We start from the raw sequence: 121,896 nt of genomic DNA, 5'->3' as shown, positions 1-121,896 counted from the left end.
ATGGTAATGTCCCAGATGTTACGTGAACAGCCCAGGTAACGTCTGGGACATTACCATTAAGGCCCGAATCCTGTGCTCGGAGATGTGAGTTTAGGAGATGTGAGTTAGTAACAGTGTTTATCATGTTTGCATCCTCCCCTGGGTCTCCATTTATTATACTCCAGGGTCTTTTCAGACCCAGAATATAATAATAGTTCATGGGTGAGCCACTATGGGACATAATAGAGATTGGGTGGGCAACTGTGGGGAATAATAGTTGGGTGGGCAACTATGGAGCATAATAGTTGGGTGGGCAACTGTGGGGCATAATAGAGGTTTTAGGGTCCACTGTGGCCCCTGCAACCTCTATTATGCCCCACAGTAGCCCACCCAATCTCTATTATGCCCCACAGTGGTCCACTCAACCTCTATTATGCCCCACAGCAGCGCCCTGCAAACTCTATTATGCCCCACAGTTTATTGTGCCTCTTTGGGGCACAATAGAGGGTACAGGGGCCACTGTGGGGCATAATTCCAACATTATGAATAGTAGGGGCATCACATACATACAGATATATATATATATATATATATATATATATATATATATATATATATTATTCGTGACACATGCTAAAAGGGGTCATGTTACAGGTTTTACATTGGGATCCAGAATCTTCATGTTATCCCTTTGGAATGTACTTAGTTAAACCAGGCACATAACAAAAGGTGATAAAGAGATTGAGGTTGCCATCAACCCTGTAGATAAGAGTGCCCAAAATGATCCTATTTTCACAGCAAGTAGTGCATGTGATACATGATAATTTGGGGGCCCTGTTATAGATTTTGCACTGGATCTTGGACTTTGGATCTTCTGTCTGTAGATAAACATTAAAGGTATGTAAATAAATGACTTGTTTTATTACACCATTCTGCAGAGACCATCACATGTAGTCAGATTACAGCTCAACACGCATATTTGATATTCATCTTATTTTCTTAATTAGAATGTAGGGAAATTCTTATTTATTTTATTTCTCTTTATTCTTACCATCTGTGGAGTAAAACAAGTGTCTATTTTCAACATTGCCGCAAAACCTCTCAGGATAAGGGGTCCTTGGAGACATCTTTACAATTCTAGATATTTTTGAGCCATCAGAAAAGTGGTTGTTAGCTGCAGCTTCCATCCCCCTCTCAACTTTCGTCTCTCACTGAGGTTACATGCAGGAGCAGCTGGTTCCTCTATTGCACTTATAACTGTTCAGTTCAACTGGGAGTCTCAAAAGCCTTCACAAAATCAGATCCTATCCCCTCCACTGCTTGACACTATTAAGGCCAGGCCATGAATGCCCCCATCAAGAGGTTTAGGGAAGTTTATGGAATGACTTAGGAATTTGGCAACCAGCTCTTGGGGTCAGGTGACATTTATCAACGTCTCCCAGGACAGCAGAGACTGTCTTTAAAGAGACAAGTTGAGCTCTCAAGAGGGAGTTTGTGCCTGGACCCAAGAAGAGGGTGACACAACCATGCCTGAACCAGCAAAACCTGGTAGGATTGTCTTGGTTGTGTGATGTATAATTGAAGTGTATGTACAAATAATAATGGGCATTAATATTGGGCAAGTTTTTAGTAGTAGACATTTCTACACATTTGTCACTATGTGTAGTAAGTACCAAGGATTCAAGATTCAGAGTGGGATGTTTTCCAGGATTCTCACACGCTTCGCTCTTCTGCAACATGTCAGAAAGTCATCACTAATAACAATTATTTACACATCAACTAGAAATATGGGAAATATCATGAGGTTTAGAAACTATATTAGCTTGTCTATCTATCTATCTATCTATCTATCTATCTATCTATCTATCTCCTATCTATCTATCTATCTATCTATCTATCTATCTAATTTACCTATCTCATATCTACCTATCTATCTATCTATCTATCTTCTATCTAATTTACCTATCTCATATCTGTCTATCTATCTATCTATCTATCTATCTATCTATCTATCTATCTATCTCATATCTTTCCATTTATCTCATTATCTGTGTCCCTGGAAAAAGCAATAGGGCTGCAGTTTGCTTAAACCTGCTACCATTTCTGGATTATTACATCACGGATACAGCATAATATCTATTCTATGTATGAATGTTTAACATCTTCACTTAAATGGGCCAGATTTTTGAGGAGCAGTTTTCAGACCTCCATTCACCCATTAGCATATACCTTTTGTTTGGTTGAACATGCCGATTATTTTTGTGCAAGACATAGTGGATTTTGTACATAACTGATTCTGTTCTCATGCTATACAAAGAAGGCTCAGTCAAAATAGATAGAACAGATGGCTAGAAGGGGTCAGTAAGCAAATATATGAGAGCAGATCTTACCTAAAATTAAGTCAATTGCATAGGTGGACAAAACTTGAGAATAAACATAGAGCAGAATTCAATTTGAGAAATATCCCTTACACATAGCTCCAGCCATAAATGAATACTGCAAATAGATATAATAAATTTTGTGATATATCTTATTAAGGAGATCTGTTTCCCTCTCCACGTATTAAGCTCTTCTCCTGTTCCTTAGCTTCAATCGGACTACATAGTTTAAATTATATTAGTATACAGCACAACACCATGGAGCAGGGAGGGGTTGAGTATGATTCTCCTGCTGGCTGGTACATTGATTTATTGCCTCATTCTGTGTATTATCAGCTTTTTATCTACAACTTAGCAATATTAAAAAGCATGGAACTGTATATAACTGTAGCAGAATAATAGTAGCAATTATTTGTCTTTTTTAGCTCCCCTCTCCTCTTTATAGACTACAATAAAGAAAGTGCCTGAAAAACAGAGAGGAAACACATTTCTTTAATAAGATATATTACAAATGTTCTTATTTTCACCTGTACAACTGTTTATAACTGTTAGGCGTAAGGGACTAGCAGCATATACAAATACTGTAATGCTGAGGATGATGGCTGGTAGATACCCTAGGTAACATTAATCTAATGCTTATAATATTAATATGGTATCACACAAAGGATGAGACATGTTTAAATCTTACAAGACACTGTATTAAATTGTGCATCTTTTTTGTTTCCATGTGTATGCATGATCTAAACTGAAAGGATAGCCTTATGTATACTGTAGTATAAGATCTTTGAAGTAAGCCATGAGAAAAATTGAAATTAGACCAGTGGATATTTTTGAGTTTTCTGTAAAGTGCTATTGTTAAAAAATACCAATAATTGATAAGACCAAAAATGTTTAATTGCTTGTAGATTGGTAGACAAGCTTCAGTGTTTTTGTGTACTGTTCTGAGTCTAGCTATTATATGACTGCAGTCAGTGTGGACATGTTGTAGTGACTGTGATAAGAGATAGTCATCAGTCAGATAGCTGGCCACAAGTATATCCCTGCTATGCATGGGGAAGGAAGGGAATCTCCAGTAGATACTGTATGGAAGTTCTTGGTTTCACCTCAATAATTTTATTTGGCAAAAGAAATTTTGAAATATTTTAAAAATACTTGGAAATAAAACATAAGTATGGATATTGCCTGTATAATCAAACCTTACTTCCAAAAATTTGTAGAATATAAACCGTCTATACCAAAAACACACCGAGTCCATAAAAAACACATGCACGGCAGAGCTGCTAGACTCTTCTATCCACCGAAAACAACAGCAGTGGCTTATCTCCCACAAGAACAAAGGATACCTATAAGACTTTGCCCAAGTCGGCAAGCCCCCATAAACATGAGATTGTCCTATTGCTGTTGTCTTCTCACATGTATATGGACAGCTTTAGTATTTGTATTGTAAAAGTAGATGCGATGAAAGGGAAAAGAAGGTGTCCAGATATGTATGAGCAGTCTTATACGATACTTTCCTACTGCTGGGACCAATTATCAGTCATCAGAAGTGGGATCCCGTGTTCTGCCTCACACCCCCTTCTCAGTGAGAAGGAGTCTGAATGTGACAGTTGTTGAGAATTCAAAGTCAATGAAACAGGTGAAGATCAGCAAGTACAATGCTCATCCTATAGATAGGTGATAAATGTTGGTTCTACGAAACCTCTTCATATTCATTGGAACATTAGACATGTCCTATGTAAGTTGGGACCTTATGTTCAATGTAAGATTTTTTGGTACTAGTCAGCACCGAAAGGGACTTCCATTTTATGCTATGTACACCCCTAAAGAGAGGGTATCAAGCCTTTAGATCTATCATTGATACACGTCATCTGGATACAATAATCATGGGCATGTCCTTCTATGAACATTTTTCTGGGTAGAAAGACTTTGTTGCATTAGAAAAGGTTACACATAATTGGAATCTTCTCAGACAAATCCTCAGCTGATGACACAAACTTGTGACTAAAGCTAAGGTCACTAGTTAGGATGTATTCAGACAACACAGACCTTCCAGTAAGTCTAGGAAACATAATAAGAGATGCCAGCTGGCAAACATATTCTAGTTACTTGTTACTGTGTCTTTGCTATGATAAGTCTTGTGGGCTGTTATGATACGAATGCTGATAGAGTAAAAAGACCAAATTTATTGTCTTAATTATACTTTTGAGCCAAAAGATCTTCACGGGTGGAAAGCTGAGAAAATTTAGAAGTGGTCTAAGGTCGGAACTATCTATAAGGATCGTCCTGAGATTGCAGTTGGCTTTGTTTACATGTATGACATGTTCTATATTTTATGGAGTGCTACAACTTATGAGCGCCATATGGTTCATTACTACTACCATTTCTGTTATTGGATATGCATGACATTATCTTGAGTGGCCGACATTCCTTTCACCACAAGAAAAGTCTTTACAGTGCAACGGGTACTCAACGGGTTTTGAAAGCAGCTTGGCAAGAGTCTTAAAAAGAAATAAAACCCTTGGTGGTATTTAGGCTGTTGTAAATGTGCAAGATGTTATTTAAGTTTGTTTTGATCTTTTTTTTTTTTTTTTTAAATGATTAGGAGAAGCAATGACATTTGAAGAAACTCATGACATTAGCAAAACACATTGCCTGGTACACAGGACCAGAGCAGGTTAAGTCTATTTATCTCCATTTGCTGTATTGTCATCTCTCACATACCTGTCCCCAGTAGTGTTCATACAGACATACTAGGGATCTGTATGTTGTAGGCGTGTGGGAGTAAAAGGAGAAGTCAATGGATAAACACAGTGAAAACATAAAAACTACATGCAGTTGTTTCCCTTGGACAAAACCAAACCTAGGATCTCAATTTCTCAGCAATGACTTCTACTGTCTTGTTTTCATGTTCATTTATGACATTTTTTTAACATTCTATTGAAAAATTTATTACATTAAAAAAACATAAGCCTTTACTTTCCATCAACCACCTCTGTAGAAACTCAACCATCCCCTATTTCCTTGTCAGATAAACTCAAGAGTCTTGAGTCTACAAGTCAAAAGTGTCCAACAGTCTTCAACAAAGAAGGTCCACAAATCAGGATTAACTGAAGACAAATTGCTTTGTTACAATCCAGTCATACCCAACATGGATACTTCTCAGTTATGACTCTCCATATAGACTTATACAGACCTCAGTGGTGAATTCTTTCCCCCTATCATGGGAAAAATATGCAAATCCATTTCCCAAGATGTAAATAGGGAAACAGTGCTTCTGTTTGCTGCCCTCGAGGGGTAACTCCCTTGAATATCATGCCCGACTTTCCAACAAGCCTTTACTGCAATGATGCAGGATGTTGCCAAGTCAGTGGGAATAATGACCGGTGGATGGAAAGGACACTGCGCTACTCCATAAACATTGAATAAACACACATTTTATTGAGGTTTCTTACACACGACGCATTGGACAGCGTTTCTGGGAATACCCCTTTTTCAAGATTATAACCAATACACACGCAAATCCTATTGATACAGAAAAAACAAGACCACAAAACAAAAAAATACCACATAAGAGTCAGCTAAAAAGGACTTGGACATAACAAAAGACTATATGAAAGATGTCCCAGTCCTTTTTAGCTGACTCTTATATGGTATTTTTTTTGTTTTGTGGTCTTGTTTTTTCCCATAACCCTCCCAGTGGAACTAAAAATGGCTTTTTGTAAGACTGTATATGCCTTAGAAGGTGGTCTCTCCTTAAGGAGTGACATTATCCCCATATTCCTCCTATCAGACATCAGAATTGATCACCACAGTTAAGATGCGTATACATGCAGGTTTGACCATAGGTTGAATGTACCCTGTGTTGTATCCTCTTTTAGTGCCCCCCACTCATCATAACAAAATAGGATTTATATGCCCTTAAGATTTGGGTCTTAAGTTCTCAACATTTTCTTTTTTTTTCATAATTGAAGTTCAAGAGTCAAACCTTATGAATTTTCCCATTGACATAGCCATACGGGGATTGCTTTGGCTGAGCTGTAATCTTTACTATTTTGGTGTGCACATCATTTTTTGATAATTTTTGGATAATTTTTATGTTATGAATATTTTTCTTTTGGGCAAGGAAAGTGGGAAAAAAGTGTATGTCAGTGCCAGGCAGCTGCTACCAAGGCAAATAAAATATATATATATATATATATATATATATATATATATATATATATAACCACTGGTTCGGCCACACATAACCTAACGTGAGCAATTTGGGGCCCCAGCGTACAAGAAAGACATAAATTAACTAGAGTGCAGCGAAGGACAACCTAGAGTATTAGGGCAATGGGTGGATTGGAGTACACAGACAGATTAACAAATTTGGGATAATTCAGTTTAGGAAAAAGATGTCTACAACAATAACAATGTACAAATACATAAAAGGACAGCACATCAGTGAGGCTATGGAACCCACTGCCATAAGATGGGGTGATGGTGGATTCATTGTGCAACTCATGTTTTGTTTTTTGTTTTTTTTTTTTGGGGGGGGGGCTTTGTCTTCCTCTGGAGCAACGTTGTAGAGTTATAGGAATCTTATCTAGTATATAACGCCTTCACCTTGTGCACCTTGTCTACATTTTTTATTTTCTGGTGCTATTTGTGCTATTAATACATTTTGTAATATATTAAATTAATGGATTTTGGCTCCTTTCCATGAAGCCTGTGCTGAAATCCACTTTCTATAGCCCAATTCTTTGTTGGCATTAGAAATTCTCACTGCTTCTGACAATGAGTACTGGGCAGTTCAGGTGTAATACAGAGAAGTTGAGGCTGCAGGGGGTCACTTTGTATTCATATATCTCACTCATTATAGAGCACAAAACTGTTGTTCAAGTGTCATATGAAGGATGAGATTCTCAGTTTTCATAATATATATATATATATATATATATATATATATATATATATATATATAAACAGGGCCAGTGTCAGCACCTGGCTTTCCTAGGCAAGTGTTAAGCCAAGCTCCAGAAGGGGCCCACATGGCAGTGTCGCAGGATACCCAGCTGTAAATGGCCGGGGGCCTGGACCACCATGATAGTGGTCGGGGAAAGCGTGGTTCCCCAACCAATATACATACTGCTAATGGAGAGGGGCCTGGGGCCCCTTTCCCATAGATTCCAGTCCCGGGGAGGTGATTAAAAATAAAAAAAAATACTTATATTCACCTGTTCTGGGGTCAACATGCACTCTGGAGCTTTTCAGGCTAGTCACTGAGGTCCTGCTCCCGAGGGTACTGTGGGTACTGTGATTGGGGCCCAGCAGTCACATGGGGTGCCGGCGTAATGACATCATGGTCACAGGCCCCAGCAGTGCGGCCTGGGGAGCAGGACCTCAGTTACTGGCCTGAAGAGATCAGTCACAAGGCAGAAAAACATATATACTGGGTGAGGCTATTGTGGAGTATATAATACTGCATGTGGGCCACTCTGGAGCATATAATACTGTGTGGGGGCAACTGCAAAGCATATAATAATGTGTGAGGGCCATTTTGGAGCATATAATACTTTGTGGGGGCTACTGTGGGCAGATGCCCGCCTCAAATTCCTCTTTACTTTTCAATGTCTGAACAGATTGTATCTACTTGGTTTTTGCTGCATTGTGAATGAGTTACTCCAAAAGGGGCCATCTGGGGCACCGTCGTCCAAGGGCCCACACAAACCTAGACCCAGCCCTGTATATAAACACACACCTGCTATAGTCTGACTATGTTTGTCATTTCAGTCTTCTTGTGGATATGATTGGGCTGCAATACCAAGCATAACTTATGCACAATGACACTGTTTTGAGAGAAAAAGCTATTTTTTTTTTCTAATTTTATACAACTCCTTTAACTGTATATAACCGTTAGTTTACATGTTCCTATATTAGAATTTAAATGTATATTGCAATGGTATCTTCAAAAGTCATTGTGTAGGTTATAGCAATGCAGCTGTTGAATATTGACATAGGTGTTTATGTTCTGCTATATCAAATGACACATACACTTGGAAAGTTCTTCATTGGTATAGATGACTGATATTTAACATCATAGGCTTCTTTCCTTATGAGACTACACTTTTATAGCACACAGTATTTCACATGGACACTAGTATTGTCAATAAATTGTACATAGCCCATGAAGAAATATAGAATGCTATATGTAGACATATCAATCCATTCTTTCTAATTATATAGGGACAGATGGTTAGGTGGATTAAACAATACTACCTGCTACCAATGAATAGACATATAATTATAGGAAAGTGATGCTTAGAGTGAAGTTTTCATGGAGTCTGTGGGCATGACAGGGCATTTACCAAAATAAAAAAAAAAATTATATGTATCTTGCTTTTGAATGTAAAGCTCTCAATCAACCCTTAAGACCATGAAACTACTGGTATCACTAATGTATTCTACTAGTAGAAAAAAAACATAAGATAATATAGTTTTCCATATAGGTGTAACAGAAGCACAAAGTCCGGAGAGGAAACCTCTGTGGACTTTCAGTGAAAAGCGCTGCAGCAAAAACCATAAAACGTTACCAACGTGTTTTTTCCCACAGCGCTTTTTGGCTGCAGATCGCTACGGGGAGCTTTAGCATTAGAGAATGGTTAGCTGTCAGTCCTATTAGGAGAAGACAGAGCATACTGTGTTTCTCCAAAAATAAGAGAGGGTCTTATATTATTTTTTGCTTTAAAAGATTGGTCAGGGCTTATTTTCAGGGGATGTCTTATTTTTTTCATGAACACTAATCCACTCACCAGATCCCTTTACACCTAAAACAATTTAGAGTTGGCAAGTGCTGGTGGATGGGCTCTCACTCACAGATCTGTGTCACTCCTGTCTCAGGCTCCTTGCCATTGCAGCAGTGTTTCACTGCAGCCAAGGGTAGCAGTTGGATCCCGCTAGTGACCAGATGCAGCTACAATGTAGTCATTCCAGCAGGACTACCTGATCTGTGTGTGAGAAACCAGCACTACCTGTTGTCAACCGTTATTATTGTAAAGAACTAACTCACTAGTGTCATCTTACCATCCCTTAAAGTCAATATGTGATTCTCTTGGGGGTGCAATTCTTTTTGGGGTGTCTGCTTTCATTGCTGAAGTGTCTACTGTATAGGTTCTGCTGTATTCTATTTACTTTTTTACTTGTATAACTGTCTGGACATTTTTTTTTTTTAATGAGCTGAAGCTAGGACTTATTTTGAGGGTAGGACTTATTTTCAGGGTAGGGCTTATTTTCGGAATATGGCTTATTTTTGGGGTATGTCTTATTTTCAGAGAAACACAGTAGTATTATACAAAACCTCTTTATCAGGCTACATCATCTACATCAGCCCAAGCGAAGATCACTCCACACAGAGAACTAAATGTTCCTGAAGTCTTCCTTCTTTCTTTCTTCTCTTCCTTAGCTGCTATGGACTCCTAGTATATCTTCTGTTCTCAACATATGTATGTCTACTTCCTTAATATATTACTGGGCATTATCCTGTATCTGTATTACTATGCTGCTGTAACATACTGAAATTTCCCCACTGTGGGACTATTAAAGGATTATCTAATCTTATCTTATTAATAATTATTAGTTGTATAGTACTAATATGTTCTGCAGGATGTTCCAAATCAGAAAGTTCATGTACTCTTTATCACTCCGCACCATTTTATCCCTTGCACCGCTTGTGACCTTTCCGCAATTAACCTTACATATTGTTAACATGATCTAAAAATTTTCTTTGCCTCTGCACCCTCCAAGCTATTGATGAGTACTGTGCAATGGTGGTGTTAAAAGACATGCAAAGGGCCATTAAACAGTCTGCCAGCTAACAACCTCTGGGAATTACTGAGGTGGAGACAACTAGACAAGACCTTTAACATCTACTTGCTTTTAATTGCATTATGATGGTTGTGATGTGTTGTCCAAAGACAGATAGAGGTTACAGAGACATAGCGGCATTCTGTATCTACTATAGCATATTGACATGTTATTTTGGATATAGTAATATGTGTATGTGATAGCTCAGCTATATGGTCTTTGAAGAATTTTATGACAAAGTACATTTTGTGACTCCAATACAGACCTTTCCAGTCCTATCTAGTCTGATCTTTCCATGATACTCATTTCCATTAGGGATAAGCGAACTAATTTGGTTAGAACCAGATTCAACCCAAATTTTTCAAAAAGATTCAGGTTTGACCCAAACTCCAAACTTTTTCTCTTCATACTCCATAGTATAAGCAGATACCCAGGAAGGTGAATAACTGTTTGTTATTTTTACTTACATCATCTGGGCCTCCCCTTTAAGAAGACCCCAATGTTTAGTAAAAGCACTTCCAGTTTGCGTCAAGCAAGTTCACTTACTAACATAATGTTTAAAGGGAATATGACTATAGGATCTTAACAGAGTAGGGTTTTGATTTGTGGAGCGTAGTTTATTCATGGATTTACTGTATATAAATATTTTATCAAAGCAGAAGAAAAAACAGTTATGAAAAAACAAAGACCACCATTAAAATAGTTTGGCGAAACCTTTTTTTTGCCACCATTGCTTTGCATAATAAATGAATACTGGACTATCACTTATAGTCAAATAAACCTCTTATAGGATATTTGGAAATGGTTTGTCTTATCCAGACAACCGAGTAACTATTCTTGTATATCAGACGTCTGAGACCCTTACAACCTATTTCTCTGGGAAGCAAAGACACCCAGGCCAAATGGGTGCAAGTGATACTTTTTCTTTTCAGATCCTGATATGATATGTGTGGTGCTAGAAATCTTAGTATAGTGTCACATGATCTTTTTTTAGTGCAAGCAAGATCTCCCATTTCCAGATGCCTTTAACCTGATGTACAGTATATAGACAGACAGGATGAAGAGTATGTGATGACTGCAGGTTACATATAATATTCTAAAAGATTATATTTATTCTGAAAATCAATTCTTGTAAAGTCACATTAATTTCATGCTGCCAAGTTGTTCAAATGTTAAAAAATAATATATAAACAGAAAATCAATATGAAAAAGTTGTCAATAAAGCATATAGCTATCAATTTTGGCTAGATTTGCTGTCAAATTTATGCTATAGGGGCTGGCAGACCAAACATCAGATTCTGAGAGAAAAGTAGCTCAGACAGGTAGGATTTTTTTCTAAGATTTTATAGTTTATACTGAAATAAAGTGACTGTCCATCTCTTCCAGCCTTCATATAACTTAAGGGGATATTTGTATACCATAGGTGGAAGCCCCAGCAGAACTGCTATATGGGAGAGAACATAGACTAAATTCCTCGACATTACAACTATAGGGTAAATTAAGTATTTTATAGACCCCACTGAAATCAGAGGGCTGTTTGTGTAATACATAGTCATGCATGGTTTGCCGTAATTTTCTGCTAGGTCTCATATATGAGGGTCTTGAACAGTTGACAAACTTAACTCAAAATGGACTAAAAGGGTTAAAACCTTATTCATATATTATTAGCAGGATTTATATCTTGAACGGAGCTTGTTCTTACTGTTGTAAAAATAGTATATACACGATGCCTGGTTATACCTCATTGTTTTCCTTGATGTTCTTTCTGGTAATATTTTCTGTCTATGACCATTTGCTGATTAGTGTAGTTTTATTAGCCAAGGCACAACAGCTAATTATATCTTGGTTGTCCAGTTCTCGCTGCCCCAATTAGGCAAGGACCCAGAATGGCAGCAATCTGAGAAGGAGATCAAAAGGTCAAGTTATAGTCATAGAAGACGAGGGCTCACTTAAGAAATAGAACCATTCAGGTGTAGGTTTTTTAATAAGTGGATGATAGTCTGGATAAGTATTTACCATGTGAGATTCATGACCTGCTGTTATAGAAGAAGACTCATATTGTATTCTATACATTCCAACTCTGCTGAAGATTCCCAAAGACCATACCATTTCCTTTGTCCTGCTTACTTTTTCTAACCTTCATGGCTTTGTCCATGAATTTGTCTATGTCTTTCAGATCCAGTGCTCACTAATAATAAGCTTTCATTTGTTATTAGTCTGCAATAGAATGGCAACAATGTGTAACGGAATTGTTTTTATGTTGAAAAAAGATAGAAGGGAAAAGTCGCATAAATAAGGGGATCAGAAAATTGTTGGCATATTGTTAGGATAAGTCACTGATATCAGATAGCAACCTGATCACTGTCCATCAGCTGACTGAAGGGGCTGCAATCCTCAGCTAAATTCTGCAGGCTCTTCAGCCTCATCCACACATGCCATCATATTAGTAGCTATGGTGTAGGGTATTACATCTATGTGCCATTCATGTAAATGGGACAAAGCTGCAATAACCTGTTTGGCTGCAGTCCCCCCAGATATCTACTCAATAGTAGTAATGGTAAGGTTGATAGGAAGTGGTAGAAAAAAGTAGAATGGGTTAATGTTGAACAATGTACAGTAAGGCTGGGGCCCCACGGGACGTCCGCAGAGGAAAACTCTGTGAACTTTCTCTTAAAGCGCTGCGGAAAGAACCGAAATGCGTTCACACAGCAGTTCTGTGGGGCCATGGGGCCTTAGCCTAAGTCTAGAATTTTTTATGTTTTTGCAATTAAACCATATAATGACATCCAGGTAATGGCTACAACATTATGCTATGGTTACAAAAATAATGCTATTTGGAAGCTACAGAAATGAAAAAAAAAACAAAAAAACAATCACATTCTACCTTATGTTCAGACAGTGACGCAACTGCCATGAGGCAAACTCAGGCCATTGACTGAGGCGGCACCTCCTGGAACAATTTTTTTTTAAATTGGTTGCTACCTATAAGGGGTAAAGGGAGTGTTATATTGTGAGTGGGACACTAAAGAAGATAACATACTGTAGGGGTCAGTAAAGGGGGCGCCATACTTTGTGTGGGTCAAATAAGGGGATATTTTTATCTGCAAATGAAAGGAAGTGACCTACAATTTTAATTAGGGGACCCCATCACAGAAACAAAGATTGTCAGGACAGGTATTTTTTGGGGGGTGTGGGGCACCTTTTGGTAGGTCACCTTAGGCAAAAGAGAGGCTAGTTTCACCCCTGTGTACAGAAGAAAACATGGGGTAAATTATAGTGTATTATTCTGCAAATAAATGAAATATTTCTTTCCCTCTAATCCCATTCTCTTATCTATAGTGGCTTAGAACGATGCATGTGGGACATGGTTCAGTTCAGGTTCAGGTTCTTGTCTCTGCACCATCTTCAACACACACAAACAACAACAGCTGACTCTGGTTTTGCATATCTTAGACAGCAGAAATAAGGAACCATGAGAGGACATGCAGGGAATTCAATCTACTTCACTGTATGTAAAGCTTTTGGAACCTGAGTGCCCCACAAGCATACCAGGGCTTATTTAAAACATGCTATGAAATGGTATGAGGTAAGGAGTGGATATCTTATTAGACATGAGAGGACTTATTGGAAGTGAGAGCGGTTAACGTGTCCCCTCATCCGATGGGTCAGCAATATGCTATGCTATATCAGGAGATGATCCTTTAGAAATGAGATATTTACATAAAAATGGCTGTCTGGAATTATGTCAATAGAGACCAATTAACAGGAACAAAGACTTGGTGTCATTTCAATAGAGCATACTTGCTAATATAGTATAACATAGGAGTGGAGACTCGGGATACCATGTAACTAACAAATAATGTCCACCAGTCACCCAACCTTATCCTACTCTTTATGCCATGAAAAAGTCAATGCACTCTTAACTGTAATTGGAAATATTCTGTTATCTAACTCATTTTACTATAATCGCTGTAATACCACACTCATTGTATTAAACAGAAAACACTATAAAATATAACTTTTATTAAATATTCTTAAAGACCAGTGTGCATATATACGCAGTCAGATAAGTAATAAGACACTCCAAATGAGTCCAGAACTAACACACTAAAAACACTGATGTGGGCTCTTTGGATCAATATAGATACCACACTACCCAGCTTCACATTCAATCCCAGTGTTTTAGTGGACTAATCCCTAATTCCATACAATCAAAATCTATATCCTCTAATAAACCCGAGCCAAGAATATTCAGGTTCAAGGTAAATATAGGCCAAAAGGTATATCTCTACTCACACTCGAGGATAAATAGGAGTTGGTTTCATGAACCCATAAATAAAACGGATATCAGCTCATCAATCGAAAGATAGGAGAGTAGATAAACAAATAGAGCGTATACAGTGTGTCAGGAGATATTATCTGAAGGCACATACTCTTTGTTAGGATCTCAAGTGGTGTGGTTACTAATAACTATAATAAACCACTCTCCACATTGTGAGGCCAGATACAGGTAATGGAACTCCAGCTCCTAACTCCATTAATGGTGTTAGCCAAGCCAATAACCTCAGCAATACATGTCAGGAGCCGATGAGCCACTGCCCCCTTATTCACAATACAGCGGAGCACAGGTTTTGTTAAACAGGCATCAGTAGCCCAGAAATACTGCTCCCTATAAGGCCCTCAACATGTTTCTCCCCGATACTAAGGTTCATCAGGAGTTAGTGAAATGGTAAGCTGATGTATAGGATATTGTAGTTAAAAGTGAAGGTGGGCACCAATACAAGTGAGAAGCTGATGCTGGTCACTGAAGAAAGCCGACTTTAATGCTAAGCCCTGCCCCCATGGCAATAAGACATTTCCTATTTGGCTCAAAAAAACTGCAGCAAAATCTTCAACAAAAAGACTGTGACTCCGCAATGTGGGGCTTCATCCTTAAACTTTTTTGTAGTAATAAAAAACAAAACATTTCCTCTCACTTCTCAGGTATAAAAATATAAAAAAAGGTATAAAAATATTTAAATAATTCGAATGAAAACATGTTATATCCCTTAACAACATGTATGAAAAAACCTGAACACATGGCCAGTCCTGAACCAATAAAAAATAGCACACGCCAGAATTGGTTAGTGAAAGTCATAGGCCATAGCGATGACCCTGGGCGCATTATGTCGCCCAGGAGGCCGAGGCCGATGTAATGCTGGATGCCGCAAGGACACCCATGAGAGTTGAGGGAAGGTGTGTATGGATGTTTATTTTTTATACCTCCCTTGGACCTTCACTTATTATACCCCAGACCCCAGATCAAATCAATGTCACTTCTGACACTTAAAAGTTGAATACCTGTCCAATAGTTACAATATTTTATATAAAACAATGTAACAGTGTGATACTTAGTGGTGTAATATAAAGGTCAAATTCTAAATTGATTTTGTTTTTCATTTGGAATAAATTCTAAGTCCCTAGAGTAGCTGCATAATAGTAAGGGATTCTAGAACTAGGCAGACTATAGAAAGAGCTAGCAGTGATCTGGATCTTTGATTGACCCATCGACTCTTCTAAGCATCTGTCACGCTGATATTCCTCAGTTAGCTTTCGGCCAGCCATGGCTGAGCTGTATTCTTGACAGCTTTGTTTAGAATTTTCTCTCCTTCTCTGCCAGTGATCAGAAGGATTTCTGGGAGGTTTAGAGACTCAGTCACCTGTCCTCATGTAATAAAATAAACTAACACATTTACTGTATCTTTTTATAGGAAATGACTTGCAGTACAGTCAGGCTAAAGCAGTAACACAACAGGGAGTTACTGTATACTATTAAATGTTAATGCTATTGCTGTAGGATACTTCATTACAAATAATATGTACTCAAGATAATGGTGTATTCTCATCATGTCTTACATCCATTTAGCAAATCCATAAAACAGAGCAAATGTAAAAAGAGATTTATTTACACAGAATCAGTGAAAAAATGCATCACTTTCTGTCAATCTTTGGACCACACTTTTGAATCAGTAAAAAAAAACAAAAAAAAACGACAGATCCTTTTTTCAACAGTTACTCTGTGTAAATGGCTGATTACATATTTGCATCTGTTTGCAACTGTGAAACAGATCTACTAAATAGGTGGCATATTAAGAAATGAGGATTCCAGAGACAGCAGCCATGGCTACACTAACATCAGAAGATGGTGGAGCAGCAATAGGCCCTTTGTAACACATTGGTGGGCACAGTGCAAAGGTTTTATAAGTGGGCCCTCCCATATCCCCACCACTTAGACATACCTGACCCACCCATATTATAATGCCTCCTCAGTGGCTCCCACAATTTCTTATCCCCCCTCAGTAAATAATGTCCCGCTCGACCTTCCCCCAGTTTCTTGTGCCCCTCACATTGCTCCCACAGTACTTATTGTTCCCTTCCAGTTGCTCCAGCAGTTTCTTGTTTCCATGATTATATATTGTCCCCCTCAAGTTGCCCTCACAGTATTCATTGTCCCCCTTTAGTTGCCCCCTCAATAAGCATTGTCCCCATTGTGCACCATTAGCACTATGGTTAAAGTAGACCCAAGCAGTACAATATATCTTCTCAGCTACTCCACCATCCTCTGGTATTAGGGCAGCCATGGTCAGGGCTTGAGCCTGAACAGAAACCTCATTGTTCAAAGTCACCCTGACTAGGCCCAGCCCAACTCCACACCTTCCCCTACAGCAGCCAGAGACTTGTCTATAAGGGGTTTTACATAGAGAAGACAATATATATATATATATATATATATATATATATATATATATATATTTTTTTTTTTTTTTATTTTTTTTTTTCACAATCGTACTCCAATACGGAACTCAGTCTCCTGCACCTAAGAGTATGTAGGTAGGTATCAGGGCAGGATCCTTGACTTTTTTTTTATTGTAAAGCGAATTCCTGGAGAACCTCTTTAATGAAGGGAATAATGATATATGAAATATTACATAATTAAGTTGCTCCACTAAATGATTGATTGACTTATATAATAATTATATAATGATATATTACACTATATAATATCTGTATAGAAATAAGAACTAATAATATTTTTATTTTTTTTTTCCTCAGGCATTAAAAAAGGACCTGGTCCTGCAAAACCAGCAGGAAAAGCAGCAGCAAAACCAGCTGAGGCTGCTAAGGAGGAGTCAAAGGGTAAGATTATTTAGAAATGATAACACCATATTATTACTCTGCACATCTAATTCTAATAGTCGGTCCAGAACGTGGAGCAAGAAAAAGATAAGCATTTTGCAATATACAAAAGAAATTTTCCCTTAGTATGACGTGAGCCCCTTTTTTGAGGCCCAGTATCGGCTTAGACCACAAAATGTCTGGGAAATATGGTGATGGTTTAAACAACATGAAGCAGTAAAATCTGTAACTGATGTTACTGTACTATCTGGAGGTTAGTTTTACATTTACATAAGTAAAGATGCCTATTATATAATTTGTAACTAATTCTGATCATATTCCATTGAAGCTAGAATCAAAAAGTGCCAAAACCTTGGAGGATCACTTAACATCCCCATTGACCGTACCACGCGTATAACAACTCTGATATCTCACTATGGTGACCGGAAATAAATGGATTTGCTGTATGATGAATTAAAAAATATGTTTGATGAAAATGTAATAAAACTGGCTCTGAAATATAACTAAGACTATGGTGTTGCTGGTTTTATTGATCAGTGTGGTGTTTGCTGTCACTTAGTTATGCTTTAGTTTGTCTTTTGTCGGTTTTATTTTACATGTAGTTCAATACCCATTTATTGTCAGTTGCTGAATTTTTGTATTGGTATACTATAAATGTAGTGTGTGGTCAATATGTTACCAGTCAGTATGTTTAAGTAGCTTATGTAATGTGTATATGGTTTCCATATCTACTAGGTTATGTCTATCAATGTTGTCTACCATTGTTATACCAAGTAAAAAAGATTATAAGAATCGACGGTTATCTTCAGGATCTACTCTCTATCAATATATATAATGTGCACATCTATAATGTGCCCAAACTTTATCATAGCATACACATTATCATCAATAATGTCTAAATTATTATTATTATTATTATTATTATTATTATTATTATTATTATTATTATTATTATTATTATTATTATTATTATGTGGTTGGCTCCAAATTCCAATTTTTTTTTTCGTTTTGGAGCAATAGATAGATAGATAGATAGAGATAGATAGATACACTTGCACATACTTAAATTTATTTATATTTTTATACATTTTTTGCAGCATAATCCATATTTTACATCCGTGGCCAGTGTATAGTATGCTATGTCATCTATCTGTATCATTATTTGTCTAATATCTGTGGGCATTATGTTTTTCAAAATTCAAAAAGTTAAAAAAAATCATATACTATTATTATCAAATTATTATAATTTTACCATCTATGGTGTTTTCAAGGCAATAACGTTTTGTTTCATGAAATGTTTCTACGTGTCTTTTTTTTATGTCCGTCAGTATCTTCATTACTACAAACGAACATCTTATGAGTAACTTATATCACTTACCCTAGCAATAAATGATTAAAAAATGTAAAGGTGAATATATAGTATAGACTTAAAGAGATGAACAGGTAGTTTTTATGGGATAAATATTTATACTAGCTAGTCCACTTAATAGTATTGGTTGCCATTTGTCAGAGATCACCCTGTATTCATGATGACACAGTGACACAATGGTGGATATTTATGAAAACAGCCTTGCGGTAACTAATCTACATATTATATAATGTCCTGCTATGCTAATCTAACTCATTTATGGATCTTAGGAAAACTGTCTTTGTAAATGTCCTCATTGATGTCACTAGAGTGGATATCTAAACTCAGTACTGATGTGCATGCTTTCCTGTTTTCAGTGTTACATAGTTGTGTTACAATAATGCAGGCCTAGGTTATAAGGTGGGAAAGGAGGACAAATGTCCTGCGCCTTTGCCATTTAAGACCCTCCGCCATCCTCCTCAAGAAGATTACTTATAGCTCTTGGACACTTAGCTTGAATCTAGGAATTGACAGCCACTCCAATTTAGGCTGAAGCCCCACGTTGCGAACACACAGCATTTTTGACGCTGTAGAAACTCCGCGGCAAACAATGCTGCATTGTACAGTACCTGCAAAGTGAATTAGATTTTGGCTAATCCCATCCGACATTGCAGTAAAACATCCACAGTGGAAAGATGCATTCTCAAAAACACCCATCTCAGCATGTCAATTCTATATGCTGGAGCTTTCTCTAGAAGTATAATAATGGCAGAACATCCATGGAGAAAACTCAATGAATACGCAATGAAAAGTAATGCAGAAGTAAAAGTAATGCCTTTCCTCTGCAGTCTTTTCCGCAGCGTTTTGCTATGTGGGGCCTTAGCCTAAGGTCAGGGCCCCACGGGACGGAAATGTTACGATTTTCCCACAGCAGAAACACCACAGGAAAAAATGTGGCATTTTACAGTACAGGCAAAGTGGATGGGATTATAGTGAATCCTATGCCCACTTTGTGGTAAAAACTGCTGTGTGGACACGCCGCGATTTCCAAAACTGGCGCAGATTTGGAAATTGTAGCATGTCAATTATACCTACGGAAACACTGGCAGTTTTCCCATAGGTATACTTGTTCTTGCCGATGCTTCCCACAGAGCTTTATTGCTGTAGGACCTCCCAAGGGGCCTTAGCCTTATACAGTGAATGCTGGAATTATTAATCTACTCTGTGTCGTTATTATTTAGGCCCCGGATGGTTCTGGTAAATTGTGGCTTATTCCATTAGTCTTTCCAGTCTTCCTTGAGATGGTTAAATAAAATAATTATTTATATTTGCAAAAATTATTAACTTTTAATTGTCTACAAATTTAAATATGATTATAATCCTGGGAAAACCCATTAAATCCTTGTTATGGGCCTTGTCTCTGTTTTACATATATACCAAAGGCCCCACAAACCTTTAACCAGTCCTGCAATAATGTATTTAAATTAACTCTTTATTAGTACTGATGTACTGAATTGTCTTTTACCACAGTGTTTATTGACATAAAATAGATATTTTTCTGTAGAAATTACTAATATTTCATTAAAATATAATCCAAGTTGTATTTTTGTGCCTTCAGTATGACATAGTACAGAAATTAATTGCAATGTCTATACAGAAGACAGCATTGTTAATATACATTGGTAATATATTAACAATCTCTTGTAAGTTAATCATTGTATAATCTTTGTTTTATGTTCTGTGTCCATACTACATGTGTGTTTGTAATACATGTGCTGAATCTGCATGACTGCATGTCAAAATTTCCAAATGGTCATCAATGAAGTCGTCGAAGACTCCAGTGCGTCTCGGGTTGGGTGATGAGGTTGAAGATTCATTTTCCAGTTGGGTATGAATAGTGTTTGATGTCATCAAGGAGGACAGGAAGACAGAAAAGCTCCCGGTGACAGAAAGGCACAGATCCTTCTATATCCCAGGCCCAGGTTATACTCATTTGTTCTATGACCATCATGATGCGTCATCAGGCAAAACAGGATTAAATGGTATAGAACTCATGGTAGAAAATGTTCTCCGCTTATTTGCATTAATAATTTATTCTTTCAATTTTCCTTCTTTGATTTACAGACGCCCATAATGGAGAACTTCCACCTGACGGTAAGTGTTCTTCAAATAAGTCAATATCATATGCTGTAAGACTGCTGAAAGAAGTAAGAAGACCAAGATAATCAATCCAACTAAGGATTCCACTATACTTGAAGCCAGGCTATTGAAATACTGAAGACTTTCAGAGAATCATCGATCATAGTTATGGACATTTCAACTTGAAATTCAGATACCAAAAATCGGAATTTCTTCAAAAAATCTTTAACATATGAAGAAGAAAGGTCAAGACTAGATTTATTTTTCTACTTTCATCAATTTTCATCACACAGCCTCAACTCTCAAAACGAAGAACAAGAAAAAAATGAAGAAAAATAATTCTGCGCACTGATCTTGTCATGGCGTCAATACTGAATCATGTGGACATTATTTCCATTGGAATTGAAATACGTAAAATAACAATTCATTGGATCTGCATAGTTAATAGATTAAAAACACATATGCCCGGCATATGTTTAATGTTTTATGCTTACAAACCCATTGGATCTGGAAGACATAAAAGTCACCTCTTCCTACTATAGAGCATAGGGAAAAATTCCTTCCTGGCAGTAGTAAAGATTCCTGATCAATATTTTATGATTTGTACCAGTGAACCTTTTTATTTTATAAATTAGTGGAACATAATAAGCCTTTCGCAAATGTATCCATGTTTCCCCCATTACCAAATCCTATAGGAGCAGCTTTTATATCTTTACAGTTGAGATGGAAAAGTAAAGCCTTAATGTTATAAATAATCTCCGATAAGGAATGGCTTTATATTCTCTGCAGGGTCTTACATAGAATAAGTTATCAGAAGAATTATAAAGGTGGCCATAATGGTCATTATTCCTATTTTTAGTTAGCTACATTATTGGGAACTTATTGATACATAGTTGTGGTCAGAAACCACAAACAATACAATCTGGTAAGTGCTACTATCTTTTGGGCTTTGCAAAACTGCGCTCAATCCACTTTTCCAAACAGAGTTTCCAAATGTATTTCAAAGAATGAATGTTGTTTGAAGACTTATACTAATGTTCTTCTCTGACTTCTAGATACAAATCCTGAAGAACGCACTCCTGAACTAACAGGATTATTTATTAAAGCGCCCGAAAATATATCAGTGGAAGCCGGTAGGATATGATACGTAGGGTTTAATTCAATATAACAAATAATCCCTGTGTCATGCCCTGTCCTCTGGGTCCGGCACTAGGCTTACATAACACAATTGATCAATTTAGACAATGTTTTCTTTTAATTGGGAACATGAACAAGTGAGTTGGAATTAAACCTAAGTAGATGATAAAAAAAAAAACTAATAAAAACTGTCAACTCACTCACCTTTAGGCTGGGGCCCTACAGGCCACAAACGCAGCGATTTGCCCACAGTGGAAACCCCACGGGAAAAATCATGGTGTTTTACAGTATAGGCAAAATGGATGGGATTCTAATGAATCTCATGCCCACTTTGTAGTAAAGACTGCGATGCTGACACACCTTGATTTCCAAACCAGCGCAGTTTTGGAAATCGCAGCATGTCAATTATATCTATGGAAACACCGGTGGTTTCCCCATATATATAACTGTAACAGAAAGTCTGCGGAGGAAAACTCCGTAAACTTTCTATTTAAATCACTGCAGGAGGAACCGTGATGCGTTGCCACCAGGTTTTTCCCACAGAGCTTTTTGGCTGTGGGACGTCCCGTGGGGCCTTAGCCTTAAGCAGTCCTCTAGTTTTGGAAATCTCAGATTACATCGTTACTTATAGTTTCCTAGTTGATAAGGATGAAAAAAGACACAGGTCTATCTGGATGAACATATCAAATGAACAAAAGTAGAAAAAAGTGAATTAAACATTACTAAGGCCCTATGTATGTTTTTAGTTGTACTAATCTGTATATGGGTCCTAGTATATTTTCTCATTACTCTGAATAAATTTAACAAAATAACATACATCATTTTTTTCTTTGCTATATTTGTCCATTTGAAACCATATTTGTCTCTGATAAAAGAATAGACTATATAGTCAATACATATGTCTCAAATATATTGGTATCTCATAATCATAGCAATACTTATCGAGTTGTAGCGCTAGTTGAATATAATGTAAAATTGTGTATTGTGTTCACTTAAACATTTCTGTTTTCTATACAGGGAAGGATATTCTATTGAGTGCAAGTGTTGATGCAAGCCAGCTGACTGCAAAGCCATCTATTAAGTGGTTTAAGGGCAAATGGCTGGAACTGGGAAGCAAAAGTGGAACTCGATTCCAATTTAAGGAAACTGTTGAGAAAGAGAAGAAGGTGAGAAATGGGGTTACTGTCATAGGAAATGGAGTGGCTGGTACGAGCCCTGGCAACTGAATTTGCCAGCAAGCTGAACTACTAAAAGGTCAATAGTAGTGATGAGTGAGTAATATTCGATCGAATACTTCGCCAGCATAGGAATGCGTATAATCGGCCGAACGCTAACGGGTTAAACACTTCGAAAATTCGATGCGTTTAACCCCTTGGTGTTCAGCCGATTACACGCATTCCTATGCCGGCAAGGTATTTGATCGAATATTACTCGCTCATCACTAGTCAACAGTGTGACCAGCACTGGACCTACATGTGAAGTTAAAAGTGGAGATTATTTTATCGTCCTTGTTTTTTCATACCATACAAGTCAGTAATGTGTTTTGGTCAATAATAGGGACCGTCCAGCCAGAAGGGAGGCAGAAGGATTTGTGGGATACTGATGTAATGTATTTTTGCAGATATATCATTTTGAACTGAAAATTTTGAAGGCAGTTGTCGCAGATGGAGGTGGATACAGATGTGAAGTGGTTTCCAAGGACAAATGTGATAGCGTTTCTTTTAATATTGACGTGGAAGGTATGGATCACTAATATAAAAAGTAACCTCAGACTGAGCTAACTTCCATTTTCACATGTTTATTGATGTATGTTGTGTTATACACTGATAAGTAAAAGGGTAACAATATTTTGAACTTTTGACTTTCAGGCTCCATATCTCACCATCTATTAAAGCTTTGAACATGAGACTACCATCATTTTATAGACAATTATCTTGGCTATCAAATACATCAATTTGTCATGTAACTGCATTGTTACTGTTTTGCTCTTCATGGTGGAAAAATCTTGTATTATACTTCTCTAATAGCTCAGTGTGTTATTAGGCAAAACATAAGAGTCAACGAGTCGGCTGATCAAAAGGTCTATCAGTTCTTACACGACAAACATAGCAGTGGTATGCTACATAACAGTGACATCACAGATGTCCAAGCAAGCACTGGGCAATGCCCATTACGCAAGTCTACAATGGTTTCCCAAAAAAAGGTGAAGAATCCTTGACTTCAAAATTGTCATAAGAAGTGTCAGCTCAAGTTTTCAACAAGTTGAAAACTGGATAGTAGAAGATTGAAATTGGGTGATTTAGAGATGAGACGAAAGTCAAAAGACTGGGCTGTGATTGGTTCAAATGGTTCTGGAAGGAACAGAGGAAAAGAGGGCTAACATACCGAGAAATTGAGGGAACTGACAAGTTTGGTGGAGGAAGCCTGATGATATGGGGTTATTTCATAGCCAAATGCATTGGATACTTGACCAGGATTGATCGTGGTTTCAATGCTGAGCTATATGTGAGTATCCTACAAGATGAGTTATTTCGTACACTTGAGTATTATGAGTATGAAAAGAACGACATACAGGATAATGGCTCAAAGCTTACATCGAGATTAGAAAAAAAAATGGTTCAATGACAAAGAAGTAGAGGTGCTGAATTGGCCCCCACAGTCACCAGAAGTCAACCTACTCGAACACTTGTGGGTAGAATTGAAGAAAAAGTTGTTCTTGTACCCAAGTGAGTTGACCAGTATGCACCAACATTGGGAATGTGTAGAAAAGACCTGGGATCAGATTTCAGTCAAGTCATGCTTGAATCTGATTCAGGATTCAGGCAGTGTTGAAAGCCAAAAGTTGATTTACAATGTAATAAAAATTTAATTTAGATTTTTAGGAGCTAAACAATAACAATGCGGTTACATGACAAGAATCTACATAACTGGTCATATGCTAAATAGTTGCAAGTCAAATCGATGTATGAGATAGCCAAGATGATTGTCTATTAAATGATGTAGTCTCATGTTTGAAGCTGTAGTGGATGGGGAGGTATGGAGTCTGGATGTTGTTCAAAACATTGTTACCCTTTTGCTTGTCAGTGTATTTATGAATGCAATTTCCCTTGTTTGAAGATATATATCAAACTTTCACACTGGCTAAAATTATGCCATTTTTCCCATGTTAGGGCCTGTGTGCACTTGTGATGCAACTTTTTATGACATGAAATAAAACAATTTTTCAACTTTTCATAAATGTCATGAGAAAACAGCAACCTGCACATAATACATAATACCTAATTTAACAAAACAATGGAAATGTCTCTAATTTATGGTGTAATTAGTTAATACATGTGTCGCACTACAGACTAAACACTATTCTGGAGTAAAATACAAAAGAGAAAATCAAATAAAAACATTGATACAATGGAGCTTTTTTTTAATTTAAAACAGACCTATGTCAATCACACGTTATACATAGAAAACACAACTAGGCTGGGGCAGTTTAAGCACACGGTCCCCATAGTCTATGGTGGGGTCTGTGTGCTTGCCGTGTGATGCCCGCACAAATCATGTGGACAGACAAGTAGATGGTGAACTACTTTCCTGTCCGCATGATCCCTGCGGAGATCTGGTGGCAAGCACACGGACCCCATTATAGTCTATGGGGTCCGTGTGCTTTCACTAGCACACCGATTGCAGTTGCGTTCGGTATTCCGTTCGAGGGGTCCTCATGCGGACTCCACCTGACGGAATACAAACGCTGATATGAACGAGGTCTTAGGCTATGTCAACACATTGAGGAAAAGCTGTATTTTCTTGTTCCTGATTTTGCTGTGTGTTTTTTTGTTTTTGTTTTTTTTTTTAACCAAAGTCAATAGTGGTTTCAAAATGAATGGAAACAATAAAGGAAGCGCTCATATTTCTTCATTCTTCTCAATCCACTCCTGGATTTGACTAAATAAAATACAGCAAATTTTGCAACATATAAATGGAACTTTTCCAAAACATTTGGCCCTAACTTTAGGGCCCCACGTGGAAACACAGCTTTTTCTGTTGAAGATTTAGATTTTTTTTTTATCCAAAAGAAATGGGAAATATATAGAAGCTCTTATACTTTTACTTTTTGCTCAATCCACTACTGGCTTTGGTTCTAAAAATTGCAACAAAATCAGCAATAACAAATGCTGCTTGAAAACCTGTTTGTTTGGGGTTTGGTTTTTTTTTGCTTTTTTTGCATATTTTGCTTCGTTATTTTGAGCCAAAGCTAGGAGTGAATTTAGCAGAAAGCAGAAATATAACTGCTTTCTATTTATTTCCCATTGCTGTTGAAGCCACTCTTGACTTTGGCTCAAAAAATGTGGCAGAATATGCAACAAAAGTTGCAGTTTAAGACTAAGGTCCCACATTGCAGAAACACAGCTTTATTTGTTGCAGATTTTGCTGCTTTTGGATTTTGAATCCGCCTCCAAAAAACGCCTCCCATTGACTTCAATGGGAATGGTTCACTTCTTTTTTCCGGTAGCGTTTTCCGCTCGCAGAAAAAAGAAGCAAGCTGCCCTTTCTTAGTGGATTGTGCCTAATCCGCACTGCATTGGCATCCAGTCGCGGCTAACTGTTTTTTGGACCAGATTCTGAGACGGCCTCCGCGTCAAAATCCGGTCCAAAAAACCCAGTGTGAACTTACCGAAACTCTGGCTTGCTATATGAGGTTTTAGGCTTAACCAACTGTGCCATAGTTATTTAACAATTATTCATTCTCTGATCAACCACTGACAATGTTACTACCAAAAATCTCTTTTCAGCTGCGGCAACAGATCAAGCACCCTTATTGCAGACTTTTAAAAGGACGTAAGCATGTTACACATTTTATATCTATTACATATTATTTTTACTTTTATGCACCTTTATTTTGCCAATATGTAATCCATTTTGTATTATCTAAAATCAATTCTAGAGGTGAACAAAAAAAGGATGATAACGCCGGAGAACTTGACTTCAGTGGACTGCTTAAAAAAAGGTAACCAAAGACACATGAAGAAAATGTCTAAGGAGCTAGACATAAACACCTCTGACCTAATACTATATTTGTGTGTCTGTCTATGGCTGATAAAATAACATCATGACATGACATCATGACAAGTTTGATAGGGAGCCTGTGACTACCAATGTCCGTGACTTTACTTTCCATTTTCATCATAGTCAGTTGCACTATGTGCATTTAGCCATGTTCATTTCTCTATTATGCATTTCTCTATAGGAGACCCTGTCCCAGATTTTGCTTAAGGCTAAGGCCACATATGGTGTCCCGCGGCAAAAAATCGATGTGGGAAAAATTGCTGCGGCAACAGCATCGCTTTAGACAGAAAGAGGTTTCCTCTGTTGACTTTCTGTTTCAATTAGACCTATGTGGAAACCGCCTCCATAGGTATTATTCACATGTTGCAATTTCCAAAACTACGCCATGTGTCCTCAGCATTGTTTTTACCACAAAGTGGGCATGGGATTTGCTAGAATCCCATCCACTTTAACTGTAAAACGCCAAGTTTTTTCTGCATTGTTTCCACTGCAGGCAAGTTACAGCATTTACACCACGTGGGGCCCCATCCTAACATTAGCGGAGAGAAAAGTCCTACAAAGAGGACTCCTCTTTCCTTCAGTTTCAGTATTAAAAAACAAGCAGAAATCCGGCAAAACCTATTATAGTCTTTATAGTAACAGCTTTTTAAGCACACATGTTCTCTGTCTTTTGGGGGCCCCATGCAGACCTGAAGGACGGAAACCCAAATGCTAGTGTGAACCAAGCATTAGTTAGATATATCTATAAACCTTTAAGGATTAGGCTGTTGTGGTCCTTAAAGAGGTTGTTCAGGCTAAAAAAAAAATTTTAAATTAAGCTGAGGGAGCATGCTGCACTACTGCTGCATGGCTATCTTCTTTTGCGGAAGTCCTGTGATGTCCCGGGTCCCGGGTCCCTTCTTCTGAGGCGGCTGTTTGGCCTCAGCAGTCACATCAATCAGTGGCCGTAGCGGCCTCAAGAAGGGACCCAGAGACGTCAGAGGTAGAAGCTGCAGGTCCAGACCGCATTTGGAGGCATCGGAGCACCATGAACAGGTGAGGTTTTTTTTTCCACCTCTCTCTGCTTAAATAAAAAATAACATTTTAGCCTGGGTAACCCTTTTAAAGAGGACCTTTCATGTCCTTGGGCACATGCAGTTTTATAAATCGTTAGGGCTAGTTCATACGTGATGTGGTAGAGCGGATTTTGACACTGAGAGTGACGTGGGGAGCCGCCTCACTCTCGGGTCAAAACCCGCCTGCCACGACTGTTGCAGCTTCCGACAGTCGCAGCTTCCCCCTCTGGAGTCGTTGAGCCGCAAAATCCTACTGAAGAAAGGGCAGCCCGCTTCTTTTTTCCGTGAGCAGCAACATGCCACTCACAGAAAAAAGAAGCCTGGCGGTCTCCATAGACCACCATTGTGAGGGGGCGGATTATGACGTGGATTACGCGCCATAATCTGCCCCCTCTGTGCCCGTGTGAACGGGCCCTTAGAAAGCCGACAGTGCACTGAATTCAGCACACTGTTGGCTTTCCCATTATGTGCCCTGTGGGAAGAGCTATCGGTGCCGTTACTGATAGCTCTTCACTGTCAGAAAGGCATTCCTGATAGTCTAACTGGGAACATCCCTCCTGAAAGTACTGTGTGTAGCGCTATAATGTGAGGGGGCGTTCCTTACCGCCTAGACATGACGCCGCTATCACTACAGACAATAACACCTCTATAGATAACACCACTGACTCATCATTGAATCCACTAATGACAATAGATGAAGTCACTACTTATCAACTCCCCAACTTTGGACAGAACATGCCTACAAAAATGTCCCTTAGACTTTAATGAGCTACATTCTGTTGCTGCCTATGACCATGAGAATGCTGTAATTAATATCACTAAATGTTAACAGAACAGCTGAGAAGATGAGGAAAGGAGACAGTCCCCAAAATAATATACAGAAATTAAAATAACAATATCAAATAATAATAATAATAATAATAATAATAACAACAACAATGGGGTTGATAATATTTCTGGAAACTATATTCCAAGAAAGAACAAAATTTATTAAGACTTATGTTCTGTATTATAGTCTTAATTAAGTTCCTGACTGGTGATGAACAGACATATTTTTCCTTTTCCTATATAACCGCGCCAGTTTGTTACATTATATACTGTTCCATTATCAGAGAAGAAAAGAAAAAAGAAGGTGATGAACCAGAAGGAATTCCTCCTGATGTCTGGGAAATATTGAAAAATGCAAAACCAAGCGAGTATGAAAAAATTGCCTTCCAATATGGTGTAACTGACCTCAGAGGTATGCTGAAACGTCTGAAGAAGGTGAAAGTGGAGATCAAGAAAAGTGAAGGTAAAGTCCAAGTAGAGATCCAAATTCAAAATGATGAGTTTAACCTCTCGTTCACATCTGCATTTAGTAATCCGTTTGGGGAGTCCGCATGGGGAACCCCCAAGTGGACTACCGAACGCATTTGCAAGCGGTGTACAGTGAAAGCACACAGACACCATAGACTATAATGGCGTCCGTGTGCTTGCTGCGAGATCATGCGGAGAGGAAAGTAGATTGTGAAGCACTTTCCTCTCTGCATGTTCCTTGCAAAGATCTCATGGCAAGCACATGGACCCCATCATATTCTATGGGGATCCGTGTGCTTTCACTGCACACCGCTTGCAAATGCGTTTGGTATTCCATTTGGAGGGTACCCATGCAGACTTCCCTGAACAGAATACATACTCAGATGTGAACGAGGGGTAAGTTTGACAGGCTGGTAAGAACGCATTGGATGTGTATACAGTATTCATCACCTTACGTGCATTTTGTCATTTGTTTCTCCAGTACGAATGAAATTAAACAAATGAGTAACTCTGCAGTAACGCTGCTCTCATCCTGTGTATACAGTTCCTATGTATACCACTGTATTATTATATATACCTTCTGCCATATATTACTTCATTATTCCTTTCTCTCTTCTAAGTTGAATTTAAAAAAAACCCCTATGTATATAGCATATAGAAATTTTTCCAGAAAATGAATTGTTTCAACCAGAAAATTATTGCAATTATACGTTTTGCTATACACATATTTATTTCCTTTGTGTGTATTAGAACAAGACAAAAAAAAAGTGAAAAAAAACCCCCAAAAATTATATAACATCACAAAAAACTCCAAAAGAGGTCCAGACACCACTCTCATAATTCAATGGGAGGTTCTAAAGTGTGACATGAGGGTGTCCTGATCCAACATGACACTAGAATTAAATGTGAAGCAGACCAGAAGCTTCCATTCCTTATGCAAACTTTAAATTCTTTGGTAACACAGCACAAGCAAACACTCTGAGGGTAAGTTCACATGGGGGTTTTTTGTATCGGAACCTGAGGTGAAGGCCACCTCAGGTTCCGATTCAAAAACCGGGTAGCCGCGTCTGAAAGTCAGTGCACTGCATTGGCATCCAGCCACGCACTCTGCTCCAGATTAGGCCCAATGAATGGGCCTAGTCCAGGGGAGGGTCTGTCTTCAGGCCGAATCGCGAGGTGACAGCCTGAAGAATGAGCATCTTGCTTCTTTTTTCCGGGAGCCAGAAGAAACGGCTCCCGGAAAAAGACCTCAGCGACTCCCACTGGTTTCAATGGGAGCCGTCTTTCTGGTCAGGGTTTTCAGGCCGTATTCGCCTCAAAACCCTGACCAAAAAACTCCATGTGAACTTATCCTAACACTCAACACTTACTTCCCTCAATATGTCATGACTCATGAGATTAGGACATTACTTGAGCATATAACTTATTGAGCATATAACTTGGCGACAGATAGTTTGCACTGACTGATGCACCCTGAGTCTGCAAGACAGTTGGAATTTCTTTGGAACATGATTTGGGGCTGCTTATCCACCATCTGGAGTATCCTGTGTTGCAACCTTTCATCAATTTTTTTTCTTCTGTCCACATCTAGGGAGATTAGCTATAGTGTCATTGGTTGTAAATGTCATAATTATTAGAGATGAGCGAACAGTGTTCTATCGAACACATGTTCGATCGGATATCAGGCTGTTCGATGTGTTCGATTCGAATCGAACATCACGTGGCAAACTCCAAAAAAATTTGATTCCCCTCCCACCTTCCCTGGCGCTTTTTTTGCACCAATAACAGCGCAGGGGAGGTGGGACAGGAACTACGACACCGGAGGCATCGAAAAAAATCGGAAAAAGTCATTGGCTGCCGAAATCAGGTGACCTCCATTTTAGACGAATAGTGGATTTCAAATCCGAGTCATATGAGAATGTGAACTTTGTGACTAAGAGACAGAGATAGCTGTACAGGCAGGGATAGCTAGGGATAACCTTTATTTAGGTAGGAATGTTATTAAAAATAACTTTTTGGGGCTCTATCGGGTGTGTAATTGTGATTTTTATGACATAAACTTTTTCCAATAGGAATGCATTGGACAGCGCTGATTGGCCAGAGTACGGAACTCGACCAATCAGCGCCGACTCTGCTGGAGGAGGCGGAGTCTAAGATCGCTCCACACCAGTCTCCATTCAGGTCCGACCTTAGACTTCGCCTCCTCCGGCAGAGCCAGCGCTTTTTGGCCGAAGGCTGGCCAATGCATTCCTATGCAAATGCAGAGACTTAGCAGTGCTGAGCCAGTTCTGCTCAACTACACATCTGATGCACACTCGGCTCTGCTACATCTGATGCACACTCGGCACTGCTACATCAGATGTAGCAATCTGATGTAGCAGAGCCGAGGGTGCACTAGAACCCCTGTGCAAACTCAGTTCATGCTAATAGAATGCATTGGCCAGCGCTGATTGGCCAATGCATTCTATTAGCCCGATGAAGTAGAGCTGAATGTGTGTGCTAAGCACACACATTCAGCTCTACTTCATCGGGCTAATAGAATGCATTGGCCAGCGCTGATTGGCCAGAGTACGGAACTCGACCAATCAGCGCTGGCTCTGCTGGAGGAGGCAGAGTCTAAGATCGCTCCACACCAGTCTCCATTCAGGTCCGACCTTAGACTCCGCCTCCTCCGGCAGAGCCAGCGCTGATTGGCCAAAGGCTGGCCAATGCATTCCTATGCGAATGCAGAGACTTAGCAGTGCTGAGCCAGTTCTGCTCAACTACACATCTGATGTAGCAGAGCCGAGTGTGCATCAGATGTGTAGTTGAGCAGAACTGGCTCAGCACTGCTAAGTCTCTGCATTCGCATAGGAATGCATTGGCCAGCCTTTGGCCAATCAGCGCTGGCTCTGCCGGAGGAGGCGGAGTCTAAGGTCGGACCTGAATGGAGACTGGTGTGGAGCGATCTTAGACTCTGCCTCCTCCAGCAGAGCCAGCGCTGATTGGTCGAGTTCCGTACTCTGGCCAATCAGCGCTGGCCAATGCATTCTATTAGCCCGATGAAGTAGAGCTGAATGTGTGTGCTAAGCACACACATTCAGCTCTACTTCATCGGGCTAATAGAATGCATTGGCCAATCAGCGCTGGCCAATGCATTCTATTAGCGTGAGCTGAGTTTGCACAGGGGTTCTAGTGCACCCTCGGCTCTGCTACATCAGATGTACATCATCTGATGTAGCAGTGCCGAGTGTGCATCAGATGTAGCAGAGCCGAGTGTGCATCAGATGTGTAGTTGAGCAGAACTGGTTCAGCACTGCTAAGTCTCTGCATTCGCATAGGAATGCATTGGCCAGCCTTCGGCCAATCAGCGCTGGCTCTGCCGGAGGAGGCGGAGTCTAAGGTCGGACCTGAATGGAGACTGGTGTGGAGCGATCTTAGACTCCGCCTCCTCCAGCAGAGCCAGCGCTGATTGGTCGAGTTCCGTACTCTGGCCAATCAGCGCTGGCCAATGCATTCTATTAGCCCGATGAAGTAGAGCTGAATGTGTGTGCTTAGCACACACATTCAGCTCTACTTCATCGGGCTAATAGAATGCATTGGCCAATCAGCGCTGGCCAATGCATTCTATTAGCGTGAGCTGAGTTTGCACAGGGGTTCTAGTGCACCCTCGGCTCTGCTACATCAGATGTACATCATCTGATGTAGCAGTGCCGAGTGTGCATCAGATGTAGCAGAGCCGAGTGTGCATCAGATGTGTAGTTGAGCAGAACTGGCTCAGCACTGCTAAGTCTCTGCATTCGCATAGGAATGCATTGGCCAGCCTTCGGCCAATCAGCGCTGGCTCTGCCAGAGGAGGCGGAGTCTAAGGTCGGACCTGAATGGAGACTGGTGTGGAGCGCTCTTAGACTCCGCCTCCTCCAGCAGAGCCAGCGCTGATTGGTCGAATTCCGTACTCTGTCCAATCAGCACTGGCCAATGCATTTCTATGGTGAAAAGTTAGCTTGCGAAAATCGCAAACTGACAGGGATTTCCATGAAATAAAGTGACTTTTATGCCCCCAGACATGCTTCCCCTGCTGTCCCAGTGTCATTCCAGGATGTTGGTATCATTTCCTGGGGTGTCATAGTGGACTTGGTGACCCTCCAGACACGGATTTGGGTTTCCCCCTTAACGAGTATATGTTCCCCATAGACTATAATGGGGTTCGAAACCCATTCGAACACTCGAACAGTGAGCGGCTGTTCGAATCGAATTTCGAACCTCGAACATTTTAGTGTTCGCTCATCTCTAATAATTATGTTGGACAAAAGAACATCAAGATCTTTGGAGATGGACTTGTAACTTTGAGAGTATTGATAATTTTTGGTTCTCAAATCATCAAACACTTCTCTTCTCCTCAATCTGATCTCCATACTTAGTCTGGCACACACAGACACACAATGCAAAGATTGAGTCGACTTCTCTCTTTCTTATCTGGATTCAGGTATGATTTTTATATTGCGCACATCTGTTACTTGCCACGGGTGAATTTGAATGAGCATCACAAGCTTGAAACAAAGTTATTTACTCACAATTTTGAAAAGGTACCAACAATTTTTTCCTGCATATTTTTGGAGTTTTGTGTGAAATTGTGTCCAATTTGCCTTTTTTTCCAGTTTTTTTTCTGTGTTTTTCCAATTCACACAAAAGAATTAAACGTATGTAACAAAATGTATAGTTGCAATAATTTTCTGGAAGAAATACCTCATTTTCTGGAAAAATTTCAGAGATGCCACCACTTACAGCCATGACTGTAATTCCACATTTCCCTTGCAGTGAGCACTGCACAAGAATCATTCTACCTGCAACAGGCAAAAACAGATAGCTCAGTGGTCCCAAACAAATAACCTATTAAAGCACATTAAATCATATATATATATATATATATATATATATATATATATATATATATATATATATTGTTTAGTTGTAAGAGTTGCTAGGGTTGCAAAACTCAATCATTGTTTTGTAGATATATTTAATATGACATATTTTTAATATTTTATTTTGACCCTTTTAGCATTTACTAAGAAACTGGACCCATGTCATTCAATAGACAAGGGACAAAGAATTAAAATGATAGTGGAGGTTTCCAACCCTGATCTTCCAATGAAATGGTTTAAGAATGGGCAAGAGATTAAACCAAGTGCCAAGTAAGTGACAATAAATCCTTATTCTCTTTACCAGTGTAACATAGTTTTCAGATAAAACCAGTGATGTTTGCGATGAGACTGGACAAATGGACAGGTATATTATTGTGTATGTATGGCCAGCTTAAATTTGGTATGCATTCTCTGCATTCACATAAATAAGAGATTACAACTTTTGTCTCCTTTACCTGAGTACTCATGAGAAATGTATTTAAGGCTATGGCCCCACGTAGCAGGCCGCAGTGAGAAAACGCTGCAGGATAAACCATAGCAGAAACACTTTGCGTTTTTTTTTTTACTGCATTGCTTTTTACAGCGTTTATGCCACATGGAGCCTAAGGCTTCACATCATAAAAATTCACTTGATCATTACTGTGATTCGTTCTTCTGTTGCTGTAAATATAGGGATAGTACATTTGGAAGTGTTACATATGAATATGGAAATTTCCTCAATATAGAACATTCCTGTAGAAATTTGTAAAAGTTGTGTTTATCTATGTTGCATTTTTGGGTTAAAGGGGTTTTCTTGCCAAAAATTATTTAAAAAAAAAAAAAGTTTGTCAGTACTATTAGTGGGTTTATAAGTGCACCCAAATACCTTTAGCAGAGCTTTGAGTGATATCTGGCTTTGTCTGGGAGCTTCTGGCACCATCTGCATTTGTTTACATGGAGTAGCTTCCTGTGCTTCTAGTCTACAACTACCATAATGCTTTGCTCTTTCCTTCTCTCACTCCCTCCCTCTCACACTCCTCCACCGTCTCCCTAGCTAGGCCGACCCACTACTAGCCTTTCCCAACTAACTAACTCAGCCCACTCCCCAACCACATCAATTTTTCCTGTCTTCCTATTTCTTCTTCCTGACATCTGCCTGAAGCAGAGGTGAGGCTGGCTCCGTGCTGCAGGCCCCCACGCTGCCTGAGGCTGGGTCCGACGTCACTTCTGGAAGTGATGTCAGGGCTCAGCTCCCGACCGGAAGCAAGAGAAGCCGGGTAAGTATTATGTGTTAGATTCCCAGGCACTATTGTGCGTGTTCGGGGGCCCTAGCACACATCAGAAGAGGAGCCTTCTCTGAATGACATGTCGGGCCCGGGTCCAGAGGTGATAAGTACAATAGGGCTGGGGGAGTTAGGCCTTTACACTGACGTAATCGGTCATCAGTATTATCCATATTCTGACCGTTATATCAGCTGAAAGGTAAAAAATGTAATATATGTCAGTTACATGACCTACATATATTACTCAAAAACTATAGAATATGGAATAAAAAGTTACATTAGAAATTTGGAGGGGGGCATGGGGACTTAGAAATTGTTAATTTATCCAGACAACCCCTTTAAGTCTGAAAAGCAACACATGTAATTATTGTTGTACAGGTCATCTAAGTGGAGTATGCCTATATGGGAATTGTCTATATCAGGCAAAAGCTTTTCTATTATATGTATTGGAATGTGAATTGTTTTGGTGTGGATACTAAGAGAGTTGTATGAGGAGTAATTAGTCAATGTAAGAAGATGATTGTACAGGGTTTCCCATTTGGGAGTACAACTTTAAAAATGCAAATTGCTCGCGAATGCGTGAACATAAGGGCAAGCTGTAAGAACTGAACATAGCTGTATTTAGTGGAAAACAAGTCCTCATTACAAAAGGTGCTGAAAATGTCCTTCCCCAACATCCGTGCACAAGGAAATGCGACGCTCCATATTTGAGAATGTCCTCTGCAACATGTCACTTTCAATGGCAGCAATTTCACGCTCGATGTTTGCTTTCAGTTGTTTGATGGTCCTGGGTTTGCTTGCATAACCCTTGCCCTTTAATAATACCCCCATAGAAAAAAATCTGGGAGAGTTAAATCGGGCGATCAAGATGGCCACAAACCGTTCGAGATCACCCTGTCTCCAAAAAACGATCATATCTCTTCCGTACTGACATGAGAGGTATGGCACGTAGTCATGGAAGTAACATGGAAGTAACCTTCTTGAAGTTCATAGTCGTCCAGTTGATTCACAAATTTGGCAAATATGGACAAGTATTGGTCAGTATGTTCACAGTTTCTTCAAAGTAAATTGGACCAATGATGTGAGAACAAGAAATCGTGTACCACAGTCCGATCTTCTAATCATGTAAGCCTCGTGCAAGCCATAGGGATTTTGTGAGGCCCATATATGGGTGTTTTGTGAGTGTTATAAATGCTACCAGCCAGCCTAAGCCGAGCACTCACTGGTCGACACCCTTGTCAGTCAGGCGACCAACCACGCTCACCTGGTTGCAAGGATTTAATCCTTGCTATGATGGACTGAGCAGTAACAGCGGAACAGGTTGCAACCACGATCCCTTGGCCGCACCTGCCGCACAGTCCTAACAGTGAGTTTACACAACCAGAGAGATGAAACCACACTTCATTAGTGAACCATGTGATGTCTAGCAATATTGCATTTAAGGAAAATAATTGACGAAACCATTGGCAGTATGTCACGAGTTTCTGAAGATCTGGAGCTTTCAACTCATGAACAGATGTGATGCAGTATGGCTTGATTTTCCCTTTCTTGGTGGCTTGTTGACAGGTCGACTTTGAGTTTCTTGAGCTAACCTACGTAATGATTTTTTTGGGGAATTTTTCAAACAGTCCGTAACATCTTACACAGTCTCATCCGATAACTGAGGGCATCCTCCAGAATGCTGATCAACCAGGTTTCCCGTCGCCTCCAACTTTTTGGCCAATTTTGTGATGGTTTTGAAGGTAGGCAGGTTTTTCCCTCCAAATTTCTTCAAATATTCCCTCTGACACTGTTTTGATGACCCAGTGACCCAGTGTTACGGTTCTGTTTATATATATGAAAATAATTTTAAACGTCGACAGAACCGCTAGACTGCAAGACACTGCAGTGAGGTCCACAAGCCCCAGGAGGGCAGCCGTGTGTCTGACATGCTAACCACCAGTTAAATACACTGGTGGTGGTGTTTGTGCGGTTCTAGTGTGAACAGACTGTAACAAACTCTCACCAGTTAACTTCACTGGGAAAGTGCACCTGTGTAAAGCTGCTGGGAGAAACCAAATGAAACCTAGCATTCGTCTTCTGCGAACTTCCAGCAGAGAGATAGACTCTAGCACATGCTTCACCCTGCTACACAGGGAAGGCTGCCAGAGGTTAACTATCACCCCTGGTCAGAAGACATAAAGGACTTCACAACAGCTTGGAGTTACAATGTTAATGGACAGTTCAATAGGCTATTCAGGTCACCACTGGCAGTGCCAAGGAATCCTATCCTAGATGCCTAATCTGACAACCTGCCATCACTGGAACCTAGCCATGACCTCCTGTCTCAAAGTTATTTAGTCAAAGTGTGAGCACTCGGTGGGCATCAGCTCACACTATAAAAAGTCAAGTCTCCGCCCATACTGAACATGCTCAGTATGGGCAAAATGGGACTTAGTAACCGAGTGGCTCCAACAGGTCCGAGCATGCTCAGTAAGGAGAGAATGGGACTTTGCCTCTGAGCGCCTCCAAAAGGTCTGAGCACGCTCAGTAGGGAAAGAATGGGACTTTGCCTCTGAGCACCTCCAAAAGGTCCGAGCATGCTCAGTAGGCAGTAAACTGGACTTAGACTCCACACATCCCACTGCAAGACGCCGAGGGCAAGAGCTGGGTTGATCCACAGGTGGCGTTGTGCGCTTGAAGGGAAACCTGTGGGACCCCATCCTAACACCCAGTAGTTCTTCTCAATGAACACTCTTTGTGGTACGGTATACTACATGCTTACTTTTGCCACTCCAGGCCGCTGTAGCGGCACCAGCTATAGTACCTGCTTCTTTATGACACAGAATCAATTCTTCATTATATAAGGAATATTTTGAACCTAGTTGCATTATGATACATGCACGCCTTGCAGAGTAATTCGCATTTTTAAAGTTGTACTCCTGAGTGGGACACCCTATAGGTCTGAATGGTCGCTTATTAGAGTTTAATGGTGTATCACATGTTTTAATTTTAAAGGCCTTAAGCAGTAAAGTATCTCTCAGATTTCTTGTTTCTAGTGATAGTTTTCAATAATTACCCATTTTTTATTAGTAGAGGGAATCCACCTGTATTTGACTTGGTCTAAAATGGTTGTAATATTTGAGATTCTGAATCCACCAATGAGTTTTGGATACATCATGTATTTGAAAGCCATCGTTGGTTTTCTATTTATCTATATTGTAATTTCGGGACCCTTGGGGCTGGTTACCAGACAAGTAAGATGAGTAGAGGCTTGCTGCAAATTCACACTGGTAGCTTTATTGGGTGCAGTTTACAAAGTCCAAACATAATATAGCTTCCATCAGCAAAAAGTCAATTTAAACAGTATGGCTTACTTCAGCCACGTGGCAGAGGACACTTAGCACAAAGCAGTCTCTGTGAAAAACCATCTCAGAGGCTCACCAAGTTGGCACTTTGTCTCCAGTTTTGGTTCTCCACACAGTCAGTGTTTGGTGCACAGGTGTTAGGACAGTGCAGCAGGTGTGGCCAAGGGATCTGGTCGCAGCCCGTTCCTCTGTCGTAGCGTCTTGCTGGCTGTCACCTTCTCCTTGTTGCTGGCAGTCCAGCATAGCAGGGGGTTAATTCCTGTGTAGCCAGTGGGCATGGTCAATCTTTTGACTGACAGTGGTGTCAGCCCATGAGCTCCTGGCTTAGGCAGCTGGGCTGGCTGATTGGGACTGTCCTTCCTCCATTTAAGGAGGCAGGTTTGGAAGCCCGCTGCCCTAGCCTAATTTCAAAAACCATTATTGTGGGTGCAGCAAGTGGGTGCTAGTTGCACTAGTGTCTGTTCTGTTTAACCCTGCAACCTGTGTGTTCTGTTGTGTCTTTCATGTTTGTGGAAGTGGGTCTTCCCTCCCCAATTTACCCATTAATCCCTTTCACTGCAGGTGTATCTGGCTGACTAAGCTATAGCAGGTAGCAGCTGTTACGTGCTGCTTAGTGCAGTAACTGAGGGCACACAGTCTTAGGTTAAGTCTGTTTCTCTAGTGGCTGTTCTGTGCTGCAGAGGCCATCTCTGTAAGTTAACAGAGAAAATCCCAGATAGTAGTGTAACCCAGCAGGGCCGCTCACTGTCAGGTCCAGTTCACTCCAGGGTAGCTCTGCGGTTCAGAGCCCAGTTGGGCTCCGCAGGTTATTGTTTATTTATTATTTTTTTTAGTTAACCTGCTGATCATAACAACAGGTTCCACTGTCAGCAGCAGGAAGGAGAGAGAGTCACACCCAACTGTTTGGATGGGGTTTAAGGCTCCAACTGCTGCTATAACAAAACCCCGGATTAGAGTTTCAGGCCGGGGTCTACAATTAAAACCAAAATCTGGATATGGATTTGTCCATTACCAAGTGGAGAGGAGCCATCTTAATAGGATATATCTTCCCTCCACAACCTTTCCCTCTGCCTGCCTACAATATGCAGGAGGACATTTGAGGGTGCAGTTGGTTTAAAATTTGATTTGGGACAAGTATTGCAATCGTGTGTAGCTTGTAGAGGATTTCTGGTAGAATTAACATTTTATAAAAAGTTATTCTTCCTAACCAAGATATTTTTTATTTGGAGAGAGAGTCTAGGTCTGCCTGTATTTGTTTGATATGGGGCTTCTAATTTGTATCTATTATCATTTTACATGGATAGTTGAGGTGTATACCCTAATAGGGAATTGAGTTATCTTTTTATTTATGCTGGAATTTTTGGAGAATTGCAATTTTAATATTTGTTTGAATATTCATGGCAAAGTAGTAATGATTCTCTTTCATTCACTTTGCAATAAGATACTAAACTATAAAGTTCTATAGATTTTTGAACTGCTTTGAGTGAAACTCATGGATTTTGGCGTGCTAAGATAACTTATTATCTATGAAAAGTCCAATTGTATGGGTTTCTCTTTTGGCTGTCAATCCTGTTATATTAGTGTGTGATCTAATGTATTGAGTGAAAGGTTCTAAGGCTAATACAGAAATTAGTAGGGATAAGGGTCATCCTTGTCTTTACTCTTTGTAACATTGAATGGCTTGGATAATAGTCCATTGGTTAGTATTTTTGGCATATGGTTACGAGTACAGAGATTGGAGAATTGGACCTGTAAATATATTTTTCTATGGTTTGAAAGTTCCAGTTCAATTTGTGAAACACCTTTGGGTGAGTTCACACGGAGTAAAGTGCGTATACGGCCCGAAAAATCTCACGTGGCATCTACGTGCCACATCACGCTGCACTTTACTCCGTGTGAACTCACCCTTTTCTGTATCTAAAGAGAGAAGCATAGATAGTCTTTTTGTTTTCTACGCATTCTAGCAGATCACTAAATCTCCTTGTGCTATTAGAAATTCAATCATTTAAGTAAATGTATAATCTACCATATAGATTAAGCTATAATATGTAGTGGGTACTAAAGTAGACATCCACATAAACTCCTGTCTTTCAGGTATGTGTTTGAGAATGTTGGTCTGAAAAGGATATTTACCATCAATAAATGTACCCTGGCAGATGATGCAGAATATGAGTGTGTTATTGCTGATGAGAAATGTTCTACAGAGCTTTTTGTCAAAGGTAAGAAAACTAAAGTGTTAACCTAGTTATGTGATGCATATACAAATGGTACATATTCGTGTATGTGAAAATGGCTAAATACTTAGTTTGGGGAAGTTAGCTCGGTAGAAGCAGTGGTGCAGACCCAAACAAAGACAGGGACACAAAATATTGTGCAAAGCGGTTTATTTAGAAAAAAAACCAGGAAAATAAATAATCCTTGACTTCAGGCGCAACATGAGCAAAACAAAATTCAGCCTTAACTTCCGGTAAAAATAAAACAAAATCCTGCTCGTCCGAGTAACTAATTAAACAGAAATGATAACTTAATTACCAGCCACATGAACAAAACAAGCACAATATTGTTTAACCCCTTAGCGACCCTTGACGTAACTGTACGTCATGGGTCGCATGGGGATGTATAGAGCGAGCTCACACACTGAGCTCGCTCCATACACGGCAGATGCCGGCTGTATAATACAGCCAGGACCTGCCAATAACAGCAGCGGTCGGTGCCCGAGCCGATCGCTGCTGTTAACCCTTTACACACTGCGGTCAAACGCGACCGCAGCGTGTAAACAGCGCAGGCGGCATGGGCGCCGCCATGTTTCCCCGATCGCCGCCCTCCTGAACGTCACATGAGGGCGGTGATCGGTTGCTATGACAGCCGGAAGCCTATTGAAGGCTTCCAGGCTTGTTTCTGCCCGAGATCTATTAGACGATGCCAGAGGCATCGTCTAATAGAAGTGCTGGGATTCTGCTATTCACTGCAGTACTGTAGTATTGCAGTGAATAGTATGAGCGATCAGACCCCCTAGGTTTCAAGGTACCTAAGGGGTCTGATCATAAATGTAACAGAAGAAAAAAAAAAGTTTTTAAAAGTATTAAAAAAATAAAAAAAATATAAAAGTTCAAATCACCCCCCTTTCCCTAGATTAGCTATAAAAGTAATTAAAGAACATTAAACATAAACATATTAGGTATCCCCACGCTCCAAAATGCCCGAACTATTAGAATATTAAAACATTTATCCCGTACTGCGAACGGCGTAGCGGCAAAAAAAATAAAAACAGCCAAAAAGCGTTTTTTTCAACACTTTGCCTCCTATAAAAAATTGAATAAAAAGTGATCAAACCATCAGATCTTTCCCCAAATGGTATCAATAGAAACGTCATCTTGTCCCGCATAAAAAGACACCACAACCAGCTCCATACATGGAAATATGAAAAAGTTACAGGTGTTAGAACATGATGACACAAAAAAAAATTTCTATTTTGCAAAGTTTATCATTTTTTTAAAAGTATCAAAACATTTCAAATACTATATAAATTTGGTATCACCACGTTCGTACTGACACGTAGAACACAGGTAACATGTCATTTGTACCAAACAGTGAACGCTGTAAAAATTAAACCCATAAGAAAATGGCGCAAATGCATTTTTTCTCCAATTGCACCTCATTCTGAATTTTTTTCCAGCTTCCCAGTACATTGCACAGCATATTGAATGATGCCATTACAAAGTACAATTTGTCCCGCAAACAATAAGCCATCATGTGACTCTGTGAACTGAAAAATGAAAAAGTTATGGCTCTTGAAATATGAGGAGGGAAAAACGAAAATGCGAAACCCAAAAATGGCCTGGTCCTTAAGGGGTTAACTGGACTCAGGGTTATAGGACAGACCCAGATTCTTTCTCTTACTCCATAGATCTGCACTGGAGTACAGAATCTGCAGTCTTTTTCTGGCCCAGTAATGAGCCAAGGACTCAAACCTGGAGCTGAGGCCTACTCAAGACCCGTATTGAACCACACATAAGTTAAAAACCTGGGAGAGATATAGTGAGATTTCAGCACTTTGCCTGTCGACTTCTCACACCTAGTTATATAAAATCCAGAGGTCTAACATTCAAAAGAGACTCTACCCTGATGAGTCTTTTGTTTTCAATGAGTTACTGAAGCAGGGCTGTACATCAGAGATATGATAGTAATTGATTTTATATTTTTTTGGCCCCCAATCTCCCTCCAGGTACCCCATGATTCCAGCACCCACCACCCCAGTACTTATTCCATTGCAGGACAGCTCCTGCATTGCGAGATCACAAGAGCCTACTACAGATGGTTGCCTGTATTAGGGCTCAATAGTTGCACTGAGAATCTCCCATAGACTGCAATACAACTGCTCTAATGATTTCAGGTCCATGCTCCCTAGAGGGATAATAAAACAGAATTAATTAAAAAAAAAAAAAAAAAAAAAAAAAAGTTTAACCCCTTACAGACTGCCCATTGGGTTTTTACGTTTGCATAGCGGTTTTCTTGTTCTGCATGGACATACCGATACGCCCAAGCAGTTTCTAGCAGCTGTATGAAAAACTCAGCATTTCTGCTGCATTTTTTTCCACAGCGATTTTTAGTTGCGTTTCTAACAATACTGAGGGTCGTGTTGTCTGGGTACCATGATCTGCAAGGTTCCAAGGGGTCGGAACCCCACAGTACTAATATTTATGGCCTACACAATGTTGAAACTGAATAACCCCTTTTAAGGCAGTCCAATAACTGATGGTGGTGTATGTTCTGATTATATATGTGCTGCTAATGTATATATACTATGGAACATCAATATAATAGTTTTTAAAAACAAGTAGAGGGAAGCAGAATATCAAAAAGACGTTAGTTGACTATAACAGTCAGGAACAGACCTTTGCCTGTTTGTATAGTATTATCATGTTTTCTTTAACCTTCTATCAGTACACTGAAGCTACTGACATTACAATTTCTGCTTTCTAATAATAATGAGGTGACTCTGCTGGCTCTGTCCAAGTCTACAGATCAGAGCTAAAAAGTGAGCTTTATACATATTGACATTACAATTTTGTATTTAGAACCTCCTGTCACAATTGTGAAACCTCTTGATGACCAACAAGTGTTTGTGGGAGATAAAGTTGAAATGGAGGTAGAGGTATCAGAAGAAGGCGCTGTAGTCATGTGGTATGTCTTCTATTTATTTTGTCTTCTATTTATTAATTTTCATTTCTATTACAAGTATCTATTTTATATAAGGGACACTTCTGTGCAGACATTTTGAATCTGGAAACCATACAGCAAAAGCTACAAATATAGAAGGAAACAATTGCACAATTTGGTTATTTTGCAAGCAAAGAAATGCTTGATGAGGACATAAGCAGTACATTTTAACCTCTTTCTCAAGGACGAAAGATGGAGTTGAGCTGACTCGGGAGGAAACCTTCAAATATCGTTTCAAGAAAGATGGTAAAAAGCATATTTTGATAATTAATGAAGCCACCAAAGAAGATACTGGACGCTATAAAGTAATGACCAATGGTGGAACCTGTGAGGCTGACCTTGTTGTTGAAGGTAAGGGCAAAAAATTATATTTCATTCAAGTAAATTGGAGCTCAGCTGCAGTACTCTGCCACTTTACAGTGTATTAAGCTTTCTGTTCCTGGCTCCATCCACTGTATAGTTCTGGCAGCAGAGAATGCCAAGAACAGCTGATTAGTAGAGCACCAGCTTTCAAACTCCCCTAACATGGGACTACATGTACTATTGAAGATAGGCACATCAGTTAAAGTTGAATTGAGCTTTATTCCAAGAGGTAGCACAATGCTTGGTGGTTGCAATGCAGGGTAGTACACCCGTTGGTGGTTACAGTCTCTTAAAGGCATGCAGTAAGTGTTCTCTCCAAACCTATGTAGTGTAATAAACATTTACTGTGCATTGATATTAGATTTCTAGTAATCATAATAAATCTATCATGGTAAAGGCAATGTCTGTATCTATTGAGGTAGTACTTCATAGTGTCATGGCCATCAAGCAGTCAAAGCTGTTGAAAAATAAAGGAGGTGGGAAGAATAGACAGCTGGTAAACTGCTGAGAGAGGAAGATGGAATTTAATAGTTGCAGCCTCTACCAGACTGTAAAGGTATCTTACAGTAAGCAATATGTCATACAGCAGTATTCTGGAGGACTTCCCTGATCTCACAGCACATGTTCTCTTGAGGGAGTGGTCTGGAAATGCTTGCAAGTTTCCCACAAATGAGTGAAGGAGCTTTTCATCCCTGTAGTCTTAAGTAAGGCCATAGTGCAGGTCAATCAGAGGTTCACAGTTCAACAGGATCTTGGGCTGACAGACCAGGCCAGTTCTCTGCTGCAGCTCTTAGTACCATGCCTTATAGCTCTAACATCTACTGAAATGCATTTCATGTGTTCTTTAACTTTAAAGGGTATAGTTTTTGTGGAAAACCATTTAACATTCTAAAGATATTCCTCCAAAATCTCATTTAGTACACTTCTCATTCTAGAGAAACAGCTTGAAGTGATCCAAGACATTGCTGACCTGACAGTAAAGGCCACAGATCAAGCAGTCTTTAAATGTGAGGTGTCTGATGAGAAAGTGACTGGTAAATGGTATAAAAATGGCATCGAGATCCGACCAAGCAAGCGCATCACCATGACTCACAAGGGCAGGTAAATAATATTTGGTGTGACTTTTCACAAACGTCAAAAGAAAATAAACTACAACATGACCTCGAGATACGTAACTGACCGACCAACAATTATGTATGGAGAAGCTGTCTTCTCTCCTGACATGTCTCATTGAGTTATAGAATGATTTTCTTTGAACTGCATTGTACAGTTCCTATGGTACTCTGTCTGGAAATGTATTAATAAATTGTATGAATTCATTGACAACAGGGCATTACCATTCCCAATATGGTGTGTAATTAACGGTGTGTAATTAGTGCATGCCGTCTAAGGACTATTATGGATAAAAGGAATGGTAGTATCTAGTGGACAACTGTTTTATACACTTCCAAGAAGAAGAAGTACAAAGGAACAGCACTAAACAGAGTACTAATAATAGATAGTAACATTTTATTTCATGGAGAATGCAAGTATTTACTAAAGCAAACATCCATGTTATCAGGTGTAACCTGGTCCACTTTGAAGGAACACTACAGACAAAACTAATAGGCTAGAGCATATTACTAAGGATCCTTAAAGGGGATATCCACCTTCCAAACATAGGAATATATATTTTATAGGAAGCTTTTTATACTTCTACTCTCTGCAAAATCCACTCCTGGCTTTGGCTCAAAAAACACAACAAAATTGTCAACAAAAAGAGCTGCGTTTCTGCAACGTGAAGCCTCGGCCTAAAGGGTTTTATCTAGAATAGATACAACTTTCAGACATAACATCTAGTAGGTCATATTTCCACCATATATGACATGATAAAACAAAGACATTTCTCATTGCAGGATTCACAAGTTGGTGATTGATGATGTGAGACCAGAGGATGAAGCTGACTATACCTTTGTTCCTGATGGGTTCGCTTTGACGCTCTCTGCTAAACTAAATTTCCTTGGTAAATTAATATGCATCTTGAGATATATTTTAATAGGTTTTTTATAGTGACCCTTGTCAAACAGCACAGACAAAGGCATACAACCATACTTACAATCCATGAAGGGGTGGATGCTAGCATTTTAAATGCACATAAGTAATTTGTATAAAAGTGCTGATCACATAGTGATGGCTAACCGCCTATTGGTCACACTCATAGCTTTAGAAGACGGGCTGTGCCGAACCTAATAACACATGTTTAACCCCACTTGTACCAGCACCTTCAAAACAACATAAAAGGGCTTGGCTGCATCTATTAACAAATAACTTAATAACCAGAAGGTATTAGCTAATATTTTGTCCATAATATGCCCACTCACAATTCAAGAGAAGGGTCCTCATGTCTTGTGAGCCCCTATACTAAAATCAAAGGCTGCATCCTGTATAGAGCCATATCTTCAATCTGACATCACGTAAATGTGGCTTTTTTTTTTTGTTTTAATACTTTATTATACACTAAATTGCGAAAGAACACATGCCACTATAATAACGTCTCTCTGCACTTAATGGTGACAGGATAGTAATTGTATTATTGTTTCTTTCCAGAGATCAAAGTTGAGTATGTCCCACGTCAAGGTAAGTGACAGCAAGATAAGTTTTCAATAACAAAATCTTCTCCATATGAGCTGTGAGGAGTCACTTGCAACTGAATTATGTGTATCTAGAACCACCCAAAATCCACCTTGATTGCTCCGGAGGAGAACATGTAAACACCATCATTGTTGTGGCTGGAAACAAATTGCGTTTTGATGTTCCGATCACTGGAGAGCCTGCACCAACTGTTTCCTGGTTCAAAGGCCCCAAGGCAAGTTAGACACTAACACAGATCTTAAGCAAATGAAGGTCCAATCACAGTTCCAACATAGAGTGTAGGCTCGGTTCACATTTGTGTTTCAATTTCCATTCAGGGAGTCCGCTTGGAGATCCCGCGAATGGAAACCAATTTGCATAAAAAAGCGGTTACCTTATGAAACCGGCAGACCCCATAGACTATAATGGGGTCCATGTGGTTTCTGCTCAGTTTCTGCATGAAAAATGTGGAGAAAAAAGTACTGCTTGCGGATTTCATGTGTATAGGGGAATGGAAAGACCCAAATGAAGATATGAACCAGGTCTAAGAACATTGGAATTGTGCATTTTCATAGCTTCCAAATATATATAAACATATCAGAAAATGTGGGCATTTTACTCTTCAGACTCAAAGAGTGGCAGTGCACAGGCGCCACCATATTGCTTGAGGTCACTGCCCCCTGGAGCTTATTGCACCCCATTCATCAAACAGCTGGGCTGTGAGTGGTTGCTATGGATAGCTCTGGTTTTCTTTAACATTGTTTTAATAAATCTGCCCCAATGCTTGTACCAAGTAATACACATATGACTGAAGCAGCTGCAACTCCCAGGAGTGCATATCAGTCTGGTTCTTGCTAGCAGAGAAGCATATAAATTAAATTAGGCAGCACTTAGCAAACAGATGCACCTGCAAACAGATGGGTGGCCGAAGCGCGTCACCATCTCAGAGATGCTGATGGTTATTTCTGTGGTGGCCAGATAGAGCAGGGGTAAGGAACCTTCGGCTCTCCAGCTGCTGTGAAACTACAACTCCCATCATGATCAATTCACTTCCATGGGAGTTCCAAGAACAACAGAGCAAGTATGGATGCTGGGAGTAGTAGTTTTGCAACAGCTGGAGAGCCGTACGTTCCCTACCCCTGAGATAGAGGATATACTTAACTTTTTTGACTTCTTTCTTTAAGGTATCGCTGATCGGCGAAGAATCTCCCTTCCCTGTCAGTACAATGTTTTGTAAGAGTAATGTTGGTGGGGGGATGTGTTCCTCACAGCCCAGCGATGATGCTATGGATGATCCTGAGCCTACTGCATAGTCCAGAGCTATAAATACAATGCTCTCTATGCACTGATCAGTTAGTATTTCCTACATTACTGTATAATGACTGTACAATATCTGGCACTAGGGCTATTCTAGACAGTGTTGGATCAAAATAAAGACTGCAACTTAATATCAGTGTAAGACAAGTAAAGCAATGTAGATTGGGGGAAATGTTGATCCATGCATTGTTTTTATAAATTTATGTTTTAACAGGAATTTAATGAATTAGAAGGACGAGTGCACATTGAGCTTAGGACAGAGCTAAGCAGCTTAGTTATTGAAGGGGCAGAGAGGTCTGACGAAGGTACCTATAACATTGTGGTGACCAACCCAGTTGGAGAGGACAAGGCCACCCTGATCGTCAAAGTAGTTGGTAAGCTTCACTTTACTGCTTCTTATCTCTACTTGTTGGAAAAGTTTTACCAACAAATATATTTATCATCTGATTTGACAAATGTATTACTTTCATATTTAAGATGTGCCTGATCCTCCACAAAACGTTCGCATCACCAGTGTGGGTGAGGACTGGGCTAGTGTTATATGGGATCCCCCAGCATATGATGGTGGAAAGGAAGTTACAGGTGAGTAAAAAACACAATATTTTCTAGACACAGAATTTTCTATTTCCAATTTTGATTTCAATGAAACAACTAATATATGAATATGACTTATGACATATTTTAGGATACCTCATTGAAAGAAAGAAGAAAGGCAGTCAGAGGTGGATGAAGATGAACTTTGAGGTTTACACAGAGACGACTTATCAATCAGTGAAGATGATTGAAGGCGTCATGTATGAAATTAGAGTGTTTGCAGTGAATGCCATTGGTATATCCCAGCAAGCCAACACATCTAAACCATTTATGCCAATAGGTAAGTGTCTCTATGGATAGTGCAGTTCACATATATGCTCTTCCATTCCAAATGAACAGTGATATCAACATTTTGACAAGTCCATAATATTTTAGCATCCATATTACAGCTGCCATACATGGACTCCTGGTTTTCTATTGAGTCAAGCATAGGAGACTACAGAATTTTATGGAAATCTGAGCAGAATTCAATAATATCCCCTACAGATCTAGATATTACAGCCACAATATAGTTGTCACTGTCATGGCTGCTGTCACTGATCAAGTCCAGTTATAATAAAATACATAAATATCTGTTATCCCATTGATTTTGGTGGTAGTGGCCTTGTTTTGTGTATGGAGACCCTAATTCTCCCACAACAGATAAGATTAATCAAGTCCCATCCTTTGATCCCCCTCGGAGATAAGCTGCCCTCACTAGTGTCTGGCAGTGTGTTGCTCCGCCATCTACATTGAAAACACATGCACACCTGACTGAACCAAGCATTTCTGTATTTGCGGAATTCAAGAAAATTGTGGCAATTGGGACCAATAGGTGTCAGTCAAACAAGCATTCTGTTGACAGGTTTATGGGAATCTTTAGAGCCACTGGTTAGAAAACACTGTCTAAATGACGTAGAACAATAGCCTTCAATACCAAGAGCAAAAGGTTTAAAAATGGTTGTACAGTAGAATTCTTGTAGATATTAATTCATAATCCAAGCAAAAACAAAAATAATTACCATATTAGAATAATCATTAGTAGTAATGTTAGCAGTATTATAGTATATTATAGTTACCAGCCAATAGTGATATTGACTGGTTATCTAAAGCTCCAAGAATCTCAATGAAATCTCCAAAAAATCAGTAATAAACTGTCCATGGTGAGATAAGTGTCATATCTTTCAGTGGGTCATATGACTTTATCTTAGATTAACTTCTTATTTCCACCACCGATAAATCAATTTGCGACCATAATAATGATTATTTTATATTTATTAGTAGTAGTAGTAGAACTTTTTATAAAGCAGTGCTGTTGTTCCCAGACTGATAGTATTCTCTTTCTCAGCTCCAACGAGTGTACCTCTGCACTTGACTGTTGAGGATGTCACAGACACAACCTGCACTCTGAAGTGGAGGCCACCAGATCGTATTGGAGCTGGAGGCATTGATGGTTATCTCATTGAGTATCGCAAAGAAGGAGGTAAATATGTGATTTCCTAATATGAATGAACAAGAATGTATTCATAAAAGAGAGAAAATATATTACATTTTTGCTGTAGTTTAGTATGAATGATAGAAAAAGATGGTTCCATATTTATTACATTAGCCCTCATAGCATTCCAAACAATTGATGCTTTCCTGCTAAATATAATAACTACTAATAATGGTAAACCTAAATTCACATCTATTGTGGGGAAGGTAGCTCAGTAGCAACAATGGTAGGGAGCCAACCGGTTAGAGACAGGGACTCAAAATTAGGTTTATTTACCAAAACAGCAAAATAAACCTTCACATCAGGTACAAAAATAAGCAAAATAAAATACAGCCTTAACTTCTGGCAAAAGGCAAAACAAAACTCCTGCTCTAACTAATACAAAATCAGGCTAAATATATGTGTGGCCACACTATCAAACAAAGCACAACAAGTCCCAGTTTGGTCTCACCAAAACTCAGGTCTCCAGGACAGAGAAGTCTATTGAAACCCGCCCTGGAACACACATATGTCAGAAATCTGGGGGAGATATACCGTGATTACATCATTCTGCCTTTCACCTTCTCACACTGTGTTGGAGACTTAATTGCAGTGTGTTTCTAAAATTGCCATTTGAAAAGTCCTGCAAGTCTTACTTTTTAATCTGGCAGTTATAGTTTAAAAGACTCCATATGTGACCATGTTGTAGCAGTCCGCCTATCAATCGTTCTGTTCCTTCAACGGAGTGAATTTAGGATTAAAGTGTTGTGTAACCTCAGTGTTTTCAGAAAAACAAATTTCCTCCATAAAGAAACTCTGAAGTTATGTTAATATTGAACATTATGTAAAATTTTACAGCGAGAAGACCCTGGTCTAGTATTAGAGTGATTATACTTACTGATAACTGATTTATACTCTGTCAAATATTTGCATTTATAGCTACTGAATGGACTGCATGCAACACTGAACTGGTAGAAAGATGTGGCTTCACAGCGAAGGATCTTCCTACAGGAGAAAGAATAGAATTCCGCATAATTGCTGTAAATATTGCAGGAAAAAGTGAGCCAGCATTACTGTCTCAGCCTGTCACTATCCGGGAGATTGTGCGTAAGTCACAAGAAACACCTTTATGAGTATTATGCTACTAGTAATACATACTAGTAATACATACTATGCTATTATTATGTATTCTCATATAACCTAATTCTTTCCATTTTACAGAACAACCAAAGATTCGCTTGCCTAGACACCTCAGGCAAACCTTTATTAAAAGAGTAGGACAACAAGTAAATCTGGTTATCCCCTTCCAGGTAATTTTTTCACTAATTATTTAAAGGGGTATTCCCATAACTCTTGTTCTGCAGCCTGAAGGCTCTGTACTCTCTTCACTTCCTGGATTTCTTGCACATTGGTGGTCAGGGTTTCACTTGCTCTGCTATCTGCTATGATCCACAGTATGACGCTGATGTGGAAACTGATGTAGCAGAGCTAGATTTGAGTCAGCTTGCATTACATACAGAGGTAACGGACTCCTTATCTCAGCAAATTCAATTAAACCGGCTGATAAGTGGAAAAGCTAAAGATAGACAGCACAGTAATCCTGGAGCTCTCACCTCCCCTTCCCCTATATGAGGAGCTCCATTGCTTGTCAGCCCCTCCCTTCCCCCCTGAGAGCAGGAAGCTACCTCACTTGACAAATGAGCAGATAATCCCAAGGGCCAGTGTCAACAATGAAGTGAATAAATTAAGATAGCGGCCAAACAAAGCAGTTTTGATAAAGCAATGTATTTAGGAAAAGTCTTATATCCACATAAACTAGCAGTATAGATAGGATCCTTGTTATGGGACAACCCCTTTAAAGACCTTGTAGTTCCATTTTTTCATACATTTTACATATTCTCTAGAAATGTTTAGAATTCCTGTTGTCTCCAAAAAATCCCTCTACGGCACAGTATATATTACCGTACACAGAGAAGGGAAAAGAGTAGCGAGTGAAATATGTATTGGAGAGATATCTGATTGGTGTGATCACACAGGATAGCTCTTGCATGACATTAATAGGGCTCAGCCCACTCAGATCAGTTATAGAGGGGGAAGAAAGGCCCAACATATGCTAGTCTGGGGATGCACTACATTTGCTATGTATATAAAATGTAATTCTTTGCATTCAATTGTGTCTTTCTGCCCTGAAAAAAATAGGGAAAACCAAGACCAAAGGTGACATGGAACAAAGAAGGGCAACCTCTGGATCCTAAGCAAGTTAGCGTAAGAACTACTGATGTAGACACCATCCTCTTCATAAGATCAGCTGAAAGGGGACACTCTGGAAAATATAGCCTCAGTGTACAAATAGAAAATATGGAAGATGTAGCAACAATCAACATACGAATTGTCGGTAGGTTTGGCAAAATATATAGCATATCCCAATGTTTACGTGTCAAAGCACCTTGTAAATGATGGAAGTTTTTAAAGCAAGGATTAGAAATACCTTAAATGTCCTCCTGTACATGCGGTTTTATATACCACTAGAAAGCTGACAGTGCACTAAATTCAGGGTCCATGCTGGAGATATCGGTGCCATTAGTTTCGGCACCAATGTCTGCCCACGGTCAGAAGGGCATTCCTGACAGTCTAACAGAGCTGTGAACAATACTCGTCCATAGCCCTCTACTGTCAGAGGGGGCTTTCCTTAGCGCCTAGGAATGATGCTGAGCTGTAAGCAATGCCTCCCCAGTACAAGTCCTTGGACAAGTTGTCATGACCTTATTATTTGTATATGTTGGTGTGTTTGTCAGTTGGGGATTTGATCCGGGCTCCTGTGTTCTGCTGGGGGGTTCTTTGCCACTGGACCATCGGTTTTGGTATTTGGTGTCATTCCTCTGAGCATACTTGAGGTTCCAGGAATCGAACCTCAGGTGTTAATTATTGCCATCAACCTATGGGAGGATTCTGGGGCCTTTATAAGGAAGAGGGCAGCTCCACTAGTTGCTGTTTTTTGTGGTCCCAACCTAAAATTCGTGGCCCTGGGAGGAGGAGTGTTTTGCTTGTGCTGCAACTGTCTAAGAAGGAGTTTGAGTGTTGTTTGTGTGTGAGTTTGGTTTGTCCCTCCACACTTCTACTCTGCCCTGTCCTTCACTTCTGTTTGCCTGGCACTATCTGGTTGTTTGAGGTGGGTTCCAGTTTATTTTGCCCCAGTCCTGTGTTTACCCTTTCCTCACCTCTCCACTGTCCCTCTCCTCATTCTCTTGTTTTGTATTGTGTTGTGCTGCGTGTCCGTTGTCCAGCACATCCCATCCTGTTTGTTTGTCTGCAGTTGCACCTTGATTTCTGTAGGGGTCACCACCTTAGAATCCCCAGTCCCTAGCTCTTCTGTAGCTCTTGCCCTATCTGTCAGCTAGGTCTTCGTGCTAGAGAGCCAGGAGTTGTCGGGGCCAAGGTTAGCTTGGGGGCAGCTGACCACCACCCGTAGACAGGGCCTAGCTAGCCACCGTAGTGCCAGGGATAGTCTCCTTCCCCTGTTTCCTTAGCGGTGCAGTCTGTAGTCCAGAATCTGGGTCTGGACTTAGACACGAACATGACACAAGTACAATTAGGGGGGGTTCCTCACAGCCCAGCTAGACTGTCAGGTATGCCCTTCTGACAGTGGGTAAAGATTGGTGCAGAAACTAATGACACCGATATCTCCACCCCTGGGGCACATAACGGGAAAACGGACAGTGTGCTGAATTAAACAGCTATATCTTTTTTATCCCAATAGATGACAAGGTGAGACCTCAGAGACAGTAGCTTGTTACAGATACTTGCCAGACTAGACTTATTCTGGCCTGTATTTTAACTTGCAAGTACTTGTGCAGTCACACAATTCACATGTGATTGCCATGGCTGGGCCACATTGTGTACGGGCACACTCATGCCATACTGAAGTCATCTCTATTCTAAATCTAAATGATAGACTCTACAAGACAAATTAAAATGATATAGTGATCTAGCAGCTGTCTGGTCTTATCTTACCACAAAGTGAGAGTGACCTGACAACACCTGAAACTTTAAACAAATTAACAGGAATTCTATACTTGGTGCGTTTTAAATTGCAGCCGGTCTTTCCTTCCTTCCGACCTTATCCGAACTGAAATGCCATACACAGCCACAGTAGGAAAACAAATGTGATGACTGCAATGTTTACAACTTGTATAGATACTGTACAGTAACTGTAGATTGTTATAAGGAGCATTTATTTAGCTGAATCCATCCACTTTTTCATCAATCTGTTAAATAACTTTCCTCTGTGGTAGTATTTGAAGTATTGAGTCTAATTTTATATTACAACAATAGCAAGACATAAACTGCCCACCATATCTTTCCCATTAAACTTTGTAAGATAACAACCAACGTAAAAGTGAAAAATATATTTCCAACATGTCTAACAACTAGAGATGGGCAAACCATGTTCGATCCAAATATTGCAAATTGTCAGTAGTAGGTGGACACCTTACAGTACTCATGTCATATACATTACGTAAGGCCGTGTGCACTGGAACATGAGGCATGATCAATATATGGGATGGATATTTTATTCATCACTGCATGATACAAAGCACTGCAAAGCTTAATACAGCGTAATACAGATAAGAGTAGGAGAATTACAACAAAGTTTATGCTAAGTTCATACTAGCATTCGGGTTTCTGTTGATCGAGTCCACTTCAGAACCCAAAAAATGGAGATCCAATCTGGTTAAAAAGTTGTTACCCGGGAAAAATCTGTGGACCCCATAGACTACAATAGGGTCCGCTGGGGTTCAACCCAAAATAGATCTAGAGAAAAGTCCATCTTTCTTACAGATTGAATGCATAGCTTCCTAGGAGCCCTGACAGTGTTATACCCTATGTTTTAAGCCAATTTAAACAGTTCATACCAAATTTGTTCGACCCAAAACAAATCTTGGTTCCTAACAACCTGAACCCGAAACAAAACAATTCTTGAGAGGTTTACCTATCTCTACCAACAACTTGAGAGTCATATACGATAAACTCATCTGAGCCAGTATAGCTGTTGCACTATATAGAGGTATTTTGCTACTATACTAGGTAAACTGTGGTAACTGCATTTCTGGAAGTCATTGTAGGTTGTAATATAAAAGTTTACAAAGTTGTTACATTTGTATTTTAGATACATTGTAATTATTAGTAAAGGTGGACATAGCCTTTACTGGATAAACACTTTAAACTGTGCAATATGATTTGGAATCTGAATTTACTGCAGATCTTTTTTTTCTATTATCTATCCTGCCACAAAGCCATTCTCAATTGTATTAATATATGACCGATTGTAATAGAGATATGCTTAATTCTTTTACCCAAGGGCTACTTTAAGTAACGTAGTCAATGTTATAGTCTAATGCCCAAGGAATTTATCTGCATTTGTCCGTGGATATAGGGATTACCTTTAAGCCTTTTCACACTTTTTTCTTGGTGCAGTGTGAAGCCACTTTAAACTACTTAGCACAGTAAATAATGGTGTCAACTGGCCTATAGAACAGAAGTATATTCTAGAAATGTCTTTCTGTTATGCAAAGTTGAATGGTATAATAAACTATGCAATATGCCATAAATCATAAATCTCCTACAGAACCCCATTATTCATAATACAGTTTTATTAATTCTAGCTGTTGTAGACACTTACACATAAGAGGAATATATACATACAGTAGATCAGGTTCCTTTAAACCAACTATATTTATCTCATCCTGCTGGATAATATCCAGCGCTGCCTGCAGAGATCCAGATCCATCACAAGCTGCAGAATGTGAGAGAAGGTTTATTTTAATCCCTCCTAATTCAGAGTTGAAAGTGTGAATTTACCAGTCCCCAATTGGTCATGAAGGCACTCCTGCCCTTCTGGGAACTTGGCAATGTCCCAGGAGTTATTTTATTGCTCTGTCTGCTGTTTAGATTTCATCATCTGCCCAGTAGGATATTGACAGTGTCGTACATCAGGTTATCATTTCATCACCTGTCAAGGGGGTTTATCCTGCTTTACATCTGTACCCTGTCCAAAATGATCTTAAATATTGTGTTATTGTTTTTACAGCTTTTAGCTAATCTTTTCCATGTTTTCATTTCACAAAATGTAGCATGACGCATAACTAGTTGTGCCAAATTTATGACTAGATCACAAAACAATTAACAAAGTCCTGCCTTTCCTATAATAGGAATGGTTAAAAACAGATATAGAACTGGAATAGGTAGCCATGGTACTTTTCTCCACAAAAACGCATATAATAAATCGCATATGTTTTTATATTAAAAAGGAATGCATTTTTAATACACAAATCAAAGCAGTGTGTAAACTGAGCCTTGGAACTAATGTCCGTCCTTCTTGGATGCCTGGGGTCAACACTGATCCAAGGGGTTGACATTCAATATTCCGTCTCAGCCATTACAGCAGTCGCCCAGCTGTCAATCAGCATCGGGTGAACGTTCTTGCACAGCTTCTGATCCTTTGCAGTCACCATAATGTAATACAGTTACGTGAATGTGTAAGAAAGGGTTACACAGTAATAAAGGCAGGGTGGAGGTCAGTTTTCATATTTCTCACTTGGCTACCGTCATTAATACAGCCCGTCTTCCTAGCTCTAAGTTCATACTAGAGTTCGGGTTTCCATTATTAGGGTCAACGTGGGGACCAGAAAGATGAGGACCATGTCCGCTTAAAAAGCATTACACGCCCAGTTTACAGTGGTTTTGTACTGTATTTTAAGTGGATCCTATGGAGACTTCAATGTAAGTGTGAATACAGCCTTAGGGGGCATTCACACGGAGTAACGCCGGGCGTGTATTACAGCCGTACACGCCGGCGTTACGGCAGACTGCCGAACACTTCCCATTCACTTCAATGGGAGAGCTCGTAAACGCCGCTGTTACAAGCGCTCCCATTGAAGTGAATGGGAAGTGTTCGGCAGTCTGCCGTAACGCCGGCGTGTACGGCTGTAATACATGCCCGGCGTTACTCCGTGTGAATGCCCCTTACTCCAGTTATGAACTGTCCTCTATTGGCATATCTCTCAGATGTATACTCTCCACCTTTTAGATCTAATTTTGTAAATTCCTTGAGGTACAAACTTCCTTAGGTACTCATTTACCACCATTTCTATATTGTACTGGGAAATGAATGACATTTACCAAAGGAGAACCCTCTTCATGAGACAGATACCCTTCCTGGTGGCCTTGAGCAGTTCGTGTAATGTGGTAGACATATTTCTGAATGTCCAACATGTAGCCCCAACTGATGCATAGAAATTTGTGCAATATGTTCACCTGCAATATTATCATTAAACCGAATAAGGTGTCTCAGATTTGACAACATCTAAAACTCATATTATTTTATTATATTCCTAGAAAAACCTGGTCCTCCTCAAGCAGTAGTCATCAAAGAGGTCTGGGGATTTAATGCCTTCGTCGAATGGATACCGCCAAAAGACAATGGGAATTCAGAAATCACTGGCTACACTATACAAAAAGCTGACAAGAAAACAATGGTAAATATGAATTCTCTTTGTGGTTTCCTAGTGTATCCACTTATCATTTTTATATAAGGAAAACCCTGCTGTAATAAATAAAGTTCTATTGTCGTCATTGCACAGACTTATCTTAATCAATATGGAAAGAGAATTACTAACCTCCCCTACTGTGCAAAGCATGATGTGAAAAGTAGGGTCCATGTGACAGTCCACTTTTGGATAATACCACCACTGTCCATAAAATCTAAGATGTGTCTAGCCAAGTTGTGATGTAAAAGTAACTTTATGTATCACTGTACATTTGGTGCATAGTTTTGTGCCTTATCCTCAGGCACATGCGGTTTTATAAATTGCTAAAAAGCCGACAGTGAGCTGGAAATATCAATGCCGTTAATTTCAGCACCAATATCTCCAGAAGGGCATTTCTTACAGGAGGCAACGCGGTGGCTAGTGGTTAGCACTGCAGCCTTGCAGCGTTGGAGTCCTGGGTTCGAATCTCACCAGGAATGACATCTGTAAGAAGTTTGCATGTTCCTCCCATACTACAAAGACATATGGATGGGGGGAGTACTTTGTGAGCCCTATATGGAGCTCACAATCTAGAGTTAAAAAAAAGAAGGGTGTTCTTTACTGCCCAGCGTAATCGCTAGACTGTAAGCAACACCCTCCCCGACAGTACTCATCCAGCTCAGTGTCATCACTGGGTGGTAAGGAACGCCCTCTCAAAGTACAAGGCTATGTCAGAGTGCTGTCAGTATGGGGGGGAGGCGGTGTTGCTTACAGCCCTTAAGACACAAAACCATGCGCCAAATATACAGTGGTACATAAAGTTACTTTTACATCACAGTTTAGCTAGACACATCATATGTTTTATGGATAGTGGTAGTATTACCTAGTTAAACTACCGTAGTTAAACTAATAGCAACAATATTTCCAGCTCAGGGGCACATACCAACCATACTGACTGAATTCAGTACATTGCCAGCTTACTAGCGGTATATAAAACTGTAAAACCTTGCCCATTTTCTTACAAGCCTTGGTATTAAAGAAGTTAAACCCTATCCATATGCATTACACTTTGTTTTCATTATGGGATGTGCGACACTGCTGGATTTGAAGGGATACATTTCATATTATTTTATAAATTGTGTTGAAAAATACCATTCTAAGCTTGCTTTATAGAAGCCTCATGATTTTATCATGACATATTATAGACCTTTTTCACATTTCTTATAGGAATGGTTTACTGTATTTGAACACAACAGAAAAACCCAATGTACCATTTCCGACCTAATCATGGGTAATGAATACTACTTCAGAGTATTCAGTGAAAACATTTGTGGCCTTAGTGAGAACCCTGGAGTGTCCAAGAACACTGCAGTCATCCAAAAAACAGGTAAATAGAAAATTGAGTATTCATTGAATTGTTTATTTAATGTTTTATTACTGAAAAAATAGAATAAGTTCATTAACTTGGCAAAAATTAACAAGTCACATGTGGACTGCTACAAGACCCCATTACTCTCCTATGGATGCACTAGTCAATAATAGTTGACATGGCTCTGGAGGCAAAGTCAGGACCAATTCTGCATGAAGTCAGAGTAAAAAAAAAGTTTCAAAATGAAATTATTTTTAATTATATGATATAATTTTTAATATTGTATACTTAATTATATGGATATCTTGTTGCATAGTTACTTTCATTGTAATTCAGTCACTAGCTTTAACATAAATGACTGCTTCTGAGTGGCCATTTATGAAGGAGTCAAAGTCAGAGCAGGACTTGGAGTCAGGTTGTGGAACAATGGTGTTGTCGGAGTGGTTTGGCCTACTGACTCCACATACTTGGTAGTTGGAATGTAATTGTTCTTTGGAAAAAAGTTCTTTATTTCTCCATGCAACTTACAAGCAGAGATGTTTCAGCCCCTAATGAGAGCCTTTTAAGTCATCTATTTTGGACACAAATGTACATTGGGGTGTAAATAACCTTTTGAGAAAGACTCAGGTCATGATACAAGTGATGGGTGGGGATTAGAGATGAGCGAGTAGTATTCCATCGAGTAGGTATTTGATCGAATACTTCAGTATTCCAAATACTCGGTCGAATACCACGTGGTAAACGCAGTAAAAATTCACACTATAAATATACACTGTATACATTTTTTTTCAATGCCTACATTGTCCTAGTTCCTGTCCCACCTCCCCTGCATAGTTATTGGTGTAAAAAAAACGCGCCAGAGAAGGTGGGAGGGGAATCAAATTTGTATGTGTGGTATTCGACCGAGTATTTGGAATACTGAAGTATTCGATCGAATACCTACTCAATTGAATACTACTCGCTCATCTCTAGTCAGGATTACTCATATTGATGAGCTTGTGCATTCTTCTGTTTTGTGCTCCCTAGTGATTGAGTGAAAAGTTCATTTTTTGGTGGTTTTTTTGCAGCGTTTTTTAATATGTTTTTTTCTGCACTTGTCTTATTGTCTATAGGGAAAACATAACCATTTCCTCATGTTAAATTGACATGCTGCGTTTTTCAAAAACTTCTTTTTTGTAATCGGTGTATTTCATTTTTTTTAATTTTTTTTTTAGGTATTAGTAAATAAGTTACAATAAGGATTTCATTATATACTTCCTAGTTTACTTCCTTCACTCTCCCAACTATTTTGTCATTTTTTTTATAGTTTTTATTTATACATTACCCTGACATTATCTATATCTAAAATCCTGAAAGAATGGAGTTTTCACTTTTGCAGTGGCCACTGAACCTTACAATGAGTTGATCCGTCCTGTTCTGTAGAGATCCCCTTCCTGTAGTCTTTTTATCATCACAGAAAGAATTACAATGATAGATAACACCTAGATATATAGATCATGCAGGATCATAATAAGAGATGGCCACAATTGTCCGAAATCATCTGCAGGCTTCTGCTTTGGTGACTGCTATAAAATAAAATGCTCAAGTTCATTTCAGCACCGCTGTCCTAAATTCTGAGTTCTCTCTGAGGTGGATCTGGAGAATTGGATTTACTTTCTGTACTCTGATGTCTCCCCCTGCTGCTCATAGCTGATCACTTCTAGTTGCCAACTGTATTATGTATAACTGACATCCTGCTCTAACAACTGGAATTTGGTTGACTATATATGGAATCCTATTAGACCCTGTTCGCACAATAGACTGCCTTTTAATTTTACACTGACTGGTATAAAACACACGGCAATACAAAATTATTGTAGCATATTGTATTACCAATCAAGAGATTGAAGACACCAGCCCCCTAGTGGCAATAAAATAAAAAAGGGGGGGAAAATAAATAATTTAAATAAGTAAAACAACTACTGTACAACACCATTTTTTCTATTTTCATGAAAATCAGAAATGTAAGATTCTGCAACATGATTGTATAGTACCAAGGATCTGCCATGGCAGGAAGGGCCTAACAATGGCCTCTGGGCTTGCCATTAATGGGTGCTTATAGGCAAGGTTTAAAAGGCAACCTGTTAGATTTACAGAATTGAGATATAATACAGTGCAATACTCTGGTGTTTTCAGTGCTTAAATTGAGAAAAAAAATTCGGGGCAACTCTGGAATAATTAACCCTGCCTCCCCCACCCAACCAACCCCCACCCAAAGATCCCGACAGACCGACATCCCCCTTGCAAACACTATTATGCGCCACAGTGGCCTCCGCATACAGTATTATTCCCCATAAAGCCCCTACACACAGTATTATGCGCCACAGTGGCCCCTGCACTTAGTATTATGCCCCATAGTAGCCCCTACACACAGTATTATGCCGTATAGTGGCCTCTACACATAGTATTATGCCCCATAGTAGCCCCTGCACACAGTATTATGCCCCATAGTGGCCCCTGCACTTAGTATTATGCCCCATAGTAGCCCCTGCACACAGTATTATGTGCCACAGTGTCCCCTGCACTTAGTATTATGCCCCATAGTAGCCCCTGCACACAGTATTATGCCGTATAGTGGCCTCTACACATAGTATTATACCCCATAGTGGCCCCTGCACTTAGTATTATGCCCCATAGTGGCCCATGCACACAGTATTATGCCCCATAAGGCCCCTGCACACAGTATTATGCCCCAAAGTGGCCCCTGCACTAAGTATTATGCCCCATAGTAGCCCCTGCACACAGTATTATGCTATATAGTGGCCTCTACACATAATATTATCTCCCATAGTGGCCCCTGCACTTAGTATTATGCCCCATAGTGGCCCCTGAACACAGTATTATGCTGCATGGTGGCCCCTGCACACAGTATTATGTCGCATAGTGGTCCCTGCACAAAGTATTATGCCTGATAGTGGCCCTTGCACACAGTATTATGCCCCATTGTGGACCACCTATGTACAATTAATATACTAAGGGGTCTTAAAAGAGACCATGGGGAGGATACAAAAATAAAAAATCGATGTTATTTAACTCTCCTGGGCCCCGGCGCACTCTCTGCTAATGTCAGCCATCTTCAATGATGAAAGAGATGTCACTTGAGCCGGGTTTGCTTCATTTTGCTCTCACAAAACTCTGGAAATGGAAATTTATGTAAATATAATAAAGTTTCAGTGTCAGAATATGGCAACACAAAGCAATTTTTTATTAAATGTTTTTACTTAAATAGTAGAATATAATAAATTTGGTATTACTGTTGTGTATTGACCTGAATCATAAAGTTAGCACGTAAATTTACCAGAGAATATGCGAAACAAATACCAAAAGACAGTGGACTTCTTGGAATCTTGGAATTAGAATCTTGTAATTAGAGGAGGTAAAAAACAAGAATGAACAGCCAAAAGTTGAGGTAATTCTGATACTGTACTTCCTAGTCCTTCTCAACATGGAAATGTGACCACTCAGTCATGCACAATTTGTCACTGCTGAACAGTCACATTTAGATGTTTAGAGGGACCAGAAATTAGAGACCAGGAAATGTATGATCAGGAGCAGCAGTGGATTGGTGAAGTGAGTGTTAGGTTTTTATTTTTTAAGTCATTCTGTCCCTTTGTTGCAAGGGTGACGACTCCCTTTAATGAACCTTCGATATCTTCACAGGTATCGTCTACAAGCCACTGGACTACAAAGAACGAGATGTCAACATGGCTCCTAAATTCCTTACTCCTCTTATAGACCGTACTGTGGTGGCTGGTTATAGCACAGCCTTGAATTGTGCAGTAAGAGGCAATCCAAAGGTATTCACTTTTTTCTATTTATTGGTGTGTGAATGAAAAATTCTAAACTTTGCACATAGCAAACACATTTCTACTGGACAGTTATATGGGCTTATCCTAGGTGCCAGGGATTCCTGTCTGGACCTGAAGGTCACATTGCAGGGATGGACAGGGACAAGACACAAGAAAGCCCCTACACACCACATCATTATCAATTCAACCTGTGGATAGCAAATTTGACTGACCCTGACTATTGGTGCAAAAGTATACTCTCAGTCACGGGCACGACTGTTGTGGCTATCACTATTGCTATATGTTCATCCAATGACAAAACTGTAAATAATTTTGTGTTAAGGGTTAAAACTCAAAATAGGCAGCATCATTAAGGAGTTAAGAATGTTATAGGTGTTAGTTTAGCTACTGAGTTTTTTGTATACATGAGGCCTCCGCCTCAAAATCCGGTCCAAAAAACCCCGTGTGAACCCGGCTTTAGGCTTGTTTGACCTGTAGCCAACGAGATGGATTTTAACTTAAGAATAAAGGGTTAATTAAATTGGGGGGGGGGGCAACACGGTGGCTCAGTGTTTAGCACGGCAGCTTTGCAGCGCTGGAGTCCTGGGTTTGAATCCCACCAGGAACGACATCTGCAAGGAGTTTGTAGGTTTCCTCCCATACTACAAAAACATACTTAAATTTAAAAAAAAAAAAAAAAAAAGTACACTGTGATCCCTATATGGGGCTCACAATCTACATTTAATTTTTTATTTTTTTTTAAAGTGCTGTACAATAAAAGTGATGTCCCATGGTCTATGAAGTGGAAACATCTATGTGCATCTCAAGTATCTGATCAATCTAATATTGATGATCTAGGGTAAAGATGACTTCTCAGTATTAGGGTTAGCTCACACGCATATTCCGTCGCAGCTGCCACGACAGGATGCCGTTGCAGTGCACGGCATCCCGTTGCAGCTTTCCACTCCGGATTAGGCCCAAATGAATAGGCCTATTTCGGAGGGTGCTGTCACGAGGCAGATTCAGCCGTGGAATCCGCCTGAAGAAAGGGCAGCTCGTTTCTTTTTTCCGCTAGTGGCAACATGCCGCTAGCGGAAAAAAGAACACTAGAGGTCTACATAGACCACCATTGAAAGGGGGCGGATCATGACGTGGATTCTGCACCAAAATCTGCCCCCTCTTGCCCCGTGTAAACTAGCCCTTACAGTTCCAGCAAACTAATATCTTAAAGATGGCGAGAGCTTGAATCGCAAAGTGTGTTAGATTAGAACTTTTCACTTCTACTTACTATACACATTTTAAAGCCCAAATTGACCCTTCCTGGGGTTACAATGTGTTTGTTTAGTAATGGTTGTGAAATTAAAAAGCTGTGGATTCAACTGGACGAAATTTATATTTTTGGCGAATATTCTGGTTCATACAAGACACATCTGATAAAGTTTATATTATGTGTGTCAATAAATAATTGAGTTTCTCCTAAAACATTACACAAGTCTTGGCTTTGAAGTAGAAAATATACTCAGTGAAATCAGGAATGCAGCAGAATAATTAACCCTCATTCCTCATAGAAAAAACATTCCGAATAGTATAAAAATGGGACCTTTCACCACCTACACCAAGTCCAGTGTTTCACATGTTTTCATAAATATGTTACACATTTCAACACAGTTGTCTGATATGATAATTAGGCATTCTACTGTCAAGTGGGTGGTCTCCTGTCCACCTTGCCTGCTCCTGCCTGAGACCACCCACTGGGCAGTAGCAATCCTCATTAGCATATCAACCCTAAAAATGAACAGCACTGGTTACTAGAGAATGGTGGGCACTACAAACAAAAAAGATCCAGAATAGAATCAGTACCTATTAAAAGATCCAAAGAACTGGAGTTGGTAGATATGGTCAAAAATCCACTTGAAAGGAATGGAATACAAACTACTTGATACTGAATACTAAAACTGAAGTTTGTACTGAGCCACTCCATAATCTATTATATTTTGGTAGGTGATGGTGTTGGAGAGGAGCCTGGAGTGGTAGGACTGGATAGCAGAGGACTAGATAGCACTTGATTTAGAATATCTGGTTCTACTTGCTTAGCCTGGAGGGTGTTGGAGAAATAGTGTTGGCAAGAAATGTCGAAAGATGTCAGGGTGGTCTGTAAGCCTGCGGAATAAGGCCAAAGAGGAAAGATTGTGCAGTACCATCACTGGACACTTGGAGGTTATGGTAGTGAAGCCTGCAGGTCTGTGCAGAGAACTGAACTGGAATGGATGCTAGTAGTATTCTATAAGCAGACTCAGTTTGGTGGATGCCTGGGAGAGCAGGATGATGGCGTAAACCAGAGATGCCCAATACGTCGATCGCGATCTACTGGTCGATCGCAAAGGACGTATGGGTCAATCGCGGGATGCAGCCAGGGATCCCCGGTGTCTGCTTGTTCACAGTGCAGGCTGAGAGTCGACAAGAGGGTGGAATGGCAGTTCACGTGAACAGTGGATAGTGTCATGGCGACACAATGGTCATAGAGTGCCACTCCTTTGAAAATGTGGAAGTAATGGCAGTGAGCCTAAAGCCATGTTAAATACCAAGGGAATTTGGTGCTGTTGTTTTAGTGGTTGTGTACATGCCACTTTCTTTGCTTCAGTAACTGCTTTTGAACTTGTGTTGTCAGTGATTGTGATAATCCAGATAAAGTTTTCTTATCCCTTGATTATTATTACTGGAAACATCAATTATGTTCTCATTGAGAAGTGGTTGCCAAAATGTAATCATTGTAAGAAATCAGATCTGTTGTATGCCAATATGGAGAATACCTATGCATGACTCACAACAAAATCTTGAAACACCTATTTATGAAGAAAAATAGGGAATTGGTCAAAGGTTCCAAGGTTTAAAGTTTTAAACTTTTAAAAGTTTTAAACTTACAAAACAAGAATAATCTTACCTTAGCTCTTGGTTTTCAGACACAGACCTCTAATGAATTGTCGGAACCTTGATACTTACCGGCATAAGAAACGCATTAGGTGTGTCATAAGGTCATATAAAGCAGGCACTGCGTACCAACGGCGCTCTAGTTTACACTGAGGAGTTGCTGCCTAAGAAATACTGAGCCGAGGTCTGTGTATATACAATGACCAAGCAGATGGGCTTATGTCTGATAGTGTTGTGTAGCTATTCGGCGGTGCAGAACCTCTCATTTTCACGGTTAGAGGTATAGGGATAGAGGGCGTAATGGGAGGATATAGTTTTACCGATATGCTTATCTACTTACTTTGAACTACAGATACCTCATAGTAACTTTTGAGAGGATTGCGCTTTGCAGGGTTCTTATATGTGACTGGTGGTCCTTAAACCTAGATGGTCCCCTGCTAATTTTGCTTTAGTTTTAGCTAAGGGAGTTTTTGACCACTACTATATGCGGAGTCACTGATCTTTGGGTTGGTATACATTTTCCCAATTCCCTGTTTTTCTATCATGCCCCTTCTGGCCACTCTGAGGGATCAGGTGGATGTTATATATGTGAGAAAATGGAATAGGAAGACACTATGGGCATAGTTTGAGTAAATGACCTGACAATCCTTTTTTTTTTTGCCCTGATATGAAGATTGACATGACTGTGGATTCTGTTACCAAATATGTTATGTGTTGTATTGACATGGTGTCTGCCAAGGAGAGAGTGAAATGTTACCCCGATATCATACTGTGAATTACTGAAGAACTAAAATTATTAGTGTATAAAAAGGAAGGATCGTTTAGAAGTAGGAATAATGAATAGCTGAGGGGTATTCAGCAGGAGTTAAAAGTTATTATTAGAAAGGACAAGGAATTGATCAGGAAGAAATTGTAAAATAACTTGGTGGCCAGAGGCGTAGCTAGGGGTTCAGCACAGGCGTGGAAAACATGTCCAAGTGGGCCTCCCAACCCAGTAATACTGATATTATCACTATACGGTGACCATATAGTGGTAGATACTCGCTCTACACAGGGCTCTGCAGACCATTTAGGTGAATACAATGCAGTGACTTGCAAGTGACTTGCATCTTATTCTTCACATTTCTCGTCTCTTCCCATTTGGACAAGCATGATCTCATCTTCCAGGCATGACTTCTTATCTCTGTAAAGTTTCTAGCACAGACATCTTTGGCTTCTCAGTTTTCCAGGCACTTGACCCACATTGTCCTCACCTCACATAAAGTCCCCATCTTGCTGCTACCCTCAATTACATACCTCCCAACTTTTGAAGAGCAGAAAGAAGGACAAAATGTGCGCCGCGGCAAATTGAGCTCCGTCCATTTTTTTATTGACTCCACATATTCTCATTCATTTTTCACGTGTCCCCACACAGTATAATCCTCCTACAGTCACCAGTACATTATATGTCACCCCTCCATCTCTCGCCCAGTTTCATATAACCCATTCATCTGCCCCCAGTTTCATGTCCCCCCTCCATCTCTGCCTCCAGTTTCATGTCCCCCCATCTCTGCCCCCAGTTTCATGACCCCCTCTCCATATCTGCCCCCAGTTTTATGTCCCCCCTCAATATCTGTCCCCAGTTTCATGTTCCCCCATCTCTGCCCACAGTTTCATGTTCCCCCATCTCTGCCCACAGTTTCATGTCCCCTCATCTCTGCCCACAGTTTCATGTCCCCTCATCTCTGCCCACAGTTTCATGCCGTTCTCCCCCCCCCCCTTCATCTGCCCCAGTGTCATGCCGTTCTCCTCCCCTTCATCTGCCCACAGGTTCATGTCATTCTCACCCCTTTCATCTGCCCCTAGTTTCATGGGCCTCCTACATTATGTTCCTCTCAATGTTTAACACAAAAAAACTCTTATACTCACCTTCCAAATACACTGACATTTCCTGTATCTTCTCCTGTAGTGTGCCACCTGTCACACCACAAAATTACGGCCGCAAAATTACATGCGTTATACGCCCGTAACAACCCATTGAAATAAATGGGATCTGTTTTGAGCGCCCACATTCTGACACGTGTATACGTGCCAGAATGCACGCCCATTAACTCCATGTAAACTGGCCCTCAGAAAGATCCTAACATTTTGCTTAAACAGCTCTTATGCAGGTCTATATTTCTTCATGATTACAAAATACAAACAATATTTTTCCATCTGCTCCTATAAAGAACACATTAAAGAGAGTAACACAAGACTGCAGGATCAGACTACACTAGACTTGTTTATAGTCTGTAATCATGGAAATACAAACCAGAGAAGGCAAATATTTAGCCTCATATGGCTGCTCATATGCCCATACTATTTATGTTTTATAAATGGGTGCTTCTTAACCTTAAGATGCATGTAAGCAATAAAATATAATGGTTGCATTAGTTCACATATCTTTTAAACCATTCAATTTTGTTAATTGGAGGTTCTTGCCATTAGTTAATGTTGTTACTAGAAAAGAGTGAACCAGTTTGGACCAAGCTTGATTTAACCTAAATTTTCCCAGTTTTTGTACTTGACCCCAAACTGAAACTTTTGCGGTCTAAGTATATTAAGTGGAGGCCCAGGGGAGGTGCGAAAACATAGCACTTATACTCAACTTGCCCCATCGCTCTTGGGCTCCCTTGGGGGTCCTCTTCAGTGGTCTTCCAGCCTCATAGGCCATATCATGGGTTTCCAGGAATCTGCTCAGACCTGTGATGACATCACTCAGGAGAATTGAGGACCTGGAGTATAATAATATCACTTCCAGTTTGGTCTGAAAAGAAACAGGTGGACAAACCTATGAATATTTGTCAAAATAAATCTTGTGAGCTTTTCCCCCTCTAGATGTTGCAAAGCTTCTCTAATATGTATCATTCTTCAGCCTAAGGTCATATGGATGAAAAATAAAATGGAGATCAGAGATGACCCCAAATTCATCATGAAGCACAATCAGGGGGTCCTCACACTGAATATCCGCAAACCCAGCCCTTTCGATGGTGGAACCTACACATGCAGAGCAATAAATGAGCTAGGAGAAGCGCAGGTCGACTGCAAACTGGAAGTCAGAGGTAGGACTGTGTTCTGTAACTATATGGCAGCGCTGTATTTCATATTTGTGGATGGAACTTATAACTATCAGCTCTAGATTGTGTAAATGTTTATTGTATTGCTGACATCAAAAATGGCTATATCCATAAGCAATCCATTATATACATGTTCATAATATTTGTGCTTTAGATTTAGTGTTTCCTTAAGTATCTAATGCTGTATACAGAATAGAGAGTACACTGCAGATTCACTGTTTACATTTTATAAGAAGATATGAGTGAGATGCTTTTATAGTTGGCCAAGAAGATGGAGTCATGACTCTAGAACATCCTGTTTATAAAAAGAAATGCACACAATCTTCTGTTTTGATAACTGATAAAAGATTTGCACTTCTTAGTGATTTAAGAGACATAATGTTGTGCTCTAAGTTATTGCTGAAGGGTCTTAAAGGTACAGTGCATACAATGAATTACAATTAAGAAATTGCACCATCTTGTGGCAACTGGTGTGAACCACGCAATGGTGTTTCAATACACATGATGCATAATCCCTGCGGACTGGAGTATTTACACAGACATGATGTTTTTAGTTTTAAACAATTTTTGCTCATTGGTGCTTTTAACACAATAGCATGTGCTCCCCTTTTTGCAGCATAAATGAGTTTTTGGTTTTGCATCTATGGGGTTCTTTGAGTCAACGCCAAGGGTAGCTTCAACAGGAACTGGATATATATAGAAAGTACTTATGCTTCTCCCCTTGGCTAAATTGACTCCTAGCTTTGGATCAAAAAATGCAGCAAAATCTCCAAGAACAAAAGCAGCTTTTCTGCAGCTTGGGGCCTAAACGTTAAGGCTAAAGCCCAATGTTGTGGAGACACAGAATTTTTTTTGTTGCAGATTTTGCTGTGTTTTGTTTTTTTAGTAGACCTATAAGAATGAAATTGTTCCAAGTGGTTTCTTAATATTTTCCATTCCTTTTCAAGCCACTCCTGACATGGCTCAAAAAACACAGCAAAACTTTGTGGAAATGCTGCATTTTTTGATGCAAATTTTGTTGCGGTTTTTTGAGCCAAAATCAAGAGTGGATTTAGCCAAAGGGAAATATCTAAGAGCTTATTTTATATATTCCATTCCTTTTCAATCCACTCCTGACTTTAGTTTGACAAATGCAACAAAATCTGCAACAACAAAAAAACCCTCTGTTCTTAAGCAACATGGGGCCTCAGTCTTAAAGGTCTTGCTTTAAATTCAGGAGGAATTCTGGGTAAAAAGCAATTTTTTGGTGGTCCCACTGCTCTGACAGTAGAGATAGAGCTAGAAATGAATAGCGTTGGACAATGGTGTACTCTATTGGGAGGCGTTTTTGGAGGCTGATTTTTAGGCAGATTCAGCGTCAAAATCAGCGCCAAAAAACTCTGTGTGCATTAACCCTCAAAATTTCACATGGACATAACTATTCAGACCCTTTGCAATACACTGTAAATTTAGCTCTGGTGCTTCTCATTTCTGTTGATCATCCCTGAGATGTTTCTACGCCTTGATTGGATTGATAGAACATGATTTGGAAAGAAACCCCCGGTTTATAAGGTCTCACAAATTACAATTCATATCAGAGCAATAACCAAGGAAGAAATAACTGCATTATGCTCACAGACAGGATTGTGTGGAGACACAGATCTGGAGAAGGGTACAAAAAAATTTTTGCTACACTAAAAGTTTCCAAGATTACATAATCCTTATGTGGAAGAAATTTGGAACAACATTCTTCCTAGAGCTGGATGCCCTACTAAGTGAGTGGGGGAGAAGAACTTTGGTAACATACAGTCCTATGAAAAAGTTTGGGCACCCCTATTAATCTTAATCATTTTTAGTTCTAAATATTTTGGTGTTTATAACAGCCATTTCAGTTTGATATATCTAATAACTGATGGACACAGTAATATTTCAGGATTGAAATGAGGTTTATTGTACTAACAGAAAATGTGCAATATGCATTAAACCAAAATTTGACCGGTGCAAAAGTATGGGCACCTCAACAGAAAAGTGACATTAATATTTAGTACATCCTCCTTTTGCAAAGATAACAGCCTCTAGTCGCTTCCTGTAGCTTTTAATCAGTTCCTGGATCCTGGATAAAGGTATTTTGGACAAACAATTCAAGTTCAGTTAAGTTAGATGGTCGCCGAGCATGGACAGCCCGCTTCAGATCATCCCACAGATGTTCAATGATATTCAGGTCTGGGGACTGGGATGGCCATTCCAGAACATTGTAATTGTTCCTCTGCATGAAAGCCTGAGGATTTGGAGCGGTGTTTTGGATCATTGTCTTGCTGAAATATCCATCCCCGGCGTAACTTCAACTTCGTCACTGATTCTTGAACATTATTCTCAAGAATCTGCTGATACTGAGTGGAATCCATGCGACTCTCAACTTTAACAAGATTCCCGATGCCGGCATTGGCCACACAGCCCCAAAGCATGATGGAACCTCCACCAAATTTTACAGTGGGTAGCATGTGTTTTTCATGGAATGCTGTTTCTTTTTGGACGCCATGCATAACGCCTTTTTTTATAACCAAACAACTCAATTTTTGTTTCCAAAATGAAGCTGCCTTGTCCAAATGTGCTTTTTCATACCTCAGGCAACTCTATTTGTGGCGTACGTGCAGAAACGGCTTCTTTCTCATCACTCTCCCATACAGCTTCTATTTGTGCAAAGTGCGCTGTATAGTTGACCGATGCACAGTGACACCATCTGCAGCAAGATGATGCTGCAGCTCTTTGGAGGTGGTCTGTGGATTGTCCTTGACTGTTCTCACCATTCTTCTTCTCTGCCTTTCTGATATTTTTCTTGGCCTGCCACTTCTGGGCTTAACAAGAACTGTCCCTGTGGTCTTCCATTTCCTTACTATGTTCCTCACAGTGGAAACTGACAGGTTAAATCTCTGAGACAACTTTTTGTATCCTTCCCCTGAACAACTATGTTGAACAATCTTTGTTTTCAGATCATTTGAGAGTTGTTTTGAGTAGCCCATGATGCCACTCTTCAGAGGAGATTCAAATAGGAGATCAACTTGCAATTGGCCACCTTAAATACCTTTTCTTATGATTGGATACATCTGGCTATGAAGTTCAAAGCTCACTGAGGTTACAAAACCAATTTTGTGCTTCAGTAAGTCAGTAAAAAGTAGTTAGGGGAATTCAAATCAATAAAATGATAAGGGTGCCCATACTTTTGCACCGGTCAAATTTTGGTTTAATGCATATTGCACATTTTCTGTTAGTACAATAAACCTCATTTCAATCCTGAAATATTACTGTGTCCATCAGTTATTAGATATATCAAACTGAAATGGCTGTTGCAAACACCAAAATATTTAGAACAAAAAATGATTAAGATTAATAGGGGTGCCCAAACTTTTTCATAGGACTGTATGTGACCTAGAACCCTATGGGCACTGTGGCTGAGATCCAAAGATCTTACAGATGGGAGAAATTCCCAGAAGATCAACCATCACCTCAGCACTCAGTAAAAAATTACTAGATGCAGCAACCTTGTGGCATAATACCCAAGAAAAACTGAAGGTTGTCTTCACTACCAAAGCTGCTTCAACTAATACTGATTAAAGGATCTGAATACTTATGGCAATCCAATATTTTAGTTTCATACTACATTTTACTACATTTAGGGCCCCTTCACACGGAGTATACACTGGCTGATTCTGAATGTGTAAACGTTCCGAATCAGCGGTGTTTAAAACAGATCCCATTGCTTTCTATGGGAGCCGGCATACGTGCGCTCCCCATAGAAACGAATGGAAAAAAGCAGCCCATTCATTTCTATGAGGAGGGCACGTACGCCGGCTCCCATAGAAAGCAATGGGATCTGTTTTAAACGCCGCTGATTCGGAAAGTTTACACGTTCAGAATCAGCCAGTGTATCCTCCATGTGAAGGGGCCCTTATACTCACTTTCCCTCACCTCTCCTGGGCTCCATTGCTGCATCCAACGCTCCCTCGGGTAATTGGGTCTATGCGTATGTATGTATATACACAATACCTGCAGGGGACTCACAATATGGAACAAAGCCATACGTAAATAAGGTTAGACATGCAATTTAATATAAACTGCAGTTTTCACTTCTGGCCCAGAACCAGAAATAAATGAGTTTAAGAAACAGAGTTTATGGCTGACAGCTGTTCACTGTTTTGTTTTTTGCAGTTCCCCAGTAAGAGTGCCTCCAGTTACTTGGATAAGAATGACAGTAAGTGTCACGTGCAAATGTGTTTAATAATTACGTCTGAAAAGTAACTTATGATCTTGCGGCCAGCATGGATTAACAAGCCTTGTAACTAACCCAACACCTCAAGCCAGCTGGCTGTAAAACACATGCATTTTCGTAAATGCCAGAAAAAAGGCATAACTTAGAAAATTATACATTGCAGAGTAAAAGCTTGGGTATTATGGTTTTATAGTACTGTGGTAATGAGTCTATGTATCCTAAAATATGCTCACTCATTAACTGTAAAGTGCATGCTTAAAGGGACACTCTACCAAAGTCATCCCATGACCTGTCATATCAATAAAGGGGCCTTCACACTACCGCCGCTGTCTGCCTAGGGGTTTCCGTCCTAAACCCCGGGGAAACTAGCCAGGGGACGGCTTGCTGGCGGTCAGCTTTAAAACCCGTTCATTTGAATGGGTTTTTAAAGGTAACCGTTGGTGTCCGTATACGGTCTCTCCGCTTGGAAACAGTTTTTTGTTTCTTTTTGCATGGGCACAAAGTCCTGCATGTACGACTTTGTGTTCATTCCAAAAACCTGGTTTTTCAGGTGGAGAGGCTGCATATGGACTCCGGCGGTTTGCTTTTAAAACCCATTCAAATGAATGGGTTTTAAAGCTGACCGCTGGCAAGCCGTCCCCTGTCCAGTTTTCCCAGGGTTTAGGACGGAAACCCCTGGGCGGACAGCGGCGTCAGTGTGAACACCCCTTAAGCCAGATGAAATCTATGAGATAATAGATGATTGCCATTGATAAGTCATTGGGCAAATTCATCATTCCCCCTCTACGCCAGGAGATACAGGAGTACATTTGGCACAAGGCCCTTTCTTGCACCAAATTTGTGCCTCAAGCTCTGTTTCTCCACATTGTGCAGAAAACTGGAGTGAGTTACAATGGACATCTACACCAGTTTGCAAAATGCCATTAATTTCGATTCTGGTGCAGTGACAGCAGACAGATTTCTAAATGTTTGTTCACTGCCCCATTCGGGACACTCAGCTTTTACACTTGGCATTAGAAATGTTGAAGTTGTGGGTGAAAACCTGCAGCATAAATTTGACAAGCCAAATTGTATCATGTTTTTACTTGTTTAATTGTCATTTGGGTTGCTGCTACTGTGCATTGCAGTAAATGAGCCACCGGCAAGTCTATGGCTCAATGTGTCTTCCAGAGTATAGACTGCTTGTAAATTTGGACTAACTCATAAATTCTGACATCAGTTTGTTTCTAGTCTGTATATATATATGTGTAGTCAGTAACATGCTCTCTGTTTATATTCCCATAGCAGGGTTTGGATGAGTCTTCTGCTGTCCTACACCAAAACCGCAAAGAAAACTAAGAACAACGCCCGACACCCTGCATGTTTTGTTATGTCACATTTGTTACTGGGCTGCTTTACGTATTTGTTATTTGCTTCATCTGGAATCTAAGTGGACTGAAATTGTCAAATATGAAGCTGTTATGTGTTCACCTTAAGTCAGTATTATGTAAGCCCTGTATGAATACATCTCACTTAGAATACACCAGTAGACTACTGGTATTATCGCATAGCTAGTCTTCATTTCCACTTCCAAAAAATGCTAATTATTTTCCACCCACATGAAACCTACATCTCGCCCTGGTCATTGTATCGTTGTACGTGCATGGCAAAAGTACTGTTATGTATTTTATTAATATATTATTTTACAATTGTCATGGATCTATATGTTTTGCCTGTACAATATGTTCTGATGGAGCCACTCACATAGCTATAGTTCACTTTGCTTATTTTAATTGTAAGTTTAATTCCTTGTGCAATTGGCAGATATAACATTGCAGCCACATAAATAAATTGCACTAGTAGATGACTTTAATATACTTGAGCCCTAAAAACTACATGAGATATTTATTCGGATCCCCAGATATAATGTGTCAATGTCTTTCTTGACATCAATAGTTGTGAACTAAGCTCTAATTCACTGTTGGACCTCATTTTATCCTTGTCCTCTTCCTTTTTCTAGTTAAATGTGATTAAGATTTTTATTTTTTCAATTGAATTATGTCATGGGTGCTTCTCCCTCAGTTGATAATCGGAAGAAAATGAAACAGACATGCTGGGATTTTTGTTTCATCCCAAGATAGGTGACACCCGAAGTGTTTGGCAGCTGTTCATCCCCTCGAGCTGCAGTCACAGAACCTGATGCCAATTTGTTGTACATGTGTACCCCTCCTACCTAACTCCTCCATAAACATGTATAGACTGATCGATCCTAAAGAGCAGCGGTTCAGCCACTGCCAGACATCTGGGTTATCAATTGAGGATTGGACATTAGACTGTCAATGTTGTATCTAATGAGTATTCAATGTGTAGAGCTAGCATTAGCCCTATGGCCCATGTAAGAGAGAAGGCTTGATATTACGAATAGTCACGTGTAAGGATCCATTGGAAGTGATATTTTTATTTCCCAAATTACATACTGTGAATTTACATATGTAGGGAGAAGTGATATGTTAACAGACAGTTCAGCAGGGGACCTAGATGTGGTTTAAGATATAAAAGTATAGCAATGTGGCTGGCTTAGGATATAGGACTATTTGTGCCATTGTACTATACCAAGTTTTGGCTGCTGTTATGATGTTTTTGGCTGATCACTGTTGCATTTTGCTTCTTTTGATGAATATATTTGCGGTCTGCAGTGCACACCTAGGGGATTGGAGTGGCTTCCTCATCGGCCAGAATTCACAGTACAGACAGACACTTTATTGTCACAGTAACTCACTGGAGCCTTGTTACTCATTGGATCTGTATACTAAAGTGTTATTAAAGTTTTGTCTGTCAATAAAAGTTCATACAGGCGTGACTCTTGTTGTTTATCCACGGAAGTCTAGAATATGACTGTTCTATGTGGATAGAAGCCAATGTCACTGCAAGTGCAAAGACGGGAAGGTAACAGTGAGAGCATTGTCTGGGAAACAATAGGAACACATATTGCATAGAGTGTACATGTGCCCTGGGTAAACAGCACACCTATAATAATTGGATTAGACTGTAGAAAGTTGTCTGGCGATAATACTCTCTAGAGACACATAGTCAGCAATACCTGACTAGGAAATACGCTTTTAATCACGTAGCAGAAACACTTTAACAAAACTAAACTTTTACACTCGAAAGGATTCACTATATAGAATGTGACAGAATTCTGGTACAATATCCCCCAAAAAACAATATATTTTTTTTTTTTTTTAGAGAGGGTACTTTTTTTGTCATTGACACATCGGAATAGCCTTAAGAAAACCTATTCTTCTCCTACCTTTAGATGTCTTCTTCGCCCCGCCATTTGGTTAAAATTCCGTTTTCCGTCTGTATGCAAATGAGTTCTCTCGCAGCACTGAGGGCGGGTCCCAGCGCTCAAACAGCACTGGGGGTGTTCCCAATACTGCGAGAGAACTCTCCAGTGCCGTCTCCATCTTCCTATGGAATATCGTCTTCATGCGTCTTCTTCCTGCGCAGGCGATGAAACCTGTAGGCCTCAGGCAGAGCCGACTATGCATGCCCACAGGCCACAAGAAAATGGCCGCTTACTTACTGTGTAAGTGGCCATTTTTCTTGTGGCCGCAAGCATGCGCAGTCGGCTCTGCCCGAAGCCTACAAGTTTCACCGCCTGCGCCAGATGAAGACGCATGTAAACGATGTTCCAGAAGAAGATGGAGGCGGCAATGGAGAGTTCTCTCGCAGCATTAGGGATGGCCCCAGTGCTGTTTGAGTGCTTGGACCCGTCCCCAGTGCTACGAGAGAACTCATTTGCAACCGACGGAAAATAGTATTTTAACCGAACGGCGGGGCGAAGAAGACATCTAAAGGTAAGAGAAGAATAGCCTTTCTTAAGGTTATTCCGACGTGTCAACGACAAAAAAAAAGTTTTTAATGGTAGAATCCCTTTAAGGGATTCCATCCTTGAAGCTGCTTGAAAAATGTGTAGAGAAAAATCTTGCAAGCATTTTTTGGGCAGAAACCCATGTAACACCATTATAGTGCGGATTAGGTTTCTGTTTTTTGGCTCTTCAAGTGGACCCAAAGAACAGAAACCCAAGCGCAAGTGTGAACCTAGTGTGAACCTAGTGTGAACCTAGAGTTAGTTTTGCCAATAATTTTATTTTAAAATAACCCCGCTACAGTTCTGAATCCTGCTCAGGCTTGATCAAAGTGCATTACAGTTTACTCCGAGTAGAATATGTCAAGGGACGCTGTCACTTTAAATGGCTTGAACTCTGGAGCCACGGGAAACAGTCTAGTAAGATTTCTATATTTGCTTGGATAATAAATACAAAGTTTTTTGATAACATCTGTGAAATATCATAAAAATCACTTTTTTTCACATGTGAGACACTGGAGTTTCCATAATAAGTGGATAAAATGGATTAATAAAACATTAATAACACTACTTACGTACATCTGCAGGAAGTTCAGGGCATTTTTGGAATTCCTTGGCATAGTCAGTATATGATTATAGGAAGAAAAAAAAAGATATTGGTTTCAGGAAAACAGGTATATTTTGATGAATGATGAGGACAAACTCCCTTATGGACAGTGGCTTACAACCACCACTAGGGTTTGGCACTGCATACAGATTTATACAGCTCCAATGGGGTTCAATACTAGCTTTATAAATACATTTAAATTTAAAGGGGTCTCCCAACTCTTTTTTTTTTCTTTCATTTAATAGTGCTGATAAAAGAACCATAAACCTAAAAAAAAAAAAATATTCACCTCTCCCCAGGCCTCTGTTGCTAGTGGTGGTAGCTCCAGTCATATAAGGCCCTGTTTGTACCAGGTGACCACTGCCGGCAATCTCAGGCTCATTGGTAATCTCTTCACACGTGACTGCTGTGGTGCAGGTTGTACAAAGGTGACCACTGAAGGCCACTGCTATGGTTGGCTTCAGTATTAAACACTATAAAAGAGAACATCCCTAGAACATGCTCTCCTAGCCAAATACTGTATATCAGATAACTCTATAGTTGGCGATACATTAAAGGGGCTCTATCAGCAGATTTATGGGTTATAAAAAGGCTATTCAGGTGCTGCTATTAGTGTGTAAAAAGACACCCCCCCCCCGTTTTTTTTAATTACCTTGGTAATCGATATGTAAATTAGCTGGATCGTGCATGGTGGGCATGTCGGGCACCCCTTAGTGTCATAGCTTCTGCACACCCACCACTTCCTCCAAGCCCTCCTCCTCCTGCTTATTCACGTTGGTTTTTATTAAAAGCTATTGAAAGCATGCGTGTGCACAATAGCGCTCCCTCTGGAGCGCTACTGTGCACCCTCCAGCACCATTTTCCCATAGAGAAAAGCTGGAGCATGCACAGTAGCGCACCGGAGGGAGTGCTATTGCGCATGCTTTCAATAGCTTTTAATAGAAACCGACATGAATACGCAGGAGGACGAAGGCTTGGAGGTAGGGTGGGCGTGCAGAAGCTATGACACTAAGGGGTGCGCGACACGCCCACCATACACGATCCAGCTAATTTACATATTTATTACCAAGGTAATTAACAAAAACGGGGGGGGGGGTCATTTTACACACTAATAGCAGCACCTGAATAGCCTTTTTAAAGGCTATTCAGGCATATCTTTAGCTCATAATACAAAAATCTGGTGATAGAGCCCCTTAAGAATTTCAAATGGCCATTTTCCAAGCCACTTGTCATTTATGGTTGGTCTGTGAAAAGTGACATTTTGGACAACACCATAATGCAACCCCTATTGTTATCCTGGGAGGTTGAAAACTGTAATCTTGGATATAGAAACTGTCACAGCATATGTAAGTGAAATCCTGCTATAATCTTGCTATAAACTGTCTATAAGGAAAGAGAACTTTATTTGCAAAATGTTCACTTTGAATAAATTAGCAGGGAAAGGAAGTAGGTGGAGCCTAAGGGAAAGGGGAGGAGACTGCAATGGCAGAGCTGTAAGGAGGACTGGGGGTACAAAGAAGGAAGAATCCTCTATCTGATCTTGGAACAAACTTGGAGAGACTGTTTCAGCATACCTGAGGGGAAAGAGAAAAGACTCCTCCATTTCACTTGAAGCAGATAGAGAGAGAAATAAGAGCAAGTGAGGCTCCAATAGTGTCACCTGAGGTACAGAGAGAAAGAAGTCACCATTTTACCTAAGGTAACCCCAGAGATGGAGCCTCCTCCATTTTGTTTTTGAGATATTTGCTATTAAAGGGGCTCTATCATTAGGAAAATTGATTTTTAACTGATCACATCCTTGCGTAGGCTTTAGAAAGGCTATTCCACACCTACCTTTAGTATGTAGATTGCCTCAGTGGTTTCTGAATGTCAGTTTTTATTCATATGCTAATTAGCTTCCAGCCAGCACAGGAAGTTCCCAGCAGCACTTGTCTCTCCTATTATCTCCTATGTGTGTGTGCAAACAGGAAGTCATCAGCAGCAGCCTGTGCTGTATACACCCATAGGAAACAATAGCAAAGAGGTGCACAATGCATCGTGCACCCAGTTTAATTAGCATATGAATAAAAACTGACTTATTCAAAAACCACTGAGGCAATTTACATACTAAAGGTAGGTGTGGAATAGCATTTCTAAAGGCTATGCAAGGATGTGATTAGTTAAAAATGACTATTCCCAATGATATAGCCCCTTTAAGTCACAGAGATCTCCCCTCAGGGGTGAAAAGACTAACCAGCTCTGACCAGAGCTAATATAACAGTGAGCTGAGCCCTGAGAGGAGAAGTTACTGTTGGACGTCTGCATTATCCTATCTGTGTGGAGAACATCCAGAGTAAAGCTTTGCTACCACAGTTTTACATATCACATTAAAGGGGTTGTCCCATCACAAGGATCCTATCTATACTGCTTGTTAATGTGAATGTAAGACTTTTCCTAAATACATTGCTTCAGCAAAACTGCTTTGTTTGTCCACTATCTTACTTTATTCAATTCATTGTGGACACAGCCCTTGACTTATCTGGTCAAAAGTCAAGTGATGTATCTGCTGCTCTGAGGGAGGAGGGGCTAAGTGCACGGGAGCAAGCCTGTGTCTGTAGCTATACCTATGTCTACACCACGTGACCTAGCTTCCTGCTTTCAGATAAAGGAGGGGGGAAATGAGTGCTTGAGCTATTATATTTTTTTTAACTATTTTATTAGTTGTTCCTTCCCCCCGGGGGCTTGAACCTGCAGTCATTTGATTGCAATTCCCATAGACGGCAATACAACTGTATTGCCATCTATGGGACTTTCTGTATATTACTATTGCAGCTGGGGGGGAAGGGGGCCGCCAATACAGACCCGGCATCCGCTGTAATAGAGAGGCGGATGCCGGGGAGGGTTAGATGCCAGCACAGGTGCCGGGGCCTGCGACATTGCTACGCTCCTGCCCTGCATGAAGCCAGCAGCGGCAGGAGCTTACTGTATGCCAAGCTTAAAGTCAAAACAAAAAACTTGCAAGTCTTCAGTAGGTGATATCTTTTTAATGGCTAACTCATAATGATGACAGAATATGACGTTTCGAAGCTTACTATGAGCTTCTTCTTCAGATTTAAAAAAGGTATCACCTACTGAAGACTTGCAAGTTTTTTTTTTGTTTGTTTTTTTTTTATATTTCATAACCACTGGCTAACACGGTACAAAACAAACATTTTCCTTTTAAGCTTAAAGTCATCCTTCATAGGGCCTTGTTGTCTTGCATGGTAATATGGTCAGGCAATTAATACTGTGTACGCCATAAGTGCTGCACACTTTTGTACACAGTTCATTGCGGTATTATATGCATTGCATCTTTGATTCCATTTATTAACACACATCTTAAGAAAAGGTTAAAACTAGAGATGAGCGAACAGTGTTCTATCGAACACATGTTCGATCGGATATCAGGGTGTTCGCCATGTTCGAATCGAATCGAACACCACGTGGTAAAGTGCGCCAAAATTCGATTCCCCTCCCACCTTCCCTGGCGCCTTTTTTGCACCAATAACAGCGCAGGGGAGGTGGGACAGGAACTACGACACCGGGGGCATTGAAAAAAATTGGAAAAAGTCATTGGCTGCCAAAATCAGGTGACCTCCATTTTAGACGAATAGTGGATTTCAAATCCGGGTCATATGAGAATGTGAACTTTGTGACTATGAGACAGGGATAGCTGTACAGGCAGGGATAGCTAGGGATAACCTTTATTTAGGGGGGAATGTTATTAAAAATAACTTTTTGGGGCTCTATCGGGTGTGTAATTGTGATTTTTGTGAGATAAACTTTTTCCCATAGGGATGCATTGGCCAGCGCTGATTGGCCGAATTCCGTACTCTGGCCAATCAGTGCTGGCCAATGCATTCTATTAGCTTGATGAAGCAGAGTGTGCACAAGGGTTCAAGCGCACCCTCGGCTCTGATGTAGCAGAGCCGAGGCTGCACAAGGGTTCAAGCGCACCCTCGGCTCTGATGTAGGCGAGCCGAGGGTGCACTTGAACCCTTGTGCACCCTCAGCTCTGCTACATCAGAGCCGAGGGTGCGCTTGAACCCTTGTGCACCCTCAGCTCTGCTACATCAGAGCCGAGGGTGCGCTTGAACCCTTGTGCACACTCTGCTTCATCAAGCTAATAGAATGCATTGGCCAGCGCTGATTGGCCAATGTATTCTATTAGCCTGATGAAGTAGAGCTGAATGTGTGTGCTAAGCACACACATTCAGCTCTACTTCATCGGGCTAATAGAATGCATTGGCCAGCGCTGATTGGCCAGAGTACGGAACTCGACCAATCAGCGCTGGCTCTGCTGGAGGAGGCGGAGTCTAAGATCGCTCCACACCAGTCTCCATTCAGGTCCGACCTTAGACTCCGCCTCCTCCGGCAGAGCCAGCGCTGATTGGCCGAAGGCTGGCCAATGCATTCCTATGCGAATGCAGAGACTTAGCAGTGCTGAGTCAGTTTTGCTCAACTACACATCTGATGCACACTCGGCACTGCTACATCAGATGTAGCAATCTGATGTAGCAGAGCCGAGGGTGCACTAGAACCCCTGTGCAAACTCAGTTCACGCTAATAGAATGCATTGGCCAGCGCTGATTGGCCAATGCATTCTATTAGCCCGATGAAGTAGAGCTGAATGTGTGTGCTAAGCACACACATTCAGCACTGCTTCATCACGCCAATACAATGCATTAGCCAGTGCTGATTGGCCAGAGTACGGAATTCGGCCAATCAGCGCTGGCTCTGCTGGAGGAGGCGGAGTCTAAGGTCGGACCTGAATGGAGACTGGTGTGGAGCGATCTTAGACTCCGCCTCCTCCAGCAGAGCCAGCGCTGATTGGTCGAGTTCCGTACTCTGGCCAATCAGCGCTGGCCAATGCATTCTATTAGCCCGATGAAGTAGAGCTGAATGTGTGTGCTTAGCACACACATTCAGCTCTACTTCATCAGGCTAATAGAATACATTGGCCAATCAGCGCTGGCCAATGCATTCTATTAGCTTGATGAAGCAGAGTGTGCACAAGGGTTCAAGCGCACCCTCGGCTCTGATGTAGCAGAGCCGAGGCTGCACAAGGGTTCAAGCGCACCCTCGGCTCTGATGTAGGAGAGCCGAGGGTGCACTTGAACCCTTGTGCACCCTCAGCTCTGCTACATCAGAGCCAAGGGTGCGCTTGAACCCTTGTGCACACTCTGCTTCATCAAGCTAATAGAATGCATTGGCCAGCACTGATTGGCCAGAGTACGGAATTCGGCCAATCAGCGCTGGCCAATGCATTCTATTAGCCCGATGAAGTAGAGCTGAATGTGTGTGCTAAGCACACACATTCAGCACTGCTTCATCACGCCAATACAATGCATTGGCCAGCGCTGATTGGCCAGAGTACGGAATTCGGCCAATCAGCGCTGGCTCTGCTGGAGGAGGCGGAGTCTAAGATCGCTCCACACCAGTCTCCATTCAGGTCCGACCTTAGACTCCGCCTCCTCCAGCAGAGCCAGCGCTGATTGGCCGAATTCCGTACTCTGGCCAATCAGCACTGGCTAATGCATTGTATTGGCGTGATGAAGCAGTGCTGAATGTGTGTGCTTAGCACACACATTCAGCTCTACTTCATCGGGCTAATAGAATGCATTGGCCAATCAGCGCTGGCCAATGCATTCTATTAGCGTGAACTGAGTTTGCACAGGGGTTCTAGTGCACCCTCGGCTCTGCTACATCAGATTGCTACATCTGATGTAGCAGTGCCGAGTGTGCATCAGATGTGTAGTTGAGCAAAACTGACTCAGCACTGCTAAGTCTCTGCATTCGTATAGGAATGCATTGGCCAGCCTTCGGCCAATCAGCGCTGGCTCTGCCGGAGGAGGCGGAGTCTAAGGTCGGACCTGAATGGAGACTGGTGTGGAGCGATCTTAGACTCCGCCTCCTCCAGCAGAGCCAGCGCTGATTGGTCGAGTTCCGTACTCTGGCCAATCAGCACTGGCCAATGCATTTCAATGGGGAAAAGTTAGCTTGCGAAAATCGCAAACTGACAGGGATTTCCATGAAATAAAGTGACTTTTATGCCCCCAGACATGCTTCCCCTGCTGTCCCAGTGTCATTCCAGGGTGTTGGTATCATTTCCTGGGGTGTCATAGTGGACTTGGTGACCCTCCAGACACGAATTTGGGTTTCCCCCTTAACGAGTTTATGTTCCCCATAGACTATAATGGGGTTCGAAACCCATTCGAACACTCGAACAGTGAGCGGCTGTTCGAATCGAATTTCGAACCTCGAACATTTTAGTGTTCGCTCATCTCTAGTTAAAACCTTTATATGTGGTTTGTTCTTGACTTTCTATGGTCATTCATAAAAGTGAAATTACAGGTCGGCCATAGGGGTTCTCCTGAATCGACCCCTGGTGGGCTTGTGATGGAACGAAGTGTTGAGACCCTCTGATCAGGACTCTTGCCCTGCCCCTATATAACCTGTGGACCACAGGTTATATAGGGGCAGGGCAAGAGTCCTGATCAGAGGGTCTCAACACTTTGTTCGATTATAAGCCTTACCAAATAATATTACAAGGAGTCCACACACCACTCAGTGCTCATAAAGAACAATCACATCATGTAGCAGAGCCGAATGTGTCAAATATGTGTAACATCTCCTGGGGAGGGGTGACCCAGTTATCATACACCCACAATAGGCAAGAATATATAGAAACCGGGCGGGCCCCATGTACCAGCACTGAGAGTTCCGGGACCAACCGGGGCTCCTGCCAGTGCTTACCTGGCTGTGCTTTCAAGTGCTCCATGCGGCGCTTCTAAACATGGACTCCCTCGGGCCCCGCTTCTTCTTGAAAAATAAGTGTAGGTCCGCCCCCCAGCATCAGGATGCACGCTGAGAGGAGACATTGCGGAAGGTCCTGTGAGGCCTGCGCGAGGTGTAAAGCGAACACCCCGCAAAGGCTAACAAAATAGGTCACTTACCGCCATAAGACTTGGACTCCCCCCACTCCACCCACCGGAGGGGGGGCAAGCTTTCAGAGGTAAAAAAAAAAAATTCAAATTGACACGTCGGGGGCCCCCGGACATGTCGGGCCCTGTGGCAGCTGCCTCTGCTGCTATGGCGGTAGTTACGCCACTGGCTCCAAGCAGGGGTGTAACTTGAAGGGGTGCAGAGGCTGCAGTCACACCGGAGCCTTAGAAGGCCCATAAGCCTAGTATTGAGATTGCAGCTTTCATCTGGCCCATAAGCCAAGGAGACCCACAGATTACTCTAACCACATCTCTATCAAGAATTCGCTGTAGGGATAAGGTAGTCTTTGCATTTTCAACACTGTCAAATATTTCTATTATGGAAGAGTCCATTTAGCGAATATCAGAAAATAGCAGGATCTAGCTGATAACAGAAAGCAGTAGAATTATCTGTTTAATTCCTATACAGTACTGAGATATAGGGCTCACACACCCAAACACCTTTACCACCATCAGCCACAAGGCCAGATGGATTTTGCTGAATTTGGGGTCCAGGTTATTACCACAGAAACTGTACGAGAAAAAAAAAAGTTCTACTATCAGAAATTAAAACCAGAACCCACAATAAATTTACAAGGCATAACAGGATCAGGAGGACAACTTTGAATAGTAAATGGCCATGTCAGTAGCCAGTTCAAGGCGAAAGGTTTAATCCAGAGTCATAAGACAAGCTGCAGTTTTTGGCTGCCTTCACACAATGTAAGGGTGCATGCACACTACGTAACGCCGGGCGTGTATGAGAGCCGTACACGCCGGCGTTACAGCAGGGCTGCCGAACACTTCCCATTCACTTCAATGGGAGCGCTCGTAAACGCCGCTGTTACGAGCGCTCCCATTGAAGTGAATGGGAAGAGTTCGGCAGTCTGCCGTAATGCCGGCGTGTACGGCTCTCATACACGCCCGGCGTTACGTAGTGTGCATGCACCCTTAATGCGAGCTGATTTTGTCAAAATACACGTGTAAAAAATACACGTGTAAAAATCAGACTCCCATTGACTTCAATGCCATTTTTTACACATGTGGGGTTTTTTGCGCGTTTTTTGCACGTTTTTTACACGTGTAAAAATGGCATTGAAGTCAATAGGAGTCTGACTTTTACAGTGTATTTTTTACACATGTAGGGCTCATTCATACTACGTATACGGCAGCTATTCTGAACGTAAAACATGTTCAGAATAAGCGGCGTATAAAGCAGTTCCATTCATTTCTATGGGAGCCGGCATACGAGCACTCCCCATAGAAATGAATGGGCTGCTTTTTTCACTACGAGCAGTCCCATTGAAGTGAATAGGAAGGGCCCGCGTGTACGGCTAGCTCTGCTCATGCCGAGCCATACACGCAGCGCTGTGTTTTACGTTCAGAATAAGCTGCCGTATACGTAGTGTGAATGAGCCCGTACTTTGACAAAATCAGCTCGCATTTACATCATGTGAAGGCAGCCTTGTAACACAAAGTGGCAAACTAGGTAAACTAAATTTCTGGCACCTGGCCGAGGAGGAAGTGATTTTAAATATGTTCCCTCAGCTGGTAATTGGATAAGACCTGATAACTCTGACATTGCAGAAGCTTCCAAGGTTGGCACAGTATCCTTAAAGCAATAATGGCTGAACTGAGATTCCTGACAGTTTCTATGATATCTAAGGAGGTGAGAGTGTTGAGCTACTTGGAAAAACCAACAAAATGGCTAGACTCCCACCTAATGTTGTAATAGGTGGTGACTTTAATACATCTTTCTCAGACTCGATGGATTGATAGAACAGCAGGAGTGGAGCACCAAGCAATTCATAAAATCCAGTGGAACCGTAAATCAGGAACGTCCCTGTTCAGGAAACATGATGTCATTAGCTTATGTTACCAGCAATGGGCGCATCAACATCCCCAGTGGAGAAGAAGAAATACCAATTAGCAGTCGACCAAACGAAGTACTGTGCTAGTTACAACTTGAGAAGCATGCAAAACTTGAAGACACATCACAACACGACGCTTACAATAGCATTTCAGGATAATAAACACCCCTTTCTCAAGTGATAAATAGCAAGGAGAATAGAGGGATCCGTGCTGAAACAGAAGTCCCTATACCAAAACGAATCATACTTCCACCAAGGTACGCTGGACAGCATTTCTTACTGTAATGTTGCCTGGATGTTTTTCAGGATTGTTGTCTTGTGGATTTTGCATTTTGTGTCTTGTTGTCTTCATAGAAGCAGACATCGAGTATATCTTCAATCGAATCATCCACATTTTCATAAAAAGATGTGATCTTTGCTGGATTTTTAGACCCCTTGCTTCATGTTAAAGGCCACTCTCCTCTCAGCTCCTCCAGCACCCGGGTGACAGTACTTGCTCTCCAAATGATGAAAACAACATGCATTAAGAAATGCTAGTGGAAGTATGATTCCTTTGGGTATTGGGACTGCTGTTTCTGAATTGATCCATCTTTTCTCTTTGACATTTATCACTTGAGAAAGGGGTGTTTATTACCCCGAAATGCTATTGTAAACGTCATGTGTGTCTTCAATAAAGTTTTGCATGCTTCTTAAAGTTGGAACTAGTGTGGTACTACTTTTGGTCGACTGCTAATTGATGAATCGATAGATCTTGGCTCTTCCCTCCTCGCTAAAAGGAGATTGTCTACAAATTCCCAACACCTAATTAGACAATATTCTATGTATGACCTCTGGTTCATTAACCACCTCCCACACCGGTCATATACCTTTTACTCCTCCTCCCATAGGGTGCACACTCAAATTGACTACTTCTTTGGGAATGGTCTCACTCTGCGTCTTCTCTGGGAAGCCTCTATAGGTTCTATTATGTGGTCTGATTATGCCCCTGCAATAATAGAGCTTACTGCATGTAATGCGTGCATAAGAATCTGACAATGGAGCTTAAGGAAAACCTTCTCCAGAGAATGCAGACCTGAGAACTCAACCTGGCTTCTTAGCACCTATGTAATATTACTATATAGTTCCTATAAAAAAAACTAAAAACTTGATAGTCTTCAGTAGTTGATACCTTTTTAATGGCTAACTAATAATGATGACAGATTACAATGTTTCGGAACTCTAGGCTCCTTTCTCAAGTAAATATGTAGTTCCTAATCTATATAATGGAGGTCGGACATTTCTCCCTGACAGCTCTTTTAGATAATGAAGAAGAGAAATTTCAAGCGGCCTGGGGACCTTGGGATGTGTTTTAGGCACTTCACAATTTGTAATCCCCTGGAAATATACTTCCCATGCGTCTTTTGTTCCCTCACATCCCTCGTGGTTCCTGTCATGTGTACCTCCCTCTTGAAATGTATTTATAACATGCCAAGTATTCTGTACATCTCTGTTAATTTTCGTATATCTGTCATCACCCTTTGTCTTATATTGCCTTTGCAAATTTTGGTATTTTTGTATATGTTGGAAAGTTTTAATAAGAATTACAATTGAAAAAAGGATAGAGCATGTTTAGGCAAGTCTGTGTTTTTGTTCTCAGGGTAGATAAGGTATGGAGTCGGTAGGAAGAGCTGCCACCTGAGTGTTTGGCCAAAAACTACAAGTGTATAGCCAACTTAAAGGGGTTGTCCCATCACAAGGATTCTATCTATACTGCTTGTTAATGTGGATGTAAGACTTTTCCTAAATACACTGCTTCAGCAAAACTGCTTTGTTTGTCCACTATCTTACTTTATTCAATTAATTGTTGACTTATCTGCTCAAAAGTCAAGTGATGTATCTGCCTGCTCTCAGGGGGGAGGGAGGAGGGGCTAAGTGCACGGGAGCGAGCCTGTGTATCTAGCTATTCCTGTGTCTACACCACACATGTGACTTCCTGCTATCAGATAGGGGAGGGGAGCTGCTTGCTTTCTGAACTTGTCTTCTGTTCTCCCATTTACCAGGTTAGCTAATTCAATTGTGTTCATTATGGCAGAGACAGGCAGTATTATGCAAATAGTGTTTGAGGACTTTTGATGACATCACAGGCCCTTCAGCCGCCCCATAGGATCCGCTATGTGGTGGGCGGAGCTATACGTTAATTTGGGGGTGGAGCTAAACAGCAGGTTGCATGAAACCCCGCCCACCAAATGATGCAAGAAACCAGGAAGAAAGAAGATTTTACAGCAGGGAAGACTGGTGAGTATGCAACATGGGAATATCCCTTTAAAGGGGTTATGCCATAAGGGAGACTGGGCGGTCATTTCCTCTGCGAAACATTCAGCCTGAGTGCAGCCAGAATGAATGTGTGTAGGACTAGTGGTGGACAGTGCTCCCACTCACTTCAATGGGAGCACTGGAAATAGCTGAGTACTGTATTTCAGCTCTCTCCATTGAAGTGAATGGGAGCACCATCCACCTACATTCTAGCCCACTTGCAGCCTGGCTGTAAAACTGAATGCACAGCAAGGGGAAAAAATTACCCTCTGTTCTTCGGATCAGTAGGTATCTCAGTGCTCAGAGCCACATGCGTGGATAGAGGATAAATGCTTATTTGTGGAATAACCCTTTTGCCATACTAGGAAAATAACTAAAAGATAAGAAAATAGATCATAAAAAAGGAGAGGTAGTAAAAAGCTGTGCTGGGTTTATTTACTACTGATCCTTGAGCTCAATACTATTATGGCTTTAAAAGATATTGCACAATTTTACTACAACAGTTATGGAGGTCAAAGTTTAATGTGTCACTGCCATAAAAAATTCTACACATTTGTAGATAGTGGGCTTCAAAGCAGTCTGAGATTATAGTGTAATGTTAGCTTTCATTTAGTCATATTTCAGTCATGAACCAAAGATGGAAACCCATTACAGGAAGCAGTCTCTTATGATTAGGGTGGTGGTTGTTTCCCAAGTTATCATGTCCAAAAATGCATGTTAATACTCAATGGGAGAATACTTTGATATTTTCAAAGCTGGTTATCAACACACATCAGTAGAATATTACCATAATGTAAGGCATTATACAATTCTACCCTGTGAAGCTAAATAACTAGAGTTCTATTAAATGACTGAAATAGTAAAAGCAATTAACAATTATTATACAAGTTATACTAGAGAACTGCACAACTTTACATCAAACAATGAAAAAACTATATTGTTGAATGTAGCATTCTCCTCTAAAATGACACTCCTGCTCTAGGACTAAAGTCAAGTACCCACCGCTTGTCTAATGCTCAAATAAGGGTGGTGACACACAGTATACGGAACACAGTTATAACTGCACTCAGTTCTGGGGTCACAGGTGCTATACCTTATAAGTAAATGATATACTGATTAATTCCGGGCTATTTCTCATTACTGAGGGCAGTGATACTCTATGTACCTGAATGTAGTTATAACTGCACTCTGTTCTGGGGTGATAGGTACAGTCACTAATAAGTAAGTGACACACCATGCACCTGTATGTAGTTATATCTGCACTCAGTTCTGGGGTCACAGGTCATGTTACTAATAAGTAAGAGAAACACTAATTAATTCCAGGCTATTCCTCATTACCGAGGTGGTGACATATTATGTACCTGGATATAGTTATAACTGCACTCAGTTCTGGGGTCACAGGTAGTGTCACTAATAAGTAAGAGACACACTAATTCCAGGCTATTCCTCATTACTGAGGTGGTGACACACTATGTACCTGGATATAGTAATAACTGCACTCAGTTCTGGGGTCACAGGTACAGTCACTAATAAGTGAAACATAATAATTCCAGGTTATTCCTCATTAATGAGGTGGTGACACACCATATACCTGGATATAGTAATAACTGCACTCAGTTCTGGGGTCACAGGTACAGTCACTAATAAGTGAAACATAATAATTCCAGGCTATTCCTCATTAATGAGGTGGTGACACACCATGTACCTGGATATAGTAATAACTGCACTCAGTTCTGGGGTCACAGGTCATGTCACTAATAAGTAAGAGAAACACTAATTAATTCCAGGCTATTCCTCATTAATGAGGTGGTGACACACCATGTACCTGGATATAGTAATAACTGCACTCAGTTATGGGGTCACAGGTACAGTCACTAATAAGTGAAACACATAATAATTCCAGGTTATTCCTCATTACTGAGTGGGTGACACACCATGTACTTGGATAAAGTTATAACTGCACTCAGTTCTTGGGTCATAGATACAATGAGTAAGGCTATGAGTAAGGGGCATAACATAGCCCCGAAACGCGTAAGCTGTTTTGCATTGCATGTTGGATCCATCTTGTAATTCTTTTTAAACATGGACTAGTAAAGGTGAAGTTTTATTAAGTTTTTTTGGCGCTGGATATTTTATTTCTTTGATGCACGTTGTATCCTCTTCAGTCAAGGATTTTTCCGAAGCAGCCTACACAAGTATGTTTCCATTCCATTTCCATTTTTGTTGGGTTTGAGCGGTTCTTCTTTATTTTTTGCATTCATAGATACAATCACTAATAAGTAAGTGACACATGGATTAATTCCAGGCTATTCCTCATCACAGGTACAGTCACTAATAAGTGAAACACATAATAATTCCAGGTTATTCCTCATTACTGAGTGGGTGACACACCATGTACCTGGATGTAGTTATAACTTCAGTCAGTTCTTGGGTCACAGTCACTAATAAGTAAGTGAACAAAAAGGGGTCATATCACTTAAAGAGGACCTTTCACCATATCCGGGCACATGCAGTGTTATATACTGCTGGAAAGCTGACAGTGCGCTGATTTCAGCGCACTGTCGGCTTTCCCGATCTGTGCCCGGTGTGAAGAGCTTACGGCCCGGTACCGTAGCTCTTCTATGGTCAGAAGGGCGTTTCTGACCATTAGCCAGAGACGTCCTTCTGCCTCGCGGCGCCAATCGCGCTGTGCTGTGAGAGCCGGGAGAAACTCCCCCCTCCCTCTGCTCACACAGCTTGTCCGTAGACGAGCATTATCAGCAGAGGGAGGGGGCGTTCCTCCCGGCTCCACAGCACAGCGCGATTGGCGCCGCGAGGCAGAAGGACGTCTCTGGCTAATGGTCAGAAACGCCCTTCTGACTGTAAAGCGCTACGGTACCGGGACCGATAGCGCTTTACACCGGGCACGGATCGGGAAAGCCGACAGTGCGCTGAATTCAGCGCACTGTCAGCTTTCTGGCAGTATATAACACTGCATGTGCCCAAAAGTGGTGAAAGGTCCTCTTTAATAAGTAAATGACAAACTGATTAATTCCAGGCTATTTCTCTTTACTGATGTGGTGACACCCTATGTACATGGATATTGTTTTAACTATACTCAGTTCGGTGGTCAAAGGTGTTCCCTTACTTGTGCAATAGCTCTTTGATGAAAGTTATTCCTGTAGAGGTTCACTATTACAAAAGTACAACGCTGGATTCACACCTGTTCTTGGATTGCATCTCTGATTCCATTTGAAAAATGACAGAAACCCGGCAGACCCCATTATAGTCTATGGGGTCTGAGGGTTTCCGTGTGTAACCGCTTTTTCAGTGGATTGGGTTGTGGTTTTTCAGGTCCCCAAATGGAAACAAAGAATGGAAACCCATGCTCAGGTGTGAAGCTACCGTAAATCCTAAACGGTCTCACAGGTTAGTCTAAGGACAACCTACAAGAAGTCCCCTCAGGGATTTCTTATTTTGAGAGCATTTTTTTTGTATATTGGACACTGGAATATCAGTTTTTGCTTGGAGTATAACTTTAATATCACTGTTACAGTATTCTAGTAATGATACAATATAAATACGTAAAATACAAAAACAGGAAACTGGATGGAACAAGAATGGAAAAAGTGGAGACCATTAAAATAGCAAATAATACAGTATTTCCATTAATACAATATAATCTGCTTGTCAGGGAAATATTATTCATTACTATTAATAGTATAATAATATTTTAGTAATATTTTTACTTGGATTATGCCATTTTCGGAGGTGTATTGGTTAAATTATAGGCTGTTTTTTACTTGCAATGCCAGTCAGTTTAGCAGCCACAAGTATGCCCTTGATAACATTGCCCTTACCACAACCATTTCCTTCCACACTGCCAAGAATTGTAATTATGCAAAAGAAAACAGAGCTAGAAGTAACCAAGATGTCAGATAACATATTCTTCTCTATGGTATTATTGTGACGATTTCTGCTTTGCTGTTTTATTATTTCACTCACACAGTTTTTAAAGGGCTTCATAACTACAATGCTCAAAGGATCCAACCCCATACCCCCAATATATTGTGTATCAGTGGCGTATCTAGGAATAGAGGGGTCCCGTGGTGAACTTTTGCCCCCCCCCCCCCCGAACAACGCCGAAGACCTCAACGACCGACCTCCCCCACACACATTCCTGCGCGCTCTATTATGTCCCCTAGTGGCCTCAGCGCACAGTATTATGCCCCATAATGGCCCCTGTGTAAGCCGTGTACCGAGGTGGGCTCCCCAGGATACAGCGAAGTCACGAACAAAGGAAGTGAGTCCAATTCAATTTAACCAAGATAGGACTTTACTTAGTTTAGATAACCTCTTGTGTCCAAAAGAACACTCCCAAGTATTACATTTACACAGCCTAGAGGCTGGGACCCTGGTGTTATACAGCACGGTGCCCACTAGTGTGGCCTTCAATATACTCCAAGCTTTTACCTACCTGCAGGCTGCGCCTATGCAGCTGCCTGTTACCTGTTATTACCCTATTACACAGGAACAATTCAGTGTGTGTGACACAGGCATCCGGCGGTGTAACACCAGGGTTTACAATCTTATCACAATACTACTAAATTCTCCCCAAACCAAGTACAACTAAGCAAGTATAATAGTTGGTTAGCTTGCAAGCCAAACAGTGTAAAGTTAAACTAAATGTTACTCCCAGACTTCCTTAAAAGTCCCTCTCTGGGAGATATAACTCTGTAGAAATCCTCTGTGACTTAGTCCTTTTACCAGACAGGTAGATAGTTCACCAGTATTGCAGCCTGGGGTGATGATTATACCTAACTAACTAACTACAGGCTTTTTACTCAGTCCCAGCAATATGGTGCAAAACTTGCAGTGTGGTGCGTGCACGTTTACTTCTGTTGGGTACCTTTAGTCTCTGTTAGCATCAGGGTGAAGAGGAGCTCCTCGGACAGCATGCGGTCTCACTGGCAGTCTCACTTCTCAGCCAAGTCTCTGACAGTAATCTTCTCCTTAGGATGGTGTCTGGAAAGACTCTGAAAGTCTCAAATCCTCAGCTATTCTTGCAGTGGCTTCTCCCTCCAAGGACCCTCTCTGCACAGAGATGTCTCCGCAGCTCTCTCTTCTCTAGAGTCCAGCACACTCTGACTCAAAATGGCTCCTAGAACCTTCCTCCAACGATCAGGGTCTCCACATCAATCTTCCAGGGGCATGCAGCCTTTTTCCTTTTACCTGTTATCTTGCAACAGCGACCTCTTGTGGTCAAACAACAAAATGTCAGGTTATGAAAACACCAACTCAATTACACATTGCACATTCACTACACAGGGGCTGTTTCACCCTCTTACATGCCACCCCACTAGAGGTTGACGTCCCTGGCAACCTTTCCCATATAAACTCATCTTGTGCATAGCGCTGTGGGGGTACCCCAGCATTGGACCTGGCTGTCCTACGCAGAGTCACAGAATCAGGGGCACCCGGCACACCCAATGATGGCTGTTCTGCAGGTTGTACAACTCCCTCCCTGGGCGGCAAACTAGACTCGACTTGGTTCCCTGGATCGGCTGGGGCAGGGACAACCCACCACTCATCATCTAAGGGAGTTTCCCTGGTAACAATGCTAGGAGCCTGTACCACCTGGTCGGCCACCGAGTGTTCAAAATTGCAGCGTCTTAACATGTTACGGTGAAGGTTCCTTGAGGGTCCTCCAGTCCCTACTGGCTGTACCTCATACACTGGAATATCAGGGTCTACCTTTCGCTTCACAACATATGGTACCGCCTCCCACCGCCCATCCAATTTTCCCTTTGGCCTCTTGGCCCTGACAATCACACGATCACCTGGGGCGTACTCATCCCTCTGCACCGGCCCTGGGTTGGGGTGTACTATTTGTTTCATGCGTTCACCCACAACCTTATGTACTGCTCTCAGTCGGCGACGGTGTTCTTGCGCCCATGCGGTAGTGCTCCTTGGAGGAGGCTGTATTGGATCTGGCATGTGGAGATCCTCAATCTCTTGACCTGCCCTCCCAAACATCAACATGTGTGGAGAGTAACCAGTGGTGTTGTGTACTCTATTGTTATAGGCCCACATCAGTTCAGGTAGATACTCTGGCCACCGAGCTTTTTGACTATCCTCTAGCGTCCGCAACATCTGTATCAAGGTGCGGTTGAACCGCTCGCATGCCCCGTTCCCCTGTGGATGATATGGGGTCGTGCGAGAACGTTTGATCCCATAGAGTTGATACAATTCACTCATCAAAGCCCCCTGAAAGCATGCCCCCTGATCTGAATGGATTTTCTGTGGACACCCAAACACTTGTATAAAGTGTTTGCAGACCGCTTCGGCAGCGGATTCAGCCGTCTGATCTCTGGTGGGTACAGCTACTGCATACTTTGTAAAATGGTCCGTCATAACCAAACAGTAAGAATGTCCTGAGGTAGAGTACCCAATCTGTACATAATCAATCATTAGAATTTGCAGGGGGGCAGATGTTTGAATAGTTTGTACAGGGGCACGTTGTTCGGGACTTTTACTCAGCCCGCAGGACCGACATTGAAGACATGCCTTGGTCACCATCTTTCCCAAATCTGGACAATACACAAATCGTTGGAGCCATTGGTACGTTTTGGCACTCCCAAAATGGGCCCCACTCTCATGGGCTTCCTGAGCGGCTACTGGTCCCAATGACATCGGGATGACAATCTGTTGCCGGTGCTGCAGCTCTGACTGTATGTATATGGTCCGACATAGGAGTCCTTGGATGACAACCAGCTTATCCCACTGTCTCAGTAACTTCTGACCCTCTCGGGTTAAGCTAGCCCACTCATTCGGCCGTGGCCAGATCTTAGTCCGGATCCACTCTTTCACTTTACATAGGTCCGGACAGCTATTTTGAACCCTTTCCCAATCTTCCAATGTCTTCCCCAGCACCATCGGCATCCCTGAAGCCACCCCACTTGAATGGGTTATGTTCTGGAATGGCGGTATTCTGCCGAGGTGTGGGATTTCACTGTCTTCTAGCCCTTCCTCTCCACTCTTGGTTGGCAACCCCACAGGGACTCGGGAGAGGGCATCAGTGTTGCCATTCTCTCTCCCTGATCGGAACTGGATACGGTATTGATACTTGGAAAGGCGGGACATCCACCTCTGCTCAAGGGCACCTAACTTAGCGTTCTCTAAGTGTGCTAAAGGGTTATTGTCCGTCATCACAATCACTTCTGCACCCGTCAGATACTCTGTGAATCTTTCAGTCATGGCCCATACAAGTGCCAAAATCTCCAACTTAAAGGAGCTGTAGTTGTCGGGGTTACGCTCTGACTCCCTTAAGGACCGGCTGCCATAGGCAATCACCCTCTCACGTCCATCTTGAACTTGAGATAGCACAGCTCCCAGACCATGTAGACTTCCATCGGTGTACAACAGGAATGGCTTATCAAACTGTGCATAGGCCAGGATCGGGGTACTGGTCAGAGCTTTCTTTAACCCCTCAAAGGCTTCTTGCTGTCGTGGCCCCCACTCAATGGGGCGATTCTTGGGTCCACCAGCTGTGCCTCTCAATAGTTCATTTAGGGGGCCAGCCCGATGAGAGAACTTGGGTATGAATCTCCTGTAATAACCGGCCAACCCTAGAAAGGCTTGTACTTCACGCAGGGTTCTTGGTTGGGGCCACTTCTGGACGGCCTCCACCTTGCTGGGCGCAGGTTGTACCCCTTCCGGAGTGACTACATGTCCCAAGTACTCTATTCGCTGCTGGAATAGTTGACACTTCTTGGGCTTGATTTTTAGCCCATGATCACGCAATCGCCCTAGGACCTGCCGCAGCTTTTCGAGATGATCTTCAAATGAGAACCCAAACACTACAACGTCATCCAAATATAGCAATACCGACTCAAAGTTTAGGTCACCCAAACAGAGCTCCATCAACCGCTGAAATGTCCCTGGGGCATTGGACAGACCGAAAGGCATTCTGTTAAACTCATAGAGTCCCATGGGTAAGATAAACGCTGTCTTGGCCTTGTCCTTTTCGGCCACTGGCACTTGCCAATATCCACTGGCCAAGTCAAGCGTTGAGAAATACTTGGCATGACCGAGGGAGGATAGTGACTCTTCAATCCGTGGAAGGGGGTATGCATCACGGACGGTCTTAGCATTTAGTTTCCGGTAATCTACGCAGAAACGGAGGCTTCCGTCTTTCTTCCGCACCAAGACCACCGGAGCAGCCCACGGGCTCTTACTCTCCTGGATCACTTGATTCTCCAGCATGCTAGCCACCATTTCTTTCACCTCCTGATACATCTTGGGGGGAATCTGCCTATACCGCTCCCGAATAGGCGCAGCGTCGCCAGTGGGGATTTCGTGTTCAATGGCGGTAGCACACCCGAAGTCTTCATCGTGTCTTGAAAACGCCTCCTGGAATTCCCACAGAGTGTCCTCCAGAAGCTTCTGTTGTCCCGGGGTCAGAGACCGGCGATCTACTCCCATCAGAGACATGATCACTTGGCCATTCCACTCTGCCGTTGGAGCCTGCCTTTGCTGGACCTTCACAGCATAGGTCCAAGACGACCTCCCATCAGGCTGCAACGTGAAGCTCTTCCGGCGAAGGATGTCACCCCCGGGCACGTGAACTTCAGCCAGCAGGGTATTCCCAGGCACGAACAACTCACTGTCCAGAACGTTGAGACAGCGTATAGGCACACACCCATCCTTCACAGTGGCAAGTGCTCGGGCTACCAGAGGGCGGGTCTGCGTTTCTCCCTGCAGGGCAGGCTCTATCAAGACCTCTAGTCCATTTAATGGTCGTCCAACCCCCCCCGGAAGCATCACAATATTTTCCTGTCGCGGTGGAATCTTCATTGGGGCACTCAGCGGCACCTTCACGTATCCAATGGAGCGCCCTGCCATGGTGCTCTTCTGCAAACTACAGCTCCTCACCATCTGCTGTAGGACCTTCTGAGTCGGCCGGTATGTGGTGGCCCGCTGCCAGTATTTAGGTCCTTCCTTTGCATAAAGGTGATGATCTAGGTCTCTCAGCACGTTCATGCCCAGCGTCACATCGAGTCCTCTCCTGGACGGATGGTCTATCAGCACGATCCCCTTTTTGCCAATGTCTTGCCCAAACAGCCGGACCCGCATCCAGACGATCCCTTGTACGTCCATCGCACCATTGTTGGCAGCTATCAACCGGATGACACTTCCATCCTCTGGCTCCATCATATGTCCGAAGTGTCTCTCGAAGAACTCCAGGGGCATCAGGGTGCACTCCGATCCAGTATCAACTAAGCAGCGTACCTTCTGGCCCTCCAGCTCAGCTTCCATAATGGGACTGCTAGCATATAGGTCGCATTCATCACATATGGGGCTTGATTGTTGGTGAACCGCCACAGGACGCCCCGTTACTGCGGCGGTCGGGAGTTTAAAGCCGGCTCGGGTTCCACCTCCCCCTTACACTCTCTGGCGATATGGCCATACTGTCTGCAACTCCAGCAGAGGGGTCCCCTTGATCCCTGCCCAGCTGATGAGCCTCGGTTGGTGGGTCCTCGGCCACGGTGTACTCTCAGCGGGGGAGAGTAGGACGATGCGGTCATTTCTGGAACCATGGATTGACCTGCTCGCATCTGGGACACCTCCAGTCGGAGTTCTCTCATTTCTGCCCGTAGAGCCTGGACTACATCCTTTAAGGACCCTGGGTCTTCAGGACCTCCTCGGGTCCCTGTCACTTGGGTGCTACTCACAGCCTTCACATTCACAGCCACGGGCGCTTCTTCCTGTCTACAGCAGCCAGGTAAACATTATAGAATGTCAGGTTGGCATCTGCCCGGATCATCTCTTGCAGTTTATCCTGTAACAACTTATTGGATAACCCTAGGATGAATTGATCTCGTAGCAGCCGGTCCACTTCTTTGAAGGCTCCCATAGCCTCTGAGTCCCGTCGCTGCACTTCATTCAGCATCTCTTGTAAGGCGTTAGAGTATTGCGTTAAAGTCTCACCCTCCCTCTGTGACCGATTGAAGAAGTTGCTCCGCAACTGCGCTACCTTGGCACGCCCTCCCTGAGCTCCCTCTAGCAGAGCAAATATTTTTTCTAAAGTGTCTCTTTCCGATTCGGGCCGTACCATCACTGTCCGTCTAGCGTCACCTTCTAGGGCCCCTAATGCTATCTCTGCACGCAGTTCCGGTATCAGGTTGCTCAGTCTAACTATACTTCGTACCCTTTCAGTCCAGTCCTGCAACGTCATATTATTACCATCAAACTTTGGCAGATGCTGCATTAGTGCCCCGGCCGATAAGTACCCCACTTGGGCCGGCATTACCAGCGCTGGGGCTTGCTGTGCAGGGGCACCCTGGACCACCACAGCTGGTGCCAGGGGATTCTCTCCCACCACATTCCCGTCCATGAGGGTCGCTGTATCCTGCCGACTACGCCAAGTTGTAAGCCGTGTACCGAGGTGGGCTCCCCAGGATACAGCGAAGTCACGAACAAAGGAAGTGAGTCCAATTCAATTTAACCAAGATAGGACTTTACTTAGTTTAGATAACCTCTTGTGTCCAAAAGAACACTCCCAGGTATTACATTTACACAGCCTAGAGGCTGGGACCCTGGTGTTATACAGCACGGTGCCCACTAGTGTGGCCTTCAATATACTCCAAGCTTTTACCTACCTGCAAGCTGCGCCTATGCAGCTGCCTGTTACCTGTTATTACCCTATTACACAGGAACAATTCAGTGTGTGTGACACAGGCACCGGCGGTGTAACACCAGGGTTTACAATCTTATCACAATACTACTAAATTCCCCCCAAACCAAGTACAACTAAGCAAGTATAATGGTTAGTTAGCTTGCAAGCCAAACAGTGTAAAGTTAAACTAAATGTTGCTCCCAGACTTCCCTACAAGTCCCTCTCTGGGAGATATAACTCTGTAGAAATCCTTTGTGACTTAGTCCTTTTACCAGACAGGTAGATAGTTCACCAGTATTGCAGCCTGGGGTGATGATTATACCTAACTAACTAACTACAGGCTTTTTACTCAGTCCCAGCAATATGGTGCAAAACTTGCAGTGTGGTGCGTGCACGTTTACTTCTGTTGGGTACCTTTTAGTCTCTGTTAGCATCAGGGTGAAGAGGAGCTCCTCGGACAGCATGCGGTCTCACTGGCAGTCTCACTTCTCAGCCAAGTCTCTGACAGTAATCTTCTCCTTAGGATGGTGTCTGGACAGACTCTGAAAGTCTCAAATCCTCAGCTATTCTTGCTGTGGCTTCTCCCTCCAAGGACCCTCTCTGCACAGTGATGTCTCCACAGCTCTCTCTTCTCCTCTAGAGTCCAGCACACTCTGACTCAAAATGGCTCCTAGAACCTTCCTCCAAGGATCAGGGTCTCCACATCAATCTTCCAGGGGCATGCAGCCTTTTTCCTTTTACCTGTTATCTTGCAACAGCGACCTCTTGTGGTCAAACAACAAAATGTCAGGTTATGAAAACACCGACTCAATTACACATTGCACATTCACTACACAGGGGCTGTTTCACCCTCTTACACCTGCACACAGTATTGTGGACACCCATGAACAATTACTATACTCTGAGGTCTTTTCAGACCCCAGAGTATAATAATCGAAGACCCAAGAGGGGGATACAAACATAAAAAACCACTGTCACTTACCTATCCCTCGGCTCCCCTGCAGTCCTCGGTGGTGTCAGCCGTCTCCCTTGAGGTTCGGACGTCACATGTCCCAGGCCTCCGATCATTATACTCGAGGGTCTGAAAAGACCCCAGAGTATAATAATAGTGTTTGTGGGGGCAGGAATTTGTTTTATTTTTGCCTGAAGTTAAGGCTGTATTTTGTTTTTGCTCATTTGTGCCTAAAGTGAAGGTTTATTTATTTTCCTGTTTTCTAAATAAACCTGTTTGCTGCATATTTTGTGTCCCTGTCTTGACTGTTTGGGTCCGCACCACTGCTTCTACCGAGCTACCTTCCCCACATTATTTCTGTTAATGTTAATGATTATTGCCTGCAGCCAAGGAAAACCCAAAAGTTATTATCTTAGAAATTAGAATGATTAAGCCAAAACAGATGCAAAGGCTTCCTAAGGGTCGGTTCACATTAGTGTATGTATTCCATCCAGTTAGAATCCGCATGGAGACCCCCCAGATGGAATACAATCGCAACTGCAAGCGCTGTGCAGTTAAAGCACACGGACCCCATAGAGTATAATGGGGTCAATGTGCTTGCTGCGCATTGCCCACACAAGTCATTAGTGCAGGCAGTGCGCGGCAATCACATGGACCTCATTATAGTCTATGGGGTCTGTGTGCTTTAATTGCACAGCGCTTGCAGTTGCATTGGTATTCCATTTGGGGGAGTCCTCATGTGGACTCCCCTGGACGGAATCCAAATGTGAACCAGGGGTAAGTGTTTAAAAAGGTCCCTTAGTCTGGTACAGTAGGCAACACAATCAATGGGAAGACTGCTGACTTGACAGATGTCCAGAAAGCAGTCATTCACGCACTTTGCAAGGAGGGTAAGCCACAAAAGGTCATTGCTAAAGAAGCTGGCTGTTCACAGAGTGCTGTATCAAAGCATATTAATGGAAAGTTGAGTAGAAGGAAAAAGTGGGGTAGAAAAAGGTGCACAAGCAACCAGGATAACCACAGCCTTGATAGGATTGCTAGGAAAAAGCCATTCAAAAATTTGGGGGAGATTCACAAGGAGTGGACTGCTGCTGGCGTCAGTGCTTCAAGAGCCACCGCACATAGACATATCCAGGACATGGGCTACAAGTGTTGCATTCCATGTGTCAAGCCATTCATGACCAATAGACAACGCCAGAAGCGTCTTACCTAGGCAAAGGAGAGAAAGAACTGAACTGTTGCTCAGGGGTCAAAGGTGTTTTCAGATGAAAGTAAATTTTGCATTTCATTTGTAAATCAAGTTACCAGAGTCTGGAGGAAGAGTGGAGAGGCCGCTGTGCACAATCCAAGCTGCTTGAGGTCTAGTGTGAGTTTCCACAATCACTGATGGTTTGGGGAGCCATGTCATCTGCCGGTGTAGGTCCACTGTGTTTTATCAAGACCAGGGCCGGAGTCAGCGCACGGCATAGTCGGGCAAGTGCCGGGGCCCACAGAGCCTCTGAGGGCCCCCCGGCACTTGCCTGTCACAATTTCAGCTCATCGGCGTCCGTCCGCCGATGAGCTGGAATACATACGCGATGCAGGAGCTGCGAGATCAGCTCCTGCTTTAAAGCTCTGGCCCGGCTTGCGTGTGTAGGCGCGATGACGTCATCGCATCACGCCTACACACGCAAGCCGGGCCGGAGCTAAGCAGGAGCTGATCTCACAGCTCCTGCATCGCGTATGTGATTGGAGGGAGAGAGAGAGGAGCGTCGGGGGAACGAGGGAAGGTGAGTGATAGAAGGTGAGTGTAAGTGTTTGTTTTGTATTACATATTAAGGTGAAACATAATGAAGGGGGCCCATGAAACTGGGGGGCAAATGAAGCGGAGGGGGGGAACGGCATGAAACTGGAGAACATGAAGGGGGTGGGGAGAGAACGGCATGAAACTGGGGACAGAGATGGAGGGGGCCCAAAGAAACTGGGGGGCAAATGAAGGGGAGGGGGGAACAGCATGACACTGGGGCAGATGGAGGGGGGGGAGAACAGCATGACACTGGAGCAGATGGAGGGGGTGGGGAGAGAACGGCATGGAACTGGGGACAGAGATGGAGGGGGCCCAATGAAACTGAAGGGGCAAATGAAGGGGAGGGGGGAACGGCATGACACTGGGGCAGAGACGGGGGACATGAAACTGTGGGCAGATGAAGGGGGAGAACGTGATGAAACTGGGGACAGAGATGGAGGGGGGACATGAAACTGGGGGCAGAGGAAGGGTGTATATGAAACTGGGGGAGAGATGGAGGGGGGGCATATAATTTACAGGTGACTGTAGGAGGATTGTACTGTGTGGGAGCACATAATGAATGAGAATGGGTGGAATCAACATAAAAGTGGGTGGAGCTAAATTTGCAGCGGCGTGCAGAGCGCGCCGCACATTTTGCCCCTCTTTCTGCTCTTTAAAAGATTGGGAGGTATGGCGTTGGTGACGCCACACTCCTGCATGACATCACTCGCTTCATCTGCGACGCACAGTGTCTCGACTCCCCCACCTCCTTTACAAGGGGGCCCACTGAGGCTCTGTCGCCCAAGGGCCCATAAAAACCTGGAGCCGGCCCTGATCAAGACCAAGTCAAGATCAAATCAGCGCAGCCGTCTACCAGGGAATCCTAGAGCACTTCATGCTTCCCTCTGCCAACAAGCTTTTTGGAAATGGAATTTTCATTTTCCAACAGAACTTGGAACCTGTCCACACTGCCAAAAGCCATTCGTTTAATAACCACAATATCACTGTGCTAGATTGGCCAGTAAACTCGTCTGATGTAGAGGAAGATGAGAGACAACGGATCCAACAATGCAGACGAGCCGAAGGCTGCTATCAAAGCAACCTGGGCTTTCATAACACCTCTCCAGTGCTACAGGATGATCGCCTCCATGCCACATTGCCTCATTAATGCCGTTATTCATGTAAAAGGTGCCCCCACCAAGTACTGCGGGCATTTACTGGACAGACTTTTTATTTGACTAACATTTCTGTGTTAAGTAATTTTTTTACAATTGGTCTTATATAATATTCTAATTTTCTGAGGTAATGACTTTTGGGTTTTCCTTGGCTGTAAGCCATAATCATCAACATTAACAGAAATAAACACTCGTAAAAGTTCACTCTATTTGTAATGACTCAATATAATTTACTAGCAATATCTGCGACTTCATTCGCGACCCCCTCCCTCCTTGCACGACCCACCTGCAGCGCGGCTCTGGCCCCTCCCCTATTGCCTTGCGGCTACCTCTACCCCGGCCTCCGTTTTCTCCCCCTGCCGCAAAACCCTGCCTCCCCCTTCCCCTCGACACCCCGGCCTCCCCTCCCACTTCCCCTGCCCTGCCTCTACCCACGACTCCGGTCTCCCTTTCCTTCCCCCCCACTCATACCGTGACTATGGCCTCCCCCTCCCCATGGATCCTCCATGCAACCTTGGTGGCCATCCCTCCCCCTAAACCCCACTCCCCTGGCACGACCCTGGCTCCCCCTGCCCCCTTCCTCCGCGACCCTGCCGCCATCCTATGGTGATGTTAATGCACCTATCTTTCTTTCCAGGTGCCATTGGAGGTATGTGTGAAATTTCGCTGTAATCCATTGGTGCACTTTGGCGTGATTCGGGAACAAACATCCAAACACACAAACATGAAAACATACAAACTTTCATATTTATAATATTAGTAGGATGGGCTTCACTTTTTCAATTGAATTACTTAAAAAAAAAATAACTTTTTGATGATATTCTAATTTATTGAGATTCACTTGTACCTAGCCGGGGCAAAGTTAACCTAGCTGAAGCTAGATAGACACTACAACAATTTGCACCTCCATTTACAAGACTGAATCCGTGTCTCACATCAATGTATGTCTTTCTCAAACAAAACAATATTACAGGTTATAGGTTCTAGATTTTGTTGAGGACAAGTTGATCCAGGGTTATACTGATTGCCATATTGGAGTCGGGAAGCCATGACTAAAGAGAGTATTCTCCGAAATGCGTAGGCTTTTTTTTTCTATCCTGCCTGGATCTTGTTTCCATCTTTTAATCATTGTCATGATTATGAGGAATTAATAAAAGCTAACCACAAGAGGCCGCGTGCTGGATATATTTTATTGCTGCTTCCAAGTTATCTTGTTTCAACCGAGGAAACCTATATCATCGTGCACCTGCCATCATGTTTTTTTGTTTTTTTTTGTAATTCACGTTTTATTTGATTTAAAATTTTTTACAATTATACAACAGCAAAGAGAACTGAAACAACCATCGTGTTTTTTCACAGAGTTAAAGGCTTCCACTTGAACTCATCGACACGGTATGTGTTACCATTAATTATGTCACGTCTGGACTGTTTGCAATTTCATTTCATATCATTTACCTTTAATTTATTGCTGTAATAACAACACCGCAAACCTTGTGGCACTTGGTGGCGTGAGGTAAAAGAAAAAAAAATCCTGTATAAATATATATTTCATATTAGTGCCAAAATCATCACCAGACAATCCCACAACAGCGCTATCTACATATTTGCAAATTGTGACTATGCCCATTCCATGCACCAAGGGCAGTTGGAAGCATTTGTCAGTTTTTGTTGAATGAGAGGTAAGACTGCTGCTGACAGGCAGTAAAGCTCCATTAATTGTCCCTGTTGATTTTAATGCTGCTGACATACAGTATAGCCCCATTGATTTTATTGTTGCTGACAGGCAGTATAACCCCATTGATTTTGATACTACTGACATACAGTACAGCCCCATTGATTTTATTGTTGCTCTCAGGCAGTGCAGTCCCTTTGATTACCATAAAACTAATTAACCAGTTCCCTGATGTTTTTGTGAAATCATTGTCATAACGTCATAGTGTCATTATACCACATGACCTACATGACTGCTGAGGCCCAATCACAGACGTCAACGTTGTTTGTGGTATTTGATCCCCTTCCTGGAACCTCTGAAGAAACCCCATAGTATAATTGTAGTACATGAGTGATGAACCCTACAAACTACTAATAGGGGCGGGGGGCTCACACTGCACATATACCTGGGGATAGTTGTATATACACATTCCTTGAGAACCACTGGTCTACAGTGTGGCTGAAAGTTCTTTAATGTAGATTGGTACCCAAACCACTGTGACCCAGTCCTAACTTTTTGATGGTCCAAGGACATAGTATATATTGGCTTGTGATACATAAGTTCACCATCTAGACCTTGAAGAGAAGCTGTTTAAATCAGATTTATTAGCTGAACTCTGTATAGAAGCAAAGGTCCTTATATCTAAAAGCCAAAATAAAATAAAAAGAATGTGCCATCTGGATACTATGAGCATTGAGAGCGTACAAGCACCCATAATTTTGGGGCTGCCATATTGATGTCCACCAACTGCACTTTCCCATACCTCTCTGTCTTGCTTGACAGACTGCTATGGATACAGATATGTCCTTCCTTACCTTTTCACCTGTTCTTAGATTACACATGATACGTGAGACAAGATGGCCAACCTTGCATTTCTCTGTCAGGTATTGTGAGTAACACACACATACACACATACACATACACACACACACACACACACACACACATACACACATACACATAGCTACGTGTGTGTATGTATTGTGGAGGATGTCAGCTTGTGTAAACCTCCATTTTGGATACCAGACATGTGGTCACAACCACCATTTTGGATTTTAAGATGAGTGGTCACCATGTGTTGCCCTTTTTACGACTCACAACCCCCTCAGCCCTCAGGGGGTGTGACCTCTCTCCAGTTTCTTATCCAATAGGCATGCACCAGGACTATTGTTACAACTTCTCCACCAATCATGTTATGCTAATTATGCAAGTCCAACCTGTTTTGTCTATGCAATGTATTATGCTGTATTGTTACCATTAAAGACAGAACCATTTACACACACATCGCTGAGTGTCATTTGTGCGTATCTCTAGCATATGCTAACATGTCTTTAACAATTTGGACTTCAGTACGGTGATACTTAGAGCGAATTGCGCTCACAGTATCCTTATGTATTCTATAATTGCTCCATTTAGATGTCATGTTATTATATTCTGGCCCTACAAATAGCATCAGCTGACTGACCTGCCTTAATGTCTTCCTTTATGTCTGAATACTGACCTGTCTCCTCTTGGTCTGAACAGAAGACAGCCACTTCCAGAATCTGGATTATATACTATTTTCCATAATGTATTATTCTAAGTAGTTTGCGCAGGCTGATACATTTCAGCCTCACTGACAACTTCAACAACATTGTTAAGTTTTGCATAAAAATTTTATATTTGTTTATTGGACTTTGTTAAACAAAAATATAATTGCCGCTAATAATAGTTGTATATGTGACGGATGCCATCTGTATTTGGATTAGCAGTGAGTTAGCCTTTTAACTCCTTAAGGGCACATCTTAAGGCTAAGTTCACGTTACCGTTGCTAATGTCCGTTGTTGTCTTCTGTCATACGATGACAGCAACGGACATTAAACTTTCACAGAGACCAGTCACAGATTGATTTTGTGTCTGTTCTCATTGACATTAATGTAAATAACATGATGGAAGCTAGCTTCAGTGAGACACACACTGCAAAAACTGTTAAGCAGTAGAGATGAGCACTGTTTGGATCAGCCGATCCGAACAGCATGCTCGCATAGAAATGAATGGACGTAGCCGGCACGCAGGGGGTTAAGCAGCCAGCCGCCGTCAAAGCGGGAGTACCAGGTGCATCCATTCATTTCAATGGAGCGTGCTGTTCGGATTGGCTGATCCGAACAGTACTCGCTCATCTCTATTAAGCAGTTAACAAGATATTGCGTACTGAAATTACAGTATGTATTTCTAAAAATTCTGGATAAATTCCTTCAGTGGTGTATTTTCCAAAAGTGGGTCACATGGCAGGAAATTCTACTCTATTGGCATTTCACGGCTCTGTAAATTGCATGAGAGTAGAAAATGCTCAGCAGGGCGCAGATGTGAAGGCATGCTATGTGGCTTTTGTAGTGCAGATTGTTGGTATATACAGATATGCAACAGATATAGACTAGAGATGAGCGAACAGTGTTCTATCGAACTCATGTTCGATCGGATATTAGGCTGTTCGGCATGTTCGAATCGAATCGAACACCGCGTGGTAAAGTGCGCCATTACTCGATTCCCCTCCCACCTTCCCTGGCGCCTTTTTTGCTCCAATAACAGCGCAGGGTAGGTGGGACAGGAACTTCGACACCGGTGACGTTGAGAAAAGTAGGCAAAACCCATTGGCTGCCGAAAACATGTGACCTCTAATTTAAAAGAACAGCGCCGCCCAGGTTCGCGTCATTCTGAGCTTGCAATTCACCGAGGACGGAGGTTTCCGTCCAGCTAGCTAGGGCTTAGATTCTGGGTAGGCAGGGACAGGCTAGGATAGGAAGGAGAAGACAACCACAACAGCTCTTGTAAGAGCTAAATTCCAGGGAGAAGCTTGTCAGTGTAACGTGGCACTGACGGGCTCAATCGCCGCAACCCAGCTTTCCCAGGATCCTGAATGGAATACACTGTCAGTGTATTCCCGTATACCCGATATATACCCCCGATACCCGTTCCAACGGTGTGCCCCCCCACCTTCACCCCAGAAATACCCTGCAAGTCCCCTAGCAATAGAATTGGGGCTATATACACCCACTATTTTTGCTACTGCCATATAGTGCCAGTTTCTGACTGGTAATTCAAAGAATATATTGTGGTTACGTGCACCCACAATTTTTACTACTGGTATACAGTGCCATTGTCTGACTGGGAATTCAAAGAATATATTGGGGTTACGTGCACCCACAATTTTTACTACTGGTATACAGTGCCATTGTCTGACTGGGAATTCAAAGAATATATTGGGAATACAAATACCCTCATTTCTTGCTACTGCCATATAGTGCCAGTGTCTGACTGGGAATTCAAAGAATATATTGGGGTTACGTGCACCCACAATTTTTACTACTGGTATACAGTGCCATTGTCTGACTGGGAATTCAAAGAATATATTGGGGTTATAAATACCCTCATTTCTTGCTACTGCCATATAGTGCCAGTGTCTGACTGGTAATTCAAAGAATATATTGTGGTTACGTGCACCCACAATTTTTACTACTGGTATACAGTGCCATTGTCTGACTGGGAATTCAAAGAATATATTGGGAATACAAATACCCTCATTTCTTGCTACTGCCATATAGTGCCAGTTTCTGACTGGTAATTCAAAGAATATATTGGGGTTACGTGCACCCACAATTTTTACTACTGGTATACAGTGCCATTGTCTGACTGGGAATTCAAAGAATATATTGGGAACACAAATACCCTCATTTCTTGCTACTGCCATATAGTGCCAGTGTCTGACTGGGAATTCAAAGAATATATTGGGGTTACGTGCACCCACAATTTTTACTACTGGTATACAGTGCCATTGTCTGACTGGGAATTCAAAGAATATATTGGGAATACAAATACCCTCATTTCTTGCTACTGCCATATAGTGCCAGTTTCTGACTGGTAATTCAAAGAATATATTGTGGTTACGTGCACCCACAATTTTTACTACTGGTATACAGTGCCATTGTCTGACTGGGAATTCAAAGAATATATTGGGAATACAAATACCCTCATTTCTTGCTACTGCCATATAGTGCCAGTGTCTGACTGGGAATTCAAAGAATATATTGGGGTTACGTGCACCCACAATTTTTACTACTGGTATACAGTGCCATTGTCTGACTGGGAATTCAAAGAATATATTGGGAATACAAATACCCTCATTTCTTGCTACTGCCATATAGTGCCAGTTTCTGACTGGTAATTCAAAGAATATATTGTGGTTACGTGCACCCACAATTTTTACTACTGGTATACAGTGCCATTGTCTGACTGGGAATTCAAAGAATATATTGGGAATACAAATACCCTCATTTCTTGCTACTGCCATATAGTGCCAGTTTCTGACTGGTAATTCAAAGAATATATTGGGGTTACGTGCACCCACAATTTTTACTACTGGTATACAGTGCCATTGTCTGACTGGGAATTCAAAGAATATATTGGGAATACAAATACCCTCATTTCTTGCTACTGCCATATAGTGCCAGTGTCTGACTGGGAATTCAAAGAATATATTGGGGTTACGTGCACCCACAATTTTTACTACTGGTATACAGTGCCATTGTCTGACTGGGAATTCAAAGAATATATTGGGGTTATAAATACCCTCATTTCTTGCTACTGCCATATAGTGCCAGTTTCTGACTGGTAATTCAAAGAATATATTGTGGTTACGTGCACCCACAATTTTTACTACTGGTATACAGTGCCATTGTCTGACTGGGAATTCAAAGAATATATTGGGAATACAAATACCCTCATTTCTTGCTACTGCCATATAGTGCCAGTTTCTGACTGGTAATTCAAAGAATATATTGTGGTTACGTGCACCCACAATTTTTACTACTGGTATACAGTGCCATTGTCTGACTGGGAATTCAAAGAATATATTGGGAATACAAATACCCTCATTTCTTGCTACTGCCATATAGTGCCAGTGTCTGACTGGGAATTCAAAGAATATATTGGGGTTACGTGCACCCACAATTTTTACTACTGGTATACAGTGCCATTGTCTGACTGGGAATTCAAAGAATATATTGGGAATACAAATACCCTCATTTCTTGCTACTGCCATATAGTGCCAGTTTCTGACTGGTAATTCAAAGAATATATTGTGGTTACGTGCACCCACAATTTTTACTACTGGTATACAGTGCCATTGTCTGACTGGGAATTCAAAGAATATATTGGGAATACAAATACCCTCATTTCTTGCTACTGCCATATAGTGCCAGTTTCTGACTGGTAATTCAAAGAATATATTGGGGTTACGTGCACCCACAATTTTTACTACTGGTATACAGTGCCAATTTCTAACTAGGAATTCAAAATGCGCAAGGCTCCCGGAAAGGGACGTGGACGAGGCCGTGGGCGAGGTCGGGGGAATGGTTCTGGGGAGCAAGGTAGCAGTGAAGCCACAGGGCGTCCCGTGCCTACTCCTGTGGGGCAGCAAGCATTGCGCCACTCCACAGTGCCAGGGTTGCTTGCCACATTAACTAAACTGCAGGGTACAAACCTTAGTAGGCCCGAGAACCAGGAACAGGTCTTGCAATGGCTGTCAGAGAACGCTTACAGCACATTGTCCAGCAGCCAGTCAGACTCTGCCTCCTCTCCTCCTATTACCCAACAGTCTTGTCTTCCTTCCTCCCAAAATTCCGAAGCTTTACAGAACAATAACCCAAACTGTCCCTGCTCCCCAGAGCTGTTCTCCGCTCCTTTCATTGTCCCTCAACCTGCCTCTCCACGTCACGATTCCATGAACCTAACAGAGGAGCATCTGTGTCCAGATGCTCAAACACTAGAGTCTCCTCCATCTCCGTTCGATTTGGTGGTGGATGACCAGCAACCCACCCTCATCGACGATGATGTGACGCAGTTGCCGTCAGGGCATCCAGTTGACCGGCGCATTGTGCGGGAGGAGGAGATGAGACAGGAGTTGGAAGAGGAAGTGGTGGATGATGTGGACACTGACCCGACCTGGACAGGGGGGATATCAAGCGGAAAGTAGTGTGGATGTTGAGGCAGGTACAGCACCAAAAAGGGTAGCTAGAGGCAGAGGCAGAGGTCAGCAGCTTAGGCGAAGCCAGGCCACACCCGGAATCTCCCAAGATGTTCCAGTTCGTACCCAGCCCCGAAAAACTCCCACCTCGAGGGCACGTTTCTCGAAGGTGTGGAGTTTTTTCAAGGAATGCGCCGAGGACAGATATAGTGTTGTCTGCACAATTTGCCTCTCGAAATTGATTAGGGGCTCTGAGAAGAGCAACCTGTCCACCACTTCAATGCGCTGTCATTTGGAATCCAAGCACTGGAATCAGTGGCAGGCAGCAACAGCAGGACAAAGGCCGCCTGCCGTTCACGCCACTGCCACTGCCTCTGCCACTGCCTCTGCCTCTGCCACTGCCACTGCTGACTGTGCTGGCGATGCACTCCAGAGGACGAGCCAGGACACCACTTCATCTGCCTCCGCCACTTTGTTGACTTCTACCTCATCCTCCCCTGGTCCTGTCTTATCTCCTTCTCCTGCACCATCAAAGGCACCATCAGGCGTTTCTTTACAACAACCCACCATCTCTCAGACATTGGAGCGGCGGCAGAAATACACTGCTAACCACCCACACGCGCAAGCCTTGAACGCCAACATCGCTAAACTGCTGGCCCAGGAGATGTTGGCGTTCCGGCTTGTTGAAACTCCCGCCTTCCTGGACCTGATGGCAACTGCGGCACCTCGCTATGCCGTCCCTAGCCGTCACTACTTCTCCCGGTGTGCCGTCCCCGCCTTGCACCAGCACGTGTCACTCAACATCAGGCGGGCCCTTAGTTCCGCGCTTTGCACAAAGGTCCACTTGACCACCGACGCGTGGACAAGTGCATGCGGACAGGGACGCTACATTTCACTGACGGCACACTGGGTGAATGTAGTTGAGGCTGGGACTGCTTCCCAAACTGGCCCGGTGTACCTCGTCTCCCCGCCTAACATTCCTGGCAGGGACACGAGAAGAACACCCCCCTCCTCCTCCTCCTCTACCGCCTCCTCCTCCGCCACCGCCTCCTCCTCCGCCACCGCCTCCTCCTCCGCTGTTAGATTGACCCCAGCTACGAGTTGGAAACGTTGCAGCACTGGCGTTGGTAGACGTCAGCAGGCTGTGCTGAAGCTGATCAGCTTGGGGGACAGACAGCACACTGCCTCCGAGGTGAGGGATGCCCTCCTCGATGAGACGGCAATATGGTTTGAGCCGCTGCACCTGGGCCCAGGCATGGTCGTTTGTGATAACGGCCGGAACCTGGTAGCAGCTCTGGAGCTTGCCGGACTCCAACATGTTCCATGCCTGGCCCACGTCTTCAACCTAGTGGTGCAACGTTTCCTAAAGAGCTACCCCAATGTTCCAGAGCTACTGGTGAAAGTGCGGCGCATGTGCGCCCACTTTCGCAAGTCGACAGTAGCCGCTGCTAGCTTAAAATCTCTCCAGCAACGCCTGCATGTGCCACAACACCGGCTTTTGTGCGACGTCCCCACACGCTGGAACTCAACGTTTCAGATGTTGAATAGAGTGGTTGAGCAGCAGAGACCTTTGATGGAATACCAGCTACAAAACCCTAGGGTGCCACAAAGTCAGCTGCCTCAGTTTCACATCCATGAGTGGCCATGGATGAGAGACCTTTGTGACATCCTACGGGTCTTTGAGGAGTCCACAAGGAGGGTGAGCTCTGAGGATGCGATGGTGAGCCTTACAATCCCGCTCTTGTGTGTTCTGAGAGAATCCCTGATTGACATCAGGGATAACTCAGATCACACAGAGGAGTTAGGGATAGCATCCGATCCGTCACAGCTGGAGAGTAGGTCCACACATCTGTCCGCTTCACTGCGTTTAATGGAGGAGGAGGAGGAGGAGGAGGAGGAGGAGGAAGAAGAGTTGTCCGATGATGTGATGGTGATACAGGAGACTTCCGGGCAACTTCGAATCGTCCCATTGTTGCAGCGCGGATGGGTAGACATGGAGGATGAGGAGGAAATGGAGATTGAACTTTCCGGTGGGGCCAGAGGAGTCATGCCAACTAACACTGTGGCAGACATGGCTGAGTTCATGTTGGGGTGCTTTACAACCGACAAGCGTATTGTCAAAATCATGGAGGACAACCAGTACTGGATCTTTGCTATCCTTGACCCCCGGTATAAAAACAACATCTCGTCTTTTATTCCGGTAGAGGGGAGGGCCAATCGCATCAATGCTTGCCACAGGCAATTGGTGCAGAATATGATGGAGATGTTTCCAGCATGTGACGTTGGCGGCAGGGAGGGCAGTTCCTCCAGTAGGCAACCAAGTTCTCACCGGTCCACACAAACGAGGGGCACACTGTCTAAGGTCTGGGACACCTTGATGGCACCCCCTCGCCAAAGTGCCGCCACGGAGGGTCCTAGTGTCACCAGGCGTGAGAAGTATAGGCGCATGTTGCGGGAATACCTTTCCGACCACAGCCCTGTCCTCTCCGACCCCTCTGCGCCCTACACGTATTGGGTGTCGAAGTTGGACCTGTGGCTTGAACTTGCCCTATATGCCTTGGAGGTGCTGTCCTGTCCTGCCGCCAGCGTCCTATCTGAGAGGGTGTTCAGTGCAGCCGGTGGCATCATCACTGACAAGCGCACCCGTCTGTCAGCTGAGAGTGCCGACCGGCTCACTTTGATAAAAATGAACCACCACTGGGTAGAGCCGTCATTTTTGTGCCCACCTGTGTAAAGCACCCCAACATGAAACTCCATGTCTGTACTCAACCTCTCCAATTCCTCCGCATCCTCATACTCATCCACCATAAGCGTTGCACAATTCTGCTAATACTAGGCTCCCTCCACCCTGATTTCCCCCAACTCTGCTGGTTAGAGGCTCCCTCCACCCTGATTTCCACCAACTCTGCTGGTTAGAGGCTCCCTCCACCATGAATTTGCCCAAACTGGGCTGTTTAGAGGCTCCCTCCACCATGAATTGGTCCAAACTGGGGTTTTTAGAGGCTCCCTCCACCATGAATTGGTCCAAACTGGGCTGTTTAGCGGCTCCCTCCACCATTAATTGGTCCAAACTGGGCTGGTTAGAGGCTCCCTCCACCATGAATTTGCCCAAACTGGGCTGTTTAGAGGCTCCCTCCACCATGAATTGGTCCAAACTGGGTTTTTTAGAGGCTCCCTCCACCATGAATTGGTCCAAACTGGGCTGTTTAGAGGCTCCCTCCACCATGAATTTGCCCAAACTGGGCTGGTTAGAGGCTCCCTCCACCATGAATTGGTCCAAACTGGGCTGGTTAGAGGCTCCCTCCACCATGAATTTGCCCAAACTGGGCTGTTTAGAGGCTCCCTCCACCATGAATTGGTCCAAACTGGGTTTTTTAGAGGCTCCCTCCACCATGAATTGGTCCAAACTGGGCTGTTTAGAGGCTCCCTCCACCATGAATTTGCCCAAACTGGTCTGGTTAGAGGCTCCCTCCACCATTAATTGGTCCAAACTGGGCTGGTTAGAGGCTCCCTCCACCATGAATTTGCCCAAACTGGGCTGTTTAGAGGCTCCCTCCACCATGAATTTGCCCAAACTGGGCTGTTTAGAGGCTCCCTCCACCATGAATTTGCCCAAACTGGGCTGGTTAGAGGCTCCCTCCACCATGAATTGGTCCAAACTGGGTTTTTTAGAGGCTCCCTCCACCATGAATTGGTCCAAACTGGGCTGTTTAGCGGCTCCCTCCACCATTAATTGGTCCAAACTGGGCTGGTTAGAGGCTCCCTCCACCATGAATTTGCCCAAACTGGGCTGTTTAGAGGCTCCCTCCACCATGAATTGGTCCAAACTGGGTTTTTTAGAGGCTCCCTCCACCATGAATTGGTCCAAACTGGGCTGTTTAGAGGCTCCCTCCACCATGAATTTGCCCAAACTGGGCTGGTTAGAGGCTCCCTCCACCATGAATTGGTCCAAACTGGGCTGGTTAGAGGCTCCCTCCACCATGAATTTGCCCAAACTGGGCTGTTTAGAGGCTCCCTCCACCATGAATTGGTCCAAACTGGGTTTTTTAGAGGCTCCCTCCACCATGAATTGGTCCAAACTGGGCTGTTTAGAGGCTCCCTCCACCATGAATTTGCCCAAACTGGGCTGGTTAGAGGCTCCCTCCACCATTAATTGGTCCAAACTGGGCTGGTTAGAGGCTCCCTCCACCATGAATTTGCCCAAACTGGGCTGTTTAGAGGCTCCCTCCACCATGAATTTGCCCAAACTGGGCTGTTTAGAGGCTCCCTCCACCATGAATTTGCCCAAACTGGGCTGGTTAGAGGCTCCCTCCACCATGAATTGGTCCAAACTGGGTTTTTTAGAGGCTCCCTCCACCATGAATTTGCCCAAACTGGGCTGGTTAGAGGCTCCCTCCACCATGAATTGGTCCAAACTGGGTTTTTTAGAGGCTCCCTCCACCATGAATTTGCCCACACTGGGCTGGTTAGAGGCTCCCTCCACCATGAATTGGTCCAAACTGGGGTTTTTAGAGGCTCCCTCCACCATGAATTTGCCCAAACTGGGGTGTTTAGAGGCTCCCTCCACCATGAATTTGCCCAAACTCTGCTGGTTAGAGGCTCAATCCACCCTGATTTTCAAAACAAATGTTGGTGCCAACCTCAACTTACTACAAGGGCCAAATTCACTGCTGGTGACAAGCTCTCCTCACTGCAAGTGCCAAATACACATGTTTCAAGGTGTTTTCCTACTGTCAGAGAGGTGGTATTGAGTGTGTAAAGTGTGTAGTTGTTAGGCTGTGATGTTGGGGTAATAGAGGGTCTTTGGTGTGTTAGATGCCTCCAGACATGCTTCCCCTGCTGTCCCAGTGTCATTCCAGAGGTGTTGGCATCATTTCCTGGGGTGTCATAGTGGACTTGGTGACCCTCCAGACACGGATTTGGGTTTCCCCCTTAACGAGTATCTGTTCCCCATAGACTATAATGGGGTTTGAAACCCGTTCGAACACACGAACATTGAGCGGCTGTTCGAATCAAATTTCGAACCTCGAACATTTTAGTGTTCGCTCATCTCTAATATAGACTTATTGTGTTATACTGTGTTGGAGGAACTTACAGCTTCCGGACACTAGATGGCGATGTTATTATTGTTATGTGCTGAATACATGTAATGATATGCTATGGAGACTTGTCTATATCTCAGAATTCTGCATCTATCTATGGTAGTTCTTTCCAGTGTATTCCTTGTTATATTGCTGTAGACATGCTGATGTTACCTCATGTTCTGATAAGTAAACTGAAGATTAACCCATATAATCTACTGTGAAGCTTTCTTCTGTGACTGCACTCTGCAACACAGATTTAGCAGATAAACTTTCCTCCAAGGGAGGAAAGGCCCTGAATGTTGCGGATGCCTGGCATGATTTCAATAAAAATCGAAGGGGCTATATGTATTTCTCCCCGACTCATCATAACTACACCAGAATTGATAGAATTCACCTGTCCATCTCCCTGCTTCCAGATCTCACCTATGCTCACCATGTCCATTGTGCCTGGTCACCTGGTTATGATTGACATTGCATTTAAGGCACCTACTAGCCTGCGCTGTAGTCTACTACCCAGCGACTGAATGAGTCTCTTCTGACTGACCCTGGTATCCTAAGGAGGACTACAGACGCCCTTACCACTTTCTTTGTGTATAACATTGCCTTGGACACTGACCCAACTCTTAACTGGATGGCCCATAAGGACGCAATTCGAGGTTCCCTTATAGCAGACACCTCTAAATTGAAAAGGAAAAGGACTAAAGCTCAATCAAACATAAAGATAAACTCCAGCCCAGTCGCTATTGTGTAAAATGTATTAGAAATGTTAAAGTGATTCTATCATTAGAAACTCTTTTTAAACTAAATACACGTAGGAATAGCCTTAAGAAGGCTATTCTTCTCTAACCTTTATTGTTCTGATCTGCACTGTTCCTCAGAAATATCTTCTCTCTTCTTTATGTAAATGAGTTCTCTCGCAGCACTGGGGGTGTTCGCCTGTGCTCAAACAGCACTGGGAGCATCCTCTGTACTGTCTGAAAACTCTCCAGCAACGACCTGTCTTCTTCACCACCTCCGCCTTCTTCTCGCAAGATCCTCTTCTCTGGGTCCAAAATCGCTGACTGCGCTTGTCCATCAGCCATTTTCCTGTGGGCAGAACGGGAGAGGCGCGAGAAGAAGGCGGAGGTGATGAAGAAGACAGGCCGTCGCTGGAGAGTTTTCAAGCAGCACTGGGGACGTCCCCAGTGCTGTTTGAGCGCAGGGGAATGCCCCCACTACTGCGAGAAAACTCATTTGCATAAAGAAGAAAGAAGATATTTCTAAGGAACGACGGCACAGATCAGAATAATAAAGGTAAGAGAAGAATAGCCTTTCTTAAGGCTATTCCTACATTTTATTTACTGTAAAAAGGATGGAGGACACCAGAATCTACCGGATTTTTATGGACCTAGACACTTCTGAAGAAATGGGCACAACTGGACAGCGATATCTTTTTCCTATCTAAATGCAAAAAAGATAAATTAATTCCTAAAGGACTCAGGTTCACAAATCCCATCTCATATACCTACAATACTCACTATGCACAAAACTTGTGTTATAGAACTTCAGAGAGACTGAGGAACCACCTTATACATCACTTCTACAGCATCAAGAGCAAAGTCCAAATGGAGATTAAAACACTCATCACCACCAATTTTATGGGAATCTTTACTCTGCCCCTGCTATGGCTGGTAAATCACTGATTGCTTCATTTATCCACTCCCTTAGCCTTCTCTCTATTTCCTCTTCCCAGGCATCTACTCTGAACAATCCCATCCCATCACATCACTGCCATTGATAACTTTAAAAATAGGAAAGCCCTGTGTCCTTATGGCTTCTCCTCCCTTTATTATAAGAAATGTAAAGGGATTCTTTCCCCACATCTCCTCCTAATGTTTAATCACATCTGCCAAGGAAGGGAAGTTCCACCAAGACATGCTTAGTGTGTCCAATACAGTTATCCCGAAACCCGAGAAGGATGCCACTACCCCGGCTAATTATAGTCCAATCCTTCTTCTAAATGTAGATATAAAGTTTTTCCTTTATCCTTGCTTTGCACTTAAATCGACTCTTGCCATCCTTTGTTTTTCTTGTTCCATTGTTGATGAAGACAGGCCGTCGCTGGAGAGTTTTCAAGCAGCACTGGGGACGTCCCCAGTGCTGTTTGAGCGCAGGGGAATGCCCCCACTGCTGCGAGAAAAATCATTTGCATAAAGAAGAAAGAAGATATTTCTAAGGAATGGCGGCACAGATCAGAATAATAAAGGTAAGAGAAGAATAGCCTTTCTTAAGGCTCTTCCTACATTTTATATACTGTAAAAAGGATTGAGGATACCAGAATCTACCGGATTTTTATGGACCTAAAGACTATTCTTCTCTTACCTTTATAATTCTGATCTGCACCGTTCCTCAGAAATATCTTCTTTCTTCTTTATGTAAATGAGTTCTCTCGCAGCACTGGTGGGTGTTCCCCTGTGCTCAAACAGCACTGGGGGCATCCTCTGTACTGTCTGAAAACTCTCCAGCGACGACTTGTCTTCTTCACCACCTCTGCCTTCTTCTCGCAAGATCCTCTTCTCTGGGTCCAAAATTGCTGACTGCGCTTGTCCATCAGCCATTTTCCTGTGGGCAGAACGGGATAGGCGTGAGAAGAAGGCGGAGGTGATGAAGACAGGCCGTCGCTGGAGAGTTTTCAAGCAGCACTGGGGACGTCCCCAGTGCTGTTTGAGCGCAGGGGAATGCCCCCACTGCTGCGAGAAAACTCATTTGCATAAAGAAGAAAGAAGATATTTCTAAGGAATGGCGGTTTTGTTTTGTTCCAGACAGACAGGCCTCTTATAATGTATGAAAGCTTTTTAATATTGTAATATTATATAAGCTTGCACATCTTATTACTGTCTTGCCACAGTCAATTTTGTTCTAATGATTTGGAGATTTGGGGGTTTTTTGTCTTCACATTGAGCAAACTAAATTTTTTTTATTTTTCCGGTGATATAGCCATGTGAGAGCTTGTTTTGTAATAGCTCCATTTTGGAGTGTCTATAACTTAGTGACTAATAACTCTTTCTTGATGGATTTAAAAAAGAAACAAAAAAACAACATCAACATCAACTCTGGCATTGCTTTTTACATTTTACATTTTTTATCATGCAGTATACATAGAGATGAGTGAACAGTGTTCTATCGAACACATGTTCGATCGGATATCAGGCTGTTCGATGTGTTCGATTCGAATCGAACATCATGTGGCAAACTCCAAAAAAATTCGATTCCCCTGCCACCTTCCCTGGCGCTTTTTTTGCACCAATAACAGCGCAGGGGAGGTGGGACAGGAACTACGACACCGGAGGCATTAAAAAAAATCGGAAAAATTCAGTGGCTGCCGAAAATCAGGTGACCTCCATTTTAGACGAATAGTGGATTTCAAATCCGGGTCATATGAGAATGTGAACTTTGTGACTAAAAGACAGGGATAGCTGTACAGGCAGGGATAGCTAGGGATAACCTTTATTTAGGTAGGAATGTTATTAAAAATAACTTTTTGGGGCTCTATCGGGTGTGTAATTCTGATTTTTGTGACATAAACTTTTTCCCATAGGAATGCATTGGACAGCACTGATTGGCCAGAGTACGGAATTCGACCAATCAGCGCTGGCTCTGCTGGAGGAGGCGGAGTCTAAGATCGCTCCACACCAGTCTCCATTCAGGTCCGACCTTAGACTCCGCCTCCTCCGGCAGAGCCAGCGCTGATTGGCCGAAGGCTGGCCAATGCATTCCTATGGGTATGCACAGACTTAGCAGTGCTGAGCCAGTTCTGCTCAACTACACCGTGTGCCGGTCAGCCCATCTGATATAGCAGAGCCGAGTGTGCACACTTGGCTCTGCTACATCAGATGTAGCAGAGCCGAGGGTGCACTAGAACCCTTATGCACACTCGGCTCTGCTACATCTGATGGGCTGACCGGCACACGATGTAGTTGAGCAGAACTGGCTGAACACTGCTAAGTCTCTGCATTCCCATAGGAATGCATTGGCCAGCCTTCGGCCAATCAGCGCTGGCTCTGCCGGAGGAGGCGGAGTCTAAGGTCGGACCTGAATGGAGACTGGTGTGGAGCGATCTTAGACTCCGCCTCCTCCAGCAGAGCCAGCGCTGATTGGTCGAATTCCGTACTCTGGCCAATCAGCGCTGGCCAATGCATTCTATTAGCCCGATGAAGTAGAGCTGAATGTGTGTGCTTAGCTCAACTACGCCGGTGGAGTAGTTGAGCTAAGCACACACATTCAGCTCTACTTCATCGGGCTAATAGAATGCATTGGCCAATCAGCGCTGGCCAATGCATTCTATTAGCGTGAGCTGAGTTTGCACAGGGGTTCCAGTGCACCCTCGGCTCTGCTACATCTGATGTAGCAGAGCCGAGTGTGCATAAGGGTTCCAGTGCACCCTCGGCTCTGCTACATCTGATGTAGCAGAGCCGAGTGTGCACACTCGGCTCTGCTATATCAGATGTGCTGACCGGCACACAGTGTAGTTGAGCAGAACTGGCTCAGCACGGCTAAGTCTGTGCATACCCATAGGAATGCATTGGCCAGCCTTCGGCCAATCAGCGCTGGCTCTGCCGGAGGAGGCGGAGTCTAAGGTCGGACCTGAATGGAGACTGGTGTGGAGCGATCTTAGACTCCGCCTCCTCCAGCAGAGCCAGCGCTGATTGGTCGAATTCCGTACTCTGGCCAATCAGCGCTGTCCAATGCATTCCTATGGGGAAAAGTTAGCTTGCGAAAATCGCAAGCTGACAGGGATTTCCATGAAATAAAGTGACTTTTATGCCCCCAGACATGCTTCCCCTGCTGTCCCAGTGTCATTCCAGGGTGTTGGTATCATTTCCTGGGGTGTCATAGTGGACTTGGTGACCCTCCAGACACGGATTTGGGTTTCCCCCTTAACGAGTATATGTTCCCCATAGACTATAATGGAGTTCGAAACCCGTTCGAACACTCGAACAGTGAGCGGCTGTTCGAATCGAATTTCGAACCTCGAACATTTTAGTGTTCGCTCATCTCTAAGTATACAACATAAGTAACATGAAACCATTATTGATACCTAATATTGTTTTGGTTATTTTATGAGTTACTAACTTTGCAGAACAAAAACCCATTTGGGGAAAGAAAACAATTGTTTTTGCGTCGCCATCTTCTGAGAGGCGTAACATTTTTATTATTTGGTTGACATGATGGTTATTTTTTGTAGGGTGAGCTGTACTTTTTATCGGTATTGTGTGCTTTTTAATTGGTTAAAACCCCAATTGGAACGAAGTTCCAGGGGTGATGGAGCAGGATGTTAGCTGTCAATTACATCTAACATCCACTCTAGAAGACACCCACTCACACACTTAGCATCTGGCATAGTAATAGTACGTTAAGATACGCTAAGACCATAGCATCTTGGATTTACTTTTACGCCCAGTGTTGTCAAAGGGAT

At 42.2% G+C, this 121,896-nt stretch overlaps 1 protein-coding gene across 2 annotated transcripts; it reads left to right on the top strand.

The window, feature by feature from the left end:
- Positions 1-1,420: 1,420 nt before the first annotated feature.
- LOC142210769 (myosin-binding protein C, fast-type-like) lies at positions 1,421-76,312 on the top strand. Of its 2 annotated transcripts, none has more exons than XM_075280178.1 (30): positions 1,421-1,527; positions 17,295-17,378; positions 20,851-20,880; positions 21,921-21,998; positions 23,020-23,168; positions 23,624-23,741; positions 26,790-26,835; positions 26,942-27,004; positions 29,231-29,409; positions 34,456-34,588; positions 41,022-41,146; positions 44,006-44,111; positions 44,332-44,498; positions 45,446-45,611; positions 46,406-46,512; positions 47,097-47,126; positions 47,216-47,355; positions 48,652-48,811; positions 48,915-49,019; positions 49,123-49,311; positions 50,359-50,493; positions 51,424-51,591; positions 51,706-51,794; positions 52,684-52,879; positions 57,880-58,019; positions 59,238-59,397; positions 63,079-63,215; positions 69,031-69,217; positions 73,418-73,460; positions 74,766-76,312. In XM_075280178.1, the coding sequence occupies exons 1-29, from the start codon at positions 1,506-1,508 to the stop codon at positions 73,426-73,428; spliced, it is 3,420 nt and encodes a 1,139-aa protein (XP_075136279.1). In that variant the 5' UTR covers positions 1,421-1,505; the 3' UTR covers positions 73,429-73,460; positions 74,766-76,312. The 2 variants fall into 2 exon arrangements, with proteins under 2 accessions (XP_075136279.1, XP_075136278.1); XM_075280177.1 differs by having other exon boundaries at positions 74,763-76,312.
- The last annotated feature ends 45,584 nt before the right edge of the window (positions 76,313-121,896 follow it).

Source organism: Leptodactylus fuscus, chromosome 6 (assembly GCF_031893055.1).
Source record: "Leptodactylus fuscus isolate aLepFus1 chromosome 6, aLepFus1.hap2, whole genome shotgun sequence".
Lineage (NCBI taxonomy): Eukaryota > Metazoa > Chordata > Amphibia > Anura > Leptodactylidae > Leptodactylus > Leptodactylus fuscus.
The sequence above is the reverse complement of the archived record's forward strand: the minus strand, read 5'-3'. Positions and strand labels throughout refer to the sequence as shown.

Bases quoted from the DNA above. Each gene is read 5' to 3' on its own strand.
- LOC142210769 (XM_075280178.1), top strand. From the start codon at position 1,506: ATGCCTGAACCAGCAAAACCTG. The intron at 21,999-23,019 runs GTAGGATATGAT...TTTTCTATACAG, and splicing joins AAATATATCAGTGGAAGCCG to GGAAGGATATTCTATTGAGT. The intron at 52,880-57,879 runs GTAGGTTTGGCA...TTATATTCCTAG, and splicing joins AATCAACATACGAATTGTCG to AAAAACCTGGTCCTCCTCAA.